General features: G+C 35.6%; 10 protein-coding genes and 1 long non-coding RNA gene across 13 annotated transcripts in view; 5 read left to right on the top strand and 6 right to left on the bottom strand.

The window, feature by feature from the left end:
- LOC130472352 (uncharacterized) overlaps positions 1-7,374 on the bottom strand; it is a 15,144-nt gene extending 7,770 nt beyond the window's left edge. Inside the window, exons 1-3 of the long non-coding RNA XR_008932458.1 lie at positions 7,079-7,374; positions 6,529-6,598; positions 6,375-6,422 (exon numbers count right to left, since the gene is read on the bottom strand). This is a non-coding gene — a long non-coding RNA (uncharacterized lncRNA). The remainder of the gene's footprint in view (positions 1-6,374; positions 6,423-6,528; positions 6,599-7,078) is intronic.
- A 131-nt stretch (positions 7,375-7,505) lies between these two features.
- On the top strand, positions 7,506-11,875 carry LOC110787457 (ultraviolet-B receptor UVR8). The gene is made up of 6 exons (XM_021992080.2): positions 7,506-7,710; positions 7,810-7,989; positions 9,764-9,799; positions 9,912-10,036; positions 10,125-10,602; positions 10,698-11,875. The coding sequence occupies exons 1-6, from the start codon at positions 7,623-7,625 to the stop codon at positions 11,495-11,497; spliced, it is 1,707 nt and encodes a 568-aa protein (XP_021847772.1). The 5' UTR covers positions 7,506-7,622; the 3' UTR covers positions 11,498-11,875.
- A 453-nt stretch (positions 11,876-12,328) lies between these two features.
- On the top strand, positions 12,329-13,678 carry LOC110787458 (probable carboxylesterase 120). The gene has a single exon (XM_021992081.2). It carries the CDS (start codon positions 12,480-12,482, stop codon positions 13,554-13,556), a length of 1,077 nt encoding a protein of 358 aa, XP_021847773.2. The 5' UTR covers positions 12,329-12,479; the 3' UTR covers positions 13,557-13,678.
- An 8,681-nt stretch (positions 13,679-22,359) lies between these two features.
- LOC110787461 (nuclear pore complex protein NUP85) lies at positions 22,360-32,757 on the top strand. Its single transcript, XM_021992083.2, has 18 exons — positions 22,360-22,909; positions 24,838-24,940; positions 25,116-25,226; positions 25,340-25,423; positions 25,651-25,722; positions 25,801-25,857; positions 27,822-27,941; positions 28,014-28,214; positions 28,292-28,402; positions 28,767-28,804; positions 29,077-29,233; positions 30,451-30,549; positions 30,630-30,686; positions 30,856-31,002; positions 31,125-31,195; positions 31,333-31,420; positions 31,759-31,815; positions 32,083-32,757. The coding sequence occupies exons 1-18, from the start codon at positions 22,509-22,511 to the stop codon at positions 32,278-32,280; spliced, it is 2,172 nt and encodes a 723-aa protein (XP_021847775.1). The 5' UTR covers positions 22,360-22,508; the 3' UTR covers positions 32,281-32,757.
- A 106-nt stretch (positions 32,758-32,863) lies between these two features.
- Positions 32,864-40,227, bottom strand: LOC110787459 (protein unc-13 homolog). Its single transcript, XM_021992082.2, has 5 exons — positions 39,601-40,227; positions 37,146-38,012; positions 36,087-36,542; positions 34,405-34,594; positions 32,864-34,327 (listed from the first exon to the last, which is right to left on the bottom strand). Exons 1-5 carry the CDS (start codon positions 40,132-40,134, stop codon positions 33,393-33,395), a joined length of 2,982 nt encoding a protein of 993 aa, XP_021847774.1. The 5' UTR covers positions 40,135-40,227; the 3' UTR covers positions 32,864-33,392.
- A 1,178-nt stretch (positions 40,228-41,405) lies between these two features.
- On the bottom strand, positions 41,406-47,703 carry LOC130465650 (uncharacterized). The gene is made up of 2 exons (XM_056834493.1): positions 47,634-47,703; positions 41,406-42,079 (listed from the first exon to the last, which is right to left on the bottom strand). The coding sequence occupies exons 1-2, from the start codon at positions 47,701-47,703 to the stop codon at positions 41,406-41,408; spliced, it is 744 nt and encodes a 247-aa protein (XP_056690471.1).
- A 4,640-nt stretch (positions 47,704-52,343) lies between these two features.
- On the top strand, positions 52,344-59,426 carry LOC110787462 (probable transcriptional regulatory protein At2g25830). Of its 2 annotated transcripts, none has more exons than XM_021992084.2 (7): positions 52,344-52,597; positions 52,703-52,890; positions 54,559-54,620; positions 54,979-55,135; positions 55,281-55,558; positions 55,771-55,891; positions 57,214-58,914. In XM_021992084.2, the coding sequence occupies exons 1-7, from the start codon at positions 52,483-52,485 to the stop codon at positions 57,319-57,321; spliced, it is 1,029 nt and encodes a 342-aa protein (XP_021847776.1). In that variant the 5' UTR covers positions 52,344-52,482; the 3' UTR covers positions 57,322-58,914. The 2 variants fall into 2 exon arrangements, with proteins under 2 accessions (XP_021847776.1, XP_021847777.1); XM_021992085.2 differs by lacking the exon at positions 57,214-58,914 and adding an exon at positions 58,944-59,426 and having other exon boundaries at positions 52,348-52,597.
- A 241-nt stretch (positions 59,427-59,667) lies between these two features.
- Positions 59,668-66,243, bottom strand: LOC110787413 (carotenoid cleavage dioxygenase 8 homolog B, chloroplastic). Its single transcript, XM_021992034.2, has 7 exons — positions 65,818-66,243; positions 63,803-64,091; positions 62,583-63,040; positions 61,652-61,845; positions 61,100-61,289; positions 60,490-60,592; positions 59,668-60,218 (listed from the first exon to the last, which is right to left on the bottom strand). Exons 1-7 carry the CDS (start codon positions 66,169-66,171, stop codon positions 60,073-60,075), a joined length of 1,734 nt encoding a protein of 577 aa, XP_021847726.1. The 5' UTR covers positions 66,172-66,243; the 3' UTR covers positions 59,668-60,072.
- A 10,204-nt stretch (positions 66,244-76,447) lies between these two features.
- LOC130472364 (probable transcriptional regulatory protein At2g25830) lies at positions 76,448-83,530 on the top strand. 2 transcript variants are annotated; one of them, XM_056843064.1, is made up of 7 exons: positions 76,448-76,701; positions 76,807-76,994; positions 78,663-78,724; positions 79,083-79,239; positions 79,385-79,662; positions 79,875-79,995; positions 81,318-83,006. In XM_056843064.1, the coding sequence occupies exons 1-7, from the start codon at positions 76,587-76,589 to the stop codon at positions 81,423-81,425; spliced, it is 1,029 nt and encodes a 342-aa protein (XP_056699042.1). In that variant the 5' UTR covers positions 76,448-76,586; the 3' UTR covers positions 81,426-83,006. The 2 variants fall into 2 exon arrangements, with proteins under 2 accessions (XP_056699042.1, XP_056699045.1); XM_056843067.1 differs by lacking the exon at positions 81,318-83,006 and adding an exon at positions 83,048-83,530 and having other exon boundaries at positions 76,453-76,701.
- Positions 83,531-83,692: 162 nt separating this feature from the next.
- LOC130466182 (carotenoid cleavage dioxygenase 8 homolog B, chloroplastic-like) lies at positions 83,693-90,348 on the bottom strand. Its single transcript, XM_056834883.1, has 7 exons — positions 89,920-90,348; positions 87,905-88,193; positions 86,685-87,142; positions 85,754-85,947; positions 85,202-85,391; positions 84,592-84,694; positions 83,693-84,320 (listed from the first exon to the last, which is right to left on the bottom strand). The coding sequence occupies exons 1-7, from the start codon at positions 90,271-90,273 to the stop codon at positions 84,175-84,177; spliced, it is 1,734 nt and encodes a 577-aa protein (XP_056690861.1). The 5' UTR covers positions 90,274-90,348; the 3' UTR covers positions 83,693-84,174.
- A 22,708-nt stretch (positions 90,349-113,056) lies between these two features.
- On the bottom strand, positions 113,057-113,818 carry LOC110787400 (uncharacterized). Its single transcript, XM_056834494.1, has one exon. The coding sequence runs from the start codon at positions 113,816-113,818 to the stop codon at positions 113,057-113,059; it is 762 nt and encodes a 253-aa protein (XP_056690472.1).
- Positions 113,819-115,529: the final 1,711 nt, after the last annotated feature.

The raw sequence follows: 115,529 nt of genomic DNA on the forward strand, positions 1-115,529 counted from the left end.
TATGTTGTTTGAAAGCAAGGAAAGGGGAATGAAGAAAGATCATTGACATTATACTATGTTTTTCCCTTGGTTATAACTTGGTTGATTGTTCGGGTTTCATGGTTCGATGGAGTTGGATTTGCGGCATTATCACGCCGGCGCATATAGTTCACATTTGCTCCCCAAGTTGGACCTTACTCTCACTTTTTCCCAAATTATACCCTACCCTTCCTTTTCACCTAGCCCCATTACAAGCTTATTATAAAGACCTCTTGATCGGCATGTTTGTTTTGTGATTGAATGAAAATCGTTTCTTGCTATTGTCATCTTACCCCATGTTGCATCATATATTTATATTCTACAAGGTATGCGGCGACGACTAGCTTGATTGAGAATAGTTTGTGGCTAAGCTTGGTTGTTTCAATTGCGGATCATGATGCTTTGTGGTTCTATTTGTATCCGAGCTAGATTTCTGTCTCAATAACTCTGTTTGATTTTTTGCTCGAGAGTTAGGTTGGTCTTACAATGGTTTTATGAAAGTCATGTGCGTCTTGTTTCTCTATCTTTGGTTTAGTGTTGCTTGGGGACAAGCAACAGTCTAGCTTGGGGGAATTTGATGAGTCATATTTGTATAGGGTATTTTAGGCGCATTTAGGTTGCATTATTAGGCATTTATATCATTTTAGTTGCATTTAGGATCACATTTGCATAAGTTATCGTTGTCGTACTCTATTACGCCCCGTTTGTGTTTTCTTAATGTTTCAGGTGATTTTACGGTCATTTGGATGCTTTCGGAGTGTTATGAGTTGATTTGGATGATGAACGGATGGAATGTTGACTCGAGGATCATTGCATGTCTCTAGGGATAATTTTAAGTCAACAACGAAGCTAAACGCTACTTTTCTAAGCATCAAAACGGACAAGCGTTCACTCTTTTGATGATATCTCAAGTTCTATATGTCGGAATGAAGCGAATTTTATTGGCCTAGAAATTAGGCTTCAAGAGCTTTCCAACGACAGGTCACACGTCCTTATAGGCATTGTAGAACAAGAGTTATGACATAAACAAGATGGCTCGACTATCCGATTCGCCCACGGCCCAAAACGCAGGCCCAACTCTCCTCCTTGGACGCGAAAACCAGCGACCAACCAGCGGGCCCGCTGGTTTCTGCGCCCAAGTGATTCCCGCGCATGTTTTGGTCTTCGTGATCGCGAAAACCAGCGACCAACCAGCGTTGCCTTTATAGCCTCCTTTTACGGTGCGACGGTTGGTCAACGTCAAAGCAACCAGTTCTCAAATAAGTAATCTCAAATCACTCAGGTATTGAGGATTTAGTGTCTAATAATTTAATGAAATTTACTTATGACAGATTTTCATCTCTTACAGTAAAGTTTCATAGGTCTGTCCGATACTAGTCTTCCCAAAGTAAGTATCTATGCAAATGATTATGACATTGCCATGTCCACATAGTTCAAGAAACAGAACTACTAGTCATCTTGCATTCTAGTCGTCTAACATTTTCTATGCGTCCAATTTTATAGAAAACTCCGACTAGGGACCATTTTCAACCTTTGACATTCAAGTTCACTTGATAGACATTTCTTAGTCACAGGACTGGTCCTGACAGTCTATCTTGAATATATCGTCAAATTGAAGGGACTCATCATTTAATAAACCACGAAAAATGAATTCTATTCATTTATTGTGAATGATTAACCAATAATGTTTTACAAAGATTTAACTCTAAAACTTTAAAACATTAAACAAGGATATCAAAGCCATTCTCCAATATGCTTGATTCCCATGGCTGCAGTGTGCGAGTTGTGCTTCGCCTGCGGCAGAGGTTTAGTCAATGGATCTGATATGTTGTCATCAGTTCCAATCTTGCTTATCTCGACTTCTTTTCTTTCAACGAACTCTCGTGGAAGGTGAAATCTACGAAGTACATGCTTGACTCTTTGGTGGTGTCTAGGCTCCTTTGCCTGTGCAATAGCTCCGTTATTATCACAATACAGGGCTATTGGTCCTTTAATGGAGGGGCTACACCAAGTTCGCCTATGAACTTCCTTAGCCATATAGCTTCCTTTGCTGCTTCATGTGCAGCAATGTACTCCGCTTCAGTTGTAGAATCCGCAATGGTGCTTTGCTTAGCACTTTTCCAGCTTACTGCACCTCCGTTGAGGCAGAAGACAAACCCAGACTGTGATCTGAAATCATCTTTGTCGGTTTGGAAACTTGCGTCCGTATAGCCTTTAACAATTAATTCATCATCTCCACCATAGACCAGGAAGTCATCTTTGTGCCTTTTCAGGTACTTCAGAATATTCTTGGCAGCAGTCCAATGCGCCTCTCCTGGGTCTGACTGGTATCTGCTCGTAGCACTGAGTGCGTACGCAACATCCGGGCGTGTACATATCATAGCATAAATTATTGAACCAATCAATGATGCATATGGAATCCCATTCATTCGTCTACGCTCATCAAGTGTTTTTGGGCACTGAGTCTTGCTTAGAGTTATTCCATGAGACATGGGTAGGTAGCCTCGCTTGGAGTCTGCCATCTTGAACCTATCAAGCACCTTATTGATATAAGTGCTTTGACTAAGTCCAATCATCCTTTTAGATCTATCTCTGTAAATCTTGATGCCCAATATGTACTGTGCTTCTCCTAGATCCTTCATCGAAAAACATTTCCCAAGCCAAATCTTGACAGAGTTCAACATAGGAATGTCATTTCCGATAAGTAATATGTCGTCGACATACAATACTAGGAAAGCAATTTTGCTCCCACTGACCTTCTTGTATACACAAGATTCGTCTGCGTTCTTGATGAAACCAAAGTCATTGACTGCTTCATCAAAACGTATATTCCAGCTCCTTGATGCCTGCTTCAATCCATAGATTGATTTCTTTAGCTTGCATACCTTTTTAGCATTCTTTGGATCCTCAAAACCTTCAGGCTGTGTCATGAACACAGTTTTTGTTAAAACGCCGTTTAAGAAAGCAGTTTTGACATCCATCTGCCATATTTCGTAATCGTAATATGCAGCGATTGCTAACATTATCCGAATAGACTTTAGCATTGCAACTGGTGAAAAGGTTTCATCGTAATTCACACCGTGGACTTGCCTGTAACCTTTTGCAACCAATCTAGCTTTGAAAACTTCAAGTTTCCCATCCTTGTCCTTTTTCAGTTTGAAAACCCATTTGCTTCCAATGGCTTGGTAGCCATCTGGCAAATCGACCAAATCCCATACTTGGTTTTCAGACATGGAGTCTAATTCAGATTGCATGGCTTCTTGCCATTGCTTGGAGCTAGGGCTCGTCATAGCTTGTTTGTAAGTCGCAGGTTCATCACTTTCAAGTAATAGAACATCATAGCTCTCGTTCGTCAAAATACCTAAGTACCTTTCCGGTTGAGATCTATATCTTTGCGATCTACGCGGGGTAACATTTCTAGATTGACCATGATTCTCACCAGATACTTCTAAAGATCTCTGAGTTTCATCCTGAATGTCATCTTGAGCATTCTCTAGAGTTTGTTATTCGACTCGAATTCTTCGAGGTCTACTTTTCTCCCACTTGTCATTTTGGAAATGTGATCTTTCTCCAAAAAGACACCATCTCGAGCAACAAACACCTTGTTCTCAGATGTATTGTAGAAGTAATACCCCTTTGTTTCCTTTGGATAGCCCACAAGGATACATTTGTCAGATTTTGGATGAAGTTTGTCTGAAATTAATCGCTTGACGTATACTTCACATCCCCAAATCTTAAGAAAAGACACATTTGGAGGCTTTCCAAACCATAACTCATATGGAGTCTTTTCGACAGCTTTAGACGGAGCTCTATTTATAGTGAGTGCGGCTGTATTTAGTGCATGTCCCCAAAATTCTAATGGAAGTTCGGCCTGACCCATCATTGACCTGACCATGTCTAGCAAGGTTCTGTTCCTCCATTCTGACACACCGTTCCATTGTGGTGTTCCAGGAGGAGTCAATTCTGATAGAATTCCACATTCTTTCAGATGGTCATCAAATTCATAGCTCAGATATTCACCGCCTCTATCAGACCGCAGTGCCTTAATCTTCTTGCCTAATTGATTCTCTACTTCACTATGAAATTCCTTGAATTTGTTAAAGGATTCAGACTTATGCTTCATTAGGTAGACATAACCATATCTACTGAAGTCATCAGTGAAAGTGATAAAGTAGCTGAAACCACCTCTAGCATTTGTACTCATTGGTCCACATACATCTGTATGGATTAAACCCAATAGTTCATTTGCTCTTTCTCCAACTTTAGAGAAAGGTTACTTTGTCATTTTTCCAAGTAAACATGATCCGCATTTACCATAATCCTCTAAGTCAAATGGTTCTAGAATTCCTTCCTTTTGAAGTCTTTCTAAGCGTTTCAAGTTAATATGGCCTAATCGACAATGCCACAGATAGGTGAGATCTGAATCATCCTTTTTGGCCTTTTTGGTATTTATGTTATAAACTTGTTTGTCGTGATTAGGATTCCCGCACAAGCGTTGCACGAGCCGTGCACCCGCGCAAGCCTTGCGGCCCACGCTAGGCGCACAGCGCACGGCCCACGCTGATGTGCTCTCGTGCGCGCGCGCCCTTGGCTGGGCCTGGCCTTGCGCTGGGCCTGGTCGAGGCGTGCGTTGGTGCGTGCGGCTCGCTGGGCGATGGCCTGGCTTCGTGCTGGGCCTTCGTCTAGCGGGCCTCGTCCGATGCTAATTCGTACGATACGCTTCCGATTAAATTCCTGATTCCGGAATTCATTTCCGATACGAACAATATTTAATATTTCCGATTCCGGAATTAATTTCCGTTTCGAACAAATATTTAATATTTCCGTTTCCGGAATTATTTTCCGATTCCGATAATATTTCCGATTCTGACAATATTTCCGTTTCCGGCAATATTTCCGATTCTGGCAATATTTCCATTTCCGATAATATTTTCCGATACGTACCATGTTTCCGTTTCCGGCAACATCTACGACTTGGATAATATTTATATTTCCGATACGATCCATATTTCCGTTTCCGGCAATATCATCGTTTCCGGAGTATTCATTTCTTGCTTGTGACGATCTCAGCTCCCACTGAAACCAAGATCCGTCGATTCCGAATATCCATAGATAGAGTATTTAATGCCATTAAATACTTGATCCGTTTACGTACTATTTGTGTGACCCTAGGGGTTCAGTCAAGAGTAAGTTGTGGATTAATATCATTAATTCCACGTGAACTGAAGCGGCCTCTAGCTAGGCATTCAGCTCACTTGATCTCACTGAATTATTAACTTGTTAATTAATACTGAACCGCATTTATTAGACTTAACATAGAATGCATACTTGGACCAAGGGCATTATTTCCTTCACGGCGAGGCCACGGTGGCAGGGCGGCGATGGGTGGTGGCGCAGCAGGGTGACCGAAGGTGGCTGGTGGTGCAAGCAGGAGGAAACGCACGCAGAGGAGAACGAAAAGGAGGAGTGTTGATGCTTCCCGAAGGAGAAGGGAGAGGGGCCAACGGCCGGTGCTGGTTGGTTGGCGGCAGCGAGGGGGTGCAGGTGGCTGTCGCAGCAAATGAACACAAGCATTAAGGAGGAGAGAACGAAAGGGAGAAGGAAAACCGAAGGAGAAAAGGAGGAAGAAGAAGTTACCGGCGAGGAAGGTTGCACGCGACCGAGGAGGAGCGTCTGAGGTGGTTGGCCGGCGGCGTGAGGGACAGCAGCAAGGAGGGCGGCGATGGCTGAAGCAGAGAGAGAGAGTTTGCTTGCTTTTCACGTGAATTGGGGGAGAGGAGAGAAGAGGGTTTTTGGCTTTCTTGATTTTACGTGAAGTTGAATTATGGGTTGATAATATGGGTTTTCTTGTTTTGGGCTTTGTCAATTTGGGCTAGGATTAGAATTGAGTTTGTTTGAATCCAAAACCAGTTAAGATTGTTTTTCAAATTCAATCGAACGTGTTTTCGCAATTCGAATTCTTTTCAACATAAAACTCTAAAATTATTTTTGATTTCATAAATCGTTGAAATATTTAGAACGTATAAAAATAAATTACGTTAAATATATATATATATATATATATATATATATTAAATTCGTAAATTCTATTTAAAATAGAAATAACTATACGTTAAAATACATTAATAAAATTTATAAATTTGCGGGGGATTACACCTTGCTCGGGGTTTACTAAGCCTGACAGCGCAAAAACTACCCCTTCCTGTCCATATTACACTGGAAAATCATAATCAAATACAATTTGAACAATTTATCAATTGCAACCAAATTTATACCCAATTAAAAATTGAAAGAAAAAACCCTAGAATATATTTCCTTTTAAAATCAAATTATAAAACTAAAAAAATGTTACTGACCTTGCAAGATTTGCAGCGATCACCAACTCCAAACCAGGAGAATAAAAGCTGAACAATCAATCAACCCAAATACCTCAATTCAGAAACCACATAACTCAATTCAGAAAAAAGATAATTGAAATGAATTTTTTCAAGAACAACCAAATTAATTCACCAATTTTGTGTTTGGAAGGCTTCGATTTCCATGTGGAAGGTCGCGGAATTTCCATGGCAGACATACATGCCTGAAAATAATCACAAAACGGAAATAAATTATCAACACCTAATTAAAAACCCTAATAATTATGAAAAACAGAAGAAAAAAAATCCCCAAATCTCTAGAAATTCCTCTGTTAAGGTTTTGAGCTCTACATCAAGAAAACATCACCCACAAACAACTCCGAATTAAGAACATACCCAAATTTCCCAGAGAAAAAATATATCAAACAATTAAATTCAATGGGTTCAATACCAAACCCAATTTCCGATAGCATCTCCTTAAATTCCTGACTAAAAGAACCAGATCGACCTTCGCCATGAACATTTTGTTGAATCAATTTCTTAAAATAATAAGCACAATCTACTTTTATATCATGATTACCAATTTACCATCTCCTATACAGTTAATCAAGTTCAAATTTTCAATTTTTAAAATCGCAATTAGAAATTCAACTGATTTAATGCAGGAATCAATTTGATAATATGAAATAGCAGAAATGAATTACCGTTGACATGGGAGAGGAGAGAGAGAAGGAAATCTGAGGCGACAAAAGCGCTTCGTCAACCTCCACTCGCAAATCGAACAGCCAGATCCCCCGGCCAGTTCACCGAAGATGACCACCCGCCGAAACCCTTCCGTATTTGCAGAGTCATGCTAGAGTCATGGTGCAATAACCGAGACAGGAGCCGCCATCGAAGCCTCCGTGAAGTCTTCTTCGGGTTTTAGGGTTTCACAGGAGAAGGAAGTTCAAGGAGAGAGAAAGAAGATTGGGGCGAGAGGAGGATTACAGGGCTACAGGCTTTGGTTTGAAAGTCAACTAATAAAATAGGGGTATTATTATCTTTTTGCAAGTGGACACGAAAAGTTAAGTTACCTAAATGACCTCAGGAGTTGGCTTATATAACAGAAAAGAAATTTTTACGATTTACTCAAGTCCAAAAAACCACAAAGAAAATTTGCTGATAAGGTTTTTTTGTGTTTTTTTTTGTTTTTTTTTGCAGAGGCTAAGTTTGTGAAGTAGCCAATTTTTTCATCAACTCTTGGGACTCATGGGGACTCCAGAAGCACCAATCAGCAACCCAGCACACAAGATCATCGCCGTCGCCGCCGGCGAAGCTCACATTCTCGCTCTTTCAGGTAAAATCAGTTATCCCTTTACTTATCAATACAATTTAATTTTAAGTTATTAAATCTAATTGGTATATACAAAATGGTGACCAAATAAACTTGGGGCAGGAGATGGGAAGGTATATTCATGGGGAAGAGGCACATTTGGGCGACTTGGCAACGGTTCTGAATCTGATGAGAATTTCCCGGTGCCAATTAAATGGGAAAATGGTGGTGATTTGCAAATTGAAGAGTGTCCAAACTTTGTTGGGGTTGCTGCTGGTGCTTATCATAGTCTTGCTCTTGCTGGTAATACTATTACGAAACAATAAAACACCCATTTTGCAGTTTTTTAATTTGTTTATTTTGTTGCTCGGTCAGGATTCAGGAAGTTTAAAAGTGGTTTATGTACTGGGTTGTTGGATAATTTCGAATTGCAAGTTCAACTAGCTTAATTGGTAAAATGTTTTCGTGAAAGCCGTTTTTAAATTAAGATTTGGATTTGAAGTTCGTGATGTACTTCCCTTTGTGGGTTTTGATGAACCCCACTACCTTGCCCCCCAAAAATAGGAAATGAAATGGAAAGTTTGTTGAATTTGGGATATGAACTTTGAAGTTGGTATACGCAGGTAACTTTATTGTTTTCTTTTGGTTGAATACAGGAATTTTATTGGCTTGCTGAAGAAGTTGCAATTCTTAATTCAGAACCTTTCATCTGTTAGCTTTACTTTGTTAACTGTCAACTTGAGTTCAGCTGGGGTAAAATCCACGAAGGCGGTTTTTGGATATGGGTTCGAAACTGGGCTGGGGTGTGGTGTTTATAGTGGGTTTTGTATGAACCCCACTAACCTACTCAAAAAAAGAAAAGTGAAATTTGTTAGATTTGGGTTGGAAGTTTAAAGTTTGAAGTTGGTATATGCAGGAAATATGTGGAGTATTTTTATAGTTGGCATAGGATTTTCAGTCATCAGGATATTTTTTTCTTGTTGTAATTGCATTAGTGATTAGTATGTGCTTATTGGGTCAAGTTGCTTCTAAGGTTTGAGTTATCAAACACTTAATTTGAATTTCTAATTGGCTTGAACTGTTTATGGGTTAATGTTACTACTCGTATCTTGATAAATTGTAGTCTTTCAGACCCTTCAATGATGGGGTACTATCGATGAGTGAAAATTAATTAGTACGAGTAGTATAGTATTGCTTCTTCTTTCTTTAGGGAATCTATGTTGCCTCATTATGTAATGGGGGGAGTGACAATCTAAAACGGACCAAGAAAATGGCTTGTAAGAAAATATTGACTAAGAAAAAGACCAACTAGAATATATGTCTAATTGTCTAGAGTCTAGACCAAAGAACCTACTCCTATGTCCAAGATGACGGCGTGTTTGTTTGTGTTTGTTGTGGTTTTAGATTATGTATCTCACCTGAGGGGAAGAAGGATTACCTGGGGTGAGGTTGACCGTTCATAATCCCTATTCAAATTACTTGCTTGACTGATTAAGGTGGGCTGGCTGGGACGGACATCGATCTTCGCGTGATGATTGGGTCGATTGATCAAGCGTTAGGGCGTACCAAGTAGCGATTACATACCAAAAACTTCGCTCTTGGCCCGGTCGCGTAGAGTTGCTTGTTTTAAAAATGAAAGCACTGGTCTGTTAATCTGTTATTATTAAAAGATGGCATTTTATGTGCAAAGGTTATAATTTGTTCTTTAATTGCTCATAAGGTAGAAGGATGAGTTTTTGCAGTGCATATTTTAAATTTAAGGACCTGGGTTTACTGCAGATACGCAAATCCGCATCCTTTTATCTTTCATTTTCTTAATTGGTTATTAGTTGGCAATAAACCTACTATGATGCAGTCATCCTAGACACTGCCACCTTTTCTTTTGGTCATAACGTTTTTATCCATTTGGTCATTACTCCATAATGTTTTGCATAGATTATTGATTTATACAATAGGATCCTGGATCTAAAGCTATTCTTCAGTTTGGAATGCTTGATTCTGAATTTCTGATGCTATTTTGAGTTGTCTTTCAAGAATTTCCTCCATTTAATTCACGCACTTAATTAATTGATTGCAGATGATGGATCTGTTTGGTGCTGGGGCTACAATACCTGTATTATTCTCACCTTGACTGCTTTTTTTAAAAAAAACTCTTTCTTCACGCTACCTATTTAACTGAAATCCCATCATCCTCTTCTCGGGGGGTTAAATTTGTCAATTAATAGATAGTCAGCTCGGATTTGATGGAGAAAATGTGTCCGTTCCTCGTCAGTTAGATAAGTTACTGCAATTGAATTCACCCGTATCTCTTGGTGATGATTCAGAGGGAAAGAGTAAAAATCCACTGAAGGTAAGAGTGAAACTCTAATTCATTTTTTTCCAGGGCAATAAACATCGATATATTTATCATACACTTTTCTGTTGGTTCATGATTACAGGTTTGTGCAGTTGAAGCCGGTGGAATGATGTCACTAGCAATTGACAACCTTGGGGTACTCTGGTTGTGGGGAAATATCCCACAACAAAGAAGTCCTGATGACGATACATTCACACTCGAGAGTGTTCCAACTCCAATCCCCATGTACGATTTTTACGGTCACACGGTTGTTAAGGTGGCATGTGGAAATGAACATGTTGTTGCACTAGTAAGTGCTGGTGAAAAACACACTGGTGATGACCTTGTGTGTTACACTTGGGGTAACAACAATCATGGTCAACTAGGGTTGGGAGATACAGTGAGCAGATCACATCCTCAAGCTGTTGCACAGTTCGGCAAGGGATCTGCTTGGAGAGCTTATGATGTAGCATGTGGATCTTTTCACACCGTTGTACTTACTCTCAAGAAGCGGCCAAGTGATACATTAGAAAGTGTCTGTTGGACATTTGGCCTTGGAGAAAACGGTCAGCTAGGACATGGTATATTTGATTTTCTTAGCTTTGTGTCTTTGGAGTTGTTCTTTTCGCATGATGAATTATTAATGAAAAAAATTTGATTTATATTTTGGTAATAGGTACAACCCAGAGTACCTCACTCCCTGAACCTGCTAGAGAATTGCCAGAAAATGCATATTTTGTTTCGGTAGATTGTGGATTGTTACATACAAGTGTAGTTTCATCTGCTGGGGAAGTGTGGTCATGGGGGATGGAAAAGGGTCTAGGGCTTTGCCCTGATGTGAGTTTTTCGGGTGTAGATCACGGAGATGCGATCTTGCCGCTGAAGTTCTTATGCAATGGGCCTCATGGGCCCAATTTTCCTGACCCTGTAGAAGTTGCTTGTGGGGCAGCCCACACTGTCGTTGTTGCAGATGATGGTTACAAGCTTTGGTCTTGGGGAAGAGGAAGGAGTGGAGTTCTTGGTGATGGTAAGGTTAGTGATTCTTATTCTCCAACAATGGTTTTGTGGCCCCCACTATTAGAAGATTTCAGGGACGGTCTGAATCCTACTGACATAGAGTCAAAGAAGCCTAAAGAAGAAGGTGAGGTAACAGAGGTGGATAAGAAGTTGACTTCGGCAATGGAAGAGATGAAACTTTTGCAGTCAAAACTTTCGGTGATGGAACGGTATGTAAGCATTCTTCATGGGTCACTGTTTGGGAAGCCTTTTGAAGAGAGAGATATTCCAGCTTCATTGATCGAGTCTGATTCTTTTGACGTTGGAAAAGCATGGAAGAGTATGTTAGAGGTAGCAGACGGTAAAGAGCTAAGGCGTTTAGAAATGTTTTACGGAAATATGGTTGATGGGGTAAAGGATAAGATAATGAAGAGGAAGATTGAAGATATTGTGAGGGAGTATCTTAGTACTCAACATTGATCTGCAGAAAGTGAAAAAGGCTCGAGAAGAATAAACGTTTGCAAGCTATTTTGTCATTTGGAAATCGCGATAAAAATGCAGAGGTTACGCTGTTAATAAACACAAATATATCAATAAGTTGGCTAGCTTTGCTTGTGATTACAGGGAGCTTTGCAGGTACGCCAACAAATTTACTGTATTTCTGTAAAATCATTGCAGTATGTCAGATTGTCAGTACTCAGCATGTATAATACGTAGTACAGAGTACGGAGTACAAGATTGGTGAAATTTGGTAAAATTTTACAATTATGGTGGTGATTTTTTAAAGTTGTTGTGTTGTATACTTGTATTAGATGATTCTGTTGTTTATATATGCAGAATTTGGCCCGGATTGATTTACCACAGCTCATAGATACATAATATTTTGATGCGAATGTTAATGAGTAATTAATTTGACTTATTTCAGACAAAATAAGTTCAGATAATATAAGTTCAGCAAAAAAATAAGTTTTTTTCAAATATTTTCACATATAAATATGTTTATTTCAAACAAAATAAGTTTTTTTTTTTTTCCAGATAAGATAAGTTCAGATAGTATAAGATCAGTCAAAATAAGTCTAATAGAACGGTGCATGAGTACAACGAGTCTGTCATTGTCTAAATCAAAACTTTATTCCCCTAATCCGTGGCAATCTTGGACAAAGAAGATAGAGTCGTCTAAGATTTGCATCCCCAACCTCTTATCAAAACAGTAAATGTCGTTGTTATAGCACAACCTTTACATTTATGTATGGATCGAAATTGTATACAATCAACAAGCTAGGTTTAGTCACATGATGATAAAATCAATAATGAAGTTGTTCATGCCGTCACGGGTTCACCTTAAACGAGTAGTCAATTGTATTTGTCTTTCTCTCTATAGCTTATCTACAACCATTATCTACAACCAGGACTACAAGTGCACTTTTCGCGGTCGAGCAATAATAGAAATGTATCATATTTAATGATCATTTGCTGTATTAGATTTTCAAGCATAAGCTTAAGCCAAATGGAATCCATGAAATACCTAACCAAACTATTCTTCTTTTTCTTCGTATTATTAGCAACTTCACAACATGTACATGCTCAACGTATTCCCACTGTTTTTGATCCTTACGCATTTCTCCACATAATTCCAAACCCGGACGGGTCGATAACCCGGATCAAAGAGTTCTTCCCGACCGTCCCACCCAACACATCCTCTTCACTTGCATTTTCTAGAGATGTCCCTCTTAACCCGGAGAAAAAAACATGGGTTCGGGTCTACTTGCCCAACAAGCCCGGGCCCGAACCCGTTACTAACCTCCCCGTCGTGGTCTTCGCCCACGGTGGTCAGTTCATCCTTCTAAGCACGGCAACCCCTCAATTCGACTCGTTTCTCTCCAACACCGCGAGCCACCTTAACGTGCTCGTGGTATCAGTTGATTACCGCCTCGCCCCCGAGCATCGCCTCCCCGCAGCGTACGACGACGTATTGGAGGCCTTGTATTGGGTGAAGGATAAAAAGGATGAGTGGGTGGCTAAGTATGGGGATGTTTCGAGGTGTATCATTATGGGGGAGAGTGCGGGGGGCAACATTGCGTACAACGTAGGATTACGAGCTTTGGGTCAAGTCAACAAACTTAAGCCGTTAGTTATAAGAGGTTTGGTTTTAGTCCAACCGTTTTTTGGAGGAGCAAATCAAGTATTTGTAAAGACTGGTAATGTTCCTTTAGAGGTTATTGAGTTACTTTGGAGGTTAACTCTACCACTTGGAGCTAATAAGAACAATCCTTATTTTAACCCAATGTTTGGTGGCGGGTCAAGTAATTTGGAAATGATTAAGGATTTGGGATGGCGGGTTGCAATAGCGGGTTGTGATGGAGACGGTCTTTTTGAAAGACAAGCGGAGGTGTTTGGATTTCTTAAGAAACGAGGTGTTGATGCCAGTAGCTATTTTAGTAATGGGTATTACCATGGTGTTTTTGTTAATAATATTTTTGCATCTCAAAAGCTCTTTGAATTTGTAAGAAGTGTATTTTCTTCTGAATTGGCATATTGAATATTTGATATGGTTGTCTACTTTGTACTACGGAGTACTAACTGTTTATTTCAAAGGGTGGAAATTGTGTAATAATTTCTTTCTCTTGGCTATGAATATATGTTTTCTTCGTTGTTGAGTAATTGGGAATTTCAATTGTTTTTTTTTTTTAATAAACTAGTTGAACAACCGCGTGCGTACTTGGTGTTTAATGAGAAAAATATTTCTTCTGAGTAAGGGAAAGTCATAAAGACCACATCTTGCGACAAAATAATTTGTGTCGCAACTGTTTTTCTAATTACATAAAAATATATATTTTTAATTGTAATTTCTATTTTTTTAATTTATAATATATAAATTAAAAATAAAATATATTTACTATAACCGGACCAGGTTCTGGTGAGAACCTCCCTTAAGATGAGAACTACCTTATAATGAGAACCTCTTATAACCGTCGGATCAATTCAAGCACACGGCTCAAATCAGCTCATTAAGAGTATTTTGGTAAATTACGTCGCTGAATGACCTCCTTTCCACACAAGGGATTCCCATAATTCTTTCTCTCTCTTCAGTTAGCTTTCTCTCTCCTCATTCAGTTTTCTCTCTCTTTCTCTCTTCTGCGTTTCATGAGTTCGGATTTGTGAAAAAAAATTCACAATTATTTTGAAATTTCTCTACGATTTTCCTCTTCAGGTAATTGAATCTTACTTTTTTTGGTTTTCGTATGAAATTTTGCATGATTTTTTGGGTTTTCGTATGAAATGTTTTAGGTTTGTTGTGTTTACTTTTTCTGATCTTGTGTTTACTTTTACTCGATGCTGTGTTTACTTTTTCTGATTTTGTGTTTACTTTTACTTGATGTTTTTTTTTTTTTCCTGATCTTGTGTTTCCTTTTACTCAATGTTGTGTTTACTTTTTCTGATCTAATGTTTACCTCTACTCTATAATGTATTTACTTTTTCTGATCTTGTGTTACTTTTTATGTTTACTTTTGATTATATAGTGTTTACTTTTACTCGATGTTGTTTTTACTTTTTCTGATGTTGTGTTTACTTTTACTCGATGTTGTTTTTACTTTTTCTGATGTTGTGTTTACTTTTACTCGATACTGTATTTACTTTTGATTATATTGTGTTTACTTTTACTCGATGTTGTGTTTACTTTTAGAGGTTCTCATTATAAGGTAGGTTCTCATCTTAAGGGGTGGTTCTCATCTTAAGGGGTGGTTCTCACCAGATCTCGATTCTACTGTAACCATTATAAAATTTATTTCCTTCTTTTTTTATGGATTACCTTTTTTTAGTATTTTCATAGCAAAAATATGGCGTTGATAATAAGAATAATTTGATGAGTCGCAGTCTATGTGGCACCCTTGTGGTACCATTAAAAGAGTGACACGTAAAATTGCTGACATATTTTGTTTGTCGTAACTTGCGACCTTCATCGTCACCATTGAGTAAATTTCTTTTTCTCATGTTCTTTAGAGTTGGTTATACTTTCTTTTTTCAATTTTTAGTACTCCGTGATAATAAAACTTGAATTATTTTTTGTCCCAACTTTAAGTTAACTTTTTAATAATGTTAAGGTTTATTATATTTTATCAATGTGTGTAAAAGTACTTTAATTTATTATCAGAATCTTATTTGATATGTACTTATCTTTCAGTTATCCACATATTTTCCAATAATGCATAATTTCACAAGTATTATACAAAGTACTTAAGTTACCTATTAACATATACAAAGTTTCTCTTTACCTTAAAATATTATAATTTTCGGTAAAAATAAGTTGAGTTTAATAAAATTAAGTTACTTTATATACGTTGTACGAGTAAATGCGTGCATTATTGAAGTACATCTTAAATATAAATGAAATCTCGGTGGAGATCGATAAAAATCAAGTATATACGAACAAAAATATAATATTAACAATCGTATACTTCATATCACTAATAAAATAAAATAAAATATTCTGATAAAATAATTATTTGAAGGTATATTTAAATATATATTTTTCAAAAATATTGAGTAAATCTAAATTTGTTTAATTAAAGATGTTCTCGTACTTATACCCTTATATTCATATTCTTGGAGGAAAGAGTCGAAAGACAACCCCAACACCTCCTCCCCTCCCCTCCCCCGTCCATCTATATAGATATGATGTAATTGTAAGTTTGATGTTGATAACCTACAATCTTATTAACTCATGTATAAAATTATATCTATTTCGAGTTAGACTATCTGTATTTTTGACTTTTGGTCAAGTACGTATAATACAACTTTTCTTTCACCTTTCTCCTTCTTTCACCTCATTTCCATTGACTTGACATAGATCTTACTGAAACTCCTTCTTTTTCTTCCTTTGTCTTGATTGAAGGTCACAAATCTCTCTCATTTACTTTTTACATACCTCATTTTTAATTATCTCTAGGCAAAAGACGAGAATTTTTTTGCTAACGAGAGGCGAAAGCACAATTCTAAACTTTCCCTAGGCAAAAGACGAGAGATTTTGCTAACGAGAGAACCAAAGAACATCACGGCATTCTAAAACATGCTTTTGTCTTAATTTATTTGCCCTTTTATGTTACCATTGATCATCATAAAACAACATACCAAATCAAAATTTCAAGTTTAACATAAATTTAAAGCATAACTCAAATAAATGTTAAAAAAACGCAAATGTAATATCCTTAAAGCATAAGAAAGTCAAATATGGTTTTTTTTAGTTCTTCAAAATAATACTTCGTCCATATTTTAATATGAGTTACTATTATTATAACAGCTCGTACTTTAATACAAAGTATGAGTTTCCATTATATTTTTGTTATGCTTTTACATTTAATAATATATGTATCTCCTTTCATGGTGCCTGTTCGGGCCCCCTGTGAGACCCACTTTTTACACAAATTACCAAAATATCCTCTTAAGGGAAATTACTCAAATACCCTCAAACACAAACCCCTCAATGGGCTCAAACCAGAAGTTCGAGGCCCAAGTATCAGCCTCCAGCAGGCCCATGATTTCATATCCCTACAATTGCTCATATTTACTAAAAATGCCATTCGGTATTACTATAAATATGACCCACCTAATCATTACTCAGGTATGCAATTATTCCCACACCGACTCTCTCACTACTTTCTCTCTCTACAAGAACTGACTTGAGCGTCGGAGAGGGTTTTCTCGGGAACCCCCCCGAGCCAGTTTACGTTTGCCGTTTTTGTAGGACAAACCACAACCGATTGGAGGAAAACGACAGCCTGGTTGAAGAGGCTTCCCCTATTTTCACACTTAGCATTTTCTTCGCAGAAACAGTGCCTATTATCTCCTCTCGCATCATTTTCTTTGAACAATTTAACAACCTCATTATTTTTTCTTACAATTGTTTATCGACATATCTCCACTTGGATCTTACTTTAATAAAACCAATTCACCCTCCTAAAACTCCGTACCCGACACATTGTAATGAAACTCATACTATTAAAATATAAAGGGAGTACTTCATTTTTTTTTTTAATTTGGATTAGTAATTCTTTTGCTTTACAATATATACTCCGTATTAATTTCACCATATTTTTAGTATAGTTTCATTCACTTTTTGTATGTTTTTACTGCTTACAAGATACTCTACATCTTGATCTCTATCATGTACCTATAAGTAGGTACTTAATTAAATTAAAATGAAATAAAAGTAGCTTTTTGGTGTTAGCACCACAGATTCACCTTTAGGGTTAATCTAGATTCAGGCGAGTTATGGGTGGATATGTTCCAGTCCCCTCCCAATTGTTGTTGCGGGGAATCAAACACGGTGTCCTCCCTACCAAATTCAGCCTCAATCACCGCTGAACTACCATGTAATTGGTAAATTTGATACAAGTACTTAACCATACATGCATTACATGTTTTTTTTTTTCCCAGTGTCATAACATTGACAAGGTATCGTGACATTATGACTCGTGACAAAGTATCTTATAAGAAGTAAATCAAAATAAATTAATTTTTTCTTGAAGGTATCAAAAGATTAATTAAGGGTCTTATTTATACGGAACTAATGGTCTTAAAAATTAGCTATAATATAATACTCCACTATTTACCAAAAATATTATCTATAATATAATACTCCAGTATACAAATACTTGGATTTGATGAGGCTGAATCATGGAGTAATGTAAAATATGTACAAGTTTACATTAAATAATATTTTCGTGGTAATAAAAGCTTGAGGATTCTATATTTATTATTATTAAATCTTCAAATTAATTAAATAAGGAATTATAGAAATAATAATAAAGTTTATTATTAAAAAATGGAAAAATGTATAATATTGTTTGACAGATGGCAAAAATATTGCCAAATGATGTTGGCAGTTGGAAAATATAAGTATCCGGATAAGAACTAAAAAGGGACATAGAAGACATTTATGAAAAAGGAAGCACTGTAGCTATACCCTTTTCACTCAAACCTTGAATTCTCTTTTATATGTAGTATTGATATAATATATTATGCTTCGTGTATATTGTAAGTGGTTATTAATCTAGAATTTAGGGGTGAGTAAGACCAATTATCTAGTTGAAAAATTCCGAAAATCCTGAATTGGAATATGTTTTAACATGCTCAACTTTGAAATTGAAATTAATAGGCAACGATTTTAACTTTAGGAGAATTTAACAAAGTTTGAAGTTTCTTTTTTCTTTTAAAAACAAATCGTGGCAACATAATCGGAGGAATGCTTTTTAAAGGCTATCAAAAATTACACTAGTAGAAAAAATCCTTATTGCAGCGGGCTTTTAGACCTCTGTTGCAGCGTACATCGTATGCTGCAACTGGGGGGCCTGCAACAAGTCTGAACTTGTTGCAGCGTACAATGTTCGCTGCGAAAAGTGGTTTTTTGCAGCGTACATATGCCTGTACGCTGTAACAAGTGTCTAAATGGGCTAAAATCTTGACTTGTTGCAGCGTACAAATAGGTGTACGCTGCAAAAAACCCAACCTGTTTCAGCGAACATCTATTTGTACGCTGCAATAGGTCTGGTTTTTTGCCAAATTTTACACCCTTGTTGCAGCGTACATATATATGTACGCTGCAACAAGGGTGTAAAATTTTAGTTTTAGGGATACCTAGATTGCCCAAATACAGAAACCTGTCACAACAATAATAGAATATCGCAACCTGTATAACAAATATAAAAATAATAAATAGTATTTTGAAGATATCCCAAAGCAAAAGTGCACGTACCATATACATTTAAATATATGTATGTTCCAATTTCAACGTATGCATACATTTTAACATAAAAGATTGTTCTATAATATCTAAACTAACTCGATCAAGCGCCCCTAGGCCAATAATAAATACTTGCAGCCCATTGCTCACGAACCACATCAATTTCCTCACTAGCATAAGACGTATTCCTCGGAGTATAGACCTTTACAAAAACAAAAAAAATATCACATTTTAACATTCAAGCAACTAATGGCAATGTCCTAATAGTCTAAAATGCGAAGCAAGAGTAAGGAAAATTAATTAATTACCTCATCTAGCCTTAGGTTATGCATATTAAACATGTAATAAGTTTAAAATGAGTATTAGGTTCTATAGTTCAAAGTTGGGCGAAAATGCCTCATTTTAGCCTAAATATGACCTACAACGACCAAACAAGCCTTAAATGTACATAAGTAGATTAGAATAAGTCTTAAAAACTTAAAAATAAGCATATTAATCATATAATAAGTTTAAAATGAGTCCTTAGATTATTTAGTTCAAAGTTGGGAGCGAAAATGTCTAAATATGACCTATAACGACCCAATGAGTCTTAAATGTGCATAAATAGATTGGAATAAGTATTATAAAGTTAAAACTAAGCATATTAATCAGGTAAAAGGTTTAAAATGAGTCTTTATATTCTTTATTTCATAATTGGGAACGAAAATGTCATTTTAGCCTAAATATGTCCTATAATGACCAAACAAGCCTTAAATGTGCATAAATAGATTGGAATAAGTCTTAGAAAGTTAAAACTAAGCGCATTAATCATGTAAAAGGTTTAAAATGACTCTTTAGGTTCTTTAGTTCAAAGTTGGGAACGAAAATGTCATTTTAGCCTGCAACAAGGGGGCTGCAACAGGGGTTTTTTCTACTAGTGTTGGTAGCCACTATTTATTTATTTTTGTTTTTGTTTTTTTATAAGAAAAAAAAGTTAGATTAGCCCCTACAATAGGATAAACCTAACTCATCCTTTCGCATAGATGATAACAAATCATTACAAGAGTTAAACCAAGAAAGCATGGAAGGGTAACTATAGCCGTGATCATCCATAAAATCCGCCACCTGATTTGCCTACGGGAAACAGTGGTGAAAAGAGATCGACTCGAACTTCGAAACATCCTTCTCCACATCAGCAATGATGTTGAAGATCGCCCAAGGAACCTTCGATCGCCGCTTGACAGCGTTGATGACGCAACGATTATCGCCTTCAACTACAAGGTGTTTGATCCCAAGAATGAGCGCCCCTTTGATGCCTTCTCGAAAAGCCAAAGCTTCCGCTAACAGAATTCCCGATTTGGAACCAATGAACTTGGCACCTGTTAGATTAATAGTGCCAAGATGATTTTTAATAACAAAACCCAAACCTGAGTTCCAATTTGAGTAAAGGGAACCATCAAAGTTTAATTTGAAGTGACTAGGAGATGGAGGGGCTTGTTGTCTTGCTGGTAGATTTCTTTATTCAAGTCACATTTGTCTTCTTAGTTAGCCTTTGAAGGAGGGCTGGTTGACCAAGTATTATCCAGATTTACAAGTTTTGTGCATGCCCAATCTTTATATAGTTTCTTATTAGTTATGCCAATTGACTAAGAGTGAAACTTTCATTTCTAAAATTAATACTATTACGGATGAACCATGCGGTCCACCATACAAAAGTTGTTTTTGCAAGGGAATTTAACCCCAGCGTATCTTTACAATGGTCTAGGTTAACAACTAAGTCTAAGGAAGGTATAACGGGTATGGCTTTAGCCATTTATCTTCTTCCTCCAAAATGCAAAAGAGTTTCATAGTGAAAGGACAAGAGAATAATAAAGGTAAGGTATCTTCTCAATGGTGGTTACAAAGGGGGCAATCAAGAGGGAAAAAAACATGACTTTTATTCAAACGTTCTTTAGAAAGAAGACCGTCGTTACAAATTTTTCAAAGTTTTCTTTTGGAGGAGTGTAGAGATTCCAATTCCATTTTATAACTTACTTTTGGAGAGTCTGAAGGTCCCAACCCTTGTGCTAACCAAACTCCTGATTTTGTAGAAAATTCGTCGTTACGGGTAAGACCCCAAAACAATTCATCTTCTATATCATTGCTAGGAATAGGAATTGAAGTGATGAACTCCAAAAAGTGGAGAGGAATTATTTCTTTTTGTTTAGGTATATTCCATTGCTTTTCTAATGTAATGAATTCTATAACTTTAACTTGGCCCGCATTAGAAGGAGCAACAATTGGAAATGAGAGTGGAGAAGGGCAACCCAATTGTCATGCCAAAGCAAAATTTTTGCCCCATTCCCCACTTGCCATCTAAGACTTTTCGAAACAAATTAAATGACAAATTTTCATTAAATTTTTCCATTGTCTCGACACACAACTAGACAAAATGTACTCAAACATACATTTATCTTTCAAATAATTATTTTTACTAGTTGAACCCAATGATTTTGTGGGCCAGTTAAGCTCTTCCATAAAAGTTTCATTTGCATATATAGCTATATATTTGTCTACAATTTCTAAAACAAAGACCTCCACAACATTTTGGTTTGCAAATGCAATCCCAACTATCAAGTTGTGAGCTTTAATAGTTGGATCTTTATTCCAAAAGAAGTTTCTATAGGATTTATCAAGGGATTTATTTGTTTGACTAGGAAGAGTAAAACTTTGTATTTAAAAATTAGCTTTTGTAGCTAAGGTTTATTGGATTAGCACCGATCTTCCCACTTGTAATAGTGATTTAGCTTTCCACTTTGAAAGTTGAGATCCTATTTTTGAGGGATGTTTGCAATTGTCTCAATAGTGACTCTTTTGTCAATGATTGGATATGCTAGGTATTTTCCTAAAGAATTAGAATAGTTCATTTTCATTATCTATTTTTATTTTTATTACTCTACAAAAGTTAGGTTTCCACCAGAAATGAATCAATTGGGTTCAACAATGCATTACTACAGTGTCCTTTTCAGATCTTACTAATGGGTGCCCAATATCTTTTCATTTTGTGTGCAGAACTTTTAGCACGATCTCTCAATCAACATTGCTTTGATCGCCCCAAGTTACTTGGAATTTCTCTAGGTAATTCGAGAATGAGAATCCTTTTTTTAACGCCTGCAGATGACACGATGATTTTCGATAAAGAATCGCCAAAATATTGCGTTCTTATTAGACAAATTATAAATAAGTATCGTTAAACACAAATTCTTATTTATAAGGGTTGTACAATAAATATTGTACACCATAGTAAAAGTTAACTCAACATGTTTAAAAGTTAAGCTTATATATGTAAAAGTTATCCATTTTTTAGTGATAAATTTTTTCATTTTAATAAAACTTATTTCTTCAAAATCACTAATAATGTATAAAATTATTCATTTAACTCTTTAAAATGTTTATCTATCAACGTTTTTTTACTAATATAAAAGTTAATCAAAACTAGGTTAAAGTTACAAAAAATGGGTAAAAGTTATCTTGATGTACAATAAATTTATTGTGCACCTAGTGCGCGCAAGACCTTTTGATCGTTAAATGTCTGACTAACTAATTTTAAGTAGCAATCTAATAGGGTCATAGGGATTAGGGAGAGTCAAAGCATTTCCACATTCTACTAGGGAGAGTCAAAAACCCAGAGAACACATCAGTACATTACACTCCCGTTTTCCTTCGCTTAAACAAACCTCTGCCTGCAAAATCCCCCAGTTTTAAAACCCTAAATAAACCCCCACCGATAAGATGCCGGCGCCGGCGGCACCAAATTCCGACGACCAATTATCTCTCTTCTCACCACCTCCATCTTCTCCAAAACAACCCATAATCTACCCTCTTCACCATTCTCTCTCCTCCCCAGTTTCTCGCATCGCCATTAGCTGGTCCCGCGGCAACACTCTTCGACTCTCTCTTCTCCCTCAACCCTCCTCCAATGGCGGAATAGAAGTAAATGATGGTGATGATTCTTCCGGTGGTAGTGTGGTGGAGGTGAAGCTATCCGCCGGCAATGGCGGAATTGACGATGATGCGCAGTGGAGGAGGATCGTATATGGCTCCGTTGCTCCTTTTGCGATGTTTCAGAGCCGAAAGAATTCGGCTTTCTCTTTTTCCAAGCTTCCGGTTGGAGCTTTATCCAATGTTGATTGGTATGTTTGATAATTTGCATGTTTTCTGTGTGATTTTGCTTTGTAATTGTATGTCATATGATTCTTCAATCCATTACTAATTATCAGAACTTTCGAGGTTTCGCTTGTGTTCTTTTTCTTTGTGCTTATTTTGGCATGTTATTGGAAATGTTGTCCTCAAGCGTTCAATATCGCATAGAATGAAGAGAATGTTAGAGACAAAGCTAGATTGTGATGTGTGATAAATAATAAATCACGTAAAGGTTTAAGTAAAGAGTAAGCTCAGTTGCATTAGGATATAAATAATGGGAAAAGGTAGGATACCTTAGTTGAACAGGTTGGGGTTTAGGAACAAATAGAACTAAAATATGGTGGTGGAGTTGTTGGATAGATCTCAAGCCCACAAGAGTTCTCTTCCTAACTGCAATTAGAAGATAAACACAAGCTGTAACAAGTGTTGTTGGGTTGAACAAACCTACAATAGCATAAGCGCATCAGTTCACAAAACTCAAAATATAAGTATAACCAATGGCCTTATGTAGGTGGAAATGAAGATCTAGAATATTCCTTAAATATTAGAAATAAAGATGAATAATAAATAAACTAAATAAAGAAGCTATCCAAAGTACGCCAAAAAACTACTGTGTTAACATTGTTATTAAGCATGGGAACTCAATAATGCAGTTACCATATTTTTGGGGAAAGAAATGAAATTTTTCATTTTTTTTTCTGTTTGGTGAACAGGTTATTTTTCTTTCTGAATTCTAGTTTGGTTCACATTTACCTGATAATGATTTTGGAGTTGAAACAATTGAAGTGATAAGTCCTCCTAACCAGGACTCGTGACATGTGCAGTAATGCATGACCAAAGAAAGGGATGTTGAAAGGCAAAGGAAGAACTAAGAATATATATTGTTGGATGTAGCTATCAGAAACTTTGGTTTTTTATTTGCTTAATATTTTCGAATGTGAGTGTATTATTGGTAATTGGAAGTAACAGCCTAACAGGTAGTGAAATGTTTTAAACTCTAAGCTTGATTGCAACACACAAGTAACAGTATGATGTTGAATAGGGTAGCTTATTTAGCTTCCTTGTGGGCTAAGGCGGCAAAGGAATTTAAAAATTATTCAATGGGCAAAACAAACGAAACTGTGCTAATATGTGATCTGGACAACTCTGTTCTTGTACTTTATGCTAGTTGTTGATTTATAAAATAAATCAAAAAAGAAAAGAAAACGCAGGGCACTTGGGCTCCATGTCCTTCTTGAGACACCTTCAAAATTAGGAACAGGTTCCATTATTTTTTTAGAGAAGGTTACTTTGGAATTCTTGTTCTTTTGCCTTCATCTGTTGCCATGGCTGAAGGCCCCAAAACTCGTAATTATCTATGTCTTTTTCTATGCTCGGGAATCCATTTTATTAAAAATTTAGACCATGGTTTCTGACACCCAGTCTGTGAACACAACTGTAATACGGTGCAATTTTTTTCTTCTACCTTGTCATTTTGCTTTTGTTTTAAGAATCTTGAAGTCGTATGCTTGGTTATGGTCTGTTTTGGCTCTACTCTGTGCAACTGTTCTTTTGAGTCAATAGTCATTTTTAACTACATTAAGTTTATGAATATCCTTCTCTTTTACTACCTCCGTTCCTTAAAGATGTCCCTATTTAGAATCTTTTAAGAGTCCAATGCAAGTGGAATCTACTCTTTTTAAAATATATAAGAAAAATCATATTCATATGGGATCTTGTTTGATTTCTCTAGATGTGTGGTTTCAAATTATCAAATTTTATAATTTTTTTATAGTACTTATTTATAGATATCGACGCTCAAAATATGTATTGAAAGCTGTCCTAAAGGCAAACGATAGCATCTTTAAGTAATGGAGGTAGTAACTCTTAGTGAATTGTGTCTTTGTAAGTGGTCATTCACAATGTTAAATTTTGCCAGGTGGGAGTATGTCATGGAGTACAGCAAGGAGATAAACTCACTTCTCGGTACAACAAAGTCAATGGCTAGTTCAATTGTTGATGACCCAAGAAGAATTCTGATGGTAATTATGGGATTTTATTTTTCTTTACGTATTTTGGTGTGGCAACATTTGTGGAAGTAATCGAAGAATTAAAATCTATTTAAAACTGAATCTTCAATCTGAGCCATTAGGCTACGTCTTCAATGATATATTTATCTTAAATGAATTCGTGTTCTTTTATGCCCTTATTGTTTAGGTAGATGAGGAGCCAACAAGTTTAAAAGCTGCATGGGAGCTATTGGAAATTTTTTATGCAGACAAACAGTCTCAAGCTTGGCTACCTGAACGTCTTGTGGATTGGCTAGCTGTAAAGATCTGTAGCTTTCTTATATATCGGTCTTTGAAATACTAGCACCTGTGCGCTTGTGCCTAGAGTGCTGTACGAATCCTGGTAATTTATTATTTGTTTCATCCTGCCAGGACTATGATAGCCTATTTTCTGAAACTCAGTTTACGGTGTACTCAAAACTTGTGGATTTGCAGCAACGTCTTTTGAACATGCAGGTAGTTCTCTTGTGCTAAAATGTTCCTCCTTGCTGCCTTCTTAAATAAAATAAAATGTTGTAGATAATCAACTTTCAACCTGAAGTTGTGCAGGCTTCAGGCTTTTCAATTTAACACCAGTTTTAACCAGAAAATTTATTTATCATGAGTTGTGCTATTTTAAGGCTAGATAATAATATAAATTTGGAGTTTGGAAAATTTCATATCTAAATGTTCTTTTTATGCAGACGATTGAGGATGATCAAAAGTACTGGGATTGTTTATCGTCAGCGCTAGCTCTTGGCTGGTTGGATATTGTGGTATGTGAATGGGGAAGCAGTGTGCTATGAATGCCTTTGATGGGTCCTATATTTTAAACTCTTAAGTGCTTCTTGCAGGTTAAATTGTTGCGTCTACATGGGTCTTATCAACTTGATCAGCTTAGCAGGCGTGAGGTAGGACTTCTGTTGCTCTTGTCTAATCTCAGGCCCACCGATCTTATTAATGTTCTCTTGTGCTGCTCTAGTGTTTTCCTCCCTCAATGGTTCTGTCTAGCTCGATGTCTCTATAGTCTTCCTTAATTGTTTTCTCTGGTATCAAACTCTTTTCTTACTAGTGTTTCTCTTAAGTAAGATTATCTCTTAGTAGTGTTTTCTTTTTTCTGAGTATTGTTTTCCCTCCACATTCCTTAATTTTTATCTGTTGAAGTCTCGTTATATAAGACATAGTGTGGAATTACTGAAGGAAATATTCTTGCTGTTAAGGAAATAGCCAATAGCTATAATTTGAGATTTCATGGCTTGCTGGAAGGACTGAAAATCAGTCACTAGACCTACTGGACTGGTAAGCTGTAGAGCAGAAGCTTTGACTACAATGTTCAGACTTCAGTTGAAACCCTTTGGAGTTCTTAAACACACCAGAGTTGCATATTCTTTTACTAAAATCTAAATTACACGAAGCCGTTGAGCAGGTTATTATGTGAAATGGCTGGAAATGATGTTTTATCGGACGTACCTCTTTGATTTTCCAGCTCTGCCTCCCCTGTCAGCAGGGATTTTGTTCCGAGGTGATAGCTGTACATGTTAACCAATTAAACTATAAGGCCTTACAGTTTGGACAATTTGTTATGCAATTCTCACTTTAGGAAGAGAAAATGGAAAGAGGTCTTTGCTTTATCTACTTCTTCCGTTTGAACCTGCCTTACCAAAAGTAGAAGGATTTGTCATTGTGGATGTTGACTGCTGTACTTGATGAAAGGCATTTGAAGAAAGTAGTTCAGAGTCCCTGAGACTGCCTTCATGGGTTCAGGTGCAGCACCAATCGATGCTTGTTCTACATATCCTGCTAGTCATAGCACTTCGTAGTTTTGAGTTCTGGGACCCATTTTCCTACATGTATTGAAGGATCGTTGCAAACTCTCTGTTGTGTAAACAGATACATCTGTATCAAGCTCACACTTAGCCGCTCTCTCACATTTGTGCTGTTATGCTGTTGGATCTTATCAATGAATGTATACTGTGCTTAATCTGGGGCTTGTCTTAGGGATGCTGAATGTTTATCCAAATATGTTCGTTCATTGTTGGCCATGACTGGTGCTAGAAGAACCTTTGTAATTTCTTTGCTTTTGGAAGCTAGCAGTTTCTTATATCAAGGATGTGTTCCTTGCTGGATTGGGGCTGTGAGAGCCTTAGGATCTCCCCTTTTGTTTCCATGTCTGTGACGCTGTAAATGGTTGAATCTCCTCTCTGAAATCATCTTAGTTTTATAGATGGGATACAAGTTCTCAAAATCTCAATCTTTGTGGCTTTTGGGAAATCGAATAGTTTGGGGGCATGGTTATTATGACAATTGATAGACGCTTCAGATACGTCATTGTCTGCTTCAAGTATAAGCTATGGTACAGATTACAGAATGTTGTGATCCTTAGGAGTTGGCTAGTTTTTTATCTCTGAAGGCTGGTTTGCACAAATGAATGTTCTGTTCTAGGCACAAATACTTCAGTTCTGATTTTGAGTTGGAAATTATCTTTCCTAACATCCTGCATGATCTATCAAATATAGATACATTTTATGTTTGTTGTCCTGTTTCACATTTCTTGACCTGCTGATTTTGTTTCATAAGTTTTTTGGGGATAAAGAAACTGCTGAATTGAAAATTTTCCTAGTAGCATTAACAATCCCTGTCCTAGTTCCCTCAAAAAAAGAAAAAAAAACACAATCCCTGTCCTAGAAATGTCTTCATGCTGTTCGATGTCCCATGGCAGTTATCGACTTTCTTTTCTAGTGCATTCACGCTGAAGGATACACTTATGCTTATGAATTTATTTATTAACCATTTTTACTTGTTTCTTATCAAATAGCTCACAGTTTTTTTTGTTTTTTATTTTTATTTATTTATGTTTGTGCTTGTACCGGAATAGACAGAGAATGGGCTTGTGGAAGCAGTAGTTGTTCTTGTTTCAAAAATGCCACGTCTACGTCCTGAACTACAAGCTGGAAGATTGGGGGAATGCTATAAAAATAAGACTGACTTCATCAAGGTATATTATACTCTTTTTTGGCCTAGTATAAGACATCACACTATTTAATGCTGATGTTGTGCAAATACCTAGGGTTGGGAAACATGGCGTGCACGAGTTACTAAGCTGGAGTGTAGTGGTTACTGGGTTCAGTGCGGCCACCAGAAAACCAGGGAGGGTTTGAGAAAAATTCTACAGATTATGCTGGGAAACACTGAACATCTTTCTGCTACAACATGTCATTGGGTTGAACTTTACATAGCTCACTTTATATACATCAGGCCCTTCACAGTGGTTAGTGTAATGCTTTTTCATTGGAAAGACTTGGTGACTATTGAGGTGAAATGCAGTTAACATTTATTTTGAATCAGGGGTTCGAAAGTTTGTACAGCCAAGCTCAGAAATGCATCCAGCTGAAGCCTGTATCTCATCCTCATAGCTTGATGGGACTTATGGTTGGAATTCTTGGAGAAAATACTGAGGTGGGGATGTGATATTCTCATTTTATGGATTTTTTGTTTTCTATGATGTACTTTTTCCTGCTTTCCCTCTTGCTACTTTGACATATTTAGAATTCGTTCTAATCATTTAATGACATCGTAAAATGACATCTAATATTGAATTCATTATATGAAGTGTCCTTTGATCCTTTATAATACTCCGTGTGATTCTGATGATGCCTTGGTATTGTAGAAATTGGGTAAAATGACTTAGATTTTGGGTCTGAGGGGATTATTGATTCAGCTGTTAATAAGCACCCAAATTATAGTTGTTGCTTATAAAAAAGGTCTCATTTTTTCTGCCTCTAATTATGAATTGTGGCTTTTTTTTTGTTTCTGACTTCAGGTTGTCTTAGCAGAATGCTCTAGAGCTTTTGGCCCATGGTGAGTAGCCAAGAGCTTATTTTTCTTTGGTTTGATTTAACTTTTAAGTGTTGGCTTCACAGAGTTAACTCTTTCTTCAATGCAAACGTTAAACTATGAAGCATGAAAATCGAACTGCTATTGATTATCAATTATCTAGTCATTTCTTCTTGAATTGAATTTCATTTTTCCTAGTTAATTTTGATGTTGATCAAGAGGTAGTGATGAAATTCAGAAACATGAGTCTTTTTTCTTAATTTCAACTAGTCATAGATTAATTTCCTTACGTGTAGGATGGTGACCCATGCCATTGAGTTGTTGACTGCTGGAAATGATCAGTCAGAAATTCTTTTGCATGAAGTGCGCCAGAATCTAGGAGGAGTTAGTATTGAGGAGCTCCATCGACTTGTTTATGCTCAAGTTCTTGCCTCTAATCAATTAACATGGCAGGTGAGTATATTGTTGATCAACAACTAAGAAGTAATAATATCTGATAGGATGTTTGTATTTGACAACTATCTTCTGCCTTTTCTCCCATAATGTTATGATCAACAGTGTGTTGGTGGGGGTATTCACCATGAAAAAGCTAAGGCCTCGCTCTTTTAACTTTGAAAAGATAAAGTATCATGAGAATGAAGTCCCAGATAAGAGTCCTTGAGATTAATTAAAGTATGTTCGATCATTCAGATAAGGGAAATTAAAGTGAAAAGAATGAAACTTTAGTATCTGTTTTTTGGGTTAGATGGTTTAGTCAACTATAATCAGTTTGCCGCTACCATAGGCTTGTAGGCTGTAGCCCTGTAGTTTTTTTTGGCAGATTGGACTCAATATTTAGGAGATTTGATTGGACTGGATTAAAACTCAAATTTTGCAGGATGGAAATTCTGGAGGTGAGTGTTGGGCGTTTAGGAAGGAGCATCTTAAAAAGATGATTGTAGCAGACTGTTTGAGATGGATGGGTGGGAATTCCTTGAGGGGTAGAATTAGGATTGTAGATATTCGGAGAAAGATTGGAGTTGCGGATTTGAGGACAATATTGTGGAGAATCGGCTATCAGTTTGGGCATTTGAGACGTCGAAGGTGGAGGATTTAGATAATGGAGAATTCAAAAGAAGTCGAGGAAACATGACTGATGGAGTTATGAATGACATTAGGAGAATCTGCAAGAGCATGTAGCACTAGATAGAAGCAAATGTATAAAGACTAAAGAGAATCTTTGTGGATGCCCATGGAAGATAAATTTCCATTCATACAGCTGACCCCATTGTTTGACGTTGTTTTTCTGTATGAACTCAACCTTTTGGAGTCCAATACCAATTTAAGTATCTATATTAATTTGATGTGCTCCATTTCTGGAACTTGTGAAATTGATGGAAAAACCTTAAGATTACACTGCCGAAGGGATACTATTTCTTTTATCATATTCTGCATATCTATTATTAGCTTAGTTGAGTTGTTTAAGCAGTGATATATTCATTTTTTAAAGACTTGTTGGGCCAACATGTGTTTATCTGGGAGTCAGGAACTCTGGGTGGAAAGGGGATAAAACATAAATTTATATTTTGGATTTAAGATGGATTGCTTGTGTCTATATGCTTATGTTAAGTGCATGTTTGTTTCTTGTTGGAGCATTTTTGCCATTCTAATTTCATCCTACTTGTTCCCAGATTGCTCCAGTATATTTGACATCTTGCAGGCCGGGAATGGGAATGTTAGAGATTTTACTGTACAGGCAACCTGTACACTTAAAGCAAGGATTGCTCAAAGTGAGTACCATGTTGAATATTCAATTAACCTATGTCCTCCTTTACTTTTGCCTGACTTCTGATGAGTTTTGTCTAAACAGAACCTAGAGATCTGCCGTTTGTATGAACTTGATACTGTCAGTTCAAACATCATGAAGGTATACAATGGTTTACTTATATTATGATGCTGATGTATTTTCTGAGCCCCGGATAGGCTCGTGATTAGTTACTTGCATCATGTTCTTTGATTCTATTTCATTAGGAGATTTGGAGGAGATAATCCTTGCACATTTTTAGATTTAACCTAGTAATTCGATCCTATGTCAGATTGCTGGTGTACATCACTGGAAGCATGGTCGAAAGGGTTCTGGTATCTTTTGGCTTCAACAAGCTCAGGATGAAATTCGTCTCAATAAAATTGCTCAACAGCTGTTTGATTTTGTTGGGAAATCAGTATCTGAAGAGAGCTTCAAGGTAATGATATTTTAATTTGGCCAAATAATTATAGAAATTCTATGTCATGCAGCATTCTGATTGTCCTGCGGCCTTAACCTTGAATTTAATTTACTCAAACTTTTATGGTTAACTTTTTGCAGCAATGGGAAGGATTGATTGAATTATTAGGCTCTGACACAAGAACTGCTGGGGGTCTAGAGTTTCTGCACAAGTATGTAACCTACATATTCATAAAGTTCGGATCAATTTTAACCAATTCATACATGGAAACATTTAGAGGCGTTCTCTTTTTGTTATTTTCCTGTTAGTTCATTTTTTTTAATTTCATCTATACCTTCTATTCGTTAGGTACAGAGATTTCAAAAGATCCCTGCAGCAAGTTGTTGATGGGAAGGCTACTGATGCTGCAAGGCAAGCTGTGGAATCCCTCATTCTGGTACACATTGTTTAAAACTTCTCAAGTACAAGTACTTAGTAACTGGAAGCTAGTTCTTTATGCAAGATAGGCCTGGGGCCTCTTTATTCTCAAAATCTTGTGGAGTAAAGGCCCTTTCAAAATTCCTAAAAGCAACAGATTGACATTCTTCCTTTTAAACAGAAGGAAGAAATATTTGTACATATTCCCATTTTTTGCTATCTGGTATTAAGGAGATCTTGTCACTATATTTATTTGCTTGCATAACTATCAAAGTTTCTGATCTGTCTTCATAGACCAATCTTCTCGTCATATTTTGTCATCAGCGCCTCCTCCTGATTATGTTGCTAATTTTGCAGCTCATGAAGAACCCATCTACGCCTCAGCAATTCTGGTTACCTCTTCTTCATGACTCGGTAAGAGAGCTTATAATCTGTCATGTCTAGAATTGTGAGGAAAGTGTGTACTCTTCTTTTGGCATAGAATTTAAGTTATTCAGCTCAGCAAAAGATCCGATGACTTAACAAGGTTTACTAGATGTCTGACATCAAAATTGCATATAGTATGAGATATGAGGTTGTATCTGATGTATGTTGTTACTCTTATATTAACATGCTTTTGTGTGTGTATAAACTCTATTGTTTTGTTCATAACCATCAGTTAATAATTGCTGTTATTGGCAGTTGAAGCTACTCACATGGCGGGAGGGTCCCCTTCTTGATGTCGCACAGACCAACCTATTACTGAATAAGCTCCAAGAGTTGTCCATGGCAAGGATGCGCCCTGATTATGTTGAAGCTGACTTGCCAACCCAAGCCTTGAGTACTGTCCGGTTGGCTCTTGCTACAAATCTTGGGCGTGCTATTCTTGAAGAACAGTGACATTTTGTGCAATTTTGGGTCTATTCAGCTGTGTATCACAGCTTTCCCGTCATTGGTTTGGGAATTATTGACATGGAGCCATTCACGAAGATCAACCAGGTGCACAGTAGAGTCTTATATTTTTAAAGAGGTGACCCCCGTATTTTAAACACAGTTGCTGCCGCACTTAACCGCTTTATCCTCTTTGAAGTATTATGTTAGTGATGAGCCAACAAATACTTAAATGGTACTCATACCAGATAATCATACTCAATTAACTGAGTAATGGCTAATCAGATATATTTTATACCCCTCTTGAGCACCTTGGTAAGAGATGTAGCAGCATTTCATGGTGAGTGGTGACAAGATTGGAGCTGTTAAGAGATGTATTATAGTTAGTGGCTATAGTGAAGATTTATGTAAAACACACTCTGCACTATGCCTTCATACTCTGTATGAGATATAAGTTCTGGTAATATTTATATTGGCTTACCTTTACATCTATGTTTAACAATATAATTTAACAATGTTGGGTGCAAATTTCTGAGATACAACTACAAATTCCTCATAACACCAACAATTGGTTCAGAAGTGAGAACAGGTGTAAACAAATAATAATGAATATTTTGATTAAAAAAATATATTTCAATTACATTATAAGAATTAACGATGGCTATAATACATACATATAGCAACTAACTGTAGTAGATCTCTATCAAACCTTCTGTGCTTGCGCTTCATACCAGAAGCAACCAAACATCTGGACCAAGGAAAACAATTACACAACACACAGCTATCAACTTCATGCTGCAAATGCCTGCAAAATGAGCAAAAAGAATACAACACTGCTACGAGCCTATGATGGATTGCCGTTGAAAAGGCAATAATGATCTTCTACAGAAATGTGACTATCTTTGCCATTACTATACCACAACCAGTAGAAGCTTCAGAAGGTATTTGGTCTTCTGTTCCAATGGCCAAGTTTCAGATTTGTGTTCAACCAAAGTTTAATTAAGTGATGTACAAAACTTTACCAAGCAATTGCTGCTTTTCAACCAAACTGCACAAAACCTTGGTACCATTCTTGTGATCCAAAATTCTGATAAATGATACAGGGGTAGCCGTGTCAATAACTAGAGTTTCTTGGGCAAGTTATAAGTCCTTTTGAGGAACTTAGAAGCAGCATCATCATTCCTGTGACAGAGAACACGCAACAATGTGTTTGGTTCAGTAGGGTTCCATTGACCGGAAGTAGGAGGCAACGGGAACCCAAATCTGGATTTGGCAGAAGAACCGTAAGTTTCAATAGTCACACGTCTAAAACTCTCAATGAGAGATTCTGTATCAGTTCGGAAGAGAGGAAGAACTTCCCTTGCTGTAGACGAACATTTATTAGTTAAATCATTGGATAATCCATCACCATTAGCCCAGAAAAGGTCTTTAAGGGCTTTGAAATCATCCTCTATGATCTGTGAATCCTTCTGGGAAAAGGCACGATAGGGCCCTCCGGCAAGCAAAACCAGCAAGAATCCATCACATGATGCTTTCATGATGTCGGTAATAATCCGTGTGCGTATTCTTTCATTCACAGTGTCTGATATGACCAACAAGTTCTGCTCCAACTCCTGTAGAAAAGGTTCAATTCTTGAAGATGATGCATCTCCAACATATAAATTATCCCATAGAACATGACTCAGATCATGGAAGACTAATTTATATCCTACAGCTTCAGAAAGCTGATGAATTGCCTCTATGCATGCTGCTGGTGTCAACTCAAACTTCTTCCCTGTGCCATTGGAAAAGTCTTCTTCACGAGCAGACTCACAGTTCCTCAAAAGGGTGATAATTCTTTTCTCTACGACTTCCAACTCTGACCGGATCTTTTGTAAGGTGTTTATCCGTACACAAAGTTGAGGCACTCCAGAAGAAGAATCCCCATTCACCGCAACTTGAGAACTCTTTCTCTGAGAATTCAATGGTTTATCTTTTTTCTTAAATACACCTAATTTTGATCCTATTGCACATCTGGTTAAAGCTGGCATAGTCGGCAGAAATGTATTACGTGATCCTGCGACCGAGAGAAACTATAAAGATTATGATGTTAAAACAAAGAACTGGAAATACCAGAGATTAAGAGGCACATACCACAGCCAGACTTTGCTTTGCTTACATAGTACTGTAAGCATCGATCAAGGCCAACTACCAAGTCAGGAAGCAGTGCAGGGTGCATTGGAACAGGTAGCTGAAAGAATGCATCCAAAATTTCATCAACAACCCGTAGAACCTCAATGGCCGATGGTGCAAGTCCGTCTTGACTAGCGCGTGGATTCCAAACCTAATATTTTTTGCAAGCAATGTTAGGTTATGCCAAACCAGATTTCAAGTAGCATTACAAAAAAAAAAAACTTTGCTACAGCAGGAGACTGATTCCAAGAATTACATTTTACTCTGTATAAGTTCAATTTAGTCCTGCACCAGATAGGGTCGTACATGGAATAGCTTTGGCATATAACATCAGGAGTCAGAAGTCTAGCCTATTTACAGGCTAAATGAATAAATTACTGTCTAATAAGGAGCCAACACACGGCTCTCCATCCAACAAAGATTGTCAGGCTTTAAGCGCTGTGACACAAAACTCGCGAAGTCACATTTGTCAAGACTGACATTGTAGGACAGAGATTAAAATGTTTTGGAAAATGTTTATAAACATCTTCACAAGGATTAACTTCCATAATTTCCCAGACAAGTGATTAGCATGAGGAATACTGAGTTCCCGAAATAAATAACAGAATTAGAAAAATCAGATGCCACAATTGCTCAAACACCCACTTTGGATGCTTATAAGAGATGAGACAGATGACTCTACCTATTTCTAGCGAAGTATCCCATCGGTCAAAGCTGCTCAAACTCTTGACAATCAAGGCTCTAGATGGATTATCATTCTCCTTGCAATTACAGGGGGTAAGGAAACATACTCAACACCTCAATTCACCATAGGTCAGGTGCAGACACCAACAGTAATGGTAATTGAGTAGTAAGATACAGACCCTTAGATAAGTCAGGAATAGCAGCAAAGCAGTTTGTGCTGTTTTTAACAGTTTTCATCCCTTAGATACAGAGTGGCCTGGAATAATTTAGGAATAACAGCAAAGCATTGTGTGCTTTGTGCGATTTTCACAGCTTTCACCCTAACATTCTCCTTGAATTACAGGGGGGGTAAGGATACTGAGGAAACAAACTCAACACTCTTAATCCACTGTAGGTGAAGACACCAATGGTAATGGTAATGGTAATGGTAATGGTAATGGTAATGGGAATGGTAATGGCAATGGTAATGGCAATGGTAATGGTAATGGTAATGGCAACGGTAATGGTAATGGTAATGGTAATGGTAATGGTAATGGTGATGGTGTTATAAGATACTTAGTCCCTCAGATAATCCGGGAACTGCTACAAAGCAGTTTGTGCTGTTTTCATGTACCACGTAAATTTTGAATATCACAAGTGCTGGGATTATAGTTACGTCTTACGTGTGGTTTCATATCACCATCTCATAGTAAAGTTAAGCATGATATTCCAAACAAAATTTGCTCGACAAGGGTAATTGTACAGGCTGACTTCTCGCATACTATAAAACAACTCTGGCTTCTAAACTAAACAACGCCTTCTGCCACAGTGCTAAATGCTAACTGATAGCTATCTTGGAGGAACTTACAAATACGTGGGCAACATCACTGTTTTTAGTGAAAAGTTAATGTTTATAATCATCCCGATAGTGTACGACTTGTTAGAAAAACTCCAATAAAGGCAACTTAGATATGATGTACCTCTTGTTGTATGTTTCTGTCAACCCTTTCCTTCATTTTATCTAATCTCATCTTCATCCATACTTTAACCAAATTGGCTATGGCAGCTTGAGCCTCAAATGGTGGCATCTCACGGATAATTCCCTTGCCACCATCATCACTATCCACTGAATCCTCAACTGCTATCTGCACAAGATCTTGCTCCAACTTGTCAGCTGCTCTCAATATTTGCACAGCATCAGGTGTCAACTCCGTAATACTCGAAATGAGCTGCTTCAGTTCATTTCCATAGCAAGCATGTAGGGTAGCAACAGCTACACCGGCAGCCAAAGGATGCCATCTCTTCAATATTGGACTGAATACTTTCTTCTCCTGGGAAGCAAGTTCCCCAACATCCTTAGCCAGGATTGCAAGAACAGGAAGAGGGTTTGGTTGATTCTTTGATGCTCTCCGGCTTGAATCTGCCTTCTCCATTCTCTGCAGTTTTAAAAAACGAATGTATCTCCAACATCAATTCATCAGTGCTTTTGGAAAAGAAAAGAAAAAAAAATATATATATATATATACACGAAATATAAATTATGATTTACATGGACGTATAAGTTAATGAATAGGATTCTCCAATTCAAATACATAGAAAGCCATTCAGAGTCTACAATCAGCTCTTGACACATTAAAAAAGTAAAAAGAAAAATAAAAACCCAATTTGTGAAGACCACGCCCACCACAACTACTTTTGTTCTACAACCTAGCTATAGACAGTACATAAAACTTGGCAAAATCCACATCAACCAGCCCAACCCAGCACATTTAGGTAGTTAGTAAAGTTCCTCGAGAAAATCTTCTGCCTCCCACCGTACACACTCTTTATTTCAACAAGTTCACACCCAGATGTTCTAATGCGTCTCACACAAAATAAGAGAAACTCTCCTCTTGTTATACACTTCCATGTTAATTCCCGTAGACTGTGTATGTAACTATATATCCCTCTCACAAAAGACATCGAAAGAGATGACTAATAGGAAAGTGAAAAAAATTCTGAATAACTTGCAAAAACAATAACGTTACAGATAAACTTGCCTGAGCGAATGCAGTGCGAAGTGATGACCTGATGTATGTATCAATTCTGCTGCGAGCCACATCAACTTCACCTTTCCTCTTCCTACGATACTCGTGGGATATATCTTCAACTAATATTTTAGCCGCTGATATCCCAATAGAAACAATATTAGGCATGGTATTAATATTAACACTATCAAACGTGTCATGATATGCAAGCAGCCGTCTTTCAACCCAACCCAAAATAGAAGTCAATGTTGCACTCAGAAACTTGGCGTATACTGAATCCTTTGTTGTCTTTGCATCCTTTGCTACTTCTTCTAGCTGACCATCAACTGCAGATAGTAGTTCATTTTCAACTTGACCAGTAGCAACAAAACGATTAAATAGAACCCATGTAAAACAGAGGTTATGCAACATTTGGTTAATGCCAAGAATAGGCCAGGTTTTCTTGATAAGATCCATAAGTTCATCAACCTCTTCAATAATCGCTGATTCATCATTTACATCAAAGCATGCTTCCAGCAACATCTCATAGAGACAGAGATTGACAGGGAACCCGTCAGCCCAGTGACAAGAATCGGCCAATCCATCAGCTGCTCTGCAGGCCAAAGCCACTGCAGCACTGCGAAGAACTTGCATTGATTCATTATTTTTTCCAGTCTCTATAGGCCTCTCCAGAGCTCCCCGAATAACTTTTTGCAATCTTTGGGAAGCAGCGTCAGCTTTCCCAATTGGCTGATAAGGATGTAAAATAAGACCAGCTTCAAGAACCCTCAAATTTCGTTTTTGCCATGCATCGTATTCTTGTTGATCGGTAAAGTCTGATGACTTCAACTGTTGTAACAGCTCTAATGGCAGAACCAAGTTATCAATGCGTTTTCCAAGCTGTGACAAGGACATGAGTATAGTAACTGGTTTAGTTTCTAGAAGCATAGAGAAACAATGGAACACATCAAGGTTATGGCTCTCATATCAAACTACGAACTTTTCTGAACACATGAGAGACTAAGGGTAGCAAAAGAAACAGTGCAAATCCTTTGACTGTGACAAAATTAAGAAAATATAATCCCAATCAGATTTATTGTGATTGACTGGTGGTATTATCTAACAAGAATATGATGACGGATCTAATTCAATAATTTAATTCAAACGAAGTTAGGGGCAATGCTATATGCTACAAAAAAATTCCTCATAATGCATACAAGACACATCCTCTGAGAGTATGAGGGATGATAAAACTAATCTTTGGGATATGCACTAGTAGCACATCATACGAAGAGGCACTTTGGAGTCTTCCATTGCATTTTATCCTTTTGGGTCTGAGATTTACGCTTTTTGTAAATCTTGGTAAGCTAATCAGGCTCTTTTTTCACTTCCTTTCTTTCATGGATAAAACCCATATTCTTTACTGCCTGAAGAAAGATGAAAGTCTGAAACTTTGAGTTCAGTTCAACTGTCCTACCACAATGACCAAATTGATTATCTTCGTTCATAATGATACTTCTGAATTTAGTACCTACAACTGGTCTTTTTTTAGTGCTTTGACTGTTATCTATTACCATACAAAATCTTAGGTGTACCGAATAACATAATTTTACTACTCAGACTCTTCATTTTACCTAAGTGCCCGTGTCTGATCCTCGACACCACGACATTTGTATGAACACTTTGATACTTCAATTTTTACTTAAACAATCTAAAATATTCCCAATTTAGCCGAGTCGGAAACTTGGACGCGTACCCGAGTCCAAGAAACATAGGCTACAACTGTGTAAGACATCTAAAGTTTTATCCCCCCTTTCTCCAAATGTATGAACACTTTGATACTTCAATTTTTACTTAAACAATCTAAAATATTCCCAATTTAGCCGAGTCGGAAACTTGGACGCGTACCCGAGTCCAAGAAACATAGGCTACAACTGTGTAAGACATCTAAAGTTTTATCCCCCCTTTTTCCAAATGTCAGATTCATAATAACATCATATCTAAATCCCCTGGAAAAAATAATTAAAAACGATGAACTCTTACGCCTTACAATACCTCTCACCAACTAACCTAATTGAATAAAAATTTCCCATAAAAGGCCTTTTCCTCTTATAGCTTTCGCGTGAAGTAAGATAGAATCCACCGACAAAAATACTTAACAAAAGCTCAATTTGAATTTTATCTCATCATCCTAAGCTGACCAATACATTGGATCATCAATCAATTAAATATTAATTAACTCGCTATCAAATTCAATAACCTAAAACAAAAAGATTTACAAATTCTAAAAAGATCAACACTTCGCAATTTCCAGCAAATCGTAATACTACAGTACAACAATTTGACAAATTGAGCTTGAATTTCCTAATTATGGAGAAAATTAACTAAAATTGAAGCATAAAGCATCTACATTATGATCAACAAACTCCGAAAACTCGGAATTAACTAACAATTCAACAAATTAAGACAAAAAACGACGAGATCTCACCTGAGAAGCAGCGATCCTTAGAAAAGCTCGTCGAATTCTGGAATCAACAGTCTCAGAGACTCTCATCTGAACTCTCATAAGCTCACCAACAGTCAAAGGCTTAGTCTTAGGGCTACTCTCACCGAGCTGTGACCCAGGACTACCGCCATTACTACTTCTTCTCAACCCTAAGCTTGACGAAGCTGAAGATCTCAACCCTAACGCCTTCTTCATTCTACTCGCCGCCGTCGAAGTTAACGACCGTTGTAATCCTCCGGAATTGCCGCCGGAGTTGGCGCCGCCGTTAGTGGAAGGCGCAGTGGATGTAGGGGAGGCGGAGGAGAGAGATTTTCCGGAGGAAGTGCGGCATGCTGCGACGAAGATTTCATAGGCGGTGGAGCGGAGGTCGTGGATGGAAAGAGATTGAGTGAGGTCGGTGGCGAAAGGTGAGGAGAGAGAAGACGACGGTGGTGGAGGCGGTGGTGATGGTGGAGGAGGAGTGGTTTCTCGCCTGGAATCTCCGAGTGAGCTCCTGTCTCTGAAAAGGAGCGACATTGGAGAGAAAGAGGGGAGTGAGGAGAGAGAGAGAGCAAGGAAAGAAGAAGAAGGCGAAGGAGAGTGAAAAAAAGTAAGGAAAGTACTGTATTGATATTACTTTTCCTTTTTCCTATAATTTTCTTTTTGTCTTTGATTTCTTTGGTGTTTTAAATTTAGGGAAAGAAATTTTAGATTATGTTTTGAAATGAGAGAATTATTGTTTGTCCACTTATTGGTTTTTTTTTCCGGATATTTCATGAAATGCCCCTGAGTTTTGATGTAATTCACCAAATGCCCATCAAGTTCCAATAATTTACCAAATACCCCTGACAAATCGAACAATATCATCAAATGTCCACACAGTTAACGGTCCGTTAGTCCGTCGTTAGCCTAGTTTCATAATTCACCAAATGCCCCTTTTTTAATCTTATTTCACCAAATACCCCTATTATTAAACTTATTTCACCAAATGCCCAAAACTTATATATAAATAGGTATTCTGATGTTCCAACGGCTAGTTTTTGTCATTTGAAAAGTAGTCGTTGGTCTTGCTTGACTATAAAAACCCATTTTCTGAATGTTTCTTGTCATTTAGATGTTGTTTTGCTTTGCTTTGCTAATTTCATTAGATTTGTGTCATGAATTTTGTTTCCAAATCATCATCCACACACAATGAGTCCACATACATTAGAGTGCCTAACAAAGTTTGTTATTGTGGTAGGAAATTTGCCATCCGAAGCTCCGATACAACGCTCAATCCACAAAGGTTGTACTACAAGTGTGATCCTTGCAACAATCTAAGATGGTGCAAGGAAGTAGTTGAGCAAGAAAACAGGGGGAAACAGCATGAAGGACAACAAAGGGGAAGCTTAGACGAAGGAGAAAGTGCTGAAAACAGGGGAAGCCATAAGATGGAAGAGGAATTAAAGCAAATGAAGAAAAAGCTAAAACATCAACATAAAGTAGTTAACGTCGTAATACAAATGGGGATATTGATGTTTGTAATCCTACTGTTTGTAATCATGAAGTAAACACAATTAATGAGAAATAATATCACATTTCTTTAACCATTGTTGTTGCAAAATATGCACAAAATACCTAAATGGGAAGCAATTCTGTTTTAGCTTCAAGTACAAAACATTGCACCAACTAACTTTAATGTTGTTTTTAGCTTCAACTACAAAAATTTGCACCAACTTACATTACAAAACATTCAATATTTGCAAGATCAAAACATTTGTGCAAAAAACTACCCAAAAAACATATGTGCTGACATATCATTTCCCCCCTCAGGCTTGCTTGGATTTCTTGCCCTTTGGTGCTGCCTTGGAAGTGCTTGCACCATCATAGGCCATTTTCCTCTTATTTGTTGCAGTTCTCTGTTTTGGTGGTGCCTTGGAAGTGTCTGCACCAGACTTGCAGGTCCTTGCATTGTGGCCCATTTCCTTGCATTTGCTACACTTAACTGAAGTGTGCCTCTTCCTCTTCCTAGCTTCCATGGCAACCCTTCTTCTCTGTTTTTGTGATCTTCCGGCACTCCTCTTGATCCCATGAGGTTTAATGGTGGGCAGTGTGGATCCAGGCCACTGAGTAGGGTCAGCCATTGGGTGCATATGCTCTGCATATGCCTGTTTATAAGCAGCACCCTTGAAATAATTGGAAACAAAGTCCACAGGGTCAAGTCTCTGGTTGTAGATGACCCTCAAGCCATGTTTGCAGGGAATACCTGACACCTGCCATACTCCACAACCACAGGTTCTGGTGTGTAGCTTGACTGGGAACTTCACATTGCCATCCTTCACCTCAAACTCCCCACCACCACATGCAGTAGAGTAACAAAATCTGGATTCAGCACTTCTCAACTCCATTTCAATTTTGGCATAGCCTGTTAAGTGGTTAGGCTCCATGTTTGCTGCTTTACTAAACCTGACCCCAATTCTCTCCATGGACCACTCCGTTATAGCTGCAAATAAACACATAAGAAGTTAATATAAGAACAGTCACTGACACTTTGACAGAAATAGCAAATGAGAAGAAAAACAGAAGACTTTACCTTCAAATAGTGACTTTACCTTCAAAAACTAGCCGTTGGAACATCAGAATACCTATTTATAAGTTTTGGGCATTTGGTGAAATAAGTTTAATAATAGGGGTATTTGGTGAAATAAGTTTAAAAAAAGGGGCTTTTGGTGAATTATGAAACTAGGCTAACGGCGGACTAACGGACCGTTAACCGTGTGGGCATTTGATGATATTGTTCGATTTGTCAGGGGTATTTGGTGAATTATTGGAACTTGATGGGCATTTGGTGAATTAAATCAAAACTCATGGGCATTTCATGAAATATCCGTTTTTTTTTTAATGGAAAATTAATTACATTAATAAAGAGTCATACGACATCTACAAGAGAAATACAGATCTAACAAATATATGACAAATTGAATCAAATAAAGGTTTCCTTCATCAAAACTACGGTCGTTGAATGAATCTTGCACTGTAGAACGTCTCCCGTATATACGCTGGAACATGCAGCCTTTTCAGAGAGAGGGTCTAACGATTTGTTGTAGCCGCGAGGATGATTTCCACTTGATTCATCTGAATGTAGTAGAAAAATTGATATCTTTTGCGATCCCGCATAAAACTTTACCAACGAACCAATTCTACATAAATCAACTGAACGAAAAATCAAACATACTAATACTAACTCCACCATAGGGAGCCTAACGAACAAGGACGAACTCCACCCATATGGTGAAAACTTATTGAATTTAAGAGAAAATAACTGAATTAAATGAAGGAAAAGGGTCGGAAATAGACGGAAAATAGACTATTTCCGGCCTACGGCGGCCAAGAAAATAAACCCTAGAAAATAAGAGAGGGGGAGAGGATGGGAGAGCCGGGAGCGGCTGTCCACTTATTGTTTGAGAGTAAATTAGTATGAGTTTGTACAAATATCTACCACAATGTCCCTTTAAGAATTAATGATTGTATGATAGTGGATTGCGTCACGATGTCACGTAATACGTTATATAATAGTTATATGATTATATTTTTAGGCTAGGCACATGAATTTTTGTTGTGTTGGCATTGCGCTTAGTGATCTTAGCCAATCCCCTATGTGTTTCAATGTTTCATGGATCATGAGCTAGTTTTTTTGTCTTGTAATTGGAAAAGTAAATAATTGAATCAAATATTATATCGTGTTACGAGTCGTGTTGTGCTTTTCGAGCGGCAAATGGTATCGACGTTAATCACTAATGTATTTGAAAAAAGAAGTATATTGCTTCTGTATTCTTACGTTCTAATTATTATTGCTTGAAATATTTATTTTAAGAAAAGGAAAATGGCTCTATTAGACCGAAAAACTTCATAGATCAATATGACCCTCAATTACCCAAGTTGAGTTTTTTTTCGGCGGGAGATAGGGTAAATCAGAATCCCCATCTCCAAATACCAATGGAAATTGAGACCAATATTTCTCCTTTCCAAACTCGTACTCATTTCCATTCCCACTTAACAAACTTGGGAAATGAATAGAGTTGGGAAATAAATTCTCATTCTCAACCACATTTCCCACTAAAACAAACACAATGTAAGAAAAGGATTCGGACTTATAACCTTTCCATCACAATATAAGAGTCCTAACACTTGACCAAGCTTACATTAAAAACAGTAACCTTTTGGATGTGAAAACTTACAAGATTTAAGATAGAGTTTTGGAGTTTAGAGATGGACATTCGTTTGTAGTTTTGTAGTCGACTACTCTTAGCTAGCTGGTTGTGGAATATATATATGGAAGCTAGTACGGAGTATGAATTGACAGTAGTGTTAATTACGTCGGCTAGCTTAGTTTCTTTACCAACCTTGGTAAACTATATACTGTAGTTGAAAACAAAAACTAATCAATAAAATAAAGCTGTCTTGCATGGGCAGACCAGTTTGAAGATCAACATTGTGATCTACACTATCATTTTTAGGATGTTGACAAACTACAACCTTATCTTTTTTATTTTATTTTGTTTTTGTTTTTGAACTCGATATCTTTTAAACATATTAGGATTCTCGGACCATTATAACTCATATTAATCTCACATGATAACCACAATCTTGTGAGTCATGGTGACTTTTACAAAAAAGAAAAAAAAAAGTTGAAAAATTAAAGGTACAACACGCAGAATAATGGGATGCAAAGTATCGTGTTTTAAAATAATACTCCCTCTGTCGTCCCATTTTATTCTTTACGATTGGTATCATGCATACGATTTAACAAATAATTAATGTAGATAAAGATTCTCTTTTTGTTTAATTTTTTTTGTTTAACTTAAAACATGTAAATTACGTTTATTGATAATATTTTCACTTTTTTCAAAAATTTGACATTGGAAAATAAAAAGTTTTAGTGTTCCAATGAGTTTGACATGTTTAATGGTTAAAATGACCCAATGAATTTGATTGGTTGAAATAATCATTTGGCATGATTTTTGAAAGAATATTAGGGACTTTTATGCTACAGTGTAAAGACTAAAATGGGACAATAAAAACGAAAATCGTAAAGAATACATTGGAATAGAGGGAGTAATTAATATAGATATAATCATATATATACTCCTTAGTTATAGAGGGTGGTTATCAACTCTTGAAACCTTTCTAGTAACAAGTTATGCAATATACTAAAATAGACTATTCTAAAAAGCTTTATAGTTACAAATAAATACTCAATAGTCGCAAATTAATATTTTTCTACTTACATTACAAAAATTAAGCCGATTTTGTGAAGGATTATATGACAAGATATTTGGACCAGTTATATTTAAGCCCTAAAAATCTACTAACGAGTAACGACTCTCTTTCAATTGCTTTTTATGACGGAGCTAGTCAGATTATGACGGCCTTTTTTATGACCGTTCGAGTTATTATTTTGTAATTGACCTTTTACGACGAGAAATCAATATTTTTGTTGGAGGGTAGTATCGACTAGGATAAAAATGGAAAGGGAAGTTAAAATTACAACAACTGGTTGACAATATTTACATTCCTTGAGTAATAATTTTCCATGTATTTATGGTATGTTTAAATGATAGTTGGTCCAATGATTAGGACAGCTAAACTAATTTGGTTAACAAAGAAGTATTGCTATTTTTATCCATCAAAACAAAATGACCACTAAACTTGCATTATTTCTGCCCCACATGGTCTGCCCACTGCCCTAATTATATAATTAATCCCCTAATGTTATGTATACTTATCTAGAGGTCCATGTGGATTGTGTGTACAACAAAAAAGTCATGCAAACTATCAAACTATTTAAACAAATTAACGAAAATTAAGTAGCAGATTCTCTGAAAATAATTTAATATTGTCATTTGTCATACTGCGTTTCTGCCTATATTATGATCCATCGTTTGTTATGAACTTGTGATTCACTTTGTCCTCGAAGGAATTGACTTTGAACTGCAAAAATTATTATTTGTTTTGAATAAAATAAAATAAAATATCATCTAATTAAAAGAACGGTAAAAAACTCAAAATATCTCTTATTATGTGTGTTTGAATGTTACGTTTTAAAGTTCTTTTAAAAATAATATTACAGAGCTAGTACTAGATAATGAAATATCAAGATTTGTGTCAAATGATCATATGTCACAATGACCAATAGAAAAGTAATTAAGGTGTTCATTTTAAAACGTGGTATGACTTTGAAGTTAGTAATAGAACAATATTGATTGATATGGGCTTTTTAGAGCAACTTCAATGGTTGGAAAATAGACCAGCTCACAAAATATATATATATATATATATATGAGCAGGTAACCCACCATTGTTGCAATAATGACACCAGTAGCTACTAAAACATTGTAGCTATTTTGGACAGGTAGCTCAAAAAATAAAAGGGGAAAGATATAAATTAAATATTATAGGGAGCTACAAGGGATTGTATTTGTAGCTCACCAATGTGAAAATTTGTAGCTTAAATTAATTGTAGCTAGAAATATGATGTGGCAAAATTAGCTACATCACCTTGTAGCCCACCATTGGAGTTGCTCCAACTTGATTCTTAATACCATGGGTTTTGGTTATGTTTGAGAATTTTTTTTATTTTATTTTATTTTTTATTTTTTATTTTTTTATAATTTGACGACTAACGATTTGGTGTAAGTGAAAACTCACCTCCCTTAAATTTATAAACACGATACTTGCGAGATAAAATTTGCAAGTTTCTAAAACAATTAAACACAAAGTATCGAAATTGCGATTACCCTTTCTAAACATGTAAATTATATTTTGTGAACCAAACATCCTTGGTTTTATCCAATTGGCTCCACTCTCCCTTCCCTCTCACTCTTTGGCAATTCACCAACCCTTCTCGTCTTCGTCTACCTACCTCCTCCCCTCCCCTTTTTGGTTGATTTGTGATCTTTTAATTAGTAGCTAGGGCAACTTATATTGTTACTTGTTAGTGAGAGGATCAACATAACATCAGAATTATATAGACGTACTTCTTAGTCGCTAATTTTGTATGAACCAACTACACATCAATTGATAATTTGAGATAATGTTAATGAGGTAATTCCTGCCACGGCGGACCTACAGCACCGGGCCACAAAATTTTGGGGCCCCAAAAAGAAATTATGTTGGTTAAACCCTCCAAGAACAAATATTATATGTTTAACAGCTGCTTTATTATGCATTATGTAATCTTTGTCCTAGTTGGTAAGGAATTATAAGTGTGGTTGCCAAGATCGGGGTTCAATTCTTATCTGCCCCATTTTTTATTTGCTTTTTCCATGTCCATCAAACCTTTACATAAATTTTCTCAAACCATCACACATTAAACTATATTATTAATTTAATTTTATATTTTGTATAAATAAAACAATATTAATATAATAATTATGTGTTTTACATTAAATAATTGCCCGTAAAAATTACTAGGGGCCCAATATTTGTTTTTTAGCACAGGGCCTCCAAATTGCCGAAGACGGCCCTGTTTTAGTTGTACATGAAACTAAGCAATACTTAAAATGTTTGAAGTTGAAAGTGTAAACTGACTAAGAATCAGGATTATAGCAAAAAGGGGGAGGAAGTATACCATCAGGATTAATTTTAATTATTGCAATAAATCAAGTATACCATGTTCATTTACTCCGTATATTCATTTGTGTACTTATGGAGCTATGGCAATGTGTATAAAACGGGTAATGTTAAAGGGGTACGCGATACCTAAGCATAGTGAATTACCTACATTCTAAATTTCCAATAAAAATTATATGCCAAACTATTTGTCGCTCGCTTTTACATATGTCGCCCGTATTTTAAATGATGAAAACCCATATTTACCCTCATAAATTTACCCCACCCTAAACCCCCCACCCCAACCCAATACACCACTTTCTCTCTCTATAATTTCCTCACACCCTTCCCAACGTAGTCTAACACCTCCACCAACAATCGCCATCAAAAGGATCAGCTATCCCTTCTCAACATAGGCTGGTTTGTTTCCCACCAACATCACCTACCACCAACCGCCAACGAACCATCAACCAAGCATCCCCATTCACCACCAACCACCATAGCACCACCAACCATCAGCTGTTACAGGTGCACCACCACCAAGAAGCAAAGGCATGGGTCCAAAGAAGAAGTAAAAGGCGAGCTCGTCGGGTCAAGGGGAAGGGGTCAGTCTACTGCCACCACCGTCGTCGATGACAAATTACAGGTATGATTTTTGTTAATATAAAATCGCGCTAGTATCCCGATTATCACCTAGGTAGGGAATCGGGGAGGAAGCCCTATTCCAGGTGAAACACGGATCAGGATCTGACAGGATTTGGACCCTATTCCGTGTTTTACTTGGAATATGGCTCTCACCCCTATTCCATCCCTAGGTTGAAATAGGGATATATCCAACCCTATTACGTGTTTTTTGCTACATGAGCATGTTAGCTAAATCTCGTCGACATTACAAATAAAAACAAAAAAAATTAAATTCATGGAATAGGATTGATGAATCATATTTGTATAGGGTATTTTAGGCCCATTTAGGTTGCATTATTAGGCATTTATATCATTTTAGGTGCATTTAGGATCACATTTTCATAAGTTATCGTTGTCGTACTCTATTACGCCCCGTTTGTGTTTTCTTAATGTTTCAGGTGATTTTACGGTCATTTGGATGCTTTTGGAGTTTTATGAGTTGATTTGGATGATGAACGGATGGAATGTTGACTCGAGGATCATTGCATGTCTCTAGGGATAATTTTGAGTCAACAACGAAGCTAAACGCTACTTTTCTAAGCATCAAAACGGACAAGCGTTCACTCTTTTGATGATATCTCAAGTTCTACATGTCGGAATGAAGCGATTTTTATTGGCCTAGAAAGTAGGCTTCAAGAGCTTTCCAACGACAGGTCATACGTCCTTATAGGCATTGTAGGACAAGAGTTATGACATAAACAAGATGGCTCGACTATCCGATTCGCCCACGGCCCAAAACGCAGGCCCAACTCTCCTCCTTGGGCGCGAAAACCAGCGACCAACCAGCGGGACCGCTGGTTTCTGCGCCCAAGTGATTCCCGCGCATGTTTTGGTCTTCGTGATCGTCCAATTAAATCTTAGCTTATGTAATTGTTATCTTTTCCTATTTTGTTTAGAATTTAGGAAGCATATAAATACTTCAAGGGAATGTTTTATCCCTTATGCTTTTATTTCCTTTAGGTTTCAATTCTCCTAGATTTCTCTTTCACGTTTCTTTTCTCTCTTCTCTTTTTCATGAACCCTAGTTTTTCTACACACTCCATCAATGTAATTCTTTGAGGTATTATTGATTTTTCTCTTTATTTTATTTATTGCTTTTAATTATGTTTTCATTCTTAGATTTGATTTTCATTGTTCGTTTCATGATTGAGTAGTTCGCTTTCTAGGGTTTGGGAATCCTTGTTTATATTATGAATCCTTATTATTGTTGTTGATGGTTTGATTATTCATTGATATTTCTAGTTGATTAGGTTTATATTGTTAATCTTTGCAATCTGATCAATTGTTTGATTAAATCATGCTAATAGGATTTAGAATCGAAAGATCGAATTTTAGAGGCTTACCTACAACTAGCAATTCTGATTATATTAGCGATCGTACTGCATATGTTGAATTGAGAGTGTTAAGACCCGACCGTAGGATTAACTTATGCTCTAGTTAATTTGAATATTTGAATTGTTGATGATGTTTTGATTGATTCTGAACTATGAACATGGTGAACCATTACCCTGGATCTTTTAGTTTATTTTTCTATTTATTTTAGTTTAAACATTGAATCCTAAATTTCGTGACATTGTTAGTTTCGCCATACCTTGAAAGCTAGATTTAAACAGCCATCTCTCTGTGGATTCGACCCTGCTTACCCTACTGGCATTGTTAGGAGGTTTCGCTAGGATTTTTATTTTTGACGGGTGTACGACAGCCTATCAAGGATTTTCATCCCCATTTCGTGCCTAGGAAGAACTGGGAAACAACCCCATTCCATGGAATTAGATTGCTTTTCCATTTCCTCCTTGGCAAGGAATAGGGTTGCTGATCCGATTCATGGCCTAGGAGGAATGGGGTTCTCAATCCTATACCATGGAATAGACGAGAAATCCGATTCTTCCTACGTATGGAATCGGATTTCTTGCCCAATTCCTTAGTTTTTCTGGAATTTATTTTTTAAACTTTTACTTTCCACGTTGCCTCTGCCAACGACATGGCGGGGACGACTTTGAAGGAAGGTCGATCGTCGTCAATTTATGTTTCCGGCCAAAATTCTCTTTCAATTCTGACCAACGAGGATGACAACAGTGGTGGTGGTCGGGACAGTGGTGGTGCGGGTGGTTAAACTCATGGAGTAGAGGGAGTGACTATGATATGAATTGAGGTGGTGGTGACAGGGCCAACGGTAACGAAGGCTAAGGTAGAGTCGACAACAATAATGGTTGTCGGAATTTGGTGGTGGGTTTAGTGAGAGATACTGGGGAAGTGAGGCTGAGGTGGGGTGAGAGGATTTGAGGAACAACTAGTGTTATTGGCCCGGGTGATGCCCTGAGTATAAATCTTCACTGGCATATACTGTAAATTTCATTAGGTAGTATATTGTTCAAGAACTAAAACTGGTTAGGAGACTTTTGAGTGTTTTACTTGATTTATATAAAATTCGATCTTTTGTTCTTTACTTATATGTATTACCTTTTAAGAAATTTCTTAAATTATAAATTTTACATTGGATTACAAACCTTTTAGGGGGAACATATTATTCCAGCTAAAAGTTAAGTACTCCGTATTAAATCTTTTTAACGTACAATTCCATGTAAGTTTTGAATAAATTTGAAAAAAAATATACTTATATATGATTTGAGTAGAAAAATTTAAAAAAAGATTGTTATCATAAATGGTTACTCAAACATTGGGCATTAACTTATTAACATTTACAACACATTTTTTTTTTATGTCATAAGTTGATGAATTGGAGTGGTGGTTAAAATTTTGCATCAATGAAAGCAAGATCATGAGTTCGAGCTTTGATACCAACATTTTTTTTTGTGAGGTAACAATATGTATAATATGTGTGCATGACATGACGTCATGTCATTTGCCATGTAATGACGACACGTGGAGAGATATCATGCATCGTTTGAAGATTTAATAATATACTAGTGTTAGTCTCGGGCAATCGGATTACAACGTTGAATACTATATGAAATATTTTTCTACGCACTGTTTACACGTGTTGGAACGTATGCGAGTTTGACCTTTTTTAATAACTATCCGGAAATCGTTTATTTTATTTGGTGTTGTACGTAGTCTGTGGCTGGTGTTCTATATGGCTCGGGTGGGCCCGCGCGCGAAAGTTTTTGTAGTGTGTTTTTATGTACGGCTCTCTCTAAAATTTATATATAATTGTATATATTTTGCATATTATATTGCTTAATTCTTCTACTGGCCCCCCTCACAATAGTGTCCGAGATTTGTCATTGTACGTAATACTACGTATCTTTTTTAGTAATATTGTTCTTAATCCTTTTTCGATTGTTAGTATTTGTATATATGTTATGATCTATAAAGTATATGCTAACACAATTGTTGACCAACGAATGAAATAACATGCTCTATTATATGTGAAAATGGACAAATTAAAGATGTAGAAATCATTTTCAATAATGGTAACAAAGTTACATTTTCTTACAATCACTATGTTGTGAAAATTATCAAATAACATATCACGTGTGAAAAAATATTATAAATACACACAAATCATATCCAACTTAAATATATAGATAGGGACAATTCATTAAATAAAGGATGGGCGACATACGTAGAAATGGGCAACGAACGGTAATACGGAGTATCCAAAATCATAATGAATGTGGTATCCGTATGTGTATATAAAGTGTATCGCTATTCGACGCCAGCCCACGCTAAAATCGCCCTACTATTCATAGCGAAAGTACAAAACTACCCTTATATTTTTTTACCCCTCCCTTTCACTTTTTTTTACCCTTCTCACCTCACCTTTCCCTCACCTCTCTCTCATCCCCCCCTCCCCACCAATCTGGCTGCCAGAAAATCGCCGGAAAAATGAAATTCCGACGAGAATTTTTTTTACCCCTTTTATAATTCGCCGGAAAACTGATATTCATACCTGTTTCTTCATAATTCGCCGGAAAACTGAAATTCTGGAAAACGTTAGTATCTTCATAATTCGTGTGAGAGTTGCGGCGGTGTTTATAGTCGAGGAAGTTGTCCCGGAAAATCGCTCCCGGAAAGCTCGTAAGCTTCAATGGAGGAGGTAAAAATGGTGTTTTTTTTTTGTTTTTTATTCATTTCTGGCGCACGGAATTTGCGCCAGTTCCATGGACCTGGCGCACGGAATTTGCGCCAGTTCCATGAACCTGGCGCAAAATCTGTGCGCCAGGTCCATGGAATTGGCGCAAATTCCGTGCGCCAGGTCCATGGAACATATGCAAATTTCGTGCGCCAGGTAAGGATCGGAGATGGGGCGGTGGAGATGGGGCGGCGTTGAGGGCGGCGGAGATGTTTATAGCCGGCAGGAGGAAGGGAGGGAGAGAGCAGAGAAGGAGAAGGCTCATGAAGAGGGGGTTGAATTTGAATTTAAAGGGTAGAATTGTACTTTAACGTAATAAAATAGGGCGTTATTAACGGAACATGACGTCGAATAAAAATCCCCATAAAACATTAAAACGGGTATGTTAAACGGGTACGTGATACCTATTAATCCCCGTCCGACAACTGTCACTCCCGGAACTCCGGTTGCGACACCAGAAATAGAGTGGAACACCAGCAAACTCAACTCAACCCATAACGGCATAGCCCATTGAAATGAGCACTTCATCTTCTTCGATCCGCACATTAGGCGCAGCTCTTCAAAGAATTTCAAACGGAACATCATCTTCTCCCTTCAAATCTCTTTCTCTATCCTCTTCTTCTCTCCTCTGTATGTCTCTGTTAATAAACCCCTTTATCCCTCTCTAAATTGCCATCTCTGAAACTTCATTGATTAATCTTGTTTTCTGTGTCTTCTCTCTCCTACAAATTTCAGGGAATGGCAGGATTTCGAAGAGACTTGCATCATCCTCATCTTCATTTTCATCATCAAGTTTGTGGGGTTCAGAATTACCCCATAGATTGTCTCATCAGTATGATTATCAATGCGCTTCTGTGAGAAAGATTTGGACTTGCTCTCCTCTTTGCATGGGTCGGCGCTCGAGCAAAATTGCAACTAGAAAGGTGTTTAACTTTGCTAAACTTCAAGTCTTCAACTTTTTCAATTTCCCATTGTCGATTTTTATGCTTGTTTCTGAGAATTTGTGGTGTTAGGTATGGTCAAAATATAAATTGGGTTCGTGTTTTGGTGCATGGGTTATGTGTCTTTTTTCATTAATGTGCTTTTTTGATTGACATTTGGTGTCGTGTTTACTTTGTTGTTGCGCACCAAATGTTTGATGAAATGCTTGACAGAGCTTTGGGTAGGAGCTTCTATTGGCATTGTATTTAAACGGGTTCTATCATCCTTGTTGTAGAAGTGGCTCATTATTAGCTACTGGGGGTCTTTGGTTGTAAGAGGTTTGGAGAAAAAAAAAGCTTTTTGAGGTGAACTAGAGGTTTGACCATTTAAAAAAGCTAATGGAAGTGTTTGGCTAGGAGAGATTTGGAAGAGAGTTTTGGGTGAAAAATCTAATTTTGATGAAGCTCAATGTAGGATTTTTTGCATTAAGTGTAAAAGAATAAATTTGTCCTATAAATGTCATCAATGTTCATTTTACACATTAAACAACTAACATCTAACAACTAATTTACCAAACACTTTACACAAGCAGCTAATTTCAACCCGCTAATACACACGTCTAACACCTCACAGCTAATTGTCAGAGCAAATTGTGGATTGGATTTTTTATAAGCTCAGTTGGATCGTGGGAGACTTATGGATGTTTTCTTAGAGTTTAATGCATTATGTTTTCGAAGTAATTGATAAGTGGATATAAGGTATTATAGACCGAATTTGTTATTAATGAAATGAAATGCTAGTTAGCTCACATTTTAAGCTTAGGAGTATTGTGTATATATGACTGTTCATGTATTACGAGCATTAGACTGCGTTTACTAATCCAATCAACCCCATGGGATCTTTGATTGTTGATTTAATGCGTGAGAGACTTAGTTGGTGTGGGCATTATTGGAAGTAACCTGAATTCCTGAATAAGGTGATGTGAGATGGTTCTGTTGGATATCTTCAACCAGTGCCTCTTTAGTCCCAGAACAGAAGCATATGATAAATGTTATGTTTTTGGTCATTTTCCATTGCGTCATTATCATTAATTCATTAGAGAAAATATGCCGATACATGAAGTATGACCATGTAGCATACATCGATACATATTTATGCGGACCTCCCATAGCCCGGAGAAAATAAATTATACTTTGTTTATATCCACGGTGTTGATGGAGCTCATTATTCTGCTACCTTCTATTCTTCTTAAATGTAAGGGCATGCTTGGATTGAGGGTAATGTATTAAAGGGGTAATAAAAGTCAAACTAAGGTAGTTGAAGGTGATGATGAGGGGATGAAGTGGTGGCAAAGGGAACAAGCTAGTGTTGGCAAGAAGAAAATAAAAGGGAAGGTGGAACAAATACCCTCATCATTGGGGAATAGTTACCCACCATCCCACTAGGGTGATTATTACCCTCATTTGTGGGGTAATTACTTCCCCCCTTCCTCCCTTCTCCTCGCACCACCACCACTACCACAACTTCTCATCACAATACCACCACACCACCCTCCATGCAACCACCACAATTCTCCTTCATTGTCCTTTTATTATGGTGGTTTGACTTTTATTACCCCCATAATCCATTACACCCAATCCAAGCTTGCCCTAAAAGTGGAACTTTTGCAGGGAGCTCAAGATCTAAAGAAGGCAAAGCTGTATTCAAAGATCGGCAAGGAAATTGTATCAGCGTAAGTAATCCACAATCCTCTCCATGCATATGGTAGCTAAACTAAGATGATTCTTACCAGTGCATTTTGTGTTGGAATGAGTTTTCATACACGGGTTCAGATGCCATCTTGATCACTTTTGTGAAGTAATTATACATCACTGAATTATTGGGTGTGAAAATGTGAAACTAGCTTGGTTTGGCACGGGAAGAAATTTGTTCTAAGATGATGCATTCTTTTGTAATGTCACACTTTTCGCTGGCTTGATTATAGATTTTGTTTTCCCCTTCTTTCTCTATTGTTCTTTCCAAGAAATTATATAGCAAAATAACATACTGGGAAATTCTGAGTATTTGTACTGAATTGACAAAATCTGTAGTGTGAAGAAAGGAGGTCCAAGTCCTGCATCCAATACTGCTCTGGCTGCCATATTTGAAAAGGCCAAGGAGCTTGATGTCCCAAAGGAGATTTTTGAGCGCAACATTAAGAGAGCTTCTGAGAAGGGACAGGAGGCCTTTATTGAGAAAGTCTATGAGGTGAATGACTTCAATGTTTATGCTACTATTTGAAAATGTGATTTTATCAAATTTCTCCTTTGTTCTTGCATTCAATGCTTCTCTTTTTCATTTTGGCTATTAGAGAACTTGTTGCTAAGCTTTAATTACTATTTACTTGAATTAGGTGTATGGATATGGTGGGGTTGGCTTTGTTGTTGAAGTCTCAACTGACAAGGTAAACAGGTCAGTGGCAGCTGTTAGGGAAGTCGTGAGAGACTGTGGTGGCAAGATGGCAGATTCTGGTTCTGTCGTATTTAGGTTTAAACGTGCTCGTGTTGTAAATGTGAAAACCAGTAATGCTGACAAAGACCAGCTTCTTGAAATTGCCTTGGATGCTGGTGCTGAGGATGTCATTGAACCCACAGGCGATGAAGATGATTCTGAAGAAGATCAGTCAGAGAGGTAATGTAATAATCTATCTGTATGCTGACAAAGATCAGCTTTTTGAATTTTTTTGTATGCTCTGGACAGGAGTATCTTATTTTTTTATGCATTCTCTGTGAATGGAACCAATTTGACGTATTTCAGAACTGCAACTTATTCTCTTTTCTTATGCCCCTCAATTAGTTTCCACTTCTCTGAGTTCCTGTTGTTTATTTCTTTTCCCGTGATAGGTACTATAAAATTGTAAGTTCACAAGAAAATTACTTGTCTATACTGTCAAAGCTTCGTGATGAAGGAATAAGTTTTGAGCCAGATAATGGGTACGAGCTACTTCCAGTTGCCCCTATTGAGGTATGCTATTTATTTTCAGTAAGTTAATGCCATTTTAGTAGCATTTTGTTGAGTAAATTAGCTACCTTTAACAGTATGATTCTCCCCCTATTCCTTTTTGTTTTCCGTGGAGAAAATGTGGAGAAATATCTACTGTGATACACTGATATATTGATACCTAACTACCTAAGTTGCATTGAATATTGTGTTTCACCTTTGCCTCACTTGCATGAGTATTTTCTGATTTAAAATAGGGGTATTTTTTCATACATCCCTTGGAATCGTTTTAGCCAAAATGGCAACACTGAATCATTTGAGGGTGTAGCTTACTATGGATCTGTATCTATGTGCCAATGTGGTATACATTACATTACTACTATGATCCACCTATCTGCTTGGGTATGGTGTGGGATTACGGTGTTCTTCAAATCGTGCATCACTGATCTCTGCGTTTAAGATTCTTATCTTTCTTCTGTTTACTTCAAATTACAAAATGTGGTGATGAAGATGCAATTTGGTTTACACGTACCTTGGACAAACTGTTTTAGCTAGAATGCCAACTTATAATCATTTGAGGGTGTAGCTTCAGTATTATGGACCTATATCTTTATGGTGTGCATTATTAACATGACTCACCCATGACCCATCTGCTTGGATATGGTGTGGGGTTAGGGTGCTTTTCACATAGAATCTTAGAAAGGAAGTGTTGCTGCGAAAGCGTATGTTTTGAAAAAACAGCTTAGGAGCTCCTCCTCTTTCCTTTGTCATATTTGACTTCTACTCTGTGCTCGCTTAATCTCACTGTTTGAATCGCTTCTGGGAGGGAGATTGGCCAAAGAAAGAGTGTTAAAAAACTCTTGTATCGGTTATGAGTCATGAGAACTAGACCAACTACTTAGTACTCCTACAGTCCTACTCCCTCCTCTTTTTTTTTGTTACGCTTTGACTGACACATAGTTTTAGACTTTTAGGAGGTTTGAGTTGAATTTGTTTAAATAATATGCAAGTGTGGTAGTAAGTGGTTAATTCTTTATTGTAAGAAATTGATAGTAGGTAAATTATTTGTTGTAAGAAAGATGGTTTGACTGTGTGAGTATAGATGGAGACCATGGGAGAGATAGAAAGACTAGTATAATTAGGAACGAGGCCATGAGTGGAAACTGGAGAGAGATATAACTAAATAGTGTAGTAAGTTTCCAAATATGAAGGTGTAACACTTAAATAAAAACGGCTGATTTAGGCAAGTGTAACACCTAAAGAAAAACGGAGGGATTAGCTTGATTCTCATTGTTGAAAAGATTTCGAAGGTACTGACAGCTCTTTTTGGTGGTTGGATATGAAAGGGATTAATGTTCTCATGCTTTAGATCTGGCACGATACCAGGACTCCATATTGGCTGCCAGCTAAAGAGAAGGCAAAGATCACTTTTTTCCTGCCACCAGGCTGCATAAGATAAAGTTAAGTTTCTTATATGCATGGCAACTATGAAAAATATAGTCCAATGACTGTGTGTTAATATTTTGTTCTTTCAAAAGTAAGTGGCCTAGTAAATGGGTGGAAAAGAAAGATGGCCTTCAAATTGGCATAGAATTGGTTGGTAAGTAGCAGAAGAACCCAGTTTCTTTGTTGTTTTGTTTCTTATAATGTTTGCAAACAAAGGAAGAGGCTCTTCTTTTGTGAGTGTTTAAAACTTGGCTGAGGTGTTGAGGAAGGAGCTTCACATGAATGAAAGGACCCCTTTCCTTCTATACCAACTACTTCCTCTTTAGTTTAACTACTAGGAAGCTGTGCTCCAAGACTTCATTTTTCGGGTTGCCTATGAAACAAAGGGCCTGTTGTTCCCCTATTAACTACTGAAGGGAACCTTTTAAGTTCCGTATGGGCACCTGTCTGTTCTGTTCATCTTTTATCTTCATATTTCCTATTTATCCTATCTTTTATGTATGCTTAACTTACCTTATGACACAATCCTTAAATAATGAGGGTCTTGGGAGGTTAGTATTTACCGAGTATAACACCAAGCAGTGAAGGCCGGGTGAAATTCTTTTCGGGTCTTGGGAGGTCGGTATGTACTGGGTGTATAACCGCAAACGAACTTGGAAGAGAACAAAACTAAAGGAAGATAACTCCTTTTGAGAATTTCATTCTCCAAGTTTGGCTTTTAGGCCTGTAACTTGTAGAACTATATGTTAGTTGAGTAATGGAATGTGCAATTTACTCTTCACACTAGTCTTTTATCCAGTAATTTGGCTTCACTGAGAGTAATTTGCCAATTGACATTTTATGTTTACAGTGTAGTGTCTGTCTGACAAATAAGGCTGCTCATGTTGAACAGACCATATCACTTTAGAAGTCTCTAATTGGAGGTAGATATTTTTATGGAACTTATATGAAGCTTATTGCGTAACAAGTTGCATTTGCTGGGGGCCATTTTGAAGTGATGTTCCCAGTGGAATCACCTAGTGTCAAGACCGTTCCATACAAGTAATGCCTAGTTTATGCCTAAGGGTCCAAATTCATATGGTGCTATTTAAGCTAGTTAAGTGGGATTGCAAAGTGGTTTTCAAATTAGAGCATAGTTATATATGTTCTTTAGTGTGTTTTTCACCTATTTCGCAACTAATAATAACTAACCATTGCCCAAATTTAGGTTTCACATTGCTAATCAAATCACTATAATAGTGACATTCAATAGGGAATGAAAATAGTACGGAAGGATACAGTACAAGTACTTATCAACACATAAAGTTTACAGTCTTTTATAGCTGGATTCAAGAGTAGTGAAAGCTAGTGGTTCAGGGAGACCAATCTTTCTGAAGTTTTATGTAACTATAGTCTAAAATAACTCAAAAGATAATTCTTAATTACTTACATCTGTGTTCCCTTTTTGCTAATATCATCATTAATTCTCCAAGTGCACATACCTAAGTAAGATCTTTTCGGGCAAGCAGACTCTTTCATTTAGGCAAAGTCAGCTGTTGGATCATAGAGTTTTCAATAACTTTCCCTTGGCAGTTTCAAGAAGCAACTTATGGAGGTACTGGTAATCTCATATGTATATTTCTGTGAGCAGGCAGATGATGAAGCTATGGAATTGAACAAGGAGTTAATGTCTAAATTGCTCGAACTTGATGATGTTGATGCTGTTTATACTGACCAGAGATAATGATCAAGATTGTCGTCTTTCAATCCAGTAACAACTGGATGCTCCATCATACAGTAAACGGGGAGGACCCTTTCTCAGAAATAAACTATTAGAACACATGCACTGTGTTCCATGTCATGTGTGGAGGAAGCATGTGTTTGCACTCTGCCATCAATGGCTTTTTCAACCGCGATTCTAGAGGTCGATTTGAGACACTTACCCTTTTCTTTCTTTCTTTCTTTCTTTCTTTCTTTCTTCTGTTGCAAATTGTACATTGTATTTAATCTCACAATTTTGTACTTACTAGTATTACAGAGTATTCATCTTTGTATAGTAGACATTTGAGTACCTTTCGTTAATAATAATCAAAAATATTTTGTTTACCCTTATATATCAAATGGATTGATGAAACTTTAAGAAGGCTATCTTCTGGAAATCAGATCTGGGAACGGTAACCGTATACATATCAGTTTTGTTATTGCTATACCAAGTACTGAAATGGAAAAAAGGCGATATCCGAGGCTGGCAACCTGATCATAAGATTCATAACCACTGTTCTGTTATTATTGATCGACAATCGCGATAAATATCTTTTCCAATTAGCATGAAATTAATAATTGTAATTGATCTTGCATACAAAGTGTACATATGCTTCTTTAATCCAAGCATTATTAACGATACAAAGTTGCAATATTTACACTATATACTTTATAATACGTCATGGGCCAACATGGCCTAGTAAAATTATATGTATAAATATACATACATATACTTGTATACATGTGAAAACTAATTACGGAGTACTCCGTATCACAAAAGTAACATATATATATGGACTTATGGAGTATTCATAAAATCATAAGATGCATGCCCCAAACCATCGATTGGCCTCCAATGACGCAGAAAACTTATAGAATTGGCTGTTTTCAAGTTATATACGTCGATGATAGGCTCGGGCCCTTTTCCGGTGTTCTTACGCTCGGGCCGGGGTAGCTAGCGTGTGGGCGTAGTGGCTAGCTAGAGTACGTGTACGTAGGTTTAAGCTAGCTAGGGCAAATTAATCCATAGGAACCCAACATCCATGCAAACCATAAGGAAGACCATACGGAAATTTAGCCCGTGCAATCTCTTCAAAGGTGGACCCATCAAGAACCAATGCATATCCTTCTCCATTTTTTGCACTTACCACTGATATCACCACTCCTGCATCATTCACCAACCATTTTTTTTGGTAAATATATTTCAACTTTACAGTATCTATATAAAAGGGGCGTTTAGTTGGGGTATTCATCTAAAGGAAAGGAAATAGACTGATATGATACCCTATGTTGTTGTCTGTTAGTGCCAACTAGTAGTGTTACATTTAATCTCGTATTTTGAAATTTTAACCCTAAAAATTTACGGAGTACCAATTACAGTATGGCCTTTAAAAAAAAAAAAATTAATATTACAAGGAATTAACAAAGTTACTTACCATCATCTTCTTCTGTTGCCCCGGGGCGAGCGACGAAGTATGGCTCAGAAGGCACGGCACCCTCTTCGTACCAATTTTTGGCCTTCTTCTCAACCAAATCAATCTGTAGTATCGTATGCAGATGAAAAGTTCGTTAACGTAACCAACATGCAAACATAGTCAGTAGTTACTAAAACTAATCAATCCACTTACTATAAATCTATTGAATATATACATATTGTGATTAGACATGCATCCCATGTTGATACTTTTCTATAGGCTTAATAATTCCCGTTAAAATAAAAATAAAAAGTTATACCCTATAATTATTACTCCGTAAACGGTTTTTTCAAGTCATGTCACCTGAATTCTTGTCAAATAATTTATAATTGTAACATACTACGTACTTAGTACTAATAATAAACAATAAAAAAAATTTAGCACTTTTCTTACTAGGGTTGATTATGTTTCCTTGAACTAGGGTAAAACGTGAAAATCAACACCAAGATGGTTGACAATTTGTCACACAATGTATGACATATATAATTAATTGGTGATTAGACTACACTTCATTTAGGCATTTACTCACTTAGCTAATTGATTCAACACTATTATTAGTATGTATCCGTACCTTAGTAAGAGTGTTGGGAAAGTTACAAGGGCGATGAGCCCCACAAGCGTAAGCGTAACGGTACTTTTTGCCCATGTAAGAAGGGTTGATACTACACATATCCATCCCTCTCCCATGCTCTTCTGGGTCAAGTGCAGCTTCTAGCTTCCCATATGGCATTCCATTCATGGGAATTCTGAATCGACCAACCCTGCAGTATCATAAATTAAAACGTACAATAATGTTATATATAGGTACTACTATTATACTCCCTCCGTCCCTTAATACTTGACTTGTTTTGACTTTTTGCACTATTCACATTATTCACTTTGACCCTATTTTATTTCTAGTATATGGAAATAAATGTTAGTATATAATATATTGTTGGCTTCATCTTAATGTATATTTTCAAAATATTAATATTTTATAAGTTTTTATAATACGTAGTTAAAGAAATTGGTGGTCAAAGTTGTGCATCGACAAGCGTGTCCGGTCAAAATAGTATTAAGGGACAGAGGGAGTATCGTATTAGTGTGTGCTTAATATATTATTTATTGAAATATATATATATACCTTGCACTTGGAAGCACATCTTGACCTATGGAGGAACGTAAATTCTTGAGCCTTAACTTGTCAAGGATAGAAGTGTCTGCATTGTGCTCACAACAGTCTGCAATGATTGCGGTTACGTTGCCTTCCTCGTCTGTTTCTTCGTATGCGTTTATGAAATGGAATGTCAAGAACAAGGGCACTTCTACTGTTGCCACCTACAAACATGTATCAAGTACAATAATTAGTAAGAATGATAATTTGTTGTCTAATTGCATTAACTATAGAGGAACAATAGCTAGTTTTCTAGGGAGCCAGGATGATAGCCATGTAGAGAGCCACAAAGACAATCATGTACCGGTCTAATTAATGAACAAACAAGTTAATTAGCTAATAGTTGAATTGGTACCGTAAATTTGTACTACTTATATATTTGCATATAGACCTGGTTATTGGACAGAGTAGTCCAATGAATATAGGGTTAAAGTCAAGTTAATAGGGCTTTTATTGTTCATGGTTCTTGTTGGATAGGGCCTTTATTGGAAAAGGTCATTATAGGGTCAAAATTATACTGCAATAATTTTGAAAACTAAAATAGTAATGGGACAAAAAATTACGTGTATAGCTTCGTGTTCACTTGTACTTGCACACGGCTCTTTTATTTTTCATTTGTCATTGCTCGTTTATTGACCCGCTCACTAACGACCCGCTATTGACCCGCAATCCGCTTTTAACCCGTCCACTGTCGACACGTTAAAAATGACCTTTTTATTATCGGACCCTCTTTTGACATGTATCGACCCTGACCCGACCCGTCCGATAACCAGGTCTATTAATTGCATATCGTTTTTTCTTAACTCCATTGTGATCTTGTAAATAGAACCAGAAAGAGTGCATGTGAATTTAATAAAGAGATTAAACAAGATTGTATAGTAGAGAATGTCAATGAACATACCAAGCTGCCGCTGAATCTACACATGACATGCACATAAGCTTTGGATTCAGGATGCCACTCAAACTTGTAAAGTGGGGTTGGCTCAGCCCTCAACAAATTCCTTACACAATATCTCAACGGCATCTCCGGCACAATTATGTAATTTTCGGTAACGGGGAACGAGTGGACCCACCCGGGTGTGGGCCCACCGCGACAATTAATCCGTCCAATCACCCGTCGTGCATTTGATCCTGCTTTCATCCTGACCGCTAGATATCCCGGGTTGACTAAATCTGGGAGCAAAGTCAACAGCTCATCTTTTGTTACAATAGGATGAGCCGAGTGTAAAAGTAGCCTTTGAAAGGGGTCGTTAAACTCTAATTTCCCCAACGTTTCCAATGTGTTAGGGTCAATTATTATTGACCCTTTTTGTGTCTCTGTTAGGCAAATTACTCGTCCGTCTCCAAGCCGCACCACTCCTGTATACATACAATATAAGTACTAATATTAAGATAAAAGTAGAAAAGTTGGTTGAATTTAATAAAATATGGATAAAGTAAAAGAAATGTGTAAAAAAAAAAAAGTAAGAGAAATTGAGTGAAAAATTGTAAATATTGTGGGGTAATAAAGATAAGGTAGTAAATTTTTATGTCTAAAAATAGAATAAAGCAAAGTATAAAGAACGTTATGAAACGGACTAAAACGGAAAGTGTAAAGATCTTTTTGAAACGGATGTAGTACTTTGTACTCCCTCCGTCTCTTTTTGTTTTTTACGTTTTGTATTTTTCACGCGTTTTAACGAATAATTAATTTGCATTGAAATCCCTCAATTTTTTTATTTAAACGAGATAAATTACGTTTTTTATAATGTTTTCACTTTTATCAAAATTCTGATATTGGGAAATGAGAAAAAATTTAATGTCCCAATGGAAAGGGTGAGAGATTAAATGACCCAATGAATTTGATTGGTTAAAATAATAATTGGACACAAATTTTGATAGAATACTAAGTTATTTATGTGATAATATAAAAAAAATGTAAAGAACATTTTGAAATACCCAAAAAGGAAAACGTAAAAAACAAAAAGAGACGGAGGGAGTATTAAGTAGCTAGTCATGTGCTAAAATGAGTCGTAAGCGCACATGCGCAATACAAATTAAGTTACTGGTACGTTATCAGTGCTACCCACTAAGCAAAGACATCATTGATTATCAATAAGTGAAAATGATCGATAAATATACCTGTATTAGCATTATCAGTAAGTGAAGCACCAGAGAATAGATTGGCTAGGTCACCAATGTACTCGAGAAAATTTTTGGGTTTAGGGGTTTCAGAAAATTCACGGTAACATATTTTTCTGTTCTTCTTAGCCGCATTATAGGCCTCGGATTCGAGCTGACGGTGGCCGGCGACGAGCCTTCCATTCTCAAAGTGAAGCTTGACAAGGGTGGCATAACCATCAAAGAGGTGCCTGAATTGGTAGTCTCCCATATGCCATAAGCCAGGACCATTCCTTAGATATGTTCCACGCTGCATTATTAATTTTGATCATTATTAATTAGTACGGAGTATTCATTATTAAGGTGCAATAAATAAAATATTAATTAATTTATTAAGAATTATTAAAATATCACAAATTCTTATTTACAAGGGTTGTACAATAAATATTATACACCGGAGTAAAAGTTAACTCAAAATGCTTAAAAGTTAAGCTTATATATGTAAAAGTTATCTATTTTTTAGTGATAAATTTTTTCATTAATAAAACTTATTTCTTCAAAATCACTAATAATGTATAAAATTAATCATTCAACTCTTTAAAATGTTTATCTATCAACTTTTTTTTACTAATATAAAAGTTAATCAAAACTAAATTAAAGTTACCAAATTAAAAATGGGTAAAAGTTATCTTGGTGTATAATAAATTTATTGTACACCTTGTGCGCGCAAGACTTTTGTTAAAATATATGGTTTGTGCAATGGGATTTCATAGACAGCTTTCATCTTTGTGTATCAGGCATAATGATTAGGTTAACGGCTAAACAAAATATTTGTTTTTCCACTGTAAACTACTCCGACCCCTCTATTCCAAATGTTCCTTATGTTGGTTTTTTGCACGCGATTTAACGACTAATTAATGTGTATTGAGATTCCATTATTTTTTAATTTAAATAAGGCAAATTACTTTTATTCATAATATTTTCGCTTTTATCAAAATTTGACATTGAGAAAATGAAAAATATTTAATGTCCCAATGTAAAAGTGTGAAATATTAAGTACTCCAATGAATTTAATTGGTTAAAATAATATTTGACACAAATTTTGATAGAATATTAAAACATTTATGTGATAATATAAAAGGAAATGTAAATAACATTTTGGACAGAAGGAGTAATATATAAGTGGTGGGAATTTCCCTTGTGTGTGTATAAATGAGTTATTCCACGATAAAATATTATAATAGCAGGAAGTCTAAGAACGTGCTGATGAGATCTTGACATAGTGGTAAAAATTAATTACATATTTTTAGCGTAATTTATAATGTCCTTATAACTTATTCAGACCGGTTAAAACAAAAAGAAGTAGTAGGGAAACGATTGATTTTAACAAGATCGAGTGTGGTGTAGGCCTAATACTAAAAAAAACGTAATTATATAGGTTCACTTTTGTCGTCAAGAAACATGATATTTGTACTATACATGGGCCAAGCAAAAATATTAAGTACTCTCAATTCTCATAATAGGTCATGAATAACATTAGGCTAAGGTTTTCTGTTTGAAATTTTTGTTCTTCATAAAACTTTCGAATGATAAATTTTAAGCGAATAATGAGGATTCGACCATGGGAAAAATGCATGGAGAAGTCGGGAAAAACTCAACTCAACCAAGCCCCCAGATAAAATTTTGGCAATCTCTATAAATACAAATAAATTAAACTCTCATGTAATAAAAGTGCTCCGTATATTTTAATAAAGATAGTACTCCCTCTGTCCCTTAATACTCGATTCATTTTGACTTTTTGCACTATTCACATAATTCACTTTGACCCTATTTTATTTATAGTATATGAAAATAAATGTTAGTATATAATATATTGTTGGCTTCATCTTAATATATATTTTCAAAATATTAATATTTTATAAATTTTTATAATATGTAGTTAAAGAAATTGGTGGTCAAAGTTGTACATTGGCAAGCGTGTCCGGTCAAAACAGGTCGAGTATTAAGGGACGGAGGGAGTACTACGTAATACATACCAGCCATGAAGGTATTTCACCTTCAACAAGAAGCTCCCCTTCCCATCTTTCTTGTTTAATGCTTGTCCAAGCAGCTAGTTTCCCACCATTGTTTGTTTCTTCTTTTCTCGGTATCGGATTCGGAGTCGGAGTCGGAATCGGAGGAGAAATTACAGGAGGCAATCTAGTGGCCACATGAGTGGCCATCAAGTTGTTGTGATCTCCTTTGCTAGTACCTAAACTTTGGGTATTGCCAAACGATAATAAATTTCTATTATTATTAGCATCATATTTTTTAGATGATTTTGAAGCATTTTTTGAACTAGGAAAAACACAATTTTTTGTTATTGCATGAAATGCAAGGGATGAAGACATGATAATATAGAGTTTTTGAGACACTAATTATGGGATTTATTATGATGTGGTTAATTAAATTTAAGTATGTAGTTAAGAGGTTAATGAGAGTGGTATTTATAGGGGTGTAATATATGTTAGTGAATCAACAATATGCATCTTTGAATAAGGGAGATTTAGAGATATGATGGGAAGAAGGAATCATACTATTGCTTTTTCTTTTAATTAATGGGAATCATGCTATGTTGACATATTTGATACGTGGGAAATTCCCTTCACCACTCACCACTAAAACTACAGGACAAGCTTAATTTTATTGTTCTACTACATTTTATTTTTATTTTTTGACAAGGAAAAAACAAGCAAACAAGAACTATACTTACATCCAAGTTTAAGTTGCACTGCAACTATTAATGACGGGAAAATCCCGTCGCAAAAGGCCAATAATGGTTGATTAACGACGGGATTTTCCGTCGCGAATCCGTCATAAAAGGGGGTCGTCGTTAATGGTAAATCTCGTCGTTAACCCGTCGTAAAAGATATTTGCGACGGTTGTTCCCGTCTTTGTTGGGTTGTTATCCCCGTTCCAAAAGCCCTTTTGCGACGGGATTTTTCCCCGTCGTTATTAGGTTGTCATAAAAGATACAAATTCTTGTAGTGTTGAGTCTCAAGATTTTTGTAGTTGAAACTTTCAGGATATTTTACCAAACTGGCTACTTTTACAATTTTATTTACCAAAATGGCTACTTTTGAATTCTATTTCCCAAACTAACTACTATTTATTTACCAAAATAACTATTTTGACTTTGAGCCCAAAAAAAACCAATGAACCAGTTTGGTTTTGTATTTTTTCATATGTATATAGTGATGAACCAGTTTTTTTTACGTATTTTTATTTTTATTTTTGACTAAAAACATAAATTACAAACCAAAGAATAATTACTTTATTTTTAAAGAAAAAATAACTTGTATTATACTTAAAATAAAGTACCGTGCAAACATAAGACAATTTTAAACGTATAGGAAACAACAAAATGAGTTGTGATATAGTTGTTTAAACTAGTGTTTGTCCCGGGCGATGCCCCGGAGTACAACGTTGAATACTATATGAAGCATTTTTCTACGACTATTTACACGTGTTGGTATGCGACTTTGAATTTTTTTTAATAACTATCCGGAAATCGTTTATTTTATTTGGATTTGATGTGTTGTACGTAGCCAATGGCGGATGTTCTATATGGCGCGGGTGGGCCCGCCACGAAATTTTTTGTAGTGCGTTTTCTGTTACGGCCCCCTTTAAAATTTGTATAAAATTGTTTAAATTGCATACTATACTGTTTAACTTTTCTACTGCCCCCCTCATAACAGTATCAAAGAGCTATCACTATACGTAGTATCTTTTTTAGTAATAGTGTTCTTAAATTTTTTGGGTTGTTAGTATTTGTGGAGTATATGTTATGATCCATATATGTGAAAAATGGACAATAAAAGATGTGGTAATTATTCGAAACCATTTTCAATAATGGTAACAAAATTACATTTCTTGCAATCACTATGTTGTGAAAATTAGCACATAACATGATACGTGTGAAAAAATAGTATAAATACACATTAATCATATCCAACTAAAATATATTTACGTAGAGTTAAAAGACATAACTAATATTTAGCTAAGATGGTAAGATTTCTACTATACTTCTTGATGGTCCCATGTTCGAACCCTTACAAAAACATTTTGTTTAACAATGTTAACCCTACATGTCATCGTTGATGTGGCGCCTTGTCATATTCAGAGAAGGTGACACATGGCGGCGTAACATGGTTTGTCTTGGAGATTTAATAATAGTATAGATATGTGATTAACAAAAGAGACCCTAGGTTCAAAACCTATAACTAATATTTTTTTCATGATCAAGTTTTAATAATTGTAGATAATGATACTGATGAGTCATATTTGTATAGGGTATTTTAGGCGCATTTAGGTTGCATTATTAGGCATTTATATCATTTTAGTTGCATTTAGGATCACATTTGCATAAGTTATCGTTGTCGTACTCTATTACGCCCCGTTTGTGTTTTCTTAATGTTTCAGGTGATTTTACGGTCATTTGGATGCTTTCGGAGTGTTATGAGTTGATTTGGATGATGAACGGATGGAATGTTGACTCGAGGATCATTGCATATCTCTAGGGATAATTTTGAGTCAATAACGAAGCTAAACGCTATTTTTCTAAGCATCAAAACGGACAGGCGTTCACTCTTTTGATGATATCTCAAGTTCTACATGTCGGAATGAGGCGATTTTTATTGGCCTAGAAAGTAGACTTCAAGAGCTTTCCAACGACAGGTCACACGTCCTTATAGGCATTGTAGAACAAGAGTTATGACATAAACAAGATGGCTCGACTATCCGATTCGCCCGAAGCCCAAAACGATGGCCCAATCTTCCCCTTGGGCGCGAAAACCAGCGACCCACCAGCGGGCCCGCTGGTTTCTCCGCCCAACTACTTCCACACGCGGGTTCATGCTTTCGTCTTGGTGATCGTCCAATTAAATCTTAGCTTATGTAATTGTTATCTTTTCCTATTTTGTTTAGAATTTAGGAAGCATATAAATACTTGAAAGGATTGCTTTATTTTTTATGCTTTTATTTCCTTTAGGTTTCAATTCCCTAGATTTCGAATTCACGTTCTTTTTCTCTCTTTTCTTCTTCATGAACCCTAGTTTTTCTACATACTCCATCAATGTAATTCTTTGAGGTATAATTGATTTTTCTCTTTATTTTATTTATTGCTTTTAATTATGTTTTCATTCTTAGAATTGATTTTCATTGTTCGTTTCATGATTGAGTAGTTCGCTTTCTAGGGTTTGGGAATCCATGTTTATATTATGAATCCTTATTATTATTGTTGATGGTTTGATTATTCATTGATATTTCTAGTTGATTAGGTTTATATTGTTAATCTTTGCAATCTGATCAATTGTTTGATTAAATCATGCTAATAGGATTTAGAATCGAAAGATCGAATTTTAGAGGCTTACCTACAACTAGCAATTCTGATTATGTTAGCGATCGTACTGCATATGTTGAATTGAGAGTGTTAAGACCCGACCGTAGGATTAACTTGTGCTCTAGATAATTTGAATATTTGAGTTGTTGATGATGTTTTGATTGATTCTGAACTATGAATATGGTGAACCGTTGCCCTAGATATTTTAGTTTATTTTTCTATTTATTTTAGTTTAAACATTGAATCCTAAATTTCGTGACATTGTTAGTTTCGCCATACCTTGAAAGCTAGATTTAAATAGCCATCTCTCTGTGGATTCGACCCTGCTTACCCTACTACATTGTTAGGAGGTTTCGTTAGGATTTTATTTTTGACGGGTGTACGACAACCTATCAAATTTTGGCGCCGTTGCCGGGGAGACGGTTTTACTTTTCTTTTTAGCTTTCATTTTTGGTGAGGCTACATTGTATATATTTTTTCGATTTGTGTATAAAATTCCTTTTTTATAAAAAATATACATGGCTTCTATCTGTTTTCCTCAATTTGAGAATGAAGTGTTTTGGAGGTATTATTATAGGCTCGGAGATTTTCTTGGTCCAAATCATCTTTTTGAACAATGGGAACTATGTATGGTGATTTATGAGGGATTGAATGAAGATACAAGATTGGTGTTGGATTCCATGAGTAGTTATATATTTGTGGAGAAGACTCCAGAAGAGTGTTGGGATTTGATTGAGCAATTAGCTAGGGATACACATGAGTGGGAAATGACAATGTTTGTTGAACCTACTCTGCAAAATTTCGCTTTTCCTATTCCTCAAACTCACACCCCTCCCCCATATTATTGTTCTTATTGTCATTGTCATGACCATGATACTTCTCTTTGTCCCTATAACGAGTCATATGTTAGTACTGTCAACCCTTTCCTTCGATTTGATATGCAAAATTTCCAACTCAAACCATCTTATTGTGACATGAAAATCCTTTATAATGATGATGATAATGATGGTGGATTTGTTGAGAATGTTAGTTCATTAGAGGAAGGTTATCATTTTACTCTCCATACTGATGAGGAAAAGTTGGATATAACGGAGACTTTGCAGGATAAAGAATCACTAATGTTTGTAGAATCGATGATTGAGAAACCATTGGTTGCGAAACTTTTGGTTGAAGATTTTAGTGACAAGTTTATTCACGAGGGTGGAATTATAGGTAAAAGCATTAATGTTGAGCCTATATCTCCTCCCGCCTACGTCCCGTTCTCGCGGAGGCTTGATCTTTTTCCTACATCCCCCATGTTAAGTCTTTCGCACTTTATCAATAGGTCTCCATTCCATGATACATTTGACCTTGCCGACCTTGATGCTCATTCTAAAACGTTTACATTGCCCGAGGAGCAATTAGAGGGAAGTTGTAAATATTCTCTTTTTTCTTTTTCTTTTGATTTTTCTTCTACTTCTGATTCTTTTTCTTTTGGTTTTATTTTTTCTGCTTATCTATCTAATACCCTATTTGCGAGGATGAATGTGGTTTTACTCAAGCCATACGTAGTGCTCAATGACATGTTTGCAGGGGCATTTGATAAATTACTCAAGGCGTTGGATTCTTCTGATTAACAACTTGAGTGGAGTCAAGCTAAAGACTTAAAAGGAGCGCTTATCGGGAGGCAACCTGATTCCTAACTTTCCCTCATTTCAATTTTCTTCATTTATTTCCATTTTAATTTAGTATTTTATTTCTATTTGCTTAATTTATTGAAAAAAAAAAATTTAAAAACAACAAAAGCACAAAAATATTTTCTTTTGAGTTCACTTGAATTCATAATTTTATTTTATTTTTAGATTAGTTTTCGTTAATCATATTTATTTATTTATTTTGCGTTTGATTTTACTAATTAATGATTTTTTTCCCCTTTGAGTTCGCTTGAATTCATAATTTTATTTTATTTTTAGATTAGTTTTCGTTCATCGTATTTATTTGTTTATTTATGTATTCTGTGTGTTTAGTTTTACTAACGATCCTAACTTTTGATTTCAGTGGTACTTGATAAAAAATTTCTAGGATGTATAGGTGCAAGTTCAAGTCAATTTGGAAATCCCGGTGCATCAAACGTGAAAGCAGCGCTCGCCCAGCGAGCAGCTTGGTCGTTGCCTCGTGCACGCATAAACCAGCGCCCATACAGCGGCCTCGCTGGCCAAATATGCCTCAATTGCTACACATTCTGCCTTGCGCGCTGGCCATACAGCGACCTCGCTGGCCAAATATGCCTCAATTTTACACTTCCTGCCTTGCCCGCTAGCCGTCCAGCGCTCTCGCTGGAATTTCCGCCCCACCTGATTCAAAATAAGCATGAAAATACTGAGTCAGCCACCTTCGCAACTCCATCACCTTCGCAACTCCATCACCTTCGCCGTCCACCACCTCCTCTCTCGCCCAGTCCAACCACCGTCGCCCACCTTCGCACTCCGCCTCTCCCTCTCCCTCGTTCGTCACCCCCGCAACCACCGACGACCAGCCTGCGCACCATCGAACCACCCTCGAACCACCAGCAACCACCCCGCTACTCTCTCACCACCCCCACTCCAGCCCATCACCTTCCCTCCTCTCACGCAAAACACCCCTACCCTCGCCATCTTTCTCAGCGAACCGCCGCCGTTGCACTACCTTCGACGACGGCCACCACCCACGCGCCATCCCCTCCAACCTCTCTTACCCGCGCAACAACCACCTCAAACCAGCCACCATCCGCCACCATCCGCCACCTTCCCACCCCCTTCTTTACCTCTCAATTCTCCCTCCTTCACCATTATATTGGTTCATGAATTTAAAACCCTAACTTTTGAAATCAATTTGGGGGTTTTTAATTTATTTGGGCATTGGCAAATTGTAGTATTGGTGCTCGTTTCCGAAATTCATGAGAATTTGCAACCAAATTCTGGTCTTTGTGAAGCACAAAAGATATTAAAATTTCAATTTTTCTAACGTTTATTCACTTGAATCATATTTTGAAAAGAAAATTGGAATTTTTATGACAATATTGGTTTTTGAATTTAAATGGTTGTCGTTGTTGTGAATATTATATGAATTATTTGTTGAGCTTGGTTAACGCTTGTTGGTTTGAGTTTGAACTATTAGCATTGGCGAATATTATCTGAATTGCTTGTTGAGATTGTTTAATGTTTGTTGATTGTTGAGTTCAGATTGGTAGCATTGGGAAATTATTGATTATTGCATGAACTATTCGTTGGGATTGATCGTTGAATCTTGAAGCATGCACCGTCTTGGTTGAATAAAGTATTCTAAATTGTGATTGTTGCATCTATGGAGATTGGCTCTTTGCGTCGTCAGTTTGAAGCTTCTGGCCACACCGCTTCTACTGTCGACCGTTCTACCGAGTCTTACTCGGCCGACGAGGCTCATCACGAGTGAGCACTTTCCATCTCTCTCCCTTGTTCGAGTTATATTGTTGCTATTTTCACAGTGAGGGCACTGTGTTTTGTTTAGCTTGGGGGAGGGATATCTATCTTTGTTGCTTTCTAGTATAGTTTTATTGTTTTGTTTAGGTGTTGTACGCTTTGTACTGTCCATTAGGGGTGGGAGTTTACGTGCAACGAAAAAAATGTACTGCTTTCCTAGTGTTATTGTTCAATTTAGTTGCACTCTTACTTGCATTCTTACTTGCATTCATATGTCTTTATACCCTGCATTGTGCAATTGACTTTCAAACTATGTTCGGGCTTTATTTGACTCTCTTGAGCTTCTTTTGAACTTAGTTATAATTCTGAAATTCAGTCGGTCATGCTATACATTGATAACTGCTTGGCATTGTGTGAACCAATTGAATGGTATGCGGTAAGATGTTGGTCTCGTGTCAAGAATAGCTAGCCAATTATCTTGTAGGTCACCTTACTATGTGTTTGTGTGATTGATGTGACTTGTTATCGTATGATTTTGGCTTGAGATTCATTAGTAGTTTAGTTGCAACTCACGCATGCCGCGTATGACAGAGGCCATTCTCTTAGGAAGCCTTCAGACGAACTTAGAAACATCAGTTCCTGCCTTTCATACCCATGTTGTAGCCTTGTCCGTTTATTGTTTTAACTCCACAAAATTGAGCCCTATTAGCCCCGTTGGTTACTTGTCCCGAGTCTAGCTTGGGGGAGCTTCGGTGTTCATAATGGTTTCATTGATGTTGATTGATTGGCACACTAAGCCAATAGTTCGTGGTTCGAGGCTATGTTTGGATTTGTGGTTCGGAAATGGTGTATATTATTGTTGGCACCCAAGCTTGTAACAGTTAGCATTAGATTTATTTATGTACTTTCGATTTCATTATCTAGTTTCATTTTCATTCAATAAAAAAAAAAAAAAAAAAAAAAAAGAAAGAAAAAAAAAAGAAAAAAGAAAGAAGAAAAAAAAAATAGAGAAAAATCAAAGAAAAAATAAAATAAAAAATATATGTTTTTCGTTCTTGTATGTAATTTGAAAGCAAGGAAAGGGGAATGAAGAAAGATCATTGACATTATATTATGTTTTCCCTTGGTTGTAACTTGGTTGATTGTTAGGGTTTCATGGTTCGATGGAGTTGGATTTGCGGCATTATCACGCCGACGCATATAGTTCACATTTGCTCCCCAAGTTGGACCTTACTCTCACTTTTTCCCAAATTATACCCTACCCTTCCTTTTCACCTAGCCCCATTACAAGCTTATTATAAAGACCTCTTGATCGGCATGTTTGTTTTGTGATTGAATGAAAATCGTTTTTGCTATTGTCATCTTACCCTATGTTGCATCATATATTTATATTCTACAAGGTATGCGGCGACGACTAGCTTGATTGAGAATAGTTTGTGGCTAAGCTTGGTTGTTTCGATTGTGGATCACGATGCTTTGTGGTTCTATTTGTATCTGAGCTAGATTTCCGTCTCAATAACTCTGTTTGATTGTTTGCTCGAGAGTTAGGTTGGTCTTACCATGGTTTTATGAAAGTCAAGTGCGTCTTGCTTCTCTATCTTTGGTTTAGTGTTGCTTGGGGACAAGCAACAGTCTAGCTTGGGGGAATTTGATGAGTCATATTTGTATAGGGTATTTTAGGCGCATTTAGGTTGCATTATTAGGCATTTATATCATTTTAGTTGCATTTAGGATCACATTTGCATAAGTTATCGTTGTCGTACTCTATTACGCCCCGTTTGTGTTTTCTTAATGTTTCAGGTGATTTTACGGTCATTTGGATGCTTTCGGAGTGTTATGAGTTGATTTGGATGATGAACGGATGGAATGTTGACTCGAGGATCATTGCATATCTCTAGGGATAATTTTGAGTCAATAACGAAGCTAAACGCTATTTTTCTAAGCATCAAAACGGACAGGCGTTCACTCTTTTGATGATATCTCAAGTTCTACATGTCGGAATGAGGCGATTTTTATTGGCCTAGAAAGTAGACTTCAAGAGCTTTCCAACGACAGGTCACACGTCCTTATAGGCATTGTAGAACAAGAGTTATGACATAAACAAGATGGCTCGACTATCCGATTCGCCCGAAGCCCAAAACGATGGCCCAATCTTCCCCTTGGGCGCGAAAACCAGCGACCCACCAGCGGGCCCGCTGGTTTCTCCGCCCAACTACTTCCACACGCGGGTTCATGCTTTCGTCTTGGTGATCGTCCAATTAAATCTTAGCTTATGTAATTGTTATCTTTTCCTATTTTGTTTAGAATTTAGGAAGCATATAAATACTTGAAAGGATTGCTTTATTTTTTATGCTTTTATTTCCTTTAGGTTTCAATTCCCTAGATTTCGAATTCACGTTCTTTTTCTCTCTTTTCTTCTTCATGAACCCTAGTTTTTCTACATACTCCATCAATGTAATTCTTTGAGGTATAATTGATTTTTCTCTTTATTTTATTTATTGCTTTTAATTATGTTTTCATTCTTAGAATTGATTTTCATTGTTCGTTTCATGATTGAGTAGTTCGCTTTCTAGGGTTTGGGAATCCATGTTTATATTATGAATCCTTATTATTATTGTTGATGGTTTGATTATTCATTGATATTTCTAGTTGATTAGGTTTATATTGTTAATCTTTGCAATCTGATCAATTGTTTGATTAAATCATGCTAATAGGATTTAGAATCGAAAGATCGAATTTTAGAGGCTTACCTACAACTAGCAATTCTGATTATGTTAGCGATCGTACTGCATATGTTGAATTGAGAGTGTTAAGACCCGACCGTAGGATTAACTTGTGCTCTAGATAATTTGAATATTTGAGTTGTTGATGATGTTTTGATTGATTCTGAACTATGAATATGGTGAACCGTTGCCCTAGATATTTTAGTTTATTTTTCTATTTATTTTAGTTTAAACATTGAATCCTAAATTCCGTGACATTGTTAGTTTCGCCATACCTTGAAAGCTAGATTTAAATAGCCATCTCTCTGTGGATTCGACCCTGCTTACCCTACTACATTGTTAGGAGGTTTCGTTAGGATTTTATTTTTGACGGGTGTACGACAACCTATCAGATACTAGTCTCTCGTTATTTAATTCCGACATGTTCATTGCACACTTGTGCATAGTAGTGATAGCTAGGTATAGTAATATTGTGGTATTCTGTATTATCTCTCCAAGTCTTAAATTAATATAATAAATTAAGGATATAACCGATAAAAGTATGGAGGAAAATAAAAGAACCCAAAACATTTATATAAAAAGGGGAATCCCCTAAAAAAATCAAATCGTTTCACTATTCTAAATGAATAATAAAAAAAATAAAAATAAAAAAACTCAAATCAAACCGGTTCACTATTAAAAAAATCCAAACCGGTTCACTTAAAAAAAAAACTCAAACTGGTTCATTGGTTTTTACTTCAAAGTCAAAATAGTAGCTAGTGTGGGAAATAAAATTCAAAAGTAGTCATTTTGATAAATAAAATTGTAAAATTAGCCATTTTAGTAAAAGATCCAAAATCTGGCGCAAAATCTGTGCGCCAGGTCCATGGAATTGGCGCAAATTCCGTGCGCCAGGTCCATGGAACATATGCAAATTTCGTGCGCCAGGTAAGGATCGGAGATGGGGCGGTGGAGATGGGGCGGCGTTGAGGGCGGCGGAGATGTTTATAGCCGGCAGGAGGAAGGGAGGGAGAGAGCAGAGAAGGAGAAGGCTCATGAAGAGGAGGTTGAATTTGAATTTAAAGGGTAGAATTGTACTTTAACGTAATAAAATAGGGCGTTATTAACGGAACATGACGTCGAATAAAAATCCCCATAAAACATTAAAACGGGTATGTTAAACGGGTACGTGATACCTATTAATCCCCGTCCGACAACTGTCACTCCCGGAACTCCGGTTGCGACACCAGAAATAGAGTGGAACACCAGCAAACTCAACTCAACCCATAACGGCATAGCCCATTGAAATGAGCACTTCATCTTCTTCGATCCGCACATTAGGCGCAGCTCTTCAAAGAATTTCAAACGGAACATCATCTTCTCCCTTCAAATCTCTTTCTCTATCCTCTTCTTCTCTCCTCTGTATGTCTCTGTTAATAAACCCCTTTATCCCTCTCTAAATTGCCATCTCTGAAACTTCATTGATTAATCTTGTTTTCTGTGTCTTCTCTCTCCTACAAATTTCAGGGAATGGCAGGATTTCGAAGAGACTTGCATCATCCTCATCTTCATTTTCATCATCAAGTTTGTGGGGTTCAGAATTACCCCATAGATTGTCTCATCAGTATGATTATCAATGCGCTTCTGTGAGAAAGATTTGGACTTGCTCTCCTCTTTGCATGGGTCGGCGCTCGAGCAAAATTGCAACTAGAAAGGTGTTTAACTTTGCTAAACTTCAAGTCTTCAACTTTTTCAATTTCCCATTGTCGATTTTTATGCTTGTTTCTGAGAATTTGTGGTGTTAGGTATGGTCAAAATATAAATTGGGTTCGTGTTTTGGTGCATGGGTTATGTGTCTTTTTTCATTAATGTGCTTTTTTGATTGACATTTGGTGTCGTGTTTACTTTGTTGTTGCGCACCAAATGTTTGATGAAATGCTTGACAGAGCTTTGGGTAGGAGCTTCTATTGGCATTGTATTTAAACGGGTTCTATCATCCTTGTTGTAGAAGTGGCTCATTATTAGCTACTGGGGGTCTTTGGTTGTAAGAGGTTTGGAGAAAAAAAAAGCTTTTTGAGGTGAACTAGAGGTTTGACCATTTAAAAAAGCTAATGGAAGTGTTTGGCTAGGAGAGATTTGGAAGAGAGTTTTGGGTGAAAAATCTAATTTTGATGAAGCTCAATGTAGGATTTTTTGCATTAAGTGTAAAAGAATAAATTTGTCCTATAAATGTCATCAATGTTCATTTTACACATTAAACAACTAACATCTAACAACTAATTTACCAAACACTTTACACAAGCAGCTAATTTCAACCCGCTAATACACACGTCTAACACCTCACAGCTAATTGTCAGAGCAAATTGTGGATTGGATTTTTTATAAGCTCAGTTGGATCGTGGGAGACTTATGGATGTTTTCTTAGAGTTTAATGCATTATGTTTTCGAAGTAATTGATAAGTGGATATAAGGTATTATAGACCGAATTTGTTATTAATGAAATGAAATGCTAGTTAGCTCACATTTTAAGCTTAGGAGTATTGTGTATATATGACTGTTCATGTATTACGAGCATTAGACTGCGTTTACTAATCCAATCAACCCCATGGGATCTTTGATTGTTGATTTAATGCGTGAGAGACTTAGTTGGTGTGGGCATTATTGGAAGTAACCTGAATTCCTGAATAAGGTGATGTGAGATGGTTCTGTTGGATATCTTCAACCAGTGCCTCTTTAGTCCCAGAACAGAAGCATATGATAAATGTTATGTTTTTGGTCATTTTCCATTGCGTCATTATCATTAATTCATTAGAGAAAATATGCCGATACATGAAGTATGACCATGTAGCATACATCGATACATATTTATGCGGACCTCCCATAGCCCGGAGAAAATAAATTATACTTTGTTTATATCCACGGTGTTGATGGAGCTCATTATTCTGCTACCTTCTATTCTTCTTAAATGTAAGGGCATGCTTGGATTGAGGGTAATGTATTAAAGGGGTAATAAAAGTCAAACTAAGGTAGTTGAAGGTGATGATGAGGGGATGAAGTGGTGGCAAAGGGAACAAGCTAGTGTTGGCAAGAAGAAAATAAAAGGGAAGGTGGAACAAATACCCTCATCATTGGGGAATAGTTACCCACCATCCCACTAGGGTGATTATTACCCTCATTTGTGGGGTAATTACTTCCCCCCTTCCTCCCTTCTCCTCGCACCACCACCACTACCACAACTTCTCATCACAATACCACCACACCACCCTCCATGCAACCACCACAATTCTCCTTCATTGTCCTTTTATTATGGTGGTTTGACTTTTATTACCCCCATAATCCATTACACCCAATCCAAGCTTGCCCTAAAAGTGGAACTTTTGCAGGGAGCTCAAGATCTAAAGAAGGCAAAGCTGTATTCAAAGATCGGCAAGGAAATTGTATCAGCGTAAGTAATCCACAATCCTCTCCATGCATATGGTAGCTAAACTAAGATGATTCTTACCAGTGCATTTTGTGTTGGAATGAGTTTTCATACACGGGTTCAGATGCCATCTTGATCACTTTTGTGAAGTAATTATACATCACTGAATTATTGGGTGTGAAAATGTGAAACTAGCTTGGTTTGGCACGGGAAGAAATTTGTTCTAAGATGATGCATTCTTTTGTAATGTCACACTTTTCGCTGGCTTGATTATAGATTTTGTTTTCCCCTTCTTTCTCTATTGTTCTTTCCAAGAAATTATATAGCAAAATAACATACTGGGAAATTCTGAGTATTTGTACTGAATTGACAAAATCTGTAGTGTGAAGAAAGGAGGTCCAAGTCCTGCATCCAATACTGCTCTGGCTGCCATATTTGAAAAGGCCAAGGAGCTTGATGTCCCAAAGGAGATTTTTGAGCGCAACATTAAGAGAGCTTCTGAGAAGGGACAGGAGGCCTTTATTGAGAAAGTCTATGAGGTGAATGACTTCAATGTTTATGCTACTATTTGAAAATGTGATTTTATCAAATTTCTCCTTTGTTCTTGCATTCAATGCTTCTCTTTTTCATTTTGGCTATTAGAGAACTTGTTGCTAAGCTTTAATTACTATTTACTTGAATTAGGTGTATGGATATGGTGGGGTTGGCTTTGTTGTTGAAGTCTCAACTGACAAGGTAAACAGGTCAGTGGCAGCTGTTAGGGAAGTCGTGAGAGACTGTGGTGGCAAGATGGCAGATTCTGGTTCTGTCGTATTTAGGTTTAAACGTGCTCGTGTTGTAAATGTGAAAACCAGTAATGCTGACAAAGACCAGCTTCTTGAAATTGCCTTGGATGCTGGTGCTGAGGATGTCATTGAACCCACAGGCGATGAAGATGATTCTGAAGAAGATCAGTCAGAGAGGTAATGTAATAATCTATCTGTATGCTGACAAAGATCAGCTTTTTGAATTTTTTTGTATGCTCTGGACAGGAGTATCTTATTTTTTTATGCATTCTCTGTGAATGGAACCAATTTGACGTATTTCAGAACTGCAACTTATTCTCTTTTCTTATGCCCCTCAATTAGTTTCCACTTCTCTGAGTTCCTGTTGTTTATTTCTTTTCCCGTGATAGGTACTATAAAATTGTAAGTTCACAAGAAAATTACTTGTCTATACTGTCAAAGCTTCGTGATGAAGGAATAAGTTTTGAGCCAGATAATGGGTACGAGCTACTTCCAGTTGCCCCTATTGAGGTATGCTATTTATTTTCAGTAAGTTAATGCCATTTTAGTAGCATTTTGTTGAGTAAATTAGCTACCTTTAACAGTATGATTCTCCCCCTATTCCTTTTTGTTTTCCGTGGAGAAAATGTGGAGAAATATCTACTGTGATACACTGATATATTGATACCTAACTACCTAAGTTGCATTGAATATTGTGTTTCACCTTTGCCTCACTTGCATGAGTATTTTCTGATTTAAAATAGGGGTATTTTTTCATACATCCCTTGGAATCGTTTTAGCCAAAATGGCAACACTGAATCATTTGAGGGTGTAGCTTACTATGGATCTGTATCTATGTGCCAATGTGGTATACATTACATTACTACTATGATCCACCTATCTGCTTGGGTATGGTGTGGGATTACGGTGTTCTTCAAATCGTGCATCACTGATCTCTGCGTTTAAGATTCTTATCTTTCTTCTGTTTACTTCAAATTACAAAATGTGGTGATGAAGATGCAATTTGGTTTACACGTACCTTGGACAAACTGTTTTAGCTAGAATGCCAACTTATAATCATTTGAGGGTGTAGCTTCAGTATTATGGACCTATATCTTTATGGTGTGCATTATTAACATGACTCACCCATGACCCATCTGCTTGGATATGGTGTGGGGTTAGGGTGCTTTTCACATAGAATCTTAGAAAGGAAGTGTTGCTGCGAAAGCGTATGTTTTGAAAAAACAGCTTAGGAGCTCCTCCTCTTTCCTTTGTCATATTTGACTTCTACTCTGTGCTCGCTTAATCTCACTGTTTGAATCGCTTCTGGGAGGGAGATTGGCCAAAGAAAGAGTGTTAAAAAACTCTTGTATCGGTTATGAGTCATGAGAACTAGACCAACTACTTAGTACTCCTACAGTCCTACTCCCTCCTCTTTTTTTTTGTTACGCTTTGACTGACACATAGTTTTAGACTTTTAGGAGGTTTGAGTTGAATTTGTTTAAATAATATGCAAGTGTGGTAGTAAGTGGTTAATTCTTTATTGTAAGAAATTGATAGTAGGTAAATTATTTGTTGTAAGAAAGATGGTTTGACTGTGTGAGTATAGATGGAGACCATGGGAGAGATAGAAAGACTAGTATAATTAGGAACGAGGCCATGTGTGGAGACTGGAGAGAGATATAACTAAATAGTGTAGTAAGTTTCCAAATATGAAAGTGTAACACTTAAATAAAAACGGCTGATTTAGGCAAGTGTAACACCTAAAGAAAAACGGAGGGATTAGCTTGATTCTCATTGTTGAAAAGATTTCGAAGGTACTGACAGCTCTTTTTGGTGGTTGGATATGAAAGGGATTAATGTTCTCATGCTTTAGATCTGGCACGATACCAGGACTCCATATTGGCTGCCAGCTAAAGAGAAGGCAAAGATCACTTTTTTCCTGCCACCAGGCTGCATAAGATAAAGTTAAGTTTCTTATATGCATGGCAACTATGAAAAATATAGTCCAATGACTGTGTGTTAATATTTTGTTCTTTCAAAAGTAAGTGGCCTAGTAAATGGGTGGAAAAGAAAGATGGCCTTCAAATTGGCATAGAATTGGTTGGTAAGTAGCAGAAGAACCCAGTTTCTTTGTTGTTTTGTTTCTTATAATGTTTGCAAACAAAGGAAGAGGCTCTTCTTTTGTGAGTGTTTAAAACTTGGCTGAGGTGTTGAGGAAGGAGCTTCACATGAATGAAAGGACCCCTTTCCTTCTATACCAACTACTTCCTCTTTAGTTTAACTACTAGGAAGCTGTGCTCCAAGACTTCATTTTTCGGGTTGCCTATGAAACAAAGGGCCTGTTGTTCCCCTATTAACTACTGAAGGGAACCTTTTAAGTTCCGTATGGGCACCTGTCTGTTCTGTTCATCTTTTATCTTCATATTTCCTATTTATCCTATCTTTTATGTATGCTTAACTTACCTTATGACACAATCCTTAAATAATGAGGGTCTTGGGAGGTTAGTATTTACCGAGTATAACACCAAGCAGTGAAGGCCGGGTGAAATTCTTTTCGGGTCTTGGGAGGTCGGTATGTACTGGGTGTATAACCGCAAACGAACTTGGAAGAGAACAAAACTAAAGGAAGATAACTCCTTTTGAGAATTTCATTCTCCAAGTTTGGCTTTTAGGCCTGTAACTTGTAGAACTATATGTTAGTTGAGTAATGGAATGTGCAATTTACTCTTCACACTAGTCTTTTATCCAGTAATTTGGCTTCACTGAGAGTAATTTGCCAATTGACATTTTATGTTTACAGTGTAGTGTCTGTCTGACAAATAAGGCTGCTCATGTTGAACAGACCATATCACTTTAGAAGTCTCTAATTGGAGGTAGATATTTTTATGGAACTTATATGAAGCTTATTGCGTAACAAGTTGCATTTGCTGGGGGCCATTTTGAAGTGATGTTCCCAGTGGAATCACCTAGTGTCAAGACCGTTCCATACAAGTAATGCCTAGTTTATGCCTAAGGGTCCAAATTCATATGGTGCTATTTAAGCTAGTTAAGTGGGATTGCAAAGTGGTTTTCAAATTAGAGCATAGTTATATATGTTCTTTAGTGTGTTTTTCACCTATTTCGCAACTAATAATAACTAACCATTGCCCAAATTTAGGTTTCACATTGCTAATCAAATCACTATAATAGTGACATTCAATAGGGAATGAAAATAGTACGGAAGGATACAGTACAAGTACTTATCAACACATAAAGTTTACAGTCTTTTATAGCTGGATTCAAGAGTAGTGAAAGCTAGTGGTTCAGGGAGACCAATCTTTCTGAAGTTTTATGTAACTATAGTCTAAAATAACTCAAAAGATAATTCTTAATTACTTACATCTGTGTTCCCTTTTTGCTAATATCATCATTAATTCTCCAAGTGCACATACCTAAGTAAGATCTTTTCGGGCAAGTAGACTCTTTCATTTAGGCAAAGTCAGCTGTTGGATCATAGAGTTTTCAATAACTTTCCCTTGGCAGTTTCAAGAAGCAACTTATGGAGGTACTGGTAATCTCATATGTATATTTCTGTGAGCAGGCAGATGATGAAGCTATGGAATTGAACAAGGAGTTAATGTCTAAATTGCTCGAACTTGATGATGTTGATGCTGTTTATACTGACCAGAGATAATGATCAAGATTGTCGTCTTTCAATCCAGTAACAACTGGATGCTCCATCATACAGTAAACGGGGAGGACCCTTTCTCAGAAATAAACTATTAGAACACATGCACTGTGTTCCATGTCATGTGTGGAGGAAGCATGTGTTTGCACTCTGCCATCAATGGCTTTTTCAACCGCGATTCTAGAGGTCGATTTGAGACACTTACCCTTTTCTTTCTTTCTTTCTTTCTTTCTTTCTTTCTTCTGTTGCAAATTGTACATTGTATTTAATCTCACAATTTTGTACTTACTAGTATTACAGAGTATTCATCTTTGTATAGTAGACATTTGAGTACCTTTCGTTAATAATAATCAAAAATATTTTGTTTACCCTTATATATCAAATGGATTGATGAAACTTTAAGAAGGCTATCTTCTGGAAATCAGATCTGGGAACGGTAACCGTATACATATCAGTTTTGTTATTGCTATACCAAGTACTGAAATGGAAAAAAGGCGATATCCGAGGCTGGCAACCTGATCATAAGATTCATAACCACTGTTCTGTTATTATTGATCGACAATCGCGATAAATATCTTTTCCAATTAGCATGAAATTAATAATTGTAATTGATCTTGCATACAAAGTGTACATATGCTTCTTTAATCCAAGCATTATTAACGATACAAAGTTGCAATATTTACACTATATACTTTATAATACGTCATGGGCCAACATGGCCTAGTAAAATTATATGTATAAATATACATACATATACTTGTATACATGTGAAAACTAATTACGGAGTACTCCGTATCACAAAAGTAACATATATATGGACTTATGGAGTATTCATAAAATCATAAGATGCATGCCCCAAACCATCGATTGGCCTCCAATGACGCAGAAAACTTATAGAATTGGCTGTTTTCAAGTTATATACGTCGATGATAGGCTCGGGCCCTTTTCCGGTGTTCTTACGCTCGGGCCGGGGTAGCTAGCGTGTGGGCGTAGTGGCTAGCTAGAGTACGTGTACGTAGGTTTAAGCTAGCTAGGGCAAATTAATCCATAGGAACCCAACATCCATGCAAACCATAAGGAAGACCATACGGAAATTTAGCCCGTGCAATCTCTTCAAAGGTGGACCCATCAAGAACCAATGCATATCCTTCTCCATTTTTTGCACTTACCACTGATATCACCACTCCTGCATCATTCACCAACCATTTTTTTTGGTAAATATATTTCAACTTTACAGTATCTATATAAAAGGGGCGTTTAGTTGGGGTATTCATCTAAAGGAAAGGAAATAGACTGATATGATACCCTATGTTGTTGTCTGTTAGTGCCAACTAGTAGTGTTACATTTAATCTCGTATTTTGAAATTTTAACCCTAAAAATTTACGGAGTACCAATTACAGTATGGCCTTTAAAAAAAAAAAAATTAATATTACAAGGAATTAACAAAGTTACTTACCATCATCTTCTTCTGTTGCCCCGGGGCGAGCGACGAAGTATGGCTCAGAAGGCACGGCACCCTCTTCGTACCAATTTTTGGCCTTCTTCTCAACCAAATCAATCTGTAGTATCGTATGCAGATGAAAAGTTCGTTAACGTAACCAACATGCAAACATAGTCAGTAGTTACTAAAACTAATCAATCCACTTACTATAAATCTATTGAATATATACATATTGTGATTAGACATGCATCCCATGTTGATACTTTTCTATAGGCTTAATAATTCCCGTTAAAATAAAAATAAAAAGTTATACCCTATAATTATTACTCCGTAAACGGTTTTTTCAAGTCATGTCACCTGAATTCTTGTCAAATAATTTATAATTGTAACATACTACGTACTTAGTACTAATAATAAACAATAAAAAAAATTTAGCACTTTTCTTACTAGGGTTGATTATGTTTCCTTGAACTAGGGTAAAACGTGAAAATCAACACCAAGATGGTTGACAATTTGTCACACAATGTATGACATATATAATTAATTGGTGATTAGACTACACTTCATTTAGGCATTTACTCACTTAGCTAATTGATTCAACACTATTATTAGTATGTATCCGTACCTTAGTAAGAGTGTTGGGAAAGTTACAAGGGCGATGAGCCCCACAAGCGTAAGCGTAACGGTACTTTTTGCCCATGTAAGAAGGGTTGATACTACACATATCCATCCCTCTCCCATGCTCTTCTGGGTCAAGTGCAGCTTCTAGCTTCCCATATGGCATTCCATTCATGGGAATTCTGAATCGACCAACCCTGCAGTATCATAAATTAAAACGTACAATAATGTTATATATAGGTACTACTATTATACTCCCTCCGTCCCTTAATACTTGACTTGTTTTGACTTTTTGCACTATTCACATTATTCACTTTGACCCTATTTTATTTCTAGTATATGGAAATAAATGTTAGTATATAATATATTGTTGGCTTCATCTTAATGTATATTTTCAAAATATTAATATTTTATAAGTTTTTATAATACGTAGTTAAAGAAATTGGTGGTCAAAGTTGTGCATCGACAAGCGTGTCCGGTCAAAATAGTATTAAGGGACAGAGGGAGTATCGTATTAGTGTGTGCTTAATATATTATTTATTGAAATATATATATATACCTTGCACTTGGAAGCACATCTTGACCTATGGAGGAACGTAAATTCTTGAGCCTTAACTTGTCAAGGATAGAAGTGTCTGCATTGTGCTCACAACAGTCTGCAATGATTGCGGTTACGTTGCCTTCCTCGTCTGTTTCTTCGTATGCGTTTATGAAATGGAATGTCAAGAACAAGGGCACTTCTACTGTTGCCACCTACAAACATGTATCAAGTACAATAATTAGTAAGAATGATAATTTGTTGTCTAATTGCATTAACTATAGAGGAACAATAGCTAGTTTTCTAGGGAGCCAGGATGATAGCCATGTAGAGAGCCACAAAGACAATCATGTACCGGTCTAATTAATGAACAAACAAGTTAATTAGCTAATAGTTGAATTGGTACCGTAAATTTGTACTACTTATATATTTGCATATAGACCTGGTTATTGGACAGAGTAGTCCAATGAATATAGGGTTAAAGTCAAGTTAATAGGGCTTTTATTGTTCATGGTTCTTGTTGGATAGGGCCTTTATTGGAAAAGGTCATTATAGGGTCAAAATTATACTGCAATAATTTTGAAAACTAAAATAGTAATGGGACAAAAAATTACGTGTATAGCTTCGTGTTCACTTGTACTTGCACACGGCTCTTTTATTTTTCATTTGTCATTGCTCGTTTATTGACCCGCTCACTAACGACCCGCTATTGACCCGCAATCCGCTTTTAACCCGTCCACTGTCGACACGTTAAAAATGACCTTTTTATTATCGGACCCTCTTTTGACATGTATCGACCCTGACCCGACCCGTCCGATAACCAGGTCTATTAATTGCATATCGTTTTTTCTTAACTCCATTGTGATCTTGTAAATAGAACCAGAAAGAGTGCATGTGAATTTAATAAAGAGATTAAACAAGATTGTATAGTAGAGAATGTCAATGAACATACCAAGCTGCCGCTGAATCTACACATGACATGCACATAAGCTTTGGATTCAGGATGCCACTCAAACTTGTAAAGTGGGGTTGGCTCAGCCCTCAACAAATTCCTTACACAATATCTCAACGGCATCTCCGGCACAATTATGTAATTTTCGGTAACGGGGAACGAGTGGACCCACCCGGGTGTGGGCCCACCGCGACAATTAATCCGTCCAATCACCCGTCGTGCATTTGATCCTGCTTTCATCCTGACCGCTAGATATCCCGGGTTGACTAAATCTGGGAGCAAAGTCAACAGCTCATCTTTTGTTACAATAGGATGAGCCGAGTGTAAAAGTAGCCTTTGAAAGGGGTCGTTAAACTCTAATTTCCCCAACGTTTCCAATGTGTTAGGGTCAATTATTATTGACCCTTTTTGTGTCTCTGTTAGGCAAATTACTCGTCCGTCTCCAAGCCGCACCACTCCTGTATACATACAATATAAGTACTAATATTAAGATAAAAGTAGAAAAGTTGGTTGAATTTAATAAAATATGGATAAAGTAAAAGAAATGTGTAAAAAAAAAAAAGTAAGAGAAATTGAGTGAAAAATTGTAAATATTGTGGGGTAATAAAGATAAGGTAGTAAATTTTTATGTCTAAAAATAGAATAAAGCAAAGTATAAAGAACGTTATGAAACGGACTAAAACGGAAAGTGTAAAGATCTTTTTGAAACGGATGTAGTACTTTGTACTCCCTCCGTCTCTTTTTGTTTTTTACGTTTTGTATTTTTCACGCGTTTTAACGAATAATTAATTTGCATTGAAATCCCTCAATTTTTTTATTTAAACGAGATAAATTACGTTTTTTATAATGTTTTCACTTTTATCAAAATTCTGATATTGGGAAATGAGAAAAAATTTAATGTCCCAATGGAAAGGGTGAGAGATTAAATGACCCAATGAATTTGATTGGTTAAAATAATAATTGGACACAAATTTTGATAGAATACTAAGTTATTTATGTGATAATATAAAAAAAATGTAAAGAACATTTTGAAATACCCAAAAAGGAAAACGTAAAAAACAAAAAGAGACGGAGGGAGTATTAAGTAGCTAGTCATGTGCTAAAATGAGTCGTAAGCGCACATGCGCAATACAAATTAAGTTACTGGTACGTTATCAGTGCTACCCACTAAGCAAAGACATCATTGATTATCAATAAGTGAAAATGATCGATAAATATACCTGTATTAGCATTATCAGTAAGTGAAGCACCAGAGAATAGATTGGCTAGGTCACCAATGTACTCGAGAAAATTTTTGGGTTTAGGGGTTTCAGAAAATTCACGGTAACATATTTTTCTGTTCTTCTTAGCCGCATTATAGGCCTCGGATTCGAGCTGACGGTGGCCGGCGACGAGCCTTCCATTCTCAAAGTGAAGCTTGACAAGGGTGGCATAACCATCAAAGAGGTGCCTGAATTGGTAGTCTCCCATATGCCATAAGCCAGGACCATTCCTTAGATATGTTCCACGCTGCATTATTAATTTTGATCATTATTAATTAGTACGGAGTATTCATTATTAAGGTGCAATAAATAAAATATTAATTAATTTATTAAGAATTATTAAAATATCACAAATTCTTATTTACAAGGGTTGTACAATAAATATTATACACCGGAGTAAAAGTTAACTCAAAATGCTTAAAAGTTAAGCTTATATATGTAAAAGTTATCTATTTTTTAGTGATAAATTTTTTCATTAATAAAACTTATTTCTTCAAAATCACTAATAATGTATAAAATTAATCATTCAACTCTTTAAAATGTTTATCTATCAACTTTTTTTTACTAATATAAAAGTTAATCAAAACTAAATTAAAGTTACCAAATTAAAAATGGGTAAAAGTTATCTTGGTGTATAATAAATTTATTGTACACCTTGTGCGCGCAAGACTTTTGTTAAAATATATGGTTTGTGCAATGGGATTTCATAGACAGCTTTCATCTTTGTGTATCAGGCATAATGATTAGGTTAACGGCTAAACAAAATATTTGTTTTTCCACTGTAAACTACTCCGACCCCTCTATTCCAAATGTTCCTTATGTTGGTTTTTTGCACGCGATTTAACGACTAATTAATGTGTATTGAGATTCCATTATTTTTTAATTTAAATAAGGCAAATTACTTTTATTCATAATATTTTCGCTTTTATCAAAATTTGACATTGAGAAAATGAAAAATATTTAATGTCCCAATGTAAAAGTGTGAAATATTAAGTACTCCAATGAATTTAATTGGTTAAAATAATATTTGACACAAATTTTGATAGAATATTAAAACATTTATGTGATAATATAAAAGGAAATGTAAATAACATTTTGGACAGAAGGAGTAATATATAAGTGGTGGGAATTTCCCTTGTGTGTGTATAAATGAGTTATTCCACGATAAAATATTATAATAGCAGGAAGTCTAAGAACGTGCTGATGAGATCTTGACATAGTGGTAAAAATTAATTACATATTTTTAGCGTAATTTATAATGTCCTTATAACTTATTCAGACCGGTTAAAACAAAAAGAAGTAGTAGGGAAACGATTGATTTTAACAAGATCGAGTGTGGTGTAGGCCTAATACTAAAAAAAACGTAATTATATAGGTTCACTTTTGTCGTCAAGAAACATGATATTTGTACTATACATGGGCCAAGCAAAAATATTAAGTACTCTCAATTCTCATAATAGGTCATGAATAACATTAGGCTAAGGTTTTCTGTTTGAAATTTTTGTTCTTCATAAAACTTTCGAATGATAAATTTTAAGCGAATAATGAGGATTCGACCATGGGAAAAATGCATGGAGAAGTCGGGAAAAACTCAACTCAACCAAGCCCCCAGATAAAATTTTGGCAATCTCTATAAATACAAATAAATTAAACTCTCATGTAATAAAAGTGCTCCGTATATTTTAATAAAGATAGTACTCCCTCTGTCCCTTAATACTCGATTCATTTTGACTTTTTGCACTATTCACATAATTCACTTTGACCCTATTTTATTTATAGTATATGAAAATAAATGTTAGTATATAATATATTGTTGGCTTCATCTTAATATATATTTTCAAAATATTAATATTTTATAAATTTTTATAATATGTAGTTAAAGAAATTGGTGGTCAAAGTTGTACATTGGCAAGCGTGTCCGGTCAAAACAGGTCGAGTATTAAGGGACGGAGGAAGTACTACGTAATACATACCAGCCATGAAGGTATTTCACCTTCAACAAGAAGCTCCCCTTCCCATCTTTCTTGTTTAATGCTTGTCCAAGCAGCTAGTTTCCCACCATTGTTTGTTTCTTCTTTTCTCGGTATCGGATTCGGAGTCGGAGTCGGAATCGGAGGAGAAATTACAGGAGGCAATCTAGTGGCCACATGAGTGGCCATCAAGTTGTTGTGATCTCCTTTGCTAGTACCTAAACTTTGGGTATTGCCAAACGATAATAAATTTCTATTATTATTAGCATCATATTTTTTAGATGATTTTGAAGCATTTTTTGAACTAGGAAAAACACAATTTTTTGTTATTGCATGAAATGCAAGGGATGAAGACATGATAATATAGAGTTTTTGAGACACTAATTATGGGATTTATTATGATGTGGTTAATTAAATTTAAGTATGTAGTTAAGAGGTTAATGAGAGTGGTATTTATAGGGGTGTAATATATGTTAGTGAATCAACAATATGCATCTTTGAATAAGGGAGATTTAGAGATATGATGGGAAGAAGGAATCATACTATTGCTTTTTCTTTTAATTAATGGGAATCATGCTATGTTGACATATTTGATACGTGGGAAATTCCCTTCACCACTCACCACTAAAACTACAGGACAAGCTTAATTTTATTGTTCTACTACATTTTATTTTTATTTTTTGACAAGGAAAAAACAAGCAAACAAGAACTATACTTACATCCAAGTTTAAGTTGCACTGCAACTATTAATGACGGGAAAATCCCGTCGCAAAAGGCCAATAATGGTTGATTAACGACGGGATTTTCCGTCGCGAATCCGTCATAAAAGGGGGTCGTCGTTAATGGTAAATCTCGTCGTTAACCCGTCGTAAAAGATATTTGCGACGGTTGTTCCCGTCTTTGTTGGGTTGTTATCCCCGTTCCAAAAGCCCTTTTGCGACGGGATTTTTCCCCGTCGTTATTAGGTTGTCATAAAAGATACAAATTCTTGTAGTGTTGAGTCTCAAGATTTTTGTAGTTGAAACTTTCAGGATATTTTACCAAACTGGCTACTTTTACAATTTTATTTACCAAAATGGCTACTTTTGAATTCTATTTCCCAAACTAACTACTATTTATTTACCAAAATAACTATTTTGACTTTGAGCCCAAAAAAAACCAATGAACCAGTTTGGTTTTGTATTTTTTCATATGTATATAGTGATGAACCAGTTTTTTTTACGTATTTTTATTTTTATTTTTGACTAAAAACATAAATTACAAACCAAAGAATAATTACTTTATTTTTAAAGAAAAAATAACTTGTATTATACTTAAAATAAAGTACCGTGCAAACATAAGACAATTTTAAACGTATAGGAAACAACAAAATGAGTTGTGATATAGTTGTTTAAACTAGTGTTTGTCCCGGGCGATGCCCCGGAGTACAACGTTGAATACTATATGAAGCATTTTTCTACGACTATTTACACGTGTTGGTATGCGACTTTGAATTTTTTTTAATAACTATCCGGAAATCGTTTATTTTATTTGGATTTGATGTGTTGTACGTAGCCAATGGCGGATGTTCTATATGGCGCGGGTGGGCCCGCCACGAAATTTTTTGTAGTGCGTTTTCTGTTACGGCCCCCTTTAAAATTTGTATAAAATTGTTTAAATTGCATACTATACTGTTTAACTTTTCTACTGCCCCCCTCATAACAGTATCAAAGAGCTATCACTATACGTAGTATCTTTTTTAGTAATAGTGTTCTTAAATTTTTTGGGTTGTTAGTATTTGTGGAGTATATGTTATGATCCATATATGTGAAAAATGGACAATAAAAGATGTGGTAATTATTCGAAACCATTTTCAATAATGGTAACAAAATTACATTTCTTGCAATCACTATGTTGTGAAAATTAGCACATAACATGATACGTGTGAAAAAATAGTATAAATACACATTAATCATATCCAACTAAAATATATTTACGTAGAGTTAAAAGACATAACTAATATTTAGCTAAGATGGTAAGATTTCTACTATACTTCTTGATGGTCCCATGTTCGAACCCTTACAAAAACATTTTGTTTAACAATGTTAACCCTACATGTCATCGTTGATGTGGCGCCTTGTCATATTCAGAGAAGGTGACACATGGCGGCGTAACATGGTTTGTCTTGGAGATTTAATAATAGTATAGATATGTGATTAACAAAAGAGACCCTAGGTTCAAAACCTATAACTAATATTTTTTTCATGATCAAGTTTTAATAATTGTAGATAATGATACTAGTCCCTCGTTATTTAATTCCGACATGTTCATTGCACACTTGTGCATAGTAGTGATAGCTAGGTATAGTAATATTGTGGTATTCTGTATTATCTCTCCAAGTCTTAAATTAATATAATAAATTAAGGATATAACCGATAAAAGTATGGAGGAAAATAAAAGAACCCAAAACATTTATATAAAAAGGGGAATCCCCTAAAAAAAATCAAATCGTTTCACTATTCTAAATGAATAATAAAAAAAATAAAAATAAAAAAACTCAAATCAAACCGGTTCACTATTAAAAAAAATCCAAACCGGTTCACTTAAAAAAAAAACTCAAACTGGTTCATTGGTTTTTACTTCAAAGTCAAAATAGTAGCTAGTGTGGGAAATAAAATTCAAAAGTAGTCATTTTGATAAATAAAATTGTAAAATTAGCCATTTTAGTAAAAGATCCAAACTTTCAAGTTTTGATTTGTTTAAAATTAAGTTACCCTTTGATCTAGGTGAAAAATTATATTCAGACAGATCAAATAAGTAGTGATGAACAAAAGAGTAAAAAAAACATGTGCATCGTGTTTATTATGAGATTATCTATTTGATTTATTGCCCAAATGATCACGCTACGTAAAATAAACATGAATGTCGTGACGTCAAAAAACTAGCTTAAGTTACATTAATTGTGCTCAACAATGCAAGAACTCGTAATTAATATGTTGACGCAAGTTTTATTACAAGAACACCCCTTTTACAGAATTTTGACAATTTTAACAACAATGAAAACTAGTCTCTGGACACTTTACCAATAAAGGGAGTTGTAACAACATTAATTCTTTTAGGCTCCATCAATGTATTATACATTAATACATACGAAGTATAATAGAAAATGAATGAACTGAAACAACTAACTTAAGCTTGTACCAATAAGCACCCATTTATAGAATAAATCTTCAAGAGAAATAACGTCAATAATTAAACATCTCAGTGAAATACACATGATTCCTTATTTTAAAAGAAAAATAGAATTACAGTCAACTACTCGATCCATATCAGAGAATCACACTTTTAATACGTATTATCGTGACGCACAATCATAACAGGTTACTTATAATCAACTCCTCCTTAACCACTTAGCTAAATATTATGAATGTGGAATTTTTTTGGACACACATGTGTTATGTGTAGGAAGAGTAGTTGAATTAAACTTGCAATTAGAGACGTTGATTAGGGCGGTGGTCATGTACTTTAGGTTTTGGAGCCGTCCATAGTGGTGTGGTGCTTGCGCAAGAGAAAATGAAAAAATTCAAAGCACCATAATAACTAATAACTCTATAATGTATGAGCATATTTTAAAAGGCGAAACTCTCGTCCCCAGACCTACCACCCGACATATATATTGGGATTTATTAACATAAAGAAATTTGTAAATTGTGTGATATGATGGTGGTTCCCCAAATAATTACACTCTTATACTACTACTTGCTCTTTAATTGATTGGCCTCTTAATTTTTATTTTATTTTATTTTATTTTTTCTCTTGGTTTATTTATAGTTTATACCCCTTTGGGTAAGTGGGGTGCTCTTGAAATTCCCTTTATTAAATTTGATAGTATGCAATTACAAACTACTAAATACACTTTGATTACAACTTGGGCCACATGTTTGCCACCTAGTTCACCTTTCATGTAAAGATGTCAAATTGAATTTATCATTCGTACTAATAATTTGACTCATGTCAATTTCCAAATAATTCTTAAATTCAGAGTTTTTATTGGAATGAGAATCCAATCCTATGGGCAGCGGTCCTGCGGATCCAAGTATTTGTCAATGCATGGTTTCCGAATTATACTACTCCCTCTGTACCTTTGAATTGTAGTTTCTTTTCTCTGTTTCTTTTTAATTGTCGTTTTTTTATTATTGATACATTTTTACAATTGTACTACCTTTATTTTAGAAAAAAAATTACACTTTTCTTTTTAGTCTGTTTCATAATTTTCTTTACACTTTGCTTTATTTTATTTTTGGACATGAAAATTTACTATCTTATCCTTCTTACCCCATAATATTTACAATTTTTCACTCACTTTCTCTTACTTTATTCTTTTTTTTTTTCTCTTACACTCACCCAGTTTTTACATATTTCTCTTACTTTATCCATATTTTATTATATTCAACCAATTTTTCCATTTTTGTATTAATATTTATGCAAACACTAACTATAAAGATCTTTATTAAACGAAGGTAGTACATAGCTAAAATGAATTTATGTATCAATTGGGGTTGGCTTGAGTGGTTAGGGCCTCTTACTTCTTAACCAATATCTCGGGTTCAAGGCTTGGGTATGGAAAAAACCTCAATTATGAAGGAAATTGTTTTAATAATATAGATAAACAACCTTTAAATGGGTAGGTTAGAAAAAGTAAAAATCAGGTGAATGGGTAATTATATGTAGGCTATGTTTAGTTCATCTTATTTTAGAACCTTATTACTTATTTTAGATTTAATCAGACCATATTATATCAGAAAAAATAAGTTTAGATCAGATCAGATCATATCGGAATAAATAAGTTTAGATCAGATCAGATCAGATGATTATTATTATTATTATTATTATTATGAATATTTTACAAAATAATTAATATGTAGTACATACTCCCTCCGTTTCATATTAATGGTAACACTTTGACTTTTGACACTATTCACAAAATTTAATTTGACTCTCATTTGAGATTTATGGGTAGGTAAAATGTACCTGAGAGATCTTGTTTGATTTTCATGATATGCACTTTCGGAATATTAATTTTTTTGATTACAAAATTAGAGATATTAATGTTCAAGAATTTACATTGGCAATCGTGAAAAGGTAAAGTGTAATCATTTAAATAATTAATCGAAACGGAGGCTATGCGTATATGCTATTAAAATTTATGGATGATAAAATTAAATTCGGCCCCTGTCAGTATCGATTTGTGGCTTCGTCCCTATAAATATACACCCCAACCCCCTCCCCCCTTCTTATTTTTAAGAGTTACCTTTTATTTAGAGAATGTCTAAATCAACCTCTAAATAAGAGGAAGCTAAGAGTTAGCTCTTATTTATTAAGAGTTATCTTTTATATGCTCTCTATAATTGATGCTCTTAATTATAGCTTAAACAAGCTACTCCGTACATGCTTTTTGATTACAAAATGAGAAAAACAAACTCCATTCCAATTATGAAACATGTACCACAAAGTTTATTTAATTTTATTAATTTTGTAAGCATTAGGAGCAATGACGGAGCCAGAATTTTAACTTTGGGGGCGGTTGTTCTCAAACGGGTGACGTCGAAGAAAATAGCTTTAAAAAAATACTTAATCAATTTTATTATGTTATTAAATACGAATTATAGTTATAATAAGAATATATAAATATGTACAATCCATTGTAGAGTTAAATATAATGATATAAAATATGAGATCTAGAAACATGGGTAAAATAAAAAATAAAAAACATGACTATTTAAAGATGTAAAAAAAACCCCAACATAAAAAAGACCCATATTATTGCTAGTGGTAGCATTCGAACACCAGGCTTGCCTAACAAGTTCACAATACTTCACCGCTGATCCAACAGGGAAGATGTAAATATTGTGTTGAGTTTAATAATTATCCACAGAAGGAGTCGAACCTCGCACCTATGCTTCAAAAGGCCTCACTCGCAGGCTCGCAGCCACTAGGGCAAGAGCAGAAACTACTTGTCCAATACATACATTTTTAATATATAACCATGGTTATTTCATCTTTAGGGGGGCGGCTGCCTAGCTTGCTTCGTTTCTTTTAAACATGATAGGGTAATATAAATTACAAAACTTTCCCCTTTAAAAAATAGAATAAAAATTACAGCATCTTATACTCCGTAATTCCGTAGTTCTATTATTTGATCAATTATCTAAATACTGAGATTATAACCAAGATACACTTACTGATGTATAAATTAATTAAGTGTGGGTGAATTTGAATATAATTTTTAAAATTGGTGACAAATGAATCATTAGCATTGCGCAAACATGAGCTGTAAACCCATTGAATGTGTGACCGATATTTGATGAATTTGGGGTTTTCCATGATTAGAAGCTAGAGATACAGGAGAAAGATCGACTAAAACTAATTACTTAATATATAATTATATTATCGTACATTTTTTCATCGTGACATGTTGAAGGTAAGCACCCATTCATTCATGGTGTTGTAAAAAAGACCCACATTGGAAATAACCAAATGGAACACTTTAATCATTTCTTTTAGAAAACTTTATTAATAGGTACGTAGTTTTACTTTTTAGGGTTTTATAAGGGTAAAATATAAGCCACTTTAAATATATTCAATGAGGTACTTTGATATTTTTAAATTTTATGAGAATTCCAATGTCAAAAAAAAAAAAAAAAAAAAAGAAAGAAAGAAATTTTATGAGAATATTCGATGTGTTATGCGAAAATTACAAACATTTCAAACTTTTACTTTTTCATATTACATGTACGTGAATCAGCTCAATCCATTTGGAATTGAAAATGCCCTATTATTATAGCATCGGCCATGTTTGCTGATAAATACCACGATATATACTCTACCATATATGGATCGAAAATTGAAATTGATCTCAATGTAGAAAAGGTCGTAGAGAATTAGTGATGCTTAGTACTCCATGCGAGTAGATTAAAACCGGTTGGGGGTTAATTTGATGAATGAAAAGGTAACATCATATAATACTACGTAGATGCCATATAACTTATTATTAATGTCATTGATTTTTCCCGGTCAGAAATTTAACCACGTGAGTAGCGAGTATGTCTTTATTGAATTACTAGTCTGTGTCGTCTGCGCTATTGCATGGATACATATTAAAAGCATATAATTAGTGATGCTTAGTACTCCATGCGAGTAGATTAAAACCGGTTGGGGGTTTGATGAATGAAAAGGTAACATCATATATAAGATCTGAATCTGAAACATTAAGAAGTTGTTAATTTGTTACTTTTACATATATTTTTTTTTACTTTTAAGAACCTTGGCACAATATATGGTGTTGCGGAAGAACCGACATGTCAAACACTTATACCTCTTATGAAGTGTTGTGCACACGGCTCATACCAAAGTGGCATATATGTGTCAATACTTAACATCGTAGTATGAATCCGGTAATATTTCACCTACTTACAAAAAATAACATGTAAGTTTTAGTAAACATAACATAAATTAGATTCCTACACGTTAAATGATTGCACACCCTTCTCGCAAAAAACACAAACAATAGAACACTCTAACGGATAGGTGGTCATCATAAATAAATGTCCTTACATAGGGCATCACCGAATATTGGTTTAAATTGATTCTTTCGCAGATCAGATGGTTCATCCTTCATTTTTTAAAGTCTCCTTTTTTTCAAGAGCCCTCACATTATCTTTCCTCTCAATCTGCTTAATCAATTGCCAATAATTTCATGGGTTTCCAAACTCAATTTTCTCAATCAATGGCCAAAAAATAATACTTATTCCAAGAGCCCTACATTCTCTCTCCTAAGCAATATGCTCAAGCAATCGCCAACAGTCGCCAACTGGTTTCTGGCGGCGCGGCGAGCGTTTGTGCTGCAAGGTTCTCAACAATTTTGTGTAATTCTTTTTGATTTTGGTATTGTGTAACTGTATAATTCAATTTTCATTATCTTGAGAAATGTAATGTTTCCATAGTATACCATAGTTTTTTAACGAAATTTGAAATTCTCGGCAATTTTGTGTAAATCTTTTTGATTTTGGTAAAGTGTAACTATACAATTCGATTTTCAATATATATCTTGAACCCAAATTCTTATATGAGACTGTCCTCACCATCAACTGATGGTGAGACCAGTTCACACTTGCGAATTTAGGTATGTTACTTCTATAGTTTAGACATGTTACTTTTTTTTTATAATTTTAGAGGAGGTACTTTTTTTAGTTTAGGTATGTTACTTCTATAGTTTATACATGTTACTTTTTTCGGATATTTCATGAAATACCCCCGAGTTTTGAAGTAATTCACCAAATGCCCATCAAGTTTCAATAATTCACCAAATACCCCTGACAATTGACTTAATGTCCAAAATACCCTTACTGATAACGGTCCGTTAGTCCGTCGTTAGCCTAGTTTTATAATTCACCAAATACCCCTATTATTAAACTTATTTCACTGAATGCCCCAAACTTAAAAATAGTTATTCTGATGATCCAACGGCTAGTTTTTTCGTTTGAAAAGTAGCTGTTGGTCTTGCTTGGCTATAAAAACCCATTTTCTGAATGTTTCTTGTAATTTAGATGTTGTTTTTCTTTGCTTTGCTAATTTCATTAGATTTATGTCATGAGTTTTGTTTCAAAATCATCATCCACACACAATGAGTCCACATATATTAGAGTACCTAACCAAGTTTGCTATTGTGGTAGGAAATTTGTCATCCGAACCTCCGATACAACACTCAATCCACAAAGGTTGTACTACAAGTGTGATCCTTGCAACAATCTGAGGTGGTGCAAGGGAGTAGTTGAGAAAGAAAACAGGGGGCAGCAGCATGAAGGACAATACGGGGAAAGCTTAGACGAAGGAGAAAGTACTGAAAATAGGGGAAACAGTAAGATGCAATAGGACTTGAAGCAAATGAAGAAAAAGATGATACTGTAATGTCAATACAAGTCATCTTACCTTGATTTTGAAATGAAGAAAGGCTAATCCTATTTATGTCATGGTTTGGGATGGACGGGCAGAACTTAGGACTCAGGAGAGCACGCATGTACTTTTAGCAAAGAAAGGTTAGGACTTCAGCGAAGTCTTAGCCAAGAAATTGGGAGGCAACCAACATGTGAAAGAAGTCCGAGGGCAGGGTCTTATTATTGGTATAGAGTTGGATGTACAAGCTGGCCCGCTAGTTAATGCTTGTCGAAATTCAGGAATGTTAAATTGTTAATATTAACTGTTGGAAAAGGAAAATAATGAGATTGGTTCCTCCACTGACCATATTAGAACAGGAGCTCGAAACAGGTTCTGAGATTCTCCTCAAGTGTTTCCCGTCCCTGTGTTGAAGCAGTTGAGTTGAATTTGTGTACGATGAGTCGATACTTGTCAAATTTCCTTGTGACATCAATAGATCCAAAGCTCATAATTGGCATCGTAGCTGTAAATCAGGAATAAGTTTTCCTACTAGCTTCTCTTTGGATTATGCCTTGGGTTTAATGTACAAATTGTCATTTCAAGATATCTCACTCGTTAATCAGAACATTGATTTTCTTTGATGCTTGGATTCTTTTCATAAGTATCTTTCTCCTTTATTGTAAGGCTTAGTTTGTTATTTTGATACCTATAAATTGCGTAGCTTTGTATTGAGTGGAACACACAATCAACTTTATTATTTTCTCTTCTTACTACGTTTGTTCATAATTAGCCTTTAGATATTATCACGACTTCAATGGATCAAGAAGGCATAAGCAAATAATAAGCAACGACTAATTTTCAAATGAAAAAACTAGCCGTTAAACATCAGAATAACTATTTTTAAGTTTGGGGCATTTGGTGAAATAAGTTTAATAATAGGGGTATTTGGTGAAATAAATTTTAAAAAAGGGGCATTTGGTGAATTATGAAAATAGGCTAACGGCGGACTAACGGACCGTTATCAGTAAGGGTATTCTGGGAATTAAGTCAATTGTCAGGGGTATTTGGTGAATAATTGGAACTTGATGGGCATTTGGTGAATTACTTTAAAACTCGGGGGTATTTCATGAAATATCCGTACTTTTTTTTATACGGAGTAGTTTTAGGGGAGGTACCTTCTTAGTTTAGGTATGTTACTTCTATAGTTTAGACATGTTACATTTTTTTATATAATTTTAGAGGAAGTACTTTTTTTAGTTTAGGTATGTTACTTCTATAGTTTATACATGTTACTTTTTTTATACAGAGTAATTTTAGGGGAGATACCTTATTAGTTTAGGTATGTTACTTCTATAGTTTGGACATGTTACTTTTTTTTTAATAATTTTAGAGGAGGTATTTTTTCTAGTTTAGGTATGTTACTTCTATAGTTTAGACATGTTACTTTTTTTTTACAATTTTAGATGAGGTACTTTTTTAGTTTAGGTATGTTACTTCTATAGTTTAGACATGTTACTTTTTTTTATACGGAATAGTTTCAGGAGAGGTACATTTTTAGTTTAGGTATGTTACTTCTATAGTTTAGACATGTTACTTTTTTTTATATATATAATTTTATAGGAGGTACTTTTTTAGTTTAGGTATGTTACTTCTATAGTTTAGATCTGTTACTTTTTTTTTTTATAGTTTTAGGGGAGGTACGCTATTGGTTTCGTGCTCGTCACACCATCAAGTTGATGGTGTGACTGGTCTCACAGGAGACGCGCTGTATCTTGAATTCCATAGTAGACCATAGATTTTTGACGAAATTTGGAATTTGAAGGTGAATTATTTCCTGTCCAGTAGCTTAATTATTCCCATTACCATTATCGTTGCTTAATTATTCTTGTTTCAATTTTCATGATCCAATTAACTGTGTGTGTGGAGATTTTTCGTTGCTTACTTATTCTTGTTACCATTTTCATGACCCAATTAATTATGCGTGGAGAGATTTTGCTAATTTGTTATTTTTGTTTTTTTTATTTCCTAAGTTTCCTTAAATAACGAAGCATGAGAGGTGAGGTCCTGTAAGAATTGGGATTTTAAAGCCCTCATATTTCTCACTACTTTGCTTTAATACTCCAATATAGATTCATTCTAATTTCTTTTCCCTCACGGCTGACGTACAAACTTTGGGCTTTGGGGCACTGGTGGGCCGGGTATGCTCAAACAATCATGGAATGGGGCATACATACCGTTGTCATTGTACACGAATAACACGATCACATTACAATGTTACATCTATCATTGAAACCAAGAAAATCTCAACTCATCATGCACTATTTTGTTTTCCTACCGTTCCTTGATACGACTAGATTTTTATTATTGGGCTTCGTCCTCCATTATAACCCTAAAAATAAAAGTTAAAATTGACTTAAATCCTTAATTCCTATGGGTTTCATCACTTCATGTGAATGCCCTCTGATCAATTTGGAATTATATATTATGGTTTTGTGTTTTAGATAGTTAACTAGTTATTGGTATGTACGACGCTTCAAGTGTTCATTATTTCCATTGATCCGTAATGATATTTCAGTTCAGAATTGATAAGAATTTTCTAAATTCTTTTTAATATATAAGAAAAAACAATAATGGAGGATTTTGTTTGATTCGTCTCAATTAGTACTTTAGTACTATAATTTTTAATTTTGTGTATATAGAGATAAAAATGATTAAAAAAAATGTGTTTTGCAAAATGTTAAAAGTAAAAAATGGAACATCATTATGGAATGGAGAAAATATATGTTGGTACGTAGTATTTTCTTATTATAAAGTACTTTTCAGTTTTACGTACTATACAGTCTACACTCTACCGTAGAAATCTACTATGTAAAAAATTAGTATCACATAATCCAGAGAACAATTTAAATGAAATGGATAGAGACATATGTCGTTGAAGAAGTAAAAGACAGGGCTATAAGGAAACATGACTATAAATTTGGGACGCTCGAATTAAAGACAGGGTTATAATTATGAAAGGAGGGAGTACTTATTTAGACTAGTGAGTTATATGTGATAGCAAGGTGATAAATCCCATGCATCATTCGGCCGAGTCAATCTTGGCCACGCCCGATACATTTTGATCATTAGGCTTAGGCACTTAGGCCTAGACCGGTAGCTCAACGTTGTCAGGGGGAGATTGAAAAATATTAGTTTAGCATTGTTACATTCTAAAATCATTTGGCAATACGTAAATATATATGGAGTAGCCCACACCGCCAATTTTATATGTTAATTATCTTTTCCGTCTTTTTTTTTTTTTACTGTGGGACAATTGATCGATATCAATTCACATATTAATTTTTATCATATACTTCGTATTAATTAACATTCACAAGTTAATCCATCCTATATGCATATAATGCGCGTTTAATAATATGTTAGACAATTTTAACTAAAATAGTTTTTATGCAGTACAAAAAACATGGATATTGTAGATTATTTAGGGAGACAACTGATATACACGTAATTACTTCGTAGGAGTACAAGTATTTGAGAAGGAGGGAGCAACAAATAATGAAAAGGGAAATAGTATAAGCATAATAATGCAAGTTGCATTTGATAATGAACAAGACATGACAAAAAGAAATAATAAAATAATAAAGGAAATGTATGGCACACCTAACGAAAGTGCATGCAGTAATAAGTCACGTATGAATTGGGAGACAAACTACGGAGTAATGGAAAAAACAAATTTCTAGGTTCAAAATTGCCCGTATGGTAATAAGGTTAGGTTAGGGGGGGGGGGGGGGGGGGGAAGAGAGGTGGTAACAATGGTAAATGTCGGTGAAATACACGTAAAGATAAAGTGGGTATTTGATATTTGAATTTACCAAAGCATATAAAAACATACTAGTTAAAATGGTGTAACTATTATACAACTTACATAAAAGAAAAATGATGCAAGCAAAAAAAAAACAGAAGAAGTACATGTTAGACTTTTTCTTTCAGCTCCAAACGAGCAAATTAGTAAAACAAAAGCTTTAATGGTACCTTACAAAACACAATTGATTGTATCTTATAAGGTACATTCGTTACTTCTTTTCTTCTCCCCCCCCCCCCCCCCCTCCCCTCCCCAAATTCGGAGCTTCCAACTTCCAAGTAAGCAAATCAGAAAAATGTACAGAATAGATTGCAGGATACAACCGGTCGATTGAATACTTGTTAGAAAATACTTCCTCTGTTCCTAAATAGTTGCACCATTTTGACTTTTGACACTATTCACTTGTCTTGCTTTGACCTCAATTTTCTACTAATAAATAAAATTAAAAATTATTATACAAAGTATTATTAGGTTTGTCTTAATATATATTTTAAATATATCAATTTTTTATAATTTTTACTAATACATAATTATAACTATTGATGGTCAAAATTATGCGTTGGCAAACGTGAAAGTCAAAACGATCCTATTTACGAACGGAGGAAGTATATACACAATACACATACTACTACATAAGACAGTTTGCTATTGCTCATGTCCCTTCATGCCCTTGTTGATTCCAACAAATGAGAATCGTTGGTTGATAAAATTACTTTAAAGTGGCAGACAAAATCAAATATTCCCACAAATTTGCAACATGCTAATGCTACATTAATACACAATAATACATATTTTAGACTCATTATTTAATTATTAGTATCATTATTATTTCATAAAAATCTAATTAGTGGAGGGGGCCATTCACCGTGTTTACTAAGTATCATAGGGCGAGCTATGCCCACTAATGAATTAATGTGTCAAATTATGAACTAGAATCAACATTACATTAGTTGGTCAATTATTCCTTAATTAAAATTAATCAACTTTGTGGTTAACTAGGTCAAACTAGCATTTTTTTTTAACATCAAATGATGTGTCTGAAATTCATTCAAGATGTAATTACGTACTTGAACATACAATTACGTACTCCAACTATAGTACAAACGTTATTTGATGATTTTTTCTTAATTATAAAGGGTATTTCGAGAATGATTTGACTTTTGAGAAGGTTGTCATAACTAGAATTCCTAGTAGTGAGTGTAAGTTGATTTCTTGTCCCAAATTTCCATAATCTTTCTGAAAGCTGAGTAAGGGTTGATTTGAGAACACCATTCTGACATGCAATTACGAAAACATATTTTTTAAATAGAGCAAATTATAAAGGATTAATTGATTTTAGTTGCGCTAGCTTGTAAAATTGACCCATATTTATTGTAGTACCATTTAGGATAAAGAACGGAAGTTTGTTATTGTTAGAGTGTTTCCATGATACATGTAGTAATGTAGTATATGTATGTACCGCTAAGAGCACACACAACCTTGATATGTAGCTTGGGTCAAGTGACAATTGACAGGACAAAATGACTGCAATGTTGACAGTGTACAAGGGTCAAAATTTTATTAACTTGACTTGGGTCGCATATGTGACCCAAAGCCAAGTTCCTTAAAATTGAATGTGGGACCGCATGAAGCTGCCACTTGCATAATATTAGCCGTTTGCATACGGAATTTTAGGCTCATATTTGTTGTGTCATGCAAATATCAATGCATTCGTATTTTTCTCCATGTACTGTATGCATGCATGGAATCAATATTTCATGTTTTTTTTTACATGATAACAATCACAAATTAATAGTTAGTTATGTATCAATTTTACTTCATTGTGCTATATATATATATATATATATATATATATATATATATATATATATATATATATATATATATATATATATATATATATATATATATATATATATATATATATAAGGTTATACGTTACATTTTTATTTATATGTAACATTAATTTAATTTCATATTTATTTGTTTGTTAAAATTAATAATTGTGTTTGTAGATGAATTTAAAGTGTAGTATATGTAAAAGTAAAAAAGTAGGTAAGAGAAATAATGACCTTGAGTCAAGATTGTAGAAGAAAAAGGAGAGATTTAAGTAAATGGTATGTCAAGTTAGTGGAATATGAGTTGGAAGAAGGAGAAGGATGAGAGAGAAAATATTTGTCACTTGACTGAAGGTCAAGGAGGCACATGGTCGAGGAAGTATTTGCGCATATCAGATATGTATGGGCAAATACATATCAGAACAAAAGACAAAATAGGAAAAATGACAAAAAAGAAATTAAGTGGTACTTTTTTTTATAGAATGATACTTTTTTTTACAGAATGGTACTTTTTTTAACATAAATGGTACTTCCTTTTTTGTCTTTTAGCTATTTGTCTTTTAGTTGATATGTGTGTTGCCACACATATCTAATATGGGAAAAAACAACCTCACACATGGTCTAAGGGGTGGCTTGATTAACCTCATCCAGGAAATTTTAGTTATTTATTTATTATTATTATTGACGGGAATTTAGTCACTTATTTCTAAGTCATAGATTGAACCCATTTTTTTTTATAATCTAATTATTATCTTAAATCAACAAATAATCGCTATAATATTTTAAATGACACTCGTCCCATTTCTTGTGTTCTTCCATGTTATTGAAGGATTGAAGTAATAGAAATCACATACATGAGCAAGAAAGTGGAAAGCAAATTCATGTTTTACTTTTCGTGTAGGAAAGAAAAAGTCGTTTAACTTCGTCTTAAATAGATAAAGTTGAACAATGTGGTGAGATAAAGAAAGTTACACTAAAAAAAAACACATTTTCACAAGGGACAACCTTTTTGTCTTTTCCGGGGCGTTGACTACTCATTTCCGGCATTGAGAAAATTAGGTGTATTTTCTTGTATGCGGAAGTTATATGTAAAATACTAAGCAATGTATTTTTGTGTAGCGGAGAGGCAATTAGCTTGAGATTATCTCTACCATATGCATGAAGTTTATAAAGGTAAGTGTTTCGAAATAAGGAGACGTCTAGGTATACTGTATACAATTAATCAATTGTAATTTATTTTTTTAGGTTTTAATCAACTACTTTTATCTGAGAGAATATGGATGGAATGAGTGTAAATAAGGAAAAAAAAAACATGTGACCTGCACATGGGAAGTCAAGGCAGGAAATTAATGGTCAACGGCTCAATGCCTGAAAACCCAAAATGTTTGTCTCTCGCAAGTTTTTTTAGGTTAAGGTCCTTTTGGCACTTTTTATTTAAATGTTGTTTTTCGCAAAAAATGGGTAATAAAAGGTTGTTTTTGACAAATTTTCCTTTTAGTTTTAAGGAAAAAAAATGTGAGGTTAGCAAAACCGGCGAAATCAATGCCGGAAGTCAACGCCGGAAAAAACAAAAATGTTGTCTCTCACAAGTTTTTTTTTTAGTTTAAGGTCATTTTTCGCAATTTTTTTTAAAATGTTGTTTCTTGCAAAAACATAGGTTATAAAAGGTTACTCTTGACAATTTTACCTACATTTAAATAACATATGTCATCGGTAATTGATTTTGACACTACTTGTTTACATTTTGATACTCCTTGTGACTTGTGAGTAGAGCATATAAGATTTTGATCTAAGAGTTCTATTGTCAAAATTAATGGGAAAATCAACTCCCCAAGTATGCATTAGGAAATTAGGATTGAGTCATTGAGGACTTCCTCAATGGGTTTCCCTGTTTCAGTGTTTCACCTTCAGTGCATTCATAATTCATTCAACTAAAATATCATGTTGGGCCATTAACACAATCAAGCCCAAGTGCCCAACTTGTTCCTTATACAACTATACTTCACAAAATTCACATAATAAAGGAAATCAAACATCTATACTTGTTTTATACTCCCTCCGTTCCTAAATAAGTGTCACATTTGGGCTCGGGCACGGTAATTAATAAAATCTTAAAGTGTGTAAGAGTTAATGATTGAGAATGTTTTTTTGGGGAAAGGATAAAGTAGATAATTGTTTAATTGAATAAAGTACAAATAAAAGTGTATGTGGGGATTGAAAAGTGGAAAAGTGTAGAATGTGTAAGTAAAAGTAATTATGATTTATAGAAAAGTGGAAAAAGTGGGAAAAGTGTATGAAAAAAGTGTGAAAAGTGTATGGAAAAGTGGGAAAAGTACATGTTCAAAAATAGAAATGTGACACTTATAAGGGAACGCCAAAAATGGAAATGTGACACTTATTTAGGAACGGAGGGAGTACTACGTAAAAGTTAAATTGATCCAAACTTTTTTTTGATGGAAAAGTTGATTCGAACTTATTTTATATGAATAAGTGAAAACATATGAACAAAATAGGGTTAAATCAAAAAGCTTATTTAGGATGTGTTATATTTAATTTATTTTGTTTAAACATTTCTTAATTAATTAAATTTGTTTGTTCGAACATCTGAACTTATTTAGACCCGGTGAAAATGAGTTCAATAAGCCTTTAACTAATTTCTCTTTTAAGATTGTAATGTGTTCTTAATTAAGTAGCCCTTTTATATATGTGCAGATTTTTGTAACTATTTTTGTGTAAGTCTCTTTTTGAAATTACCTTAAAATTTATTTTGAATATTACTACTAGATACCAGTTTAGGTAAGTATTTTTGTTAAATGGAACCTACGTAACCAATATTTTTCATTTCCCTACCTTTTCTTTGTTATTTCCACGAATTCCCTTTTTATTTATTTGCATATAGAGAGAGCCATAAATGACAACACGATAAATGATGTAGACTGAACTCGATCCCAGCCCCCCAGATCTTGAATTCCATCCCTCAAAGCTGTAACAACTAAGCTAGTTGACATACACAAAATTCCCTCTTTATTTAACTCTTCTCACCCTAGCCTCCTGTCCATTTCTTAATGCCTCCTTTTCAATTCTCACTCTTCATATTCACCCAATGAAATCCTATTAATTCTCACCCACCTACCTACAAAAATATGGTTATTAGTGTTATCAACCCTGTAGTTGATCATCACAATTAACTAAGCTCTTCAATTTCATGAAAAAGGGCCCATCAATTAATTGAAGATTCCGATTCTATTGAAATGTAAGAATGAGTATATGCCTACGAGACGACCCCGACCCTCATGTCTCATGCCCTGACGGCCATGCCTAGAACGGGTGAATAAAGGGAAACTCGTGTCATGGCACGTTTCTTGCCTTTCTTCCACATATGACCTCATGCAAGGGGCGTCCTACTTGTCGTGTCGGGCCGCATTGTAGCGGGTTATCGGGTCTTTTACTAAATTTAAGATTAATTGTTAATTGTTTAAAAATAAGTAGGTCAACGTGCTGGTCAGTCCGTCGTTTTCGTGCTGGATCAGTGCCAAATTTCTAAAATAATGCTCATGTCTGGCCCATGACCTATCGTCGTGCCTCTTGTGCAGTGTCGGTTTTATAACAAGTACGTGGTGTTCCTGACCAATTTGTGCCGGTTTTGGACAACCCGTGTACTGGCTAGACCTACACCCTACTTCAATAGATGCTAATTTCAAAAAAAAATTTAAAAAATATTACTTTTTAAACCGTAAATTTCAAGAAGTGACATGTTTCTTCGTTCTTTTTAGATGACATAATTTGACTTTTGACACTATTAATATAATCTATTTTAAATAGCAATTGTGATTAATACTTAAGAAAAAAAAAAAAGTCATGTGATATCTTGTTATAATAATTTCATTATATAGATTTATAATACTAATTTCTTTTATAATATTTATACATTGATTATAGAAATATTATTTTGACAATTATTTTTTTTTGATTCAGATAGGGCTAAGCCAAAATAAGAAAAAAAAAAAAAAAAAAAAAAGAAAGAAAGAAAAAAACCTTGATTGAGATTGAGCTTTTGCATAATTTTAATGAACCGCAAAAAAAACTTGACAAAAAATGATAGAAAGTGTTATAAAATGGAGAGAACAAGAATTTCCTTTACTGATAGAATTGTATCTTGTTTATCCGGTGTAAGAATCACACCCAAACTTACATGTATTTATAGTAGTAAAAGTTACTGTTAATACATTTACATAAGTCAAAATATAACAAATATAGGCTTATAGGTGTAGAAAATTTTAGCTACACATTTAATGTTTTACCTAGTTTCAACATAAGTGGGTGGACATTCACCATTTGTTTACAACACTTCCCCTTGAATGTCCATTCTTAACGGGGTACAAGTTACCTCATTAAAAACTATGCTTGGTAAAACCTCGTGGGATAAAGACCATGGCTAGGGATAAGAGTACAATTTTGTGATTTTATGCTTTTGTATACTGCCTCATTAAAAACCTTGTCAGGAAAAACCCAGTGGGATAAAAACCTGATCGAAGGGAAAAAGAGTGCAGTGCATATAGTACTCCCCCTCTATTTAGTATAGCTCACGAAGACGATGCATTCCAAGTTTGTGTACCAACTGTTTAAACCTCTTTGAAGGAAGAGATTTGGTAAACAAATCTGCAAGATTGTCGCACGATTGAATCTGTTGGACGCTTATCGTTCCTTCTTTCTGGAGGTCGTGTGTGAAGAACAATTTTGGAGATATATGTTTTGTTCGATCACCTTTGATGTACCCTTCAGTTACTTGTGCGATGCATGCAGTATTGTCTTCGTAGATGATGGCAGGATTTTCCGTGATTGAGTTCATTCCACATCCTTCTTGGATATTGCTGATCATTGACCTGAGCCATACACATTTTCGTCCAGCTTCATAAAGAGCAATCAATTCCGCATGGTTTGATGATGTAGCGGTCAATGTTTGTTTCGTTGATTTCCAAGATATTGCAGTACCTCCATAAGTGAACAGATATCCAGTTTGTGACTTGGCCTTCTGTGGATCTGATAAGTATCCAACATCTGCATATCCAATGAGGGTGGCATCTTTTCTTGACTGATAGAGTAGACCAAGATCTGGTTTTCCTCGTAGATAACGGAATAGATGCCTTATTCCATTCCAATGTCTCTTTGTTGGCGAATTGCTATACCTGGCTAACAAGTTCACAGGAAAAGCAATATCGGGTCTAGTATTGTTAGCTAAATACATTAAAGCGCCAATTGCACTTAGATATGGTACTTCAGGACCAACAATTTCTTCATTTTCTTCTCGAGGTCTGAATGGATCATCTTTCATATTCAAAGATCGAACGATCATAGGGGAATTCATTGGATGTGATTTGTCCATGTAAAAGCATTTTAGTACCCTTTTTGTGTAATTTGATTGATGGACAAAAATTCCCTATTTCAAGTGCTCAATTTGTAGTCCAAGACAAAATTTTGTTTTTCCAAGATCTTTCATTTCAAATTATTTCATCAAGTATTTTGCAGTTTGTTCAAGTTCTCGTGGAGTTCCAATGATATTTAAATCATCCACATATACTGCAATGATAGAGAATCCTGACTGGGATCGCTTAATGAAAACGCAGGGACTGATTTGGTTGTTTTTGAATCCTTCTTTCACAAGGTATTCACTAAGACGATTATACCACATTCTTCCAGATTGTTTTAGCCCATAAAGTGACCTTTTCAGCTTTATGGAAAGCATTTCTTTAGGTTTGTGGTTTTCTGGTAATTTTAGTCCTTCAGGGACTTTCATATAAATGTCTGCGTCAAGTGACCCATATAAATATGCGGTCACAACGTCCATTAATCGCATTTGCAGTTCTTTCGAAACTGTCAAGCTTACCAGAAATCTTAGCGTTGTAGCATCAACTACTGGAGAATATGTCTCCTCATAATCAATCCCTGGTATTTGAGAGAAACCTTGGGCAACTAGCCTTGCCTTGTATCTTGTAACCTTATTGTTCTCATTCCTTTTTCTCACAAATACCCATTTGTTCCCGACAGGTTTTACACCGTTTGGTGTAGTGGATATTTTTCCAAAAACTTCTCGTTTTTCAAGGGATTTCAATTCTGCCTGAATTGCCTCTTTCCATTTTGGCCAATCATGTATGCGACGACATTCATCCACTGTTTTTGGTTCAGGGTCATCATTATCAGATATCAATTCAATTGCAATGGAGTAAGCAAATATTTGATCAACGATAACATTTTTCCGGTTGTAATGTTTCTTGGTTGAAACATAGTTCATTGAAATTTCATCGTTATCGATTTCTTTATGTTTTTCTTCCTCCTCTTTAGGAGGATCATCTTTATCAATGTTTTCCTCTTCATTTGGTCTTTCATGACCTTCTTTTGGAGGATCAATATTGATTTCATTTGTTACTCCATCAGGCCTCTTTACTTTTCTTGGCTTAGAATCTTTTGAACCAAATGGCCTTCCACGTTTTCGTCGTGCCATAGACTCATTTTCAATGGCCTTATTATCAGTGGGAATTTCAATGCGTGCAGGTGCATTCTCTGCTGGTATATGTGACTTTGTCACCTTCTTTGTGTCCGTGAATGCATCAGGCAATTGATTTGCAACACTTTGTAAATGAATAATTTTCTCGACTTCTTGTTCACATGAATTTGTTCGTGGATCAAATATTGACAGTTGTGTTGCATTCCATGTGATTTCAATCTCCTTTTTCCGTGGGTCCACTTTCACTCCCCCTAAGGCTGGGAATACTGACTCATTAAAATGACAGTCAGCAAACCTTGCCTTAAATAAATCGCCAGTCATTGGCTCAAGGTATCTAATTATGGATGGGGACTCATACCCAACATAAATTCTCAGCCTTCTTTGTGGACCCATTTTTGTGCGTTGGGGTGGAGCAATGGGAACATACACGGCACAACCAAATATTTTTAGATGTGAGACATTTGGTTCTCGACCATATACCAACTGTAGAGGTGAGAACTCATGATAAGCTGTCGGTCTCAATCTTATTAATGATGCCGCGTGTAAAATAGCATGGCCCCAAGCAGATGATGGTAATTTTGATTTCATTAACAATGGTCTTGCAATCCATTGTAGCCTCTTGATCAGTGACTCAGCGAGACCATTTTGTGTATGTACATGAGCCACTGGATGTTCAACAACAATCCCAATCGACATACAATAATCGTTAAAAGTTTGAGATGTAAATTCCCCAGCATTGTCGAGTCTTATTTTCTTTATTGTGTGGTCTGGGAATTGATTTCGTAATTTGGTGATCTGGGCAAGTAGAATTGCAAATGCAACATTTCTACTTGACAAGAGACTCACATGTGACCATCGTGTTGAAGCATCGATCAAATACCAAAAATATCTGAATGGTCCACTTGCAGGATTAATTGGCCCGCAGATGTCTCCCTGAATTCTTTCTAAAAATGATGGAGATTCAGTGGCAATTTTGTTTTTGGATGGCCTTATAATCAGTTTGCCAAGCGAGCATACAGAGCATGTCAATTCATTTGATCGGGGTATTTTAACATTCCTTATTGAATGCCCGATTGAATTTGCTACAATCTTGTGCATCATTCATGTTCCAGGATGACCGAAACGGTCATTCCATAATGTAAGCAAATTCTTGTTATCTAACTTCTTGTTAGATATCATATTTATTTCAATTGGCCGTATATCCATACGATATAGCCCTGAAGAGTATGCTGGCAATTTCTCATAAATATGTTTCTTGCCACATTTTTCTGCCGTGAGGCATAAATATTCTTTTTGATCCACTGTCATTGTTTCTAGATGATATCCATTTTGACGCACATCTTTGAAACTTAAGAGATTTCTTCGAGATTTACTCGAATATAAAGCGTCATTAATAGTCAATTTTGTTCCATTTGTGAGCACAATGCAAGCTTTTCCGGATCCTTCTATTAGCTTTGCTGTCCCGGAAATTGTATTGACATTTGCTTGGTACATTGTTAATTTTGAAAAATACTTCCTATCTTTTAAGATAGTATGTGTTGCTGCACTGTCCAGAAGACATTGGTACTTGGAATCAACTTTAGGTAGATTCATATCTTCATAAATAAATATGCAATTAGTTTAGAGAAACGATTATAATAAAATACTTTATTCATGAAAATTAGAAATTCATAACAAGGTAATCGAAAAATACATTAAAAAAAACGATACATGACATAGTTTAGATGGGGTATTTATATGTTACTATTATCCCCAAATATCATATCATTGCCACAGTCAGGGTTATCATTGAAGAAATCAGATACATCAAAGCTTGGCCCTGAGGGATTTTCCTCATCTACATAATTTGCCTCAGCAACTTTTCCTTTGCCTTTTATGGAGGCTTGGTACAGATCTACCAAATGTTTTGCAGTACGACATGTTTTCCCCCAATGGCCAGTCATGCCACATCTAAAACATGTGTCTTTCTCTTTTGAGGGGGTGTGCTTTTGATTTCCTTGTTGATGCCCTTTGTGATTATTATTTCTAGGGGCCCAGATAACCCCTGCCACGACCACGACCACAGCCACGGTGGTTTCCGCGTCCTCTACCGCGGTGGTTAAATCTTCCACGTCCACCTCTATGGGCAACATTTGCCTCAGGTGGGTTTGAGCTTTCAACGGCATTCGCTTCATTGAATGCCATAGACCCAGTTGGTCTAAGATTATGGTTCTTTAACAGAAGATCATTATTCTGTTCAGCAACCAACAATAGAGAAATCAGCTCAGAATATCTCTTAAAGCCCCTCTCTCGGTATTGCTGTTGCAATAGAATATTATTCGCATGAAAGGTGGAGAGGGTTTTCTCTATCATTTGATCTTCTGTGACCGCTTGATCACAGTATCTCAGCAATGATACAATTTTGAATAACGTGGAATTATATTCACTAACACATTTAAAATCCTGGAACCTCAGATTAGTCCAGTCAAATTGAGCCTTTGGCAGGAGCACCCTTTTATGGTGTCCATATCTTTCTTTAAGACTATCCCACAACTCTTTGGGATTCTCCACCATCAGATATTCAGTTTTCAGGCTATCATGTAAATGATGCCTTATGAGGACTGTGGCTTTGGCCTTTTCCTGCTCGGTGGCAGTTTTGATTTCTGTGGTGCCTGGAACCATTATATCTTTTATGGTATGATCCAGTCCTTGGGCCTTTAAGTTCATCTGTGCATCAACAGTCCATTCCAGATAATTGTGCCCAGACAAGTCTAGCACATTTAATTGTCTTTTCATCAAATCTCCCATTTTAACTACAATCAAATAATCATTAAACTTAGTAATCAAGATTATAATTAATTAATCATATTCATAATAATTAACTATTAAAATTTTATGTTTTCTTCTCCCCCTTAGTTTATTATTATGAATCCCACATAAATAAATCAAATAATTCATGGTAATGACGTTAATTAAAAGCGAAAATAATAATGATAACATTAATAATAATATTATACATATGGTTTAAAAAAAATTAAAAATGCGACAAAATGCAATTGGAGAATGAAGTACTACAAAAAATTATGCATTTTGTTCTTACTTGCCGGAAATAAACAAAAAAAATGGAGATCTTCATTTGTTGAAAATTATGAAAATCATTAATGCCATAAGAAGGACTACTAAGGCCATCATTAAAACAAAATATTGTTTTAATTTTCTTAAATCTTCCTCGAAGGTGAAGACGTGTGGAGGGTAGGGGTTGCCGGCCGGAAACATGTTTGATCGGAAAATTGGAGGAGGAAAATTTTGTGTGGTTTTGGATAAAAAGTAAGAAGGGGATAAGATGTTGTGTGGTGAAAATGGGACGGGTAATCCCCCTTTTATAGGGGATAAATCATGATTGTATTATACAATTTGTTACAGTAAACTGGTATATTATAGTCTAAAGAGGTTAATAGTTTTATTACTTACTGCCAAAAAAAAAAAAATATCACTGTGGATTTGAAAAGAAATAATGGATATATATAGAATTAAAATGGTAAAAAGATATCCCCGGGATGCAAGCCGTAATGGTCCGAGAACCCTAGTCTGTTTAAGAGATCGTGGGTTCGAAAAACAAAAATAAAGATGTAGCTGAAAATAAAGGCTACATCGTTTTTACCAAAAAAAAATTTATTTTATTTTAAGTATAGTCTAACTATATGCATGTAGGCATGCAAAGGAATAGTATATATATATGTAATGATAATGCATGGCTAATATTACTATGCATGCAAGTAGTACGTAAGAGTGCATGTATACAACTATGCATGAATAAGAAAAAAAAAACAACCAAGTGTCATGAATATAGTACATAAGCATTTTCTCTCTTTTTTTTTTTTTTTTTTTACCAGGTTGCCCATAACACGGACAACAATGTGGACTTTCTTTGATGATTAAAACGGGTGTTTATAGTTTCTGATATAGAGGATCCCAAATATGGGCAACTATAGAGCATACTCCTCAAAAAACATTTTGTTAAGAATATATACCACTTTTCCTAAATTTTGAGTAACAGGTAAAAATATACCTGAGGAAAAACTGGTGCTGATAACGTGTTATAAAATGGAGAGAACAAGAATTTCCTTTACTGATAGAATTGTATCTTGTTTATCCGGTGTAAGAATCACACCCAAACTTACATGTATTTATAGTAGTAAAAGTTACTGTTAATACATTTACATAAGTCAAAATATAACAAATATAGGCTTATAGGTGTAGAAAATTTTAGCTACACATTTAGGCCCTGTTCGGCAAAATTAGCGGTAGCGGGTAGCGGTTAGCGGTTGAGTAGCGGGTAGCGGTTAAAGTAGCGAGTAACGGTGAATAGTAGCGGGTAACGGTTAGCTGTCGAAGTAGCGGTAACTAATATGAGTGTTCGGTAAAAGTAGCGGTTGATATTATAAAAATAAAAATAAAAGCAAGAATATTATTTAAAACTTTATTATAAATTTGTCAAACGCTACCCGCTACCTTAAAC

Source organism: Spinacia oleracea, chromosome 1 (genome assembly GCF_020520425.1).
Source record: "Spinacia oleracea cultivar Varoflay chromosome 1, BTI_SOV_V1, whole genome shotgun sequence".
Classification (NCBI taxonomy): domain Eukaryota; kingdom Viridiplantae; phylum Streptophyta; class Magnoliopsida; order Caryophyllales; family Amaranthaceae; genus Spinacia; species Spinacia oleracea.

Bases quoted from the DNA above. Each gene is read 5' to 3' on its own strand.
- LOC110787413 (XM_021992034.2), bottom strand. From the start codon at position 66,171: ATGTCTTCATCCCTTGCATTTCATGCAATAACAAAAAATTGTGTTTTT. The intron at 64,092-65,817 runs GTATGTATTACG...TTAATAATGCAG, and splicing joins GTGAAATACCTTCATGGCTG to CGTGGAACATATCTAAGGAA. The intron at 63,041-63,802 runs GTATATTTATCG...GTATGTATACAG, and splicing joins TACTGATAATGCTAATACAG to GAGTGGTGCGGCTTGGAGAC.
- LOC130465650 (XM_056834493.1), bottom strand. From the start codon at position 47,703: ATGGTTGGTGGTGCTATGGTGGTTGGTGGTGAATGGGGATGCTTGGTT. The intron at 42,080-47,633 runs GTAGGTGATGTT...GTTTATTTGCAG, and splicing joins TGGTTCGTTGGCGGTTGGTG to CTATAACGGAGTGGTCCATG.
- LOC110787400 (XM_056834494.1), bottom strand. From the start codon at position 113,818: ATGGGAGATTTGATGAAAAGACAATTAAATGTGCTAGACTTGTCTGGG.
- LOC110787458 (XM_021992081.2), top strand. From the start codon at position 12,480: ATGATCATTTGCTGTATTAGATTTTCAAGCATAAGCTTAAGCCAAATG.
- LOC130472364 (XM_056843064.1), top strand. From the start codon at position 76,587: ATGAGCACTTCATCTTCTTCGATCCGCACATTAGGCGCAGCTCTTCAA. The intron at 76,702-76,806 runs GTATGTCTCTGT...TACAAATTTCAG, and splicing joins ATCCTCTTCTTCTCTCCTCT to GGAATGGCAGGATTTCGAAG. The intron at 78,725-79,082 runs GTAAGTAATCCA...CAAAATCTGTAG, and splicing joins GGCAAGGAAATTGTATCAGC to TGTGAAGAAAGGAGGTCCAA.
- LOC110787457 (XM_021992080.2), top strand. From the start codon at position 7,623: ATGGGGACTCCAGAAGCACCAATCAGCAACCCAGCACACAAGATCATC. The intron at 7,990-9,763 runs GTAATACTATTA...AATTGATTGCAG, and splicing joins TCATAGTCTTGCTCTTGCTG to ATGATGGATCTGTTTGGTGC. The intron at 9,800-9,911 runs GTATTATTCTCA...GTCAATTAATAG, and splicing joins GTGCTGGGGCTACAATACCT to ATAGTCAGCTCGGATTTGAT.
- LOC130466182 (XM_056834883.1), bottom strand. From the start codon at position 90,273: ATGTCTTCATCCCTTGCATTTCATGCAATAACAAAAAATTGTGTTTTT. The intron at 88,194-89,919 runs GTATGTATTACG...TTAATAATGCAG, and splicing joins GTGAAATACCTTCATGGCTG to CGTGGAACATATCTAAGGAA. The intron at 84,321-84,591 runs GTAAGTAACTTT...TGAATGATGCAG, and splicing joins GGCAACAGAAGAAGATGATG to GAGTGGTGATATCAGTGGTA.
- LOC110787461 (XM_021992083.2), top strand. From the start codon at position 22,509: ATGCCGGCGCCGGCGGCACCAAATTCCGACGACCAATTATCTCTCTTC. The intron at 27,942-28,013 runs GTATATTATACT...GCAAATACCTAG, and splicing joins ATAAGACTGACTTCATCAAG to GGTTGGGAAACATGGCGTGC. The intron at 30,687-30,855 runs GTATACAATGGT...ATCCTATGTCAG, and splicing joins TCAGTTCAAACATCATGAAG to ATTGCTGGTGTACATCACTG.
- LOC110787459 (XM_021992082.2), bottom strand. From the start codon at position 40,134: ATGTCGCTCCTTTTCAGAGACAGGAGCTCACTCGGAGATTCCAGGCGA. The intron at 38,013-39,600 runs GTGAGATCTCGT...TCCTTGTCACAG, and splicing joins TAAGGATCGCTGCTTCTCAG to CTTGGAAAACGCATTGATAA. The intron at 34,595-36,086 runs GTACATCATATC...AAAAAATATTAG, and splicing joins ACAGAAACATACAACAAGAG to GTTTGGAATCCACGCGCTAG.
- LOC110787462 (XM_021992084.2), top strand. From the start codon at position 52,483: ATGAGCACTTCATCTTCTTCGATCCGCACATTAGGCGCAGCTCTTCAA. The intron at 54,621-54,978 runs GTAAGTAATCCA...CAAAATCTGTAG, and splicing joins GGCAAGGAAATTGTATCAGC to TGTGAAGAAAGGAGGTCCAA. The intron at 55,892-57,213 runs GTATGCTATTTA...TGGATATGAAAG, and splicing joins TTCCAGTTGCCCCTATTGAG to GGATTAATGTTCTCATGCTT.